The sequence below is a fragment of the Mytilus trossulus genome, chromosome 11, assembly GCF_036588685.1.
Source record: "Mytilus trossulus isolate FHL-02 chromosome 11, PNRI_Mtr1.1.1.hap1, whole genome shotgun sequence".
NCBI lineage: Eukaryota > Metazoa > Mollusca > Bivalvia > Mytilida > Mytilidae > Mytilus > Mytilus trossulus.
This window is the reverse complement of record NC_086383.1, coordinates 20,982,609-21,126,787: the sequence shown is the minus strand read 5'-3', so window position 1 is coordinate 21,126,787 and position 144,179 is coordinate 20,982,609. Positions and strand designations below refer to the sequence as shown.

The 144,179-nt window shown below is 31.7% G+C and overlaps 4 protein-coding genes across 11 annotated transcripts; 2 read left to right on the top strand and 2 right to left on the bottom strand.

Annotated features, from left to right (window-relative positions):
* Positions 1 to 38,009: 38,009 nt before the first annotated feature.
* Positions 38,010 to 48,579, bottom strand: LOC134690855 (uncharacterized). The gene is made up of 8 exons (XM_063550977.1): positions 48,522 to 48,579; positions 44,692 to 44,961; positions 43,887 to 44,026; positions 43,111 to 43,215; positions 42,478 to 42,585; positions 41,720 to 41,852; positions 40,457 to 40,532; positions 38,010 to 39,169 (listed from the first exon to the last, which is right to left on the bottom strand). Exons 2-8 carry the CDS (start codon positions 44,949 to 44,951, stop codon positions 38,345 to 38,347), a joined length of 1,647 nt encoding a protein of 548 aa, XP_063407047.1. The 5' UTR covers positions 44,952 to 44,961; positions 48,522 to 48,579; the 3' UTR covers positions 38,010 to 38,344.
* Positions 48,580 to 48,759: 180 nt separating this feature from the next.
* Positions 48,760 to 72,754, top strand: LOC134690854 (dentin sialophosphoprotein-like). Of its 3 annotated transcripts, none has more exons than XM_063550974.1 (11): positions 48,760 to 48,911; positions 53,379 to 53,474; positions 54,448 to 54,500; positions 58,804 to 58,870; positions 60,688 to 60,755; positions 62,024 to 62,063; positions 65,424 to 66,128; positions 66,628 to 66,752; positions 67,718 to 67,783; positions 69,171 to 69,294; positions 71,325 to 72,754. In XM_063550974.1, the coding sequence occupies exons 2-11, from the start codon at positions 53,405 to 53,407 to the stop codon at positions 72,113 to 72,115; spliced, it is 2,109 nt and encodes a 702-aa protein (XP_063407044.1). In that variant the 5' UTR covers positions 48,760 to 48,911; positions 53,379 to 53,404; the 3' UTR covers positions 72,116 to 72,754. The 3 variants fall into 3 exon arrangements, with proteins under 3 accessions (XP_063407044.1, XP_063407045.1, XP_063407046.1); XM_063550975.1 differs by having other exon boundaries at positions 48,760 to 48,931; XM_063550976.1 differs by lacking the exon at positions 48,760 to 48,911 and adding an exon at positions 48,998 to 49,025.
* Positions 72,755 to 86,717: 13,963 nt separating this feature from the next.
* On the bottom strand, positions 86,718 to 138,177 carry LOC134690853 (dyslexia-associated protein KIAA0319-like protein). 6 transcript variants are annotated; one of them, XM_063550970.1, is made up of 29 exons: positions 138,107 to 138,177; positions 132,129 to 132,255; positions 119,537 to 119,857; positions 117,562 to 117,744; positions 114,657 to 114,815; positions 113,241 to 113,420; positions 112,328 to 112,519; positions 109,519 to 109,547; positions 108,465 to 108,525; positions 106,296 to 106,394; positions 105,774 to 105,874; positions 104,570 to 104,657; positions 103,936 to 104,025; positions 102,503 to 102,635; positions 102,084 to 102,148; positions 101,600 to 101,760; positions 100,641 to 100,764; positions 99,721 to 99,853; positions 98,844 to 99,001; positions 98,188 to 98,339; positions 97,503 to 97,641; positions 96,990 to 97,060; positions 95,902 to 96,005; positions 95,033 to 95,181; positions 94,438 to 94,560; positions 92,298 to 92,394; positions 91,509 to 91,600; positions 88,957 to 88,990; positions 87,228 to 87,359 (listed from the first exon to the last, which is right to left on the bottom strand). In XM_063550970.1, the coding sequence occupies exons 2-28, from the start codon at positions 132,202 to 132,204 to the stop codon at positions 88,971 to 88,973; spliced, it is 3,300 nt and encodes a 1,099-aa protein (XP_063407040.1). In that variant the 5' UTR covers positions 132,205 to 132,255; positions 138,107 to 138,177; the 3' UTR covers positions 87,228 to 87,359; positions 88,957 to 88,970. The 6 variants fall into 6 exon arrangements, with proteins under 6 accessions (XP_063407038.1, XP_063407039.1, XP_063407042.1 ...); XM_063550971.1 differs by lacking the exon at positions 88,957 to 88,990 and adding an exon at positions 90,190 to 90,206 and having other exon boundaries at positions 87,234 to 87,359; XM_063550968.1 differs by lacking the exon at positions 88,957 to 88,990 and having other exon boundaries at positions 86,718 to 87,359.
* Positions 138,178 to 138,231: 54 nt separating this feature from the next.
* On the top strand, positions 138,232 to 140,158 carry LOC134689594 (putative peptidyl-tRNA hydrolase PTRHD1). Its single transcript, XM_063549564.1, has 2 exons — positions 138,232 to 138,487; positions 139,892 to 140,158. The coding sequence occupies exons 1-2, from the start codon at positions 138,299 to 138,301 to the stop codon at positions 140,060 to 140,062; spliced, it is 360 nt and encodes a 119-aa protein (XP_063405634.1). The 5' UTR covers positions 138,232 to 138,298; the 3' UTR covers positions 140,063 to 140,158.
* The last annotated feature ends 4,021 nt before the right edge of the window (positions 140,159 to 144,179 follow it).

Below are 144,179 nucleotides of genomic sequence, written 5' to 3'. Positions count from 1 at the left end.
TTTATACGGTTAAGATATAATTTTATATTATATATCCGTTACTTACTATCTACGCTGTTACGTTACTGAACATAAAAAAAACATAGGTTAAAATGATCAGCAAATGATACTCTTTCTAGTAAGAAATACAGAGATACAGGACGGCATGCATCTGGGATGTCATTGATTAGTAAATTTTAAAGTTTGAGGCTAATATCTTAAAAACTCAAGTATTCAGAGTAAATCCGACAAAAATATAATTGTTTAGCAGGTCAAGATTTATAGATATCACCTTAACATGCTAAACAGAACATTCAGAAAATCAGACAACCCATTTTGAAATTATTGTCCTTGAAATTTCATTATATGGCTAGTTTATAAGTTTTGGCTCTTATTTTAAACCCTATAACAGAATTGTACACCAATTAAATTAACCAACAGAACTAGGATATGAAATCTACGTCAAGTATCAGAAACCGTAAAGTGAATCCCTGGAGCACCTGGGGTCACCCCAATTTTTGGTGGGGTTCGTGTTGCTTAGTCTTTAGTTTTCTTTGTTGTGTATTGTGGACTTTTATTTGTCTGTCTGTCTTTTTTTTTATTATTGTTTACCCATTGCGTTGTCAGTTTATTTTCGATGTACGAGTTTGACTATCACTCTGGTATGATTCGCCCCTTTTTAACAGAACCTGTTGGTCTTAAAGAAGATTTTTACCCTGTTTGCATTATTTAGGAAACAATATTTTAAAATAGAGAATCTGTGCATAGAAATTATCTTTGACAAAATGTAATAGACAATGATACGCCAAAATGGTAAAATCGTGAATTTAGTCCTATAATGAGTTATTACCCTTTGAATACAAACGATTTTATATGTTTGCTTTTATGCAGACACAATTATAGATTAAAGAGAAATTCTTACAAGCAAAAGTGTTTAGCAAAATAAGATGTATTTATATTTCAACTTAGCCTCAATTTTCAACTGTTTTTTTTTTTATTGCTTTTACAATATTAAACAGATAAATAGCGACAATATATCAAAATAATGTTCAACAACTTAAGATTAACAACTGAGTCAACATAATCGAAAGCAGTCCTAAAAAGATGAATTTTGTTATGCAGAAACAATTTTTATCGGACCATACGCGTATGTTCGGACCGTATGAGTATATACAAAAAAATACGAGCAGTTGAACAACGACTACCAAGATATTTGTTTGACGATTTGAAAGATTTTAATGTGTGTTAATTATATTTATTTCATAACAAAACGTATAAATTCCCACTGCTAAAACAGTAAACAACTGTACAAGAACGTACTATTTAAAATGTCTTCTTGTCTTCATGTAAAAAAAATAACAAATATAACCAACTCCGAGGAAAATTGAAAACGGAAAGTCCACGAAATGGTAAAATCGAAAGCCAACAACATATCAAACGAACGGCCTACAAGTTAACTGTCACTGACTAACTACTCCTGCTGGTGGACGTTTCGTCATATCCCAGGAATAAATTACCTAGCCGTTTTTGGAATTTTGGGTCGTCAATGCTGAGTGTCACTGATTAGTCTTATGTAGACGAAACGCGTGACTGGCGTACTAAATTACAATCCCTGTACCTTTGATAATAATTCCACCACTGGGTCGATGCCACTGCTGGTGGACGTTTCGTCTCCGAGGATATCACAATCTTAGTAGTCAGCACTTCAGTGTTGACATAAATACCAATTATGTGGTCATTTTTATAAATTTCCTGTTGCAAAACTTTGAATATTTCGAAAAACTAAGGATTTTCTTATCCCAATTATAGATAACCTTAGTCGTATTTGGCACAACTTTTGTATCTCAAAATTCATCACACGTAAATCGACAAATAACGAAGCTAGATTTGTTATTTTTGTCCAATATTCATTTTAGCCCTGAGACTCAACATTGAAGTTTCACTTTTTATGAGAAACACTTCGGATGTCTTTTTTATTCCAGAGCACCCTTTATCCCCTAAGTTTGTGGTGAGATTAGTTTTTCCCAGTCGGTAACTGTCGTTGTAGTGCTTTGTTAACATTTTTGGGCGTTTCATCGTCTTTCCATTTTTGCCCTTGTGTTGTCAGTTTCTTTCAGCTTTCAATTACTGAATAACGCCTCCTTGGTACCAATCGTCTCTCGTTTTACCCCCCCCCCCCCGTAAGGAAAATGAACATATAATTAGTCAACAATTAAAATATGTCACCCTTTAATTTTACAACATTTTTATTTCTTAAATCCCTTAGTTTGCTCATACATTCCTTTCTAAGATTTTAAAATCAATGTCCCAATTGTTAAACAATAATTTAATTTTGAATGTAACACGTCTTCTGAGTGGCTGATGTTATTTTGTTACATGTAATCAGTTCGTAGACAGAAATTTGTCATGAGACCGAGACGTCATCAACGTCTTTTTTGTAGTTTACTCCGATTTAAAATGAGTTTTAGAATTAAATTATTAGAAATGACTTTAATATTTTTTCTGTCTGTGTATAGTTTACAAGTGAATGATCTTACTCAATGAATCTAAACAAATTCGATCCAATCACAAATTGATAAGGGTTGGTTTAATTTTTTGTTTTAAGTTTTTTACATTCGCAATTTATGTTTAACCGTTCTATACGTGAAAACAAAAAATAAACAAAAATGCACTCAGCCTGTTATTCAGTGGTTGTCGTTTCTTAATGTGTTACATATTTGTTTTTCGTTAATTCTTTTTATACAAATAAGGTCGTTAGGTTTTTTTTTACGTTTGGCTTGTTTTAAATTTTCATATCGGGGCCTTTTATAGCTGACAATGCGGTATGGGCTTTACTCATTGTGAAGGCCGTACTGTGAACTCTAATTGGTAATGTCTGCGTCATTTTGAACTCTTGTGGACAGTTATTTCATTGACAATCATACTACACTTTTTTTTTATTTCATAGTTTAGATGTTTAATCAATTTCATTTAATCAAAAGGCAACCAAACCAACAAAGCAGATCATATGTGAACATAAAAAGTCATAAAAAATAAAAACAAAATATTTCTTAAGTTTGTGTTTGTATGGGTAGAGGTTAGGTTAACAAACTGATTAAAATCAGCAGTTGTTTACCAATTTTTGAATATGATAACAAAAAAGTAAGGAATAAGCAAACTAAGTCAGAAAAACAAAACAGTAGATAATGGCATAAACAGCAAAAAGAGTGAGAGTCCTCACATCGGCATTCTCGCTAAGTACGCGTCTCCCACTATGTGAATCAACTCTCAGTATATATTACACAGTATGGAATACGTTATCATTAGCACATTTACAGATTCAATGAACTATCGGATTTAAGAAGAACGAAGACGTTCGAGTGGTTTTGACAAGCTAATAGAATTTTGAACAGCAAAACCAATTTGATAGCACGAGTTGATGGTCCTTTTTTCATCATTATATGTTAATAAGCAACACACGAAAACTTGATTTTGCAAAAGCGTTCACTTCTTATGATAATTGTAATATAATATAATAATGCTTTGTTAAAAATGTCCAAGATAAGCATTATCTTCCAGAACTAGGGAGACCACTGCAATCACTAAACTTCATGTACGACAATTAACAATAATACGCAATACCAAGAAAATAATCGAATCTAAGTAACAAACAACATTGCTCTTTCTTTATCGAATAAAGCTATTTTTCCGATTTGAATTATAACACACATTACAATAAACTATTTGTGTTCTTTTGTCGAAAAGAAGGATGTCTATTCAAATATCTTATGACGTCAAGTAAGTCACTCAATGCAATGCAAAACGTAACAGATAGAAGTATAATTATGCCAAGGATTCCGAGATGTTTGGAGGTTCTGCGTTCATCTGCTGCACAAGATGTCTTCCTTGTCGTCCTGGATAGTTTTGATTGGTCAATTCTCAGTTCTTCTTTCATTCTTTCAACTTTTTCGGTTAACAGGAATTGTCTTTCTTCCTTAGAACTGTTAAATGCTTGTTGGTACTTGTTTCTGTTTGTGCACTTGCATAGACAAGTGTTTATGTTCCCTATGAGTAGAAAAACATGAATGTATCATTCCAACTTATTAGATAAATAAAACATCCGTTTACGTTAAATGTTGAATTGCAGGATAAAATCACATTGGATATTCATTCATCTTAGAAAAATATTCAATCATTTAGACTCGTGAGGAAACGGGAGACAATTGTGATTATCCTCGCATTTCTTGAGGATAGGCAACTCAATCATAAATTTTCATAGACTGTCCGGATTTTAAGTATTCTACACTTTTAGTTTTTTATTCTTATTGTGGAAATTTCTTTACAAATGATAGACTTGAAACCGTTCATTGATTGTTGTAAAAATGTGAGCATATCTTCTTATTTGGTTATTTTATCAGTACGTTGTATTTTCATTAAATACATAACTACATATTAAATAAATACACAAATGATTGGCTACAGTTCATTTACTGACTGATTGATACTGATTAACATCACTTTAAACACGCCAAGTCAACTTCATCATAGCGACAACTTTGAAAAAATGGTGGAATCCTGCGAAACCCACCGAATTTCGTCAAACAAAAACTGACCATCATAGTCAACTAATATCGAAATCGAATACACCTTGCAATGATTGGGTTCAACTCACGTCTTCAACAAATACTAAGGTATCAATTCTGTAAGTGTAAGTCGCATTTAGCTTTGTTAGATAACAAAAGCGCCTGTTGTATATAGATATAGGCAACGGTAGCTATATAGTATACCGCTGTTCGAAATTCATAAATCAATTGAGGGAAAAACAAATCCGGATTACAAACTTAAACTGAGGGAAACACATCTGCAATAGGAGGAGAACAACGATACAACCGAAACACAACACGAAAATGCAACACGAACAGAAACAAATTATAATTACAATGATCATTTTCCTGACTTGATACAGGACATTTTAGGAAGAAATGCATGGTGGTTTGAATCTGGTTTTGTAGCTAGCCAAACATCCTGCTTGTATAGTAATGTTAAATATCACATTAAAATGACAACACTACATGACAGGATTACAATACAAATAAATAAAAGAACATACAGGACAGAGAAACACACCAATAGAAGCTTTATAATTTAATACGATGAGTACGATAGTATGAATGCCAATGAGACAGCTCCCCATCCTTATCACAATTTGTAAAAGTAAACATTTTTAGGTCCTTTTTTTTATTGGATCCTTAATTTTACAGCTATAAGATTTAAGTTTTGGCTAGAAAATCATTATTACAAGATTGTTTTAAGAAACCGCTTATTTTTTAAACAAACAAAAATTGATACATTGGTTAGAGTACCTGTTGTTTGTATATCATACTTCAGCTTGGTACTTGAACTGAAATTGCTGTCATGTGTGAAGTAATCTTCAATTATAGTTGTCGGCCTTGATTCGTGTGGTATGTGATCTCCACCTAGAATATCAAGAGTTGTCGACCTTGATTCATGTGTTATGTGATCTCCACTTGGAATATCAAGAGTTGTCGACCTTGATTCATGTGTTATGTGATCTCCACTTAGAATATCAATAGTTGTTGGCCTTGATATATACGTATTACCTGTATTTCCAATAACTTCAGTTCCGTGTACCTCTACTTCACAAAATGTCAAAGGATAATGGTTATAATCATCTTTCTTATAAACTGTCAAATATTTCCCTGATATGTGGTCAGTACAGTTTACATACAATTCAGAAGGTGCCTGTCCAATTTGTTTATAGCAAAGATTATACTGACTATTTCAATCAGATGTATTGTGTATCCGTATTTCAAAGTCGCTATGTCGTTCAACTGAAATAAATACTTAAACATGATTTGTTTTTTTCCCTTTTTGTATGTTGAAGTCTATTGTGTAATATGAATAAATATGCTTTACATTACATATCAGTTGTTATCATCATACTTTAACGTTAAAAATTATTCTTCATCCTTCAGTTAGTACTTGTTAAAATGGAGCAGTTTTTATTTATGTTCAATTCACGAATATCTACACGAGAACATGTCGGTACCTAGTCAGGACTATGGCAGTTGTTTTCCTTTTGTTTTATGTGTTTTAGCTTTTGATATTGCAATTTCAATAGCTTTCCGCTTTGGATTTTCTTTTGTTTGTTTAATTCATACAAAGTAATATAACAAAAATAACAATATATTCTCTCCCTCCCGCCTAGCATTGCACAGAGACCTTATCCCCTCATCTAACTATAGCTTATCAAAATAAGCCTCGTTTCGGGAAGTGTTACCTTCTTGGAGGAAAAAATATATATATATGTATATATTTATTCTATACTGAAATTGGAATGATACTCATTTATTAACTATCAAGTAGGAAAGGAAATCAAAAAGGAAAAAGTAAATGAAAGAAATAATAAAGAAAGTATTAATGTTGCTTTGAAATTATGGTTTGAATAAATATATTAGATTTGGATGTGGCTTGGTCTGCACTGGAAAGAGGTCCTTCTTGGGTGGTCGCTTTTTGCTGTCTGGGGATCTGAATTGAAGCTTGTGAATTTGCTACATCATGGTGCCCAAAAGTGGTAATATTCCCTCTTAAATATAATAGGGGGCCCGCTTCACTGCTCACTAAAGTTGGTAAGGGCAACAGTATTATAATCATTGTTTATAAGTCAAAAATCAATTGACAGAAAACAAATCTTGATTACAACTAAAGCCGAAGGAAGTACATCACTATAAGGAAAACAAAGGAACAACAGGAATACTAAAGTGCAACAAAAACGCCAACATACATAGAAACGACCTATTTGGTAACAACTCCCATGTCCTGACTTGGTACAGGACATTTTAAGAAATAAAATGCTGAGTTGAACTTGATTTAATGGGTAGCGTAGCAAAAACAGCGTTTGTATATGCAAACAAACGAGAAAATCAAGAAAATGTGTTTCCCAAAAATGAAACATATATGTACAAATGTATAATGTGATAACTTTGGAAAAGAATAAAGGTATATTATATATAGAAAAAAACTCACTGCAGCAAAATTTTCTTCCATAGATGCTAACACATTCTATAGAAAACATATTTCCAAAATCTATCGTCCACCATTTTTCAGGATCTGTATCATTAGTATGCATACAATCACCATTAGGTGCAAATTGATTTCTTTGTCCATCATTAACATTGCATGCTCCAAAATAATTATGTAAAATTATTCAGCATTGTTGACACCTGTGTTACATTCTTATTCAATGCAATGTTCCGATAACCATATCCTGAAATTTAACACCAAAGACCAATATACATGATATAACACTGAGAAAATGTGGTATGATTGTCAAAGAGACACCTCTACATTAACACCAAGGACCAATATACATGATATAACACTGAGAAAATGTGGTATGATTGTCAAAGAGACACCTCTACATTAACACCAAGGACCAATATACATGATATAACACTGATAAAATGTGGTATGATTGTCAAAGAGACACCACTACATTAACACCAACGACCAATATACATGATATAACACTGATAAAATATGGTATAATTGTCAAAGAGACACCTCTACATTAACACCAAGGACCAATATACATGATATAACACTGATAAAATGTGGTATGATTGTCAAAGAGACACCTCTACATTAACACCAAGGACCAATATACATGATATAACACTGATAAAATGTGGTATGATTGTCAAAGAGACACCTCTACATTAACACCAACGACCAATATACATGATATAACACTGAGACAATGTTGTATGATTGTCAAAGAGACACCTCTACATTAACACCAAGGACAAATATACATGATATAACACTGAGACAATGTGATATGATTGTCAAAGAGACACCTCTACATTAACACCAAGGACCAATATACATATTATAACACTGATTAAATGTGGTATGATTGTCAAAGAGACACCTCTACATTAACACCAAGGACCAATATACATGATATAACACTGATAAAATGTGGTATGATTGTCAAAGAGACACCTCTTCATTAACACCAAGGACCAATATACATAATATAACACTGATAAAATGTGGTATGATTGTCAGAGAGACACCTCTACAATAACACCAAGGACCAATATACATAATATAATACTGATAAAATGTGGTATGATTGTCAAAGAGACACCTCTACATTAACACCAAGGACCAATATACATAATATAACACTGATAAAATGTGGTATGATTGTCAAAGAGACACCTCTACATTAACACCAAGGACCAATATACATCATATAACACTGGTAAAATGTGGTATGATTGTCAAAGAGACACCTCTACATTAATACCAAGGACCAATATACATAATATAACACTGATAAAATGTGGTATGATTGTCAAAGAGACACCTCTACATTAACACCAAGGACCAATATACATAATAAAACACTGATAAAATGTGGTATGATTGTCAAAGAGACACCTCTACATTAACACCAAGGACCAATAGACATGATATAACATTGATAAAATGTGGTATGATTGTCAAAGAGACACCTTCACATTAACACCAAGGACCAATATACATAATATAACACTGATAAAATGTGGTATGATTGTCAAAGAGACACCTCTACATTAACACCAAGGACCAATATACATGATATAACACTGATAAAATGTGGTATGATTGTCAAAGAGACACCTCTACATTAACACCAAGGACCAATATACATAATATAACACTTATAAAATGTGGTATGATTGTCAAAGAGACACCTCTACATTAACACCAAGGACCAATATACATGATATAACACTGAGAAAATGTGGTATGATTGTCAAAGAGACACCTCTACATTAACACCAAGGACCAATATACATAATATAACACTGATAAAATGTGGTATGACTGTCAAAGAGACACCTCTACATTAACACCAAGGACCAATATACATAATATAACACTGAGACAATGTGGTATGATTGTCAAAGAGACCCCTTTACATTAACACCAAGGACCAATATACATAATATAACACTGAGACAATGTGGTATGATTGTCAAAGAGACCCTTCTACATTAACTCCAAGGACCAATATACATGATATAACACTGATAAAATGTGGTATGATTGTCTAAGAGACACCTCTACATCAGAGACCACCTGACGTAGTAGTTGCCATACTACGTAAAATAATAACAATGATTTTGTCCATGACTAAAGATCCAACCTGCAACTTACTTCATTTATAATTTCTTAAAAGAAGTCAGCTTATGATAATTCCTGAACCGTAATTTTTTTATTCATGTTATTGAGTATACGGTATCAGTGTGTCCGATGTTGTGCTACTATATCCAGGTTAATGCGATATTCAAGGACTTGCATTTCATCTCATGATGTCCTGGAAAAGGGATTTGCTGCTTACACGGAAGTTTTAAAGTGGAGAAATTGAAATTCCGAGTTGAAAAATTGAAATAATTCATCAGTAAATTCTACGGTCGCTATCACAAGCTGTTTGACCGTTATGGAATATCTGTTTAACAGATGACGATATGGGGGGGGGGATTGTAACTTCGATATTTTCTTGCCTCAAAAAACGTACCCATTTTAATATAACATCCACTGAAATTCAGTACCTATAGTTATATAAATATTTAAGAAAGAATGTCCTATTTTTATATATAATATTTAAAATATGACCCATGCTCATATAAGCACTAATTCATGATCACTCATAACTCATAAATATACCAGCTATATATGAATTGACTTCGTTTGGTGCACATTTTGAAACAATTGAATATAATAATTGACCGTTAATAATCTTAAATTCTTAATACATGTAGCATATGTATATACGATAAGTAGATCATACCCCAAATCAATTAAAAAGTTATTAAACGTAAATGCATTTTAATATAGGATGTCATAAAAAAGGAGAGTCATTTTTATATTAAATCTCGCAAAATTATGACCCATATTTTGGCACACACCTGTTTACCCAATAATAGTAAGTTAACCCCCCCCCCCTCCCGCCCCGTGGATGACGGCCGAAAAGTTCTTATTGTCGTGTCCACAATCCTGTTATATTTTCCCTAATGTGACCTACCAAATTATACTTATAACCGGATTCGTACTAACATGAGCAAAACGACAGCTGACACATGATGATTATGATCAGTTTATCCCTCAAAAGCATTAGAAATCACCCCCTGATTTATATTAGGGTTCGTGTTGCACGGTGTCAAGATTTCTACTTTGTGCTTTGTGTACATGTTTTGTTATATGTCTATTAGTCTTTTTTTTTTTACAATGGCGTTATAGGTTTATTTTCCACTCATGAATTTGAATATCCTTTTGGAATCTTTCGGTCTTTTTTTTTTACTTATAAGCAGGATTAAATGTATTTAGTGTTATTTTCATTTTTTTTAACATGGAACTTGCTTTCAGCAATTTCAATCATGTTGCAACAATGTTCAACATTATAATATTGATATACTGTTTATGACTATGTAATTAGTTTCCCTCTAAAAACTATTTTAAGACTAATGATCACGCAGCGATTGACCATATAGGTTTAATATTGGCATATGAAATTGATATATTTCAAGCAAATCCAGGTAGCAATACACAGTTAGGAAAAAAACTTAAAATTGACACTCCTCTCCTGTCTAACAAAGAAGGCTTTGTATGTGTGTTATGCATGTATATACTGATAGAAAGATAATCATCCATATTCGGTGTCTTATGGTCAAAAGGGTGAAATATAAACCTTTTTGGGTGTAACCATGGCAACAATCTGCATTTCTTAGATACAAAATATAGCTAAAAAGGGGGATGAACATGTCACAAAAGTGTCCAAAATTTGGTCTAAAGGAAAATTTCGATCAATTACTGTAACAGTGATAACTTTCCTGAATCCATAGGTGTATATCTATCAAGTGGTCCAAAAACAATCATTTGCACTTCTGCTCGTTTTTCCATAAAATTGAATTGAAAAGATCGAGCGCAAAATCTTTGATGATAAACACTACAATACTTAATTTATTTTAAATGTTCATATAAACCCACTAAGAATGCTATATTATTCTTTAATTATCTAAAAAATCAATACGGATATGAAAATACGGCCTGTCAATCATATAAATGGCCTATAAAACATGATAAAAACAATCTAAATGTTCATATAAACCCACTAAGAAGGCTATATTATTCTTTAATTATCTAAAAATCAATTTTATTGTACAAAAACTTTCATATTTAAAAAATTCACAGGGGCCATAATGAGAAACTAAACTTCTAACTGTGTATTGCTACCTAAGGATAAATAAAGTAAAATACACAGCAGTAAAGAGGTAAATCATGCGGAGGTAACTCGTTGTTTTGTCTATATTCCTCCATAATTAAACTTCAAGCAAAGTAACATTGATATTAAGACATGTACATTTACTTACCAAAATCTGCTAGAAAGTATAATGTTACAAACTTGCAAATATTTTAGTCCGATATTTCCCTCATAGCTTCTCAATCGACCAATAGTTTATCAACAAGTAAATTAATAGAAAGAAGTTTTATTCACGGTATGCGTTCATGAATAAAAAATGATTAGCATTTGAATAAACAAAAAACATGTTTCAAGTGATGTTCAGACTAACTGTATGGCAAAATCAATTCTAGCAGATGGTGTTATAGACCGAACAAAAAACACTTTTAATATCTCATTATTTAGATTGCATACAACTAATGTTTTTTCGAGTCCATACCCATTTTATCATTTACCGGAATGTTACAAAAAAGCATAAACCAGGAAATTAATATTTACAATCTGAAAATAAACACAATATATTTTCTGATTAACAAGTTTGCATCGTTATATTTTGTAGATGTTAAGACCTTTTAACCAATGAAGTCATGTTAAAGGGTATTGAAATGAATTTACATGACTGATTAATCGAAACATAATAGCCCTATGTCTCTATAATCCTTAGTAGATTATTGCTGCTCACAAGGAAGCTAAAACTAAGATTGACAAATTGTGAAGTTAAAATCATCCCTTCGTAAATTTGTTAATCACTAAGTCACAGTGTAGATACTAGTCTGTACGCTATCCGGAAGTCGCTATTTTCGAAGCGAGAACTTTTTGGATCACATTTCAAATTTGTTGGATATACTATATTAAACGGTTAGATGATCATCTGTACATTGCTTAATGAATAATTCAGCTGACATCGGTGTTCACAAATGCTTTATAATTAAATTTAGCACATTCATTATTCGTATCTTTGCCTTGATCAAGAGATTTTCAAATGCATCACTAAGGAAAATCAGTCGGTAAACCTAAAAACAATCTTTTTGCACCCTTACTGTACACATTAACGTAAAAACCAGACTTAATTAACTAAATAGAATATATTTTAAGTGGTGGTAAAAGTTTCAACCAGATCTTTGAAGCCAGAAATAAGAAAATTACACTTGTTTGAATTTCTCACTGTAAGATCAGTCTCGCTTGTATATTTTGAAACTGTATGATCAGTCTTTATTTCACTGTATTCTAGCGGCGATTTCAAACTAATTTACGACACTTTAGAAGATGGCATTTTTCTAAATAACACAAATATATTTTGATAAATTCACATCCTGAAAACTTACCAAACATGTTTTAGCTTGATAGGGTGAACTCGACTTACTACACTAAGTTTAAGGATGTTTGAATAATGCTGAAATAAGAGGAAGGTTTGTTTGTTTATATAAGTTTCAGAAATGTCCTCCGTTGTACTTAAAATTGTACAAACACACAGATCTAATTGGTATATAAAAATGCATATATTTACAAACATTAGAGGCCGTACTGTAGCCTATAATTGATCACAGTTTCTTCACTTTATTTTGGATGTACATGTAGGTCTGTCTCTTTCACACTCAATTGTACACCACTTTGTAAAGCGGTGGTTAATAGTGGAAATGAAATCCGTCTTTCCGTTCGTCCGTTGGACCGGTACAACATGTTTCGCCGGTTTTATACGCGCATCTCCTCATAAACCACTTTTAATATACATTGGGGTTTCCAGACATTTTTAAATGCAAAGGGGGTCCAATCCAGGAGAAAAGAGGACTCCAAATATATGTTCCCATACAAATGCATTGAAAGTTAAAAAAAAAAAAAGGTTTTCAATTTTCTTGAATCCGTCACTGGTATAACTATTAATTATTTTTTTCTCGGATTCCGTATCATAAATGATAATATAAAAAAGAAGATGCGGTATGATTGTCAATGAGACAACCGTCAACAAGAAACCAAAATGACACATACATTAACAAATATAGGTCACCGTACGGCCTTCAACAATGAGTAAAGCCAATACCACAAAGTCAGCTATAAAAGGCCCCGAAATGACAATGTAAACAATTCAAACGAAAAAAAAACGCCCTTAAATATATAACAAAAAGGAATGTATTTCGAATGTTATTAAAAATCTTTAATGGGGTTTCTTTATATAAGATACGGACTTGAACATTGCATTATATATGGGGACACCCATCAGGTATTTCCAACCGTGACCTCCAAAACCAATTGTTAAACTTTTCTAAAATTGTTCCATTTTATTCAATTTTAAATGTATTATGGACCTTCTATTTCGAATTTCAGTAAAAATATTTTTGATGTTTCTATATCTAAAATACGGACTTTTCATAACCTTATAATGGGCGTACTTATATCATATCCATAACTTTCTTCAGACACTTGGCATAACTTAATGAATCTTTTTCAGATTCCTTATCATTTAATTCAATTGTGCACCTCTTATTTTGATTTTTGAAAATTCATCAGTTTTCTATTTCCACGATAAGGACTTTTCCACTACCTTATTGGGTGGTACCCGTTTACTATACACAACTTTCAAAAATCTTACCATATATTAATAAAACTTCCTCATATTCGTTATTAAATGATGCCCCTTTGCACCTATAATTTAGTTGTTTTTTTGTGGTTTATTTTTTTCCAAAACATGGACTATAGAAGTTGCAGGGTATAATAAAGCGAATCATGTATTGCTTTTTAGGCATTTGATTTTAAATAAGACTGACGGAATAAAAAAAATATTATTTTGCCGTCTACAAAAATCATCAGAAATATATTTGTATTGTCTGATGAGTTATAGTTCCATGGACACAATCATAATATCACATAGACACGTATATACCTGCAAACTGCCGTTGGTTTTTTTCCTTCAAAATCACGACTGGTCATACAGACAAAAAATCTGAAATCGCTTCTAGAATACAGTCAGTTTTAGACTGATCGTACAGTAATTTATTTTGGGATCCTAAAGGAAAGCATATTTCTTATTTGAAATACGAACATTCTACTTAAATACGGTAAGAACATTGAAACAGTATATATTTAACTGTAAACTGATGCAAATATTTGCAATAAAAGATTATTTGCTTTGTACTACAAGAGCAAAATTGTCAATCGATTTCACTTTTTTCTATGAAGTTGGTGTGATGCACACCTATATTTTATATTCTACTGCATGTTTTTGTTACAGTTACTCATATTTATGATGCAATATATACATTAAAGATGTGCAAGCACTTTATAGATATTGGAGTAACAAATGATGAAAAAAAGCACGAAAACAAAACCGTTCTGTTAGCCAGTTTGAAATCCTCGCTTCGGGAATCGCGACTTCCTGATAGCGTACAGAATAGTATCTACACTGTGGAAGTGGTTGATCTAAATGATTTAATATCAACTAAAGCTACCTCTGTTGTACCCAATTGCATCATTTTCAAAGTAGGTCTACTGAATTATTTATACAACCTTGACACACATAAGCATCGTTAATTCAGCAGGATAATAAGAACAGCTGTTATTTCGATCAACACATACGCTTCGAACAGTGTACGTACAACAACATGTTAAGGGTGACAATAAAACAAAATGAATTATCAAGCCGAACTAGTCTTTTGAAATCAGAGTTAAAAAGTAAAGCCAAACTAAGTGAAAATTTTGGATTAATAAATAACAGCCTCCTATGTTGTAGAATTGAATTTACTAAAACTGTCTATAACATTACCTTATAAAAAAGATTAAAGAATTTGCAGAATCGCAGTAACATTTTAAAAAGTACGCCATTAATAGTAATGAAACTGTAGCTGTACAATAAAGCAAACATTTCTTTAATCTCATAGCTATAAATAAATGCAGATACTGTTAATAATGTTATGCCAAACTGATGGCAAAATGTTATAAGTAATGCTAGCCACACCATGCAATCATTTCTATTGAAGAAAACATCCATATAACAGGTGTTGGAATAAAGGTTATAAAGTGTATAGTCCGATCATATGAAATGCAATCAGAAGCCTCTGGAATAAAGATGACCAGAATAATACTTAACGTTTACAATAAATGGTATCACGAAAAATGTAGTAAACATAAGTAACTTATGTGCATATATTTACCTGCAGTCGGAGGTGAGTGACGAATACCAATGTACGGTGACCTATAGTTGTTAATGTTTGTGTAATTTTGGTCTTTTGTGGATAGTTGTCTCATTGGCAATCATACCACATCTTCTTTTCTATATACACCTTATATCAATATTTCCTGCATAGCTGTGTGGATTCGAACATTTTTGCTCAATAATAGAGTGGACTAGTGTAAAGTTAAATTTTAAATAATCATGACTTTGAACCAGAGTTCGTTCGCCGGTTTAGATAAATGCGAGTAAATTGAATTGAGTTTTGAATATCCATATATAACGATTATAGGACTTGCATATCTACAAATACCGGATTCGGATTTGTCTGTTAGAATATTTCCCTTAGTTTACACTACGAAAGATCATGCTGCCAAAATACTTGTGTAACCTTCGAAAATACTCAATTCATGTGAGATACATATGTATAGAATACAGAAGCTCTATGTGAATTGAGATTTAAAACAAATAGTGACATAACTAATATTTCCTTCTTAATGCGTAACAAAAAAAAGAATGAATGAGGGATTAGAAAATGTTAAAATTCAATTGAAATCAACTTCCACGAAAACTCATGACCGATTCTGGCGTATTAACATCATGGCAAAACATAACATCATACTAAGAAAAATGTTCAAGCTTAATATCATACCAACTGCCAGAATCTTTACTTAGCACATGCCATTTTAAGAAAAAAATGGTGGTTTGAACCTTAATGGCTAGCCAAACCCCCTGCTTGGTAATGCTAAAGAGACTATACAACGTGTCAAAATACAGTACAAACAAACAAAAAACACTTAACACACAGAAATAATTTCAAATTAGTTATATAATAATGATTTCATTGATTTTGTCAAATTTAAGTATTATGAAAACAGAAAATGTAGAAGATTTGTTAAAGCCTATAACAATTATAGTGCTAATAGATATACGAAGAAGTTGTACTAGTTCCAATGGAACAACTCTCCATTAAAGTCGCAGTTTGTTAAAGTAAACCATTATAGGTCAAAATACGGTCTTCAACTCGAAGCCTTGGCTCACACTGTCTTTCCGATATATCTGTACTCGGTTTGATTCAGACTGAACATTGAAATGCTGACACACCTTAAGGAGAAAGTAAGTATGAACATAACATAAAATAACAATATACGCTGAGGCTAAGGCGCTCTTACGTGTTGTAGTGTTCTTTTATTTGTCTTTTAAATAAACTCATCATAGATACCAGATTCAAAATTTTATATTTACGTCAGGCGCGTTTCGTCTAAAAAAGACTCATCAGTGACACTCGAATCAAAAAATGTTTAAAATGCCAAATAGAGTACAAAGTTCAAGAGCAATGAGGACCAACAATTCCTAAAAAAGAATTGGCAAATTCAGCTCAGGTTTCTATTTCCGAGGTAGAAAATCCTTAGATTTTCAAAAATTCAAAGATTTGTTAACAGTTAATTTATAATTATGAACATATCAATGATAACTCAAGTCAACACAGAAGTGCTGACTGCTGGCTGGTGATACCCTCGGCGAAATAAACCTCCACCAGAAGTTGTATCAACCCAGTGGTTGCAAAGAAACTCATCATAGATACCAGGATCCAAATTTTGTAAATTATTTACTTACTATTAAGTCCTTTTTTCTATTTTTTTTGTTGGTAATATGCTTATACATCCCATCATTCTGTTAGTCTGCAATGGAAGTTTTTCTTGTATTCTTCTTTTTTTTTTTTTTTTGCTCATATGCTTTGTCTATATGCTTTTGTTTTCTTTGTTGACATATTCACCGATTTTTATAGTGATTTTAAGATTATTACACGATGTTGACTGTTCTACCGATATTTTTGACATTTTTACCTATTAAATCTGTTTGATGTGTTCACACAGTGTTTCAATATAAAGCAATTGTATGCGACTTTCATACAAATGAGCGGTTGATCTAACTATAACAAAAGGTTTAATCCACCATTTTCTACATAACAAAATGCCTGTACAAAGTCAGGAATATGACAGTTGTTATCTATTTGTTTTATGTAAGTATTTTGGTGGGCCATTGAGGTGCCAGATCACCAATTAATAGGCCCATTCTGTTTAACCGAATTTTGCAATTGTCACTGCTTTCTAAATATTTACCTTAAGTTCATAGAAACAGGTTTATCCTGAATTGTACATATATCACCTTTCTACGAAGGGAGTAGTTGGTATATAATTGGTGGTCTGACACCTTGATTATGAACTTCCGTTTTGAATTTCCTCGGATTTCGGTAATTGTGTTATTTTAGTGTTCAAAAGGACCACACCAAACTCTTAACTATAAATATTGCAAAGAACAGAGACAATGTAATAAATTTTATTGAATATAAAACATGACTTGTACAAACGCATAACACATCTATAATTTTATACTTCTTTTAATACAAGTGACCAAAACTGAGGACATATGTCAATATCATATATAAATTATAAAGAAATAAGAAAACAAACTGTTCAACTAAATGTACGAAATAAACGTCTCTTGGATGCAAGTGCAAGTTCTTTGTGGACAATCAGCCGTTATCCACTATGAATAAGAAGCAACATTAGTTAATTGTCAAATCTCATCATCTCATCTAAAGATTGAGAAGATTCAAATGTAGGTTAAAATGTAAAAAAAAAAAAACTAAAGAAATCATATTGGCACCAAGGCAGCGAGGACGTTCGAGTCGACATTGGCATGATTAAAGCTGTAACAAAATCTACAATATTGTGTGTAATGGAATGAAGTTTTATTCTAATTTTTGATAAATCAAACATTACTAAATATATATCGATATATATGGACAAAAATGAATACTCATAATCTTACATTCTCACGATTTTGATTTTAACATTTTGGCATTGCAACAGTTTGTGCGTATCCCGTTTTTCTTTGCACAAGATCTGTTGGGTGTGCACTGGTTGATACTTAAGTCTAGGAGCACAATTCATTTATTAGTAAAAATTGGTTTTGATAATCTTTCAAAAACTAATATTTTTTTTTACTTTTCTTATCATAATTTTGATTAATCAAAATCATTATCATAATACATAAACCATTAAAATTTATACGGCAACTCTTTAAATTGTCCCAAGCGAAATACTATTGGGTTCACATAAATGTTTATGAGTTGAAAGCTAACGACATAAAATTTCACGATAGTGTATGATTTCAGTTGACTATAGGTAAAAACTCTACAGAAACACGTATTAATCACCGTCAAAAACAAATTGCTTTCTGAATGTGTAAAAATATTGTCGTTGGCGTATAAAAACGTCTGTTTATAAAGTTTTAATATAACTCAAAGGCATACGATACAGTTACAAGGAAGGTAATGACGTTGCTAACGTAATTTGTTATTTTCGCGACGTCAAACTGTGACATATGGGGAAAAGATGCATTTTTCGACTGATTTTTATCATTCAAACTGATTTAATTTGAAAACGAGTTCATCATGTTCATGGACCCCTATTTTTCAAAACGGCATTTTGTTTCATTTTGCAGGGAGATTATGTGACCCAAATTTTATAAGACTGTAAATAGAGGATTTTTTTTTAATTTTCATAATGATGCAGTAAAAAATGACGTTTTTTCCTCAATTCATGAACATTTGATAAATATGAGTTATTTCTGAATAAAAAATTGGAAATGTTTTAGGATATTTATAAAATACAGACATTACCGATTATTTAACAAACAATTTGTGTTTATCTTTTATAACAAAAAAAGTAATGTCTTTCTTTCGAAAAAGAAATTACGGCCACAAATCTGAATTTTGAGCAAATTTACAAAATTTCGACCTCATTTTACTCAAAAAGTAGCATGTGAAGGTATATTTTTTATTACATATTTGATTTAATCAGGTAAAAAATAGCCTATATGCAAATTTTCATGAACTTGTAAATACAGGATCAAAACTGTATCGTATGCCCTTAAGTAATTTAGCTTCTTGAAAGTTAAGGAGCATAAATCTCCATGACTTCTTGAGAACTACATTTGAGTCCTGATCTTATAAAGAAATGATTGAAGTTCATTGATTGATTTTCTGCAGATTTCCATCCACTTTAACTCTGTTTAAACCTAAGCCACATCAAAATAACGAGAAACAATTTTTAAAATGCGTTGTTAGACATCAATTTACATATTCCTATCAAATAATAATGTGGAGCAGGATCTGCTTACCCTTCCGGAGCACCTGAGATCACCCCTAGTTTTTGGTGGGGTTCGTGTTGTTTATTCTTTAGTTTTCTATGTTGTGTCATGTGTACTATTGTTTTTCTGTTTGTCTTTTTCATTTTTAGCCATGGCGTTGTCAGTTTGTTTTAGATTTACGAGTTTGACTGTCCCTTTGGTATCTTTCGTCCCTCTTTTAACATACAGATACGCTTTACTTTTTCTTGATTCAGATTTTTTTTAAAAGATACCTGAATCTTAATTATTTTCATTTGTCGTAGGTACCTCATTTTATAATGTTCTAAACTAATGTTCAGTTTTTAATTTTGAACTCCTCTTACATAAATAATGTACGGCATATTTACGATTTAACATGTTATCTTTTAAATAACCACCATTTCTTTGTAAAATATGGGTATAATAACAAGTACTCGTTTGCCAGTTTTATTAATATAAAAAAGAAGATGTGGTATTGATGTCAATGAGACAACTGTCCACAATAGACCGAAATGACACAGAAATTAACAACTATAGGTCACCGTACGGCCTTCAACAATGAGAAAATCCCATACCGCATAGTCAGCTATAAAAGGCCCCGATATGACAATGTAAAACAATTCAAACGGGAAAATAATACAGTTTTCAGATAAATGTATATATGATATACATTGCAACACCGGCACATATGACAAACTTCGTAAAAAGCTAAAATATAATATACATAATTACAAATGAACATTAGAACCTATAGTTTTAACGATACACGTGACTAAATATATCTGCACTAACGATAATATATTGTCAATATTTAACACACACAAAAAAACCACAACAGTTGTATTTCACAAGGGCTTCAAAATGTAACTTTAGTATATGCCTGTGGATAAATATTGAAACAATTTTCACACACTAGATAAAACTGACAACGCTTAGGCAAAAACGAGAAAAGAGAAAAAACAGCCTACAAAACACAAAATAGAAAACCCCAACGAAAATCTGATTTGATCGTAAATGCAGCGGAAGAGTAAGCAGACCCTGCTTCACATGTGTCACCTGTCATATTGCTCATATCAGTACCTCGGTGCATTTGAATATAATAGTACTTTGGGGATGACAAATGGAACAAATCCATCCTCATTTAAGAAACGGTCAACAGACTCCATAAAATTTCGATATATTCAGACATCGAGAAACATATTACGTAGAAGTATAGACAACACAATGACATAAGGAAACACATGAAATTGATCAAATCAACAATACATCATGCTGGGGAACAATTAAACTAGGAATCTCAAAATTACCGAGATGAAGTCACATGTAAATGACAACAGCTTCCATTTCACTGATGAATAAAGGCAATTGTAGTTTACCACTGTTCAAAAGTCAAAATCGATAGAGAAAAAACAGATCCGGGTAACGAACTTAAACTGAATGAAACACATCAACTATAAGATGGAAACAAAAGAACAACAGGAACACTGAAGTGCAACAAAAACAAACGTCAATGCAACATACATAGCAACAAACTATTTGATAACAACTGCCATATTCCTTACTTGGTATATGATATTCAAGAAAACAAATGGTGGGTTGAACCTGGTTTTATGGATAGCTGAACCTCCTGTTTACGTGACAATGTTCCAAAATATCGCTAAAAACCTCTCAAAATCAATAGACAATCGTAAAATGAATCACAGTCACATGTGCACTTCATGTAAACGCCGCGTTCACTCTGCGAACTTAACTCTTAACTCAGAAACTTCAGTAGATATAAAGAGTAAACAGGCGTTTACATTCGCGTTTATCCCCGTGTTAACGCGTGAACGGCACGTCTTCTGGTTTTATAAAGACTAAACGGGCGTTCACTTTCGCGTTTACTTCTGCGTTAATGTGAAAAAAAGACGCGTCTTCTGTTTTCGTAAGATTAAACAAGTTGACATTTGTATATGTAACTTTAGAAAATAAAATAAACAAAATCCATTATTCAAAGTTATTGGAACTGTTGGTTTTTTTGGCAATTAATAAAAGTTGATATTTCGTGTTTTTGAATTGTTACGGTTGTAAACATATAGATGTAAAATATTAAGATAAAGGTCATTTTAACAACAACAAAAATCTCCAAATGCACACGAAGTTTGTTTTATAATATACACAATAAGGTAACGCGAAAAAAACCCGCGCGTTTACTTTCAAGTGCACGTAAAATCTGTTGTAAACGCCTGTTTAATTGTAGGTGCACGTAAAAAAAACCTTATGAATCTTAAGTTAACGCCCGTTTCCTAACCTGACTAAACGAACACAGAGTAAACTTTACTCGTGTAGAAATTAGAAATTTCATTTTAGCCGCGTTAACGTAATTATAGTAAACTCGAAAATTGCAGTTAACTTATGAAATATGTGCACGCGGCGTTAACGTGCATTTACTTTATGTAATGCTTAGGCTGCAGCGAACTGTATGTCATAATTGTGATGAGGAGACTTCATTCATAGACGCATGCTAAACGGTATGATAAATTAAATTAAAAGTCATAAATACATTTAATCTGTATTCCTTTATGTGTTCAACGGAAAAAGCTTGGAGTTATTAGGGATGACATCAAAAGTTCAATGTATGATAAGAAACTAAATTCATAGAGTTTTTTCACTGACCCTGTACCGCCCCCCCCCCCCCCCCTCTTGTCTCAACTTAATTTTGGAAAAAATGATTGACCTATAAGGATATATAAAAAATCGATGTCAATTAAACAAAACTTACCGCTTTGACCCCTCCTCCCCAAATCTGTTTGAAGTAACTTTATTAACGTTCATTGAGTTTTTTTATGTCGTCCCATAATCTGGCGTTTAAGAAAGAAGAAAGAAAACACAAGACATTTACCGATTAATCAATCAGAAAAATTAACAGATGCTTGGCATATGATTATCATTTGAAAACAAAAGGTTGACTTTAATTACATTTCACAAATAAATTTTCTCTTCACGTAACAGTATACATCGTATAAGTCTAATTCACCCTGAGAAATAACAGCCCCACAATTTGCTTCTTTATTAGGCTGAGTGGCATCACCGTTGTTAGGTTGGCCTGGCAGAAAATTAAAATAACCAGATGTATTGCTGACCCATTTCCATTCTCCTTCCATTGTCTCGTCGGATGCTCCAACGTAAAGTGAGCTAACATCGTGATCTAAAAAAGGATATTTTTACCCCATTCAATTTTATTTCTAATTATATACTTTTCAGAAATGAATTATCTCTCTTAAAATAGAGTCAATAAAAACAGCAGCATTTGCTCAATTTTAGCAAGTAATAAACTGTATGTTTGATTGTTATTCGAATTGGATTATAACTAATTAATTGATAATGTGAATTAAAAGTTAACATCGTTTGAACAGTAATGCGAGATTTTCACTCATTGCAATTCGTATCAAAATTTACGTTTGGGAGTAAAACGTTTCATATGCAAATTAATTTGAATTTGTTAATGCGAATCGAAATTCGAATACAAGTTAACACAGAATAAAGTATCAATCGGAAAACAACTTAATTAAACAAGTTCGCCGAAATAGACAATTTACTGCCGTTTGTTCTATTATCGCTTTATCACATTGCTAAATTATAAATAGGATGAATATAACAATGGCACAATCCAAAATTGTATATAAAGGACAAACAGCAATAAAACTGTGCTGTGTGACAAAAACATCATAGTCTCAATTAATGAATATAAAATATAAAATAAAATAAACTGACAATAGTGTTTTAAAAACATATTCATGCAAGTTTGTTGTTTAGAATTTATAATGTATGAATGTAGATAAGATATTAATGTTTCAAAGACACTATTTGACACTCGAGAGAAAATCCACTAGTAGTCCTGACGAAAATACATACTGATATACAATTAAATTATCATTTACGTTCCTTCCTAAATGATATTTTGGAAAATAATAATGGTGAATGATAACAACAAAATGCTCTCAAAAGCCTGTGTCGCTCACCTGCATTTACTGTGGTTTTGTAAATCATGTTTAAAAATGTAAAAATCAATTTTGGTTTAATTTGGCCCAGAAGTTAAGTTTTTTTATATAAATTAGGCCATTAGTTTTCTCGTTTGAATTGTTTTACATTGTCTTATCGGGGCCTTTTATAGCTGACTATGCGGTATGGGCTTTGCTCATTGTTGAAGGCCGTACGGTGACCTATAGTTGTTAATGTCTGTGTCATTTTGGTCTCTTGTGGACAGTTGTCTCATTGGCAATCATAATACATGTTCTTTTTTATATAGAAAGCATAAGATTTTTGAAAAAATTTCACAAAGATTTAAAAAAAAAATGCAGTAAAATTACTCCAATAAGATGTCAATAGACGATTTTCATCATGCTGATGTATTTGTAAATCGTACTTTGGTGAACATTATTGCTAATAACAGTTTATCTAAAATGATTTTTAAAATAACCTAAAACTGCAAAATTTTCTAAAAATAACCAAATTAGGGCAGTAACCCAACATCGGGTGTTCTGATTTGCCAGAATATTAAATAGGTAGATAGATCTGAACCTGATGAACATTTTTTTTTAATAAAATCAGATTTGCTCTTAATTTTTTAGGTATATAAGGCAAAAACTGTATTCTATCCATATATTATATTTTTCTAGCAATGTCGGACATGGTGGTAGGAAAACGGGGTCATCGGACAATTTTTTTTAAACTTGATACCTTAATCATGATTGTGTCCAAGTTTGGTAAAATTTGTCTCAGTAGTTTCAGAGAATCAAATTTTTGTAAAGAGAATGACAACGGCCAAAAACAAAACATTTCAAAAAAAAGTTGAAAATTGACTTTTCAGGGGTCAATTAAAAATTTTGGTCGTGTTGACGTATTCGTAGATACTCCTTTACTGAACATTATAGCTGTTTACAGTTTATCTCTATCTATAATAATATTCAAGATTATAACAAAAAAAAGATTTAATTTTTATCCCATGTCAGGTTTGCTTTTTAAAAAAATGCTTTAGTTTCAGAGATAAAACCCCAAAACAGCATTTTACCCCCTATGTTCTATTTTAACATATGTAGGCCATTATGGTCGACAGGCTGGGTATAGGACACATTTCAAAACCTAGATACCCTTATGATAATTGAAGCTAGTTGGTTTCAGAGGAGAACATGTGATGAGAAAAGCTTACTTGGCCCGTCGGGCCAGGCGAGCTAAAAATGAAAAAAACTGTGGGTGGACCTCAAACTATTTGCATCTGAAAGGTTAGTTTAAAGTGCATCATTGTAATAAATACCTGTACATAAATCAATTGATATAAGCATTTATCAAAACTTACAGTAAGTTTGTAAAAACTCTTTAGTTTCGTTGACCTTTTGTTCAGAATCTAGGACCAGTAAGTGGCTATTCTTGTTTTCACAATATGTTCTTGCTTCAAACCAGTCCAAATCAATAGCACTAAACAGCATGCATAGTCCGTTATAATAAACAAAGTCCCAACCATTACATTCTGTAAAACAAAATATCACATTTTCATCAGTACTAACCTCATTCCATAGCGCGATTTAAATATATACATTCACTGTCATTAATGTATATGGAAGGCTTTCCATTAAATCTATGTCAAGTTTGGTGGGAAAATGTAATCTGGCATGACATTTTTCTGTTATGTGTTTATGTGTATAAAAGAGATAGATAAAGCCTTTGTTCATCGTGTAAACTCATCAAAGATACCAGGCTTAAAATTCTGTTTGCAACACGCGCGTTTATTCTCAATAAGAATTCTCATTGGCACACAAATTAATTAGAAGGTCAATTTAATAACGAAATTGATTAATATTGAAAACAAAATTGCCATAAAAATGTGCCAATCCTGGATATGTTCATATTTGGCTGGAAGTAGAAAACCATAACATTTCGAATAAGCTCAGTTTTATAAACAGTAAATAAGAGCAATAGTAGTATACCGCTGTTTTATAGTCATAAATCCGCATCACAAAGCAAAATTGAAGGAAACACATCAACATTAAGAGGATGCAAAACGGAACAATAGAAACACTGAACTCCTACAAAAACAAACGCCAACATACAAATAAATGGATTGAGTGATAACAACTGTCATATTCTGACTTGGTACGAGAAATTTTAAGAATAATGGTGAGTTTAACCTGGTTTTATGGCTAGCCAAACACCCCGCTTATATGGTTATATGCAATGGTTAAAAAACCCACTGGAATGACAACATTACGTGACGTAAATGTAAACCACAGAATATTATCGAACACCAAAAAGGAATAAACGACAGTACGCAAATACAGCACAATAGAATAATGAAATGTGCGTCACACGAATACCAACGTCACAAAATGTGACGTCACATATGTAAATTCTTAAGACATAGATTATAAAATTGGAATTAAGATTGTATTTTCTAACCATTACAAGAATTTTAATTAAATAGAATTGTGTAAGTAATGCTGTTATCATTTATTGTTTTATAACCATGTTGGTTTTTCTTTTTAATCAAACTGTGTTTAAATAAATAAATTATGTGCATATAATTGCTTATAAACTGAAATTCATATAGATTTTAATGAACTAGTTGATTTATTTCTTTAACAACACCTAACTAGATTTTTCCCGACCGTGCAAGGGCTGTACAGCCAGTCAAGGTCGTTAAAAACTTCCATCGTCGTCGTTACATATGAAACATAAAAACTAAATACATGAATTTTGGATGTTCGATATACCGAGACACGTCTCATAGCAATGCGAATTTACACTCAGAAAGAAAAGTTATATTCGGAAATATGCATTCGTCCGACCCGCTTTTCTGGGATTACCTCCATCAAGAGCTCTCATAGGTGAAAATTTGAAATCGACGGATGTGTAATACTCAAAACAGTTAAATGGCTATATTATCAAAAGGAGCCTTTAGATAAAACCAAATCCATCTGACATGTCTGAGGTCATCAAGGTTGTTAGAATAAATCATGTTAGAACAATTTACAAATGACAAATTGATTATGGTACATGCTATAGAAGAGGGACGAAAGATACCAGAGGGACAGTCAAAAAATCGAAAATAAACTGACAACGCATTGGCTAAAAATGAGAAAGACAAAAAGGCAACCCTATTTTATGCAAAAAATATATAATAAATAAACCATCGGTTGTAACATGGCTGTATTTAAACATAACTTATAAACTAAGCCAGTGTCATTATGATAAGACGAATAAAGAAATTAATTGATGCAAATGGATCAATTTGTATGGAAGTCTATTCATTTAGTCTATGTCAAGTTCGGTGGATAAATGTAAACTGGCATTCAACATGTTGAATTTTTATGCTTAATTTAATGTAAATAAAAGAGATAGATAAAGCCTTTGTTCATCTTGTTATTCAAAACTCATCAAAGTTAAGGATTATAATTGTGTACGCAACACGCGCGTTTCTTCAATAATAGTTCTCATTGGCACACGAATCAATTAGAAGGTCAAGCACTCCGTACGCATGAAATTATTAAACGTGGTGTTTTCAATTTGTAAATAAGGAAAGCCAGAGTCATTATGATCAGTTGATAAAAAAAAGATTGACACAAATGGCGGAAAAGAAGCAGAGAAAAGTTGTTGTTTTTTCACTACATTATACATGTTATAAACATAGAAATAAAAAAAGAAAAATAGTAACCAGCACACGTGATTGTTTCACTGATTTTAAATGTAAGCTGCGTTATAAGCATTTTTTAGTTTATCTAATTTAATCAATTTAATTGGCCAAAAAATGACAATGTGGATGTACATTAAAGGGATTTTGTTTTAAAAATTTTGCAAAAACGTTAAAGCAGGCAAGTTCTTCACTTGACGTCATAGCATATAATGCTCACCAAATAGGGGATTGTTAATATGAACCTTATATTTTATTTAAAATATCGAATGATGGTTTGAGACAGGACATAAAAAAGTTTTGAGAATACAAATTAAAATTGTTAACATATAATGTAAAAGAAAGCGGATTCAAAAGCTAACGAAACAAGCTTTCTTTTTTCAAATCAGCAGGATTTTTCTAATACTGATTAAAATGAAAGAATAGAAATCATTATCAATTTGAAGCGTTCGAGTGGAAATTTCATTGTAAACATGTTTGGGATTTTTTCTTACCTATTTTAAAATATCTATGACATAAAGATAGTTGTTATCATTGGTCGAGTCAAAGTCCATTTTATTTTTGTTATTGAAAAAACTATAACGATTTGCCGGATTTAAATTCAAAAGAAACATACCGTCTAGTGGTTGTTTGATGAATACCCGCACTGTTGAAATCAGTTTTGAGTTTGGTGTTAACGAGGATAATCCAAAACATGTTTTTTCGTAAATGAAAACTGCTCTACATCTAGGGTCTCCTGTACATATTATCAAACATTCCACCAATGCGGTTAATGACTGTATGAGAAGATAGAATGGTGTGCTCGATGGATTCCATTGTTTTGAGGGAAACAGTTCCTTAAATATCCACTGAGTATAACCTAAAAATAATATTAGCATTATCATGTTCGAGATAAGCAATTGAAACTGATTAAAATAAGAAAAAAGGAAGAGATGGTACACACCTAAAGCAAAGTATGTGCTTCAGGTAACATCTCCATCTAAATCAGGGCATGAAAGTAGGGTTGTTTTTTTGTTATCGACGCCATACAAATATAGGGTAAACAGGCATAAACTATGGTCGATAGGTTTACAGCAAATACGGAGGTTTTGCTTACCTCAATGAAAACAAAACTAATGCTAGGTCAAAAGATCAGGACATTGTCTTCAGTAAATAAACAGTATCGAAATACCGATCTCTTTGCCGTAAATTCTTTTTAAACGAACATGAATATAAAAAACCTAATGGCCTCAATTTTTTTTTTCTTTTTGCTTGATTTATAGAACAAGCATGATTTGTTTTATAAGTTCTTCAATAGAAAGTGAATTGTAACGACTATAATTTGTCGTTTCATATACCAAAAGACTATGGGTTATTTCATTGTTCGTACTCTAAATTGAAAACTAAATCGTTTATAGAAAGTTTTTATCAAATCACAACGTTTTGGTGCACGCTTTTGAAAATCAACCCAGAATGCACTATATCCTGCAACGGCGAATAATGAAACGAGACCGTCCCACAGCTGCTTAAGAAGAATCATCTATAAAGGTATCGTTCAATTTTTATTCATGTTGGTTCATAGGTGATTTGAAAGTAGTTAACGACAAAAACAGGTCTCGTAAAATATAGAGTATTAGAAAGTGTATCAATTAAAGTATGCTTCTTGGCGAGAGAACTGTTGAATAATAATTGATGGTAAGAAAGGATCGTAAAATAAAAATTTGAAATTTGTTAAAGAAGAGGAGATACTGTTTTCTACATGAATATATATAAAACAAAAAACCTTTTATATTCATTATATTCATTATATTCAGCACTACTTTACCGCACAAATTATACGAATAAGGCAACTAAGATGCATATTATTTTCGTCACCATAATCAATTAATATTCAGAGCATGTTATTTCGACAGTTTATACTTAATAAGAGCTGAGCAACGTTTTAAAACATATTTTTAAACAACACGCCCTATCTGATCATCCAATTAAAGTAAAGTGATCGAATGAAATCCTTATAGGCATTGCTTCATGTTAAAGTAAGCGGGTTTAAATACAACAAAATAATTGAAACATAACGTGTAATCATACACCAGTGAAACAGATCCACGAGTTATGATTACTGTTTTATATAAACAGGGTATTTTGGCGTTTCATTGACATAATCAAATAATCAAATATAAGAGTTGATTCACCTAATTTATCAGTGTCCTCAACGGTCTTCATTTCACAAAAGTAAGCAAAACGGTTTTTGGCGTTAACACTTGATACAAAAAGTAAACTCCTTAAAAATATATATTACTATAATTGCCAAGTAAAATGAAAAACTCTCCTGTAGACAAACTTCACATTAGCTGTGATGGATATAAGATGTTTCAGAAGAAGCGTTACAATATTAAACGTTGCTATGCTTGATTTTGAAAATTGTTAGTAAGCTATAATACCTGTTGTTTTGCCATGAATATTAAAGCTGGTAATCAAATTATTTTCATGTGTTTTATGATCGCTTAGTGAAGTTCCAAGAGTTTTTGGCCTTGATTTATGTGTTATGTGATTTCCATTTGATATTGTAAGAGTTGTTGGCATTGATATATGTGTATTAATTGTATTACCAGTTACTTCATTTCCATAAACCTTTACTTCACACAATGTCAAAGGATAATGGTGATAATCATCTTTCTTATAAACTGTCAAATATTTCCCTGATATATGGTCAGAACACTTAACATACAATTCAGTAGGTGCCTGTCCAATTTGTGTATAACAAAGATTATACCGACTATTCCAATCAGATGTATTGTGTATCCGTATTTCAAAGTCGCTATGTCGTTCAGCTGAAATAAATACTTTTGTTATTTCCTCTGTTTTATGTTGAAGAAAATTGTGTTAAAGGAATAAATATTCTTAACATTACATATTAGTTGTTATCATTGTTGTTTAACATTAAGATTGATTCTTATACTTTAGAACCTTTGATGGTTTTTTTTTTGTCTATAACAAAATCCATGCTTTAAATTATTATACAAGTTATTAGTTAATTTAAGTCAAATTCTGTATAGTACAAAATCAAAATACAAGTTATAATTTGCACATTTTTTTGTAAACAACATATATATATAGTTACTTGGGGTAAAAATAACGAAATATTATGAAACAAAACTCACGACAACAATCTGTTCTTCCTAAGAGGTCAACACTTTCTATAGTATACATTTTCCCAAAATCTATCGTCCACCATTTTTCAGGATCTGTATAATTAGTATGCATACAACCACCATTAGCTGCAAATTGATTTCTTTTTCCATCATTAGCATTACTTGCTCCAAAAAATGTAAAATTATTCTCCAATGTTGACACTTGTGTTACATTTTTATTCAATGCAATATTTGTATAACCATTTCCTAAAATTAAAACCAAGCATCAATATAAAAATAACAATATGTGATATTATTGCCAATGAGACATTTTTCCACCAGAGACCAACTGATGTGGAAGTTGCCTTGCTTGGTGAACTAATAATGATAATCATTGTTCTAAAACTAAGGAACTAACTTGCAACTTACTACATTTAGAATTCAAGAAGAGCAGCTAGTGATAATATTTTTTCAGTAAATCTGTTATCGAGAAAAAAGTAAAACCACGAAAATACTTAACTCCGAGAACAATAAAAAACAGAAAGTCCCTAATCAAATGGCTTTTGGACCCATGAAAGATTGTTTCAGTTGTGTTGCTTTGTGAAACAGTTTTTGCAATCCTTTGCCTCACTTAAACCAGTTTAAAAATGTTGCATCTCCATTTTGCCAAGACTGAGAAACATAAAACTGATTTACCCCTTATGAATACTGCAAACATTAAAAAATAAACATGCTGCAACCACACTGTATGACTTCAGAAACTCGTCTTACTGTCTTTCCGACAACAATACAAGTAGACAAGATGTGTTGCTGACCATCAATGAACAGATAAACGTTTAGAGATAATGAAACGTCAACAGAATTTTATTACGCAACGTCATTTGCCAGACATGTTTACGGCTGCAACATCAACTGCTAATCAAATTGCCGAGTGCCATTGAGTACAGATTCATGCCATAAATGTTTCCCATCAACTGAATTTCCAAAGAATCGACTGGAGGAAAACTTTAAAAGCCACTAAGTTCCAATCGCTTAATTGCCAAAACCAATTAATGGGTTGAACAAATGCAAAACCAGAAGGTGTAAAACAGAACCCAAAACATGTCAGACAGAATTTGTTGACCTTTCTGGCAATTATTTTGGCGTTTGTAACATGCAGTCATCGCTTTTGACGGGGACACATTCATTAAAAAAACACAAAAATAATCTAGTGTTGCGTTTCTAAAGTCGGTCAGTATATGGCAGATTACAACAATCGACAACCACCGAAATAACAACTCCTGACTTGGGACAGGTACATACGGAATGTGTCGGATTTCAATGTATATTTAACGTTTAGCTCTCTAGTTAAATTTGGACAGTGATATAGGAGCACAATATTAGAATAAATCGTATCAAGTAATTGGATAGGTTGACACGAGGCACAACAAACAACCGATAAAATGACCAAAAAAACAAAAAATACAAATGACCGATTTAAGAGTACTGGAAGTTACTGAGAGCTAGCTAAAAGTCAATGTCAACAAACAAATGAATTACTAGTATGTCTTCCCATACTTGAAAAGAATAAGCACACATTCCAAAAGATTAAGTGTCGACGTTGTTAATTGTGTTAGAAAAATATGACTTGATTCAACACTAAAACAGAAGTATCGACAGAATGCTGGACAATAAGACTGCTGGACAATAAGAATACAAAACTGTATAGAATATAAATTTAATCTAATTTTCATTTCAAATCATTATAAACAAGTTAACCGTTAAAATATGACTCGAATTTCCGCTTTGTTTTCAGCTTTCTACATTTACATCTAAACGACAAAACCAAATCTTACTATCACAAAAATTAAGTAAAGGTATTTTGTGATTTATGGTGACGAAATCCATGACATTTGTAATCGTAAATTGTAAATAATTACAAAATCTCAATAAGTTCTGAATTAACTGTACATAAATTACGTTAAGTGAAGTCTAAAGAGTCACTTCAGACCAAAGGACAAATGGAAAATTAACAATAGGCCAGGGACTAACAGTTATTTTGTAAGGAGTTATTCATGTTAACATTTAGTAAAAGACCAGTACTGCTGTTTATATCAGTTTTTCACAGTAAGTTTCCATGGATACATTTCGCAGTTAACAAAGGGAATTCGTCATTATCTAAAGCAAGACTAGGTTCATTTTGGTCTTAGAACCTTTCGTGTGTTTTCGTCTTATAACCATCATAGCTTTTATGTATGCGAGTTAAAACTTTCCTGACGATAGTTTATCCAGTAGGCTCTTTGAACACATGAAATTCATAAAGTGTTATTTTGTTTGATTAATCAGAGCAAAAATACCATCAAGGATTCAGATGGTGCTGTTAAATTTATAATCTGTATTTGTAATATAGACGTATTGGCCATAGTATGATAAATTTGTATAATGAAACAAAGGATGTTGATATATTTACTTACCTAAATGCGATTGTAATAATAGAGTGAGAAATATGTAACTGATACCATAGAGTATATCCCTCATAACTGTTGGAATAAAACAATACTTTTTAGTGATGTGATTGAGGTATAGAATATATATAACAGTCAGTTTGACTACGTCATCCACGTTGAAGCCAATACACGATTTGTGTAATGCTATATTGGAAAAGGAAATAGGAAAGGAGTCAGGAAATGATCCAAATATTGGCAGATGGTTCTAAATCCTCAAATAAGGAACATTCTAAGGGCATGTTTAAATTCCATGGAATTCAAAACGATTATCAGATTTCCAATCGAGTTGAATAAAAACTTGATTATTTAAAAATATATTAATTAGAAAAAGTTATACTTTCAATCTAAAGATAAACATATAATACTTTTTGTATAACAAGTTAGATTATATTTCACGCTAGAAATCAACCAATCGAAAATATCATATTGTTGAAAGATTATTATAATAAAAAAGTTGACAGCATATATAAATATATATAATCTAAAATAAAGTTTTATTTCTGCAATATGTACTTGCGACATTAAACATTAACATGTATATATGTTTGTCATAAACTAAAAGCTTATTCTGAATTCGTTTATATAGTATATAATTTTGACTTAATATTTTCAGAGGTTTTCTCTAAACTGAGCATCAGAAAAACGACAAACTATAATCTATCATTATTCTATTAGTGCAAAGCTCTTCATTTTTCAGTTTTGCAGTTTCATAAATCTAGCGTCATTATTTTTGCCGGGCACATACGAGACATTAAATTTGATAATACGTAGCTGGCAAAATATTAAAACAAAAACGCTTTTCTAGATTTACCTTCATCCGGAACTCTCTCATAGCCAATGATGTATAAGAACCGGAACAGTGTGAGAGCTATATAACCTTCAGCGACCTAAATAAATAGCCCAATCCTTTTTTTGCATGGGGTTGTACTGTTTAATTAATCATCTTACGTATGAGCTTGTCTATAATAGTTTTAATTTGTGCAATGTAATCAAAATATGTTGGTGATTTTTATTCTCAGTTCGTAGATGTGTGTGTTGCATTTTAGAGTTGTGTTTCTGTTGTGTCGTGATTCTCCTCTTATATTTGATGTGTTTTTCCATCAGTTTTAGTTGGTAACCTTGTTTTCTGCTAATCAATTTATGAAATTCGAATAGCAGTATACTACTGTTGCCTTTATTTAGTCCGTCGAAAATGCAAATAAACCTTTTTGAGAACTATTATAGACACTAAAAACTTTATATTATATATTTTGACCAATGTGTTGCCTTCATTCCTCCTAACCAACATATCTGATCACATTATTTAGATTTATATTGTATAAAATGTTCCGATTGCGTTTTATTCTTTTGGTATGGAAGCGATAAGCAGGACTGTTAATGCGTAGTAAAGCAAATAGTTATCAATCAATCAGTCAGTCTAAGTCAGGGATTTTACTAAATCATTTAACAGATACGCAAAGATTTCGTTTGAAAGTTTGGTTATACATAATAAAAACTTATGACAAGTATGACATCAAATCCTGATTGTACGGGGATTCCTGCAATTTTTTTTTTATGAATTAACTGTTTGCAAAAGTATGAATTATTCTAAAAACTAAGGATTTTCTTATCCCAGGCATAAATAACCATATCAGTATTTGGCACAACATTTGGAGTTTTGGGTCATCAATGCTGTTTAATTTTCTCCTGGTTTGTCGTTCTGACTATTTCTATCTGAGCCTCACTGATTATTCTTCGTGGATGAAACGCATGTCTGGCGTATTAAATTATAACCCTGATAACTATTAGCATGTATTTTTGTATTGCTTATTTTATATATTTCTCTATCCCGAATATTCTTGCACTTATTTGTACTGAATTTCCTGTCATGTAACGTTGTCCTTTCAGTGTTATATTTAACATTGCCATAAAAGTCCGAGGTTTGGCTAGCCATAAAACCAGGTTCAACCCACCATGTTTTCTAAAATGTGCTATACCAAGTCAGGAAAATGACAGTTGTTATCTTATAGTTCGTTTAAGCCCAGTAGTCAACACTTTTTGTGCTGACATGAATTATCATTTATATGGTTATATCTATAAATTATATGTTTACAAAATTTCGAATTTTTGAAATACTAAGGCTTTTCGACCTCAGACATAGATAACCTTAGCTGGATTTGTCAAAACTTTTAGGAATTTTGGTCCTCAATGCTCTTCAACTTCGTACTTTTTTTTGGCCTTTTTAACTTTTTTGGATTCAAGTCTCATTTATACGTCTTTTGTAGACGAAACGCGAGTCTGGCGTATATACAAAATTTAGTACTGGTATCTATGGTGAGTGTTACAATGTCGTTTGGTTTGGTGTTTTTTGGCACTTTTAGTGTTTCTGTTGTTTCGTTGTATTCCTCTTATTTGGGATACTTCCGTCGGTTTTAGTTTTTAACCCGGATTTGTTTTCACTCAATCGTTTGATGACTTTCGAACAGCGGTATTCTACTGTTTCCTTTATATTTCTATGCCCCACTTACGATTGTAGAGGGCATTATGTATTCTGGTCTGTCCATCCGTTCGTTCAGTTGTTCGTCCGTCTGTCCTGCTTCAGGTTAAAGTTTTTGGTCAAGGTAGTTTGTGATGAAGTTGAAGTTCTATCAACTTGAAACTTAGTATTCATATTCCCTATGATACTATCTTTCTAATTAAAGTGCCAGATTAGAGATTTTATCCCAATTTGACGGTCCACTAAACTTAAAAAATTATAGTGCAAATTTCAGGTTAAAGTTTTAGGTCAAGGTAGTTTTTGGTGAAGTTGAAGACCAATCAACTTGAAACTTAGTATAAATGCTCCCTATGATACTATCTTTCTAGTTTAATTGCCAAATTAGAGATTTTATCCCAATTTCATGGTCCACTAAACATGGAAAATGATGGTGCGAGTGGGGCATCCGTGTACTATGGACACATTATTGTTTGTGGTGTTTATTCCGAATTAATCGAACTACAGCTGTTGGCCGCGTATCACTGTAAATTAATCATTGAATGATCAGAGGTAATACTGAGTAAAGGCGGGGTCGTCGGACAAACTTTAATAATGGATGTGGATAAGTAATCTCTCATTGTCTCGTTGTTTGAATGGATAAGATTTGTGTAAAAGTTATCGGATAATGGAGGTCATGTGATGACAGAAGTAAGCTTATAAGGAGTACAAGACACATTAGTTATCTTATGTTGGCGGACAAACAGGGGAACATGTAAAACATATACCAATGACCTTTGTTGGAGTATAGTGAAGTGAAATCTAGAGCTTTTTGTGCAATTCTAGCTTCTTTGGGCTACGGTAAAAGCTTTACCAATAATAAAAATACCAATAGTCCTTTAGAATTTGAAACGGCATATTGTACATGACCTTATTTCACAAGTGTGACAGATTGGTTTTAAATAAAGCATAGCGTATGTTTATCCAAAATCCAGTATACAAATTTATAAAATGTATTTGCTATTTATAATTACTACACAAGAAGTACCCCTGACTGTGTTAAATCAAAGTATATTGTATGACTTTAGCTCATTGTTAAAGGTCTATAGTAAACTTCAGTTGCTAAAATCCACATTTTTCGGACTATCATAACTATGGTCATGACAGTTGAAAGTTGTTCCATTGGCAAAAAAATAATATATCACCCCGTTCATTTTATTATATTACTTGATTTATTTCACTTGACTGGGCGGTTTTAACTGGTTCCCTTATTTAAGAGCAGTCCATCTATAGCAGGTGTTTCAGGACATGCAGGATAAACTCAACATTAGAGTGTCATGTTTTTTCGCCCCATATCATACACTCTATTCATTACTATATCAGTTTGATGATACTGATAGGTGATGAGTTGAAATCAGTTATAATGATAACAACCTTCATCCTTAACAAACACATCTTCAAATAGACTGTCTTTATGCAAGTTAAAACTTAAGCTCTGCCTGATCAGTTGAAATGACATTGGTTATAATATTATATAAAAATCACAACTGTGACCTGATGTCAAAACACTTAACCACAACCATGACCTGATGACAATACAGTTTACCAAAGCCATGACCAGATGACAATACACTTAACCACAACCATGACCTGATGAAAATACACTTCATCCACAGCCATTATCTGATGACAATACACTAAACCAAAGCCATGACCAGATGACAATACACTTAACCACAACCATGTCCTGATGACAATACACTTAACCACAGCCATGACCTGATGCCAATACACTTCACCACAGTCATGACCTGATGCCAATACACTTAACCACAGCCATGACCTGATGAAAATACACTTAACCACAGCCATGACCTGATGACAATACACTTAACCACAACCATGACCTGATGACAATACACTTCATCCACAACCATGACCTGATGACAATACACTTAACCACAACCATGACCTGATGACAATACACTTATCTCAATGATGCTGGATCCTCTGTTTCAAATAACAAGCTTGATAAAAAAAAAGAAACAGAACTGGAAAAGCAGGGAAAAAAATTAAAGGTTGTTGTATATTTTACTGAAATTTTACTGGAAATGATTTCCTTCGGAATTTCATGCTATTAACATTGACACCATTCATGCCATTTCTTTAAAACAATAAAAAAAATAACAAGGATTATGAAGATTTTAAAAAAATGCCTTTAAAAAATCTATGTAGAAAATTATGGGGAAAAAGTAGGGGATAGCCGTCAAAATTTTATTGACGCTATATGGAAGAGACTTGAGGATTCTGAATAGCTGACCAAAAGTTAAAAAAAAAATAAAACAAAAACAGAGAAGCATACATTCTCAAAAAAAAAGTCAAAATAATTTCTTAAGATAGGAGGACAAGATTTGTTTTCTTTAGTGCAATAGATAACAGCCATCACCTACAACCAACAAAACAATGTTCAACTGTCTCTCCTGATAAATAGAAAATAGATATTCAAACAAAGCTTAGAAATGGTACAGACACTACCTGTTGAGGGTCCAAACAAGTTTCAAACTGTCAGACTGTCCATTTTTTCTAAGCTGAAACTCAGATTAATCACTTTTGTTGGGTTTTTTTAAACTCTAAATAGAAAACAATTTGTAATGCTCCAAAAAATTGAACATGGTTTATGTTTATAAATTCATATGACAACTGACATTTTTTGCACTGTTATATTTGTATTAGAAATGATGGTTCTGCATGACAAATATCCTATTCCAAATAAATGTCAGCTGTGAATACTCCAAAAGTTCTCACTTTACAATAAATGGAATAATTGCACATGCGTCCTATTGAAAAATCAAACCAGATTTGCATCCTCTCTACTGTCACACAAATTCATTTACTCCCTTTAAAAAATACTTTCCGATCTGTCTTTGACATATTTAATCTGCTCTGGTTCCATTATATGAACCAACTGTATAAATATTGCATATGAACAGACTGACTTTTTCACTCCGGGTCCATTAAAGTCACTCCGGGTCCATGATATCCACTAAGTCCACAAATATTGCATAAGAAAGCCGAACAATGTCCACGATTATATCATCCCGACCAAGACAGGATAGAACACCACAAAATTTCTTCTTCAGATCTTCTTGATTATTTCCACCGTCAAGAGGCCCCATTGCATCTTCTAATAAATTGTTTGTACAAGTCAGACGGAATTTCTGCATTGATTTAATGTGAGCTAGAGCTTTTGTAATGTCTGTTAAATTCTCTTCTGTCAGTATATTTCCTGCAATGTCCAGAACTTTAAGGTATTTCAAATCATGGCGTAAAATATGACAAAATTCCGACACTGAAGCATCTGGTAAATGATTCTGTGCTAGGCTAAGAATTTTCACATTTGAAAAATGTTTTGTGATCTTTAACAAAAACATAGGCGATATCCTATCATTGTCATAGATAGAAAATTGGCACACTTTACTTAAATTAAGTTCCTTTAAGTGAATTGCATGTTGAGACTTAGTCAAACATGACAGGTCATTTTCATTCAAGTCACAGCCCCGTAAACTGAGAAATTCCAGGGGTTGTTTTAATGCTGTTAATATCTCACCAAGACAACCTAGAAGGTAATTAAAGCTTAGATCCAATCGAATTAAGTTCGAGAAACAGTTCAAAGTTTCCACTATTTTATTCCGTAATGCTGTTCTACTTCTCGTTCGACCTTCCTGTAAATATATATTACAGTCTTGAAGATCTAATGCCCTAACGTTTTTAAATTTCTGAAGGTCTGATGCTACGAGAAAGAAAATTCCCTCTTCAAGTTGCTTCAGCTCAATTCCTTCAATGTTCTGAAAAATAAAATAATTTATTGCTTTGTTTGTTTATATGATTGTGTAATACTCTAACCTGGATGATTTAAGTCTAAAATTATTGTACAGACATTCGTTTTTTGTTCAAAACTGTTTCTTAGCCTTCGTTTGATCTTTGTTTACCTGATATTCAGTAGTTGTTGTTTGCTAATGTGGTTCATAATCATGAGTGTTTTTCGTTTCTCATATTTTATATAGATTAGACTGTTGGTTTTCGCATTTCAATGGTTTTTAACTAGTAATTTGTGGAGCCCTTTATAGCTTACTGTTTGGTGAGAACCATGGCTTCAGGTTAAAGACCTTACTTACATCTATTATGAGTTTTCTTTTACAATTGTGTCATTGGCTCTCATACCACATCTTCTTATATCTATTTGAAAATATTCTGTTTTTTGTGCTATTTAGTTACTGTTTTATTGCTGCTGACTTCATACTTTTTTCATTATCATATTATTTACATAACACTTTACTCAATTAAAAAGTCAAATTCAATGGCTAATGTTGACTGATATTTGTTTGCTTTAATGTCCAGTGGCAATTGTTTCATGCATAATGTGGATTAATTTATTTTTGAAGCCTTCCGTTTTCTTGATTGAGAAAAAATCAATTTTTGTTGATATTTGATTTCATGGATTTGCAAAGAATACATTACTGCAAATAGACATTTATCACTTAGTTTATCATATTTATCTATAGTGGATTGGGAAACAACTTATTACAACTTATATTAATGCCTTTCCACTTTGCAGTAGCAAGTGCTTCCTTGAACTATTGAAAATCGCTATCTCACTAGTTATGATGAATCCAGAGAAATCAGAATGATGCTTGTAACAGTTAAATAATTATTCATGATGACAACCAAAGAACCTGTGTACTAAAAACTAATCATTTAAATCCATCTTTCTAATAGTTATTGTGATACGGTTACACATCTCATTTTAGTAAAATCACAATTGTATTAAATAAGACAAAGGTGATAGGTACATTCTATATGTATATATCCCAAACACTGATGCTAACCATAAAGGGTATATCAAGGTTGACAAAAAAAAATATTCTTATGAGGTCAAATGTTTCAATGTACCCCAAATAAGACAACAAATTGAATTAAAAATGTCCACTGTATAATTTCCAATGATTTTTTTATACATTTTAGGTATATCTACCTGAATCAAGCCTTTCGATAAAATATAAATTATGCTTTTTAGGACAAATCTCTGGGTTGAAGCCTCTTAGGTCAAGTTAAGATATTAATTTTAGACAAACCTCTGGGTCCAAGCCTCTCAAGACAATAAAAGGGGCTAAGCAGTCCATTACATCATCTCCAATCATTAAATCAGACCTACAACAGAAATTTGTTAATAAACATAGCAATATCTGATTGAAACATGTATATGGACTACATTAATCCATTCATTTCAATAAATTAAGAAAAAAACTTATAATACATTTGTATATACAGAAGCTATTTCAGAAGTCATTATTAACAAAAAACTTTTGCTATTTCTGAATTTGATTTTGTTTTCTATTTTTTTCCCACAATTCCATTTATCCATACTAAATATAAATTCATATAGGATGTGGCTGTCAGATTTAAAATCAGTGAAAATGTTCGAAAGAAAAAACATTTGTTTCTCATACATATATATTTTATATATAATTTTATTAAAAGATATAAAGAACATCTTAAGGTGGTACCCAACACTTTCACTAATATTAATTTGGCTCGTTTAACTTTTTACTCTGACCAATTAACAAAAATATAACAATTCAAAAAATTTTGAACCAACAGTTTTGTCAGAAAAATTACACTGGTTATATAGCAATTTGACAAACACCAATTTTGATCATTGAGAAGCTAATATTCCCTTTACAACACCACGTAATTAAAACGTTTAGCTGACATTACAGAGTTATCTCCCTGTAGTGTTAGGTACCACCTTAAAGACTCTTCAGATCCTGAAATTGAATTATCACAATCTACAATCTATCAGAAAATAAATTTGGATAGCATGATATTAAAGCAATATAGAATTACATGAGGGTCTTGCAGGGTTACATTATAGAGAAAAATGGATCATAAAAAAATAATTAAGGTGGTACCTAACACTACAGGGAGATAACTCTGTAAAGTCCGCTAAACGTTTTAATTACGTTGTGTTTTAAAGGGAACAATAAGCTTCTCAAAGATCAAAATTGGTGTTTGTCAAACTGCTATATAACCAGTGTAATTTTTCTGACAAAACAGTTGGTTCAAAATTTTTTAAATTTATATATTTTTGTCACAGGGTCAAAGTAAATACGTTGTCAAAATTTTATCAAAATTAAACGAGCCAAATTAATTTTAGTGAAAGTGTTGGGTACCACCTTAATAAAGAAAATTAAGGCAAAAGAATAAATAAAAGAAAATAATTGGTAAAGAAATTAAGAATACAGAAATGAAAGACCCTCCCCTTTCCATCAAGACCATTATCACATGACCCTAAAAAGCTATAAGGCCAGCACTGCTTTTACCAAAATATCACTTACTTGATACAAATATTAGACACAGAAATAGACAAAGGTGTTATTGACCGTAGTCCATTACATATGAGGTAATCCATGAAGAATGTCCTGTTTGTAGAAAACTGTAAGTTGTCCATCTTAACAGTCATTTTCTCTCCTGAAATATAAAAGATTCAATTTTAAATTTTAGTGGATTCATTTTTTTTTGTGAAATACCAATTATTGAGGATTTTGTGGGTGTATATCATAGTATATGAACCCCAAATTCAAAAATTGAATTATTTACAATGTTTCTTTAGGCATTGAAGACTAAGGCAAATCTACAAAGCTTCAAAAACTGAATAATTTATAGAGCATTTTTTTATGAATGGTGGTATATAATAAAGAGTTTTCTAACTCCCCTGTACCATTTTATCTGGAACGGTCCTTAAACATGCCTAAGGCAAATATTCCTTTGGAAGGCACTTTTTATAAAACTGCCATGCATAAAAGTTTGATTATTTCATATAATATGAAGTTATCTACCTTTATGAATGGATACAGAGAATGTGGAGTTATCTACCTTTAGGAATGTATTTAGGGAATGTGGTTATCTACCTTTAGGAATGTAGAAAGAGAATGTAGAGTTATCTACCTTTAGGAATGTAGAAAGAGAATGTAGAGTTATCTACCTTTAGGAATGTAGAAAGAGAATGTAGAGTTATCTACCTTTAGGAATGTAGAAAGAGAATGTAGAGTTATCTACCTTTAGGAATGTATAGAGAGAATGTAGAGTTATCTACCTTTAGGAATGTATATAGAGAATGTAGAATTTTTAACCATCTCGTGACACAGCAGATCTTCCAACATTTTTGGCAAAATTTCATCTGTTAAACGACTTCTTTTCACACCTAAAATATATTTCAAATTATAACATTTTTTCACACCTAAAATCTATTAATTTATTACTTCTTTTCATATCTAAATATTTCACATTGTTTTTCATTAATTATACAAATCATTTAAAATCTTGATATTCTATTTTCAAAAGGTATTGATTTTTTTCTAGTACAATGAAACTTAATTTTTTACAACTATGGTATTCAAAAGAAAAGGGCTTTCAAGTTACATACAAAATACTTCCATTTTAAAACATTATAAGTAAATCTTTGATGGAATACAAACCAGTAGTTTATTTTGTAGGTCAAATTTGGTATTTTTGTTAACTTACATGTGTAATTTTTCTTTAATGATTCTGTCATTATCTGAGGACTTAAAGTTGAGTGTAATTTCAAACTGAACTTTTTATCTTTTATTATACAAAAGGATAGATGTTTTCAAGTTTTTTGGTGTACATGTAATTGAGTTACTGTTTCATTTTTATATATAGATTTACATCAGCAGTTGTCTGCCAAATTGACTTATAAAATTATTACCAGCATTTTTGACTATTGTTTTCACTAAATTCTTTGTTTTCTGTTGTGATTTCTTTAAAGACAAAATAGGCCACATCTGTACTATCAGCTTGCAGAAAGTTCCATCTATAAAACAAATACATACTATATATTACACATCTACACCATGTGTACACATCTATAAAAACAAATACATACTATATATTACACATCTACAACATGTGTACACATCTATAAAACAAATACATACTATATATTACACATCTTCAACATGTGAACACATCTATAAAACAAATAAATACTATCTATTACACATCTACACTATGTATACACAGTAGGGGAAAAGACTAGCATTTTTCCATCTAGGGTCCAATTTGCCACAATATGAAATATAAATTTAAGCATTATGAACTTATTAGATAAAAAATCTTAAGTCCTAGGGCCACTACTAATCTTTTTCTTAGTATTATGTGGTCTTTTAGAAAAATCTTATATCACAAACTTGTATTCAAATTTTCCTACCAAAAATACAGGGCAGTTACAGAGTTGTCATCCCTTAAACAATTTAAATCTGTTCAATATCATTCTGAAAATTCACATCTGTTTTGACTCAAAGCTAACTTATTAATTATAAATACTATCAAATACAACATTAATAATGAATACTAAAGCATTTTCTCAAACTTGTTAAAAAACAATCTCTTGCATGAGAAATGGGAGAGATGCAAAATATGTTTTCGTAATACTCTTTAAGATACTGAAATTAAGGTATTTTAAGACTTTTTCTTGGAACTTACTTAGTTTAAGTCCTCTGAAGTCAATAGATTTGAGTTTACAATATTTAGTTCTGTTGATCACACCTCTGAACACTACCAAATCATGGCCCATTTCTTCCTCAAAAATATCATGGTGCTTGGGTGGTAATATATCCTTAAAACTAAAATAGAAGTAACTTCCATTAATGTACTTTGCATTTCACAGTAAAAGATAAACCATACAGCTGCAATAAATTATAAACATCTGAATTAATCATATTAATATTACCATAGAATAACAATGAAAATGTGTAATAGAAAATGAACAATAAATTCAAAGATAAGTTCATACAACTACATGTATAGTAAAATGTGAATACCTGAAGTACTATGTGTGCATATGAACAACTATAGAAAATTGTGTGTAGCTGTAGTAATATGTGTACAACTGTAATTATATGTGTACACTTTTAGTAATTAATCTATTAATCATGTGTTTCTTTGTCTAATATGTTCTCCTATTTATTTGTATTGTAGTCCTGTAATATTATGTTGTCATTTCAATGTTATATTTAACTTTGCCATTAAAGTGCGAGGTTTGGCATGCCACAAAATCAGGTTCAACCCACCATTTTTATTCCCCTTTAAAAATGTCCTGTACCAAGTCAGGAAGATGGCCATTGTTATATTATTGTTTGTTTCTGTGTGTGTTGCATTTTAATGTTGTGTCGTTTGTTTTCTCTTATTTTTGAGATATTGAGATAAGACGTGGCACGGTACTTGTTTATCCCAAATTAAGTTTATTTCTGTGCACATTCTTTAAAAAAGGCAAGTTTGACAAACTTACCATAATTCTGTATGTGGCCAGTTTGATATGATAGCACTGATAGCATTAGGTTGTGCCTTCTCTATTGCTGCCCTGAGTAAATCTGCTGCTAAGTGTATTGGTACACAACGTATCGCATGATTGGTCAATCCATCACATCTGTTGATCACACGGCAACTAATCTGAACCAATGAAATTGGTTTAATTATCTCTTTGACTGGTTCCTTAGGTTTGTTTAGGTTCAGTGTGTTATAGTTCACTTTATCTAATGCCTTAAACATTGTCAATATTCTGAAATAAAAAAGAAAAAACAATTAAAAATAAAAGTGAATGAATACAGCAACATCATTTTATGCAGAAGATTCAACATGTTAGAACATTATTATACAATTAGTGTCATTTGGTGTGGTATATTTTTGATTTCATTTACTTCGAACAAAAACTGAAATTTAATGGCTGGAGTTTATATTCAGGATATTGATTACCTTTAAATAGTTAATAAATCCAACTGTTTACCTATTAAAACATTTTACCATTAATGCTGCATGTAAAAGTATGCACAGTATAACACTTTTTGTCACAGTGTGTGATTTTCTCACTGCGTTGAAGACCCATTGGTGGCCTAGTCAATAAATCCAACTGTCTACCAAAACAAACACAGTATTTTTTTTCCTATATTAAAACATTTTACCATAATGCTACATGTAAAAGTATGCACAGTTTAACACTTTTTGTCAGAGTGTGTGATTTACTTGCAGCGTTGAAGACCCATTAGTGGCCTAGCAGCCTAATTTTGGTGGGTTTTTTTTGTCTCAGACTCAAGAGGATTTGCATTGTGGCATGGAGTATAATTATTTTTGTACAAATATGGATTAAATCAATTTATTCTTGTGCTGCTGTACATGTAGTCAATGGTAATACATGAATAGCACCTGATAATGAATTCGAGACAGTCCCGCACACAAACAAATTGGCATTTGACACATCAGCAACGAGAAAAAGTTTGGCACCAAAACAAATCAGCAATTATTAAGATAAAATCAATTATCAAATCCTTGATTAAAATATATTGAACTGTTCAAACAGTTAAATTGCTATGCACTGATATAGGTACACAATTGTACATTGTGTATAGGCATGAACTCAATTTGGAATTTTAGTGTTAATATACATTTGTAGCTACTATTTTTGTATTCTTTTTTAAATTACCAAATTGATTCTTGTACTATTTATGACATTATTGTAAAGGGTACTTTCTTAAAAGTATCTTATGAAGAAAGTGGTTTATTCTTTTTGTTGTTAATTTGTCAAGACTGCATTTTAGCAAACAAAATATCCAACCAGGAACTATTTAAACTGACAGCACAAAGAGACTTAAGAGATGAAATAGAAACAAGAAGATGGAAATGGATAGGCCATGTCTTAAGGAAGGAACCAGCAAACATCACTAAAGTGTCACTGAGGTGGACTCCAACTGGCAAAAGGAAAAGGGGGAGACCTAAAGAACCATGAAGAAGAACAGTGGAAAGCGAGATGAAAGAGGTTGGGATGTCTTGGCGAGAAGTAGAGAAGAAAGCACAAGACAGAATGTTATGGAGAGAACTACATGTAGTGTCGGCCTTATGTGCATCAAAGCACGAAGAGGATTAAGTAAGTAAATAAGCTTTGTAGCTTAGACTCATTTGGATAGCTGTCTTATTTCTGTGTAGTGTAAACCAAAATGGATAACTTTTATCTTTTCTTATTAAACTATATATCTAGTAAATTAGATAATCGCGAAATTTAATCGCCTTATATTGATTATAAAGATTTCACCATTCATCATGTTTATGTTCTAGTTTTAGTGTAAAGCATAGTTCTATTTCGACAATGTTCGATAGTATTCTAAATAAATATTGACACATGTATTATATTTATAATAACTATTTTATGTATATTATATTCATGATATTAAAATTCTCTTATTTTTCTAAATATATACAATGTATTATACTGTACATTTAATCATAATCATGATAATAGAGAGAAGAGAAATTAGGAACCAAATTGTCTTGGTCCCAAAATGTCCAAAAGGATGCTGAAGTGTCTTGTTACCCTTGGTATTTATGGAGAAATTAGAATTAAGAATCAAGAGATGGCAATATTTAAAGAAAACAACTTTGACCACTGAACAATGAATATGAGGTCAAGGTCAGATGACATCTGCCAGTTGGACATGTTTACCGTCCAATAACTCCATACACCAAATATAGTAGACCAGTCACTTATTGCATACAGAATGATAAAAATAGACCAAAAATTTTACTGTAAACACTGAACCCTCAAAATGAAGTCAAGGTCAGACAGATGACACCTGCCAATTGGACATGAACACCTAACAATCCTTCCATACACCAAATATACAAGACCTATTGTTTATTGTATCTGAGATATGGGCTTGACCACCAAAACTTAACTTGTTCACTGATCCATAAAATGAGGTCAAAGTCAAGTGAAAACTGCCCGACCAGCATGAGGACCTTGAAAGGTATGCATATCATGTACCAAATATAGATTTCCTATAGCTATTACTCATGATACAATGTAATAAGAGAGAAATGAATATTACAAAAAATCTCATTTTTTTTCAAGTACATGTAGTCACTCTACCATGAAAATGAGGTCAAGGACAATAAACATGTGACAGATGGAAACTTTGTAATGTAACATAAGGCATTTATCTATATATACAAAGTATGAAGCATCCAGGTCTACAGACTTCTAAAATATAAAGCTTTTAGGAAGCCCGATCACTATCCCTTTGTTAAGCTTTATGCAACAAGCGAATGGCTCGACAAAAACGAGGAACACTTAAAATATGAACCCCATCAATGAATGACAAGTACTAAACATCAGATTCCTGACTCAGGACATGTGCAACTAATGCAGCAGGTTTAAACGTTTTAATAGGTTCCAACCTTCGCCCTTATCTGAAACAATAGTGTAAAATCATTAACATAAAAAAAGAGTATAATAGAATTAATCCTTTTTCTGTTTGAATGTATCAAAAATGTTGTGATACAGGTAATCATATATATGTTTCTTAACTGTTACAAAATAGAAGTTCCTTCATAATATAAGTTCCAAATCGAACAATATTCTGAAATATTATATAGGAAGATGTGGAATGAGTGTCATTGAGACAACTCTCCATCCAAGTAACAGTGTATCAAATTAAACCATTATAGGTCAAGGTATGGCTTCCAACACTAAGCCTTGGCTCACACAGAACAACACCTATAAGAAATGACTATGTGTCTAATTAGTGATTTAACTTTATATACAATCAATCTCTGAAGGTAAGATCAACAACACCATACCTTATAATAATATCATTATGATCGATATGAGGATGATGGACGAACGTTGAATAGTCGCTTTAAATAAAAAATGTTGTACTAATCCATACACAGATGATGTTTGAACAATGTAGAAGTGTTCACTTTACTTTTAAAGCGACTGTACAAGTTGTAGTCAATAGTAAATATCAGGTTTAGCAGAGAAGCAGTGAATACGAATTATTGAGATTTTGATTTTGACCTGGCCAGTCTGAGAGCAAACCAGAGCCATTCAGTACCATAGACAATCATGCACATACAAGTTGTGTTGAATCTATTACAACAACAGCATACTAGAAAGAAAGTAAACAATGTGAAAATTCATAAATTTCTAGATAAATTTGCAACTATAGTTTAAATCAAAAGTGAGAGTGCAAATACACTAAAAATGACGTTCATAGTTATCAGAAGTTTGATATTGAAACAGGAAACAGGAAGACATATTTCTTTTCGTAGAACAAAAGCAGAAATTACAGGAAAATTAGTCTTTATCTGCTACACTGTCTTTCCCATCACTTGTTAATTTCGTAAGATTAAATTGAAAAACGAATTTTATTTTTTATCAGATGATAAGACTAAAATATAAAGCTCCTTTGCAATAAGTTCAAAATATAATTAAACTCTATATATTAAAATTTCAAAGTGAGAATTAAAATTATAAAAGTAAAAGACTGATTAGATTCGTTTCTTAAAGTAGTCTGAAAAATGAGACATCGCCGAAGAGAGAGAAGAGGCTCGATGTGAGGAAAAAAACAATGTTTAAACGCTATCTCTCAGTTAATATCTTTAAAGAGTCGACTGGCGATAAATCCACTCTCATGTTCTCTTAAAATCCATCAGTTTTGAAAGACAGCTACCTGAAATGTATGCTAAACAGAAATCTCGTAATTATATAGATAGTGCGCATGCTCATTCTTACTTTCGGTTTCACTATTTCCCAGTAGCTGAGGATTTTCTCTAAAAAAAATAATTCGTTCTGTAGGAATGCACTACATCCCTTTTTTTACTGTTTTACTAACATGTAATTGAAAGTTTCATAGAATTTATAAAGGAAGTTAACTAAAATATATAACAATGTTCATGAAATCTCCTTAAGGATTCCTAAAACTTCCCTTGTTTCAAACCTGTTTTTCTGCTGTGGTTACTAGTTCAGTTCCCTCAAAAGTATTGGCACACATTATTGTTACTTAAATAGTAGTTTGTCGACTTCCACTTAACAGAAGTTCCACTGGAAACTTAGTTATTAACAGGTTGGGAACAAACCCCCTGGATGGTGATTATACCTATACAATGTTATAAAATAGAGGACATTATTTCATGGTGGACATTATCAAATTCTACTATAATTATAAACAAATTATGTCATCAAAGGGAAGTAACACAATGGTCATCATAATGTTTTATTATGCTTGAATTTAAATAAAATAAGAAATTTAATTAGAAATTGATTAATATAAACAAAGTAAAAAATGGATGGAAATTTACAACTACTGTGGATTCATTTATTTTCGTGGGTACCGTCCAATTTTCGTGGATTGAGGAAAACTTGGATTTTCGTGAATATTTGATTTCGTTGTTTTCCAAAAGTCTGCATTTAATCATACAGAAAATTTGCAATTTGTTGAACATTAAAATTTGTGGTTTCCCTGTACCCACGAAGTCCACGAAATATTGGTATTCAACGAAATATAATGAATCCACAGTATATAAGTTGTAAGAAATATCCTGATAATACAAATCTAAATAAAAGAAGAACTACAAGAAGGAAATGCGAAAAGTTTAAAATTAAATTTGAAGAACTGAATTACGTGTACTATGACAAGAAGGCAAAAGAAAATGTTGAAAAACTAGTGGTACACTGTGACAAGCTAGATGTTGTTTTATTCTTATGTCATGATGAAAGTGGATGCCATCTTGGTGTTATCAAGACAGTTAGTAAAATTACTTCTAAATATTACTTTCCAAACATTATAGAAAATGTCAGTAAATAGTCCAGGAGGACAAAAATGTCCTGGGAAAAAATGTCCAGGTGGACATCTTATCACTGAAGTATAGTATTTAATTATGTCCACTTTCAGGGACACCTTTTCATACCTGAGGACAGTTTTTCATAGAAAAATGTGTCCAGGACACATATAAATAAGTTAATATTGTCCCAAGACTGTATTTACTAGGAAATAATGTCCGGTGGACACTTTTTCATTGGGGACATTATTAAATCCTACACATCAACATATGCACTTTACTAAAAATTGGGATAACCTGTTTTCTGCTAAAGTGACAAAACATGAAATCTATTGTATACCTACATGTACAGTACAGTTCAAGAGTACCAACTCTCCCACACCCTACACCGAGGAAAATGTCGGAGCCACTCTGACAAACTCCGATATTCCTCCCAAAATGTTGGGAGGAATTTGGGAGTAATCTCTCCCAAAATCAGGTAAATGTTTATTGTGATAACGAGCTCACTCTCTACACCGAGGAATTAATTGCCCTTATCCTACTTTGATCTATACCGGCACAAGACTGAATGGGTAATTGGATTACCTGACAGGTAAAGGTTGAAGTAATAAAGAGTTATATTTCCGGTCTACTATACCAGTTTAAGTGTCAAACAGGTGTATAATTTTAAATGTCTTTTATACCAATTAAATTTCATTTTTGGTAATAAAAACTGATTGTATTCAAATGACAATAATCATGATAATACGATAAAGAAATGCCAATTGTAGGCGGTTGGGAAATTTTGAAAATAAAATGATGACTGATTTAACTGGAATAGAATATTATGATGGGCAATTATGAGGTTTGATAAATTTTATCAATAATTAAAGGATTAGTGACCTATCGGATAGCGATAAGCGGATTACTTATCATCACAACTTTTAACATCTTTTGTAAACGTAAAATGATTGAGCGTCATAAACTTGTCAAACACCGGTAGAATTATAGTACAATTATAATATAATTAATGTGAAAATATTTTTCACTTTCCAAATTCAAATGACGAAATTGATATAAATACTTTCGTCAATTTGAAAACCGTTCCGTAAAATGCGAAAATGACGAGCACTATCAATATCACTTGAAATTATTTCCTTTGTCAACAGAGTTGTCATTTAACAGTTTCTGTTCGTAATTTGAATTATTCAAGTCTGTATAAATGTACCGAGGTGGTGAAACATCATATTTTACATTGCTCAATAAATTAAGTTTACTTGATGATCCGACGAATCGGGTTACCGAAAAAAAAACATGATTTTATTAGCCAGTTGATTTTTTAATAATGAACAATTAATGCGCTGATATTGCTTATTGAATAAGTTATAAAAGAAACTAATTGTGGCAAAATCGTCCTTGCTGAAAGATCACAATGTATGACCTGACCGGACTGTAATAGAAACACAAAATAACAATTTTCTTCATACTTTTTCGTATGTACGTTCTATTTTAAAGATAACGGCATAAGACACAAATATAAAAGATAATGATTATCTTATTCTGAACGATATTGTCACATCTTTATCTGTCAAAGAAAGGAAAACATTTGTTCAATTTATAATACCGTGATTTTAAAGCACACCTGTGCAACCAAGATCGATTAAATGTTCAAAGGTAAATTATCTGGGTAATCCAATTATGTTGTCACGCGTCGTTAATTTGAAGTACATCCGATGGGCAATAAACCAATTAACAGCCACGCGGTGTTGGGAGAGAATCTTTGGAGGATTTTAGGAGTGAAATCCGCGGTACTCGGTGTGATTCCGAGAAACACGGAAATCGGAGAAAAAAGTTATCGAATCGATATTTTTTAAGAGTACTGTATCTGAACACCTGATCAACATCAAAAGGAATAGTTGACCTTTAAATTTCATGTTAAATCTAACAATAGAAATTCTGTTCAGTGAGGCATAAGTGAGTAGAATTTACCTGATCATCACAGTTTTCAATCATGGTGAACAATAGATTTTATATTTAGTCAGATAAGCAGCAAACTGGGCATGTGCATATTAAACTAAGTTCATCAATTGGTGCATCAACTGTTGCAGGTTACTGCCATAATAAGTAGAGAAATGCCATTCTGCCCTGTTTTGATTTAAATCCAGTCTAAACAAAAATACCCCTCTAAAGAGGGATAATTTTATCCCTCTATAGAAGGTTTATCCCTCTATACAGGTATAATCACCATAGAGAGAGTTTGTTCCCAACCTGATTAATAATGTCATATAATATTATCATGATTATGTTCCTGTAAGAACAAATGTATTCTATACTATTTATTTTGTTGAAACATTTATTGTAATATTTATTCCAGTGGAAATATTATTTCAGAATATTGTTTGATTTGGAACATATATTATGAAGGAACTTCTATTTCGTGACAGTTAAGAAGTCTGAGCTAATTCATATGTAGATTTTTCCTTGGTTTTCATCATTGTAACTGTGATGAAAAACATTATTATAAGGATAAGCTTTTGACTGTTCTCAAGTCAAGGGGTACAATGTAGTGATATATTGATCACTTATTTCTACACTAACAACAGGTCCAGCGGTCAATTTCAATCTACATCAATTAATAATTTAGACTACACTAGTGCAGCATGTGATGTGTTTATTATGTATTACGGGAACTCAAATGAGTAATTTGCAATTTTTTTACCCCTTCTAAGTTCTTAACATTTTTTAAGGAAAGGAATTATACTGGCTAATTTTGTTAACATGGTAAAGAATATTGATAACACACTCATGGGGCATTTATCTGCGCTGCAACCATGGGGTTTATTGACAGCTACTTATTAATTTTGGCATCTCAGTATTAATATTTGAGATCAAGTAACTGTGAATATAATTGGTCAATTTTGCTGAATTTGTAAGACTTGTCCAATTGTGACAATGGCTCAAACATGTCCCGAGATTTAGATGAAATGGCTGTAGTTCCAACATGTCAACGATTTAGGAGGGTGGGGGTATATAATTTCTTCCTACTGTGATATCTTTGTTATATCATATAACAACTTGCACATCTTTCAAAGCTAAGGGTTAGTATCTCCGCCCACTGGAACCCTTGAGCTTGTCTAGCAAAGATGGAACTCCCATGTTTTATTAAGAGGCAGATTTAGAGCCCCCCCTTTTCTGGGAAAAAAATGGTTGATTATATAGGGAATCACTGAAGCATGACCAGAGTGAGCATCCTCTTAGGCAGTCCATGGCCCCCAACTCAAGTAAATTTCTAGATTTAGATTTGCTCAAAGATATTGATTCATATACTATTAAAACTCTTATTATAAATATTTTCAATGTATGAAAAGTCTTACTTGTTTATTTCAGTTTAGTCAGATCTATAATTAACCGAAATGAGTAGTAGAGCGAGGGAGAGAAGAAGATGTTTGGAAGTTTTGGGAGTTCAAGAGGATGCAACAGACGGTAAATAGATTCATACATTGTCATAGATACCAGACTAAAAAATAGGATGCCTAACAGTCGGTTCGTCAAAAATGACTCATCACGCCTAAAAAAACTGGAATTAAAGAATGAATTTGAAACTATAATGTTTTCCATTATTTGTACATTGTATGAAATTATCTTGAAAATAAAGCATCTTGAGTTTGTCAAACTTGGATCTTTGATTATAATAATCATCATAAAACTTGTAAATCTGCTTTCATAATTCAAGTAAATTTGCCATTTACCATGTTTACAATGATTTAAGGGCTAAACAGGGAAAAAGTATCAAAAATATAATTACTTTGACAAATATTCTTGAAAATCCCTACATCTTTATACAAGCACAAAATTCAAGGTAAAGGGGAAGCATTTTATAGCCATGCTTCATATCAATATTAAATGAATATTTGTTTGATTTCAAATGATTTTCATATTTGCTGTTTATGAGTTATGGTTCTTTATTGATTCATAGATTTCTTTTATGTTGTTTCTGTTTAATAATTTCTGATCATTTCAAACAATTATTTGCATTTTATAAATGTTGTTTCTGACATGTCTGATTATAAATTTGCTTATTGAAAGATTCAATACCTGCAGATAAAATTTTAACTTGTATAATTACCTTCAAGTATATATGTGTGTTTTTATATTTACTACCTCAACCTACAAAGATTAAAATGTTATAATATCATCTGCAATAAAATTAACGGTACCAATTTTCTTGCACCAGATGCGCATTTCGACAATACAACCTTCTCTAAGTCAAAACACATGAATGCCTTAATTTCAAATATGTTATCAATTTTTCAAGACATGAATATATATGCTTTAGATATTTTGCCTCTAAACATTTAAGAAATACACATTTATTCAGCTGAATGTGTGTTGTCACCTGACCCATGTGTATAGTCACATCTTTCACATTTGAATGCTTTCTTGTATTTATTTTCAGATGACATCAAGAAAGCTTACAGGCGTATGGCATTGATATTTCACCCTGATAAGGTATGTTTATTTAAAGAGTAGGTACTGATGTGGATTTCAACATTCCAACCTGTCCAGTTTTCTCAATATATGAAAAAGGAAAACTATGGTTGTCCAGAAATATAATGCCTCTCAAATATGGCAATTTGCATAGAAAAAAGGGAAAATTTATCTCAAAGTACTCAAACAAAACTTTGCCTGAAATGTCAGGAGGTCAGTCAGATTTTGAAACCTAACTTGGAAAGAGCAGAAATTTTTCCAATGTTACCACCATTTGAAATGGAAAGGTTAGCCAAATGTTACGACCATTTGAAATGGAAAGGTTATCCGAATGTTACCACCATTTGAATTATGGAAAGGTTAGCCGAATGATACCACCATTTGAAATGGAAAGGTTAGCCAAATGTTACGACCATTTGAAATGGAAAGGTTATCCGAATGTTACCACCATTTGAATTATGGAAAGGTTAGCCGAATGATACCACCATTTGAAATGGAAAGGTTAGCCAAATGTTACCACTATTTGCAATGAATGTGCTTTGTCTTTCATTTGTTTTAAGAATTTGTTGTACAAAATATTTCTCAAGTGCGGTAGGTTGTGTGTTTGAACAGCTACAGTACAGTTTTCGCGTAAGTCATCCCATACTCCATACACCGAGTTTTTTCCTGGTGTAACACCAGGAAACTCCGACATCACTTCCTAAATTCTCGGAGAAATTTGGGAGTATTCACTCCGACTTTCGCGTAAATCCGTTACCTTTTGTTTATTGTATTAGCGACATCTCTCCCAGTCTGGAGTGATGCGGTGTCACACCAGGTAATTAATTGTCCTAATCCTTCTGATCTATGCCGACAAGCGACAGTCAAGGTATGCAAGATTTCTTATGTAATTAAACAATTGCATTTCCTGTCTATTGATTATCAGTTTATATCTGATTGCTTGAAACAATTGAAAGATTAAATAAAAATCAAAACGTTGTTGTTAATTCTTTTAATTGCACTGACTCTGTACATTTAAATCAAGTTTTAAAAACAAACTATATTTGATTTTGACTTCCGTTTTTTATCAGTTAATAAATATTTAATTTACGAAAAGAGATATAATTGTGTAACAATAAACAGAGACTAACGCTGAATAAAATAGGGCAGTGTTAAGAAAAATTACAAGTCTCAAAATTGTTTATACAAGTAAAAAAGAAAGTATTATTCACTATCTGTTATGCTAATAAGTCTACGCAATTTCCATTTTACGATTACAAAATAAACGTTTTAAAAAGCAAAAGGTTGTTGTTAATGCTTACAATTGCATTATAGTTTTATAAAAAAAAATCTATACTTGATTATGATCTCGATTTATTTTATCGGTAATTTATATAACTTAAGTTACGAAAAGAGACATACTTGCGCGGAAATTAACGCTGAAGGTATAAAATGTGAGAAAGAAAGAAAATAACGTTTTAAAACTTGTATATGCAATATGCAAGAAAAAAAGAAATAACTATTCACCATTCCTTATGCTTAATAAGTCTACAGCATTTTCTCTTCACGGTTTATTAGCATTACTTTAGGATAAATAATACATTTCGGCTACAACAGGATTACTTCTATAGCTGCATCAACTCGTCGTTGCATAATATTCATTTACGCACAATGAATGTAAACTTTTGTGTTGTATTTAGAAGAGTGATCTTTAAATATTTTTAAAGCAATTAATTGCCGTGGGAAGAAGATACGAATCTCAGTGATCAACAGTGCGTAGTTGAACTTGAACTTGACTTCGCTCACAATATTGAATGCTAAAAATAGTGACATCAATTTTGTCCACGAGATTTTTATTTGGCGGGAAATAGTATCATGTAACAGTAAACTCAGGTGACCTTTCTGGATAACCGTGGGAAAGTTCATTCAAGGTTTAAACTTGCTTTGTAAAAAATTGACATAAATGTGTGTGCGTTAAGATTGAGGCTCTAGAAGGTCCTTTTACAATTGATTAACCGGATTCTAAATTAAATTCCTTTTCTGAATAAACCAACATCAGTCTTTTATTTTTACGTTTCTCAGTCAACAGAGGACATAAAACCGGACATTATTTATACGTCCATAGTCAACACTATATACTAATGGTAGATGAAGACAGGATGCATGTCGTTCAGTTCTTTTTACATATTTCTTTCTTGAAATACGATATAGTTTCATTTTAATATTCTATTTTATAAATTGTTAAAATTAAGGAATAACAGTACTGTAGTTGAAGAGTTGCCACCGTCAATTGTAGATTTGACGGTCGCAAATGCAGTTTTACTGGCGACGCGTAGCGGAGACAGTAAAACGGAGATTTGCGACCGTCAAATCAAAATTGACGGTGGCAACTCTTCAACTACAGTACTGTTATTCCGATTCTAATGCATTTCTAAATGAAATAATCAGATAAAACTTGGGAAAATGTCTAAATTTGACAAATAAAAAAAAATCCGCGAAACTTCATAAATGATTTTGGCGCAAAGACGTCATGGGTAAACGTGACGTCATACAAATGAAAACTTACAAACTGGAGGTTATTACGTTACCCGTACGCTTCAAATTCGGATAAAATAACATTAAAACGGCAAATTCGAGGTAGGTGTTGTTTTATTTTCTATTATATACTATTAATCGATCATTTGTTGATTCAATTATTTCAAAATGGTTGTCCCTCCTTAGTTACGCCTGGTCAACTGTGGATTTGACGGCAACTTTTAGCCAATGAAAAAAATTGTTACATACAAATTGCATTAGAATACTTCTTTTTATATTTCGCCGAGGATTTTAACAAGCAGTAAAATACGGACCGATTGCGCTAAACCAATTTTATTTTAAATAATTAAAGATCAATAACAGATCATTACGGATAAAAAGCACATGATTTTTTTCTCCATATAAATAAATAAGGTTGTGATATTTGTGTTGTGTCTAGGCGGCAAATGTATCTCAGTATTTATGAATAAAGGGCTGCCACATTGCATACATACAAAATATTTGTCACTTTACAGTTTCTTTTTTAAATTCAAATATTTCAAGTCGGAAATCTACCGAGGTAGTGAAACATAATATTTTACATTTCAAAATAAATTGAAAGTATTTAACAGAGAACTTTCACTTGTTGATCTGATAAATTAACTTTTGGGTTTTATTTAGATTGAACATATAACCGTAAAAACATCATTCTGTTTTAAGCCAGTTGATATTAATTATATAAAATTGAACTATTAATGAACCGAATATTGCTCATACATATAACCATAAAAACATCATTTTGTTTTAAGCCAGTTGATATTAATTATATAATATTGAACTATTAATGAACCGAATATTGCTCACTGAGTAGGTCATAAAAGGTTCTGATTGTGGTAAAATCATCTTTGTTGAAAAAAACAAAAATTATGACCGGATCGGACTATAATGAAAATACAAAATAAGTGTTTTATTCGTATTTTTATACGTTGTACGTTGCCTGTCATAAGACAATGACATGGGCATATACATATAAAAATAATTATCTTATTCTAAATAAAAATGTCACACTTTTATCTGACAATGAAAGGACATTTAAATACCGTATTTTAAAGAACACAGGTGCAATCAAGATCGATTAAATGTACAAAGGTAATAAATCTGGCTAATCCGATGATGTTGTCACGCGTCATTAATTTTCAGTTCATAGATGGGCAATAAACCAATTAACAGCCACGCGGTGTTGGGAGAGAATCTTTGGAGGAAATTGGGAGTATAATCCGTGATTCGCGATGTCAATCTGCTACACACGGAAATCGGTGATTAAAGTTCGCGATTACATACTCTCTGGGCGTACTGTATATTTTTTTGGGGGGACCACATAAATATTTTAACTCCCAGAGAATTTTGAGTCAACCTAGATAGAAGACTGTATCTGTCATAAGATTTTGAGCAACTGATAAAATGACATTCAGAAATTTTTATAAAACAATATAAATAGATGTGGTCTGATTGATAATGAGATTTTTTTCATAAATAACCTAGGAAGCATTTGCAGGTTGCAAATTAACATTAAGCGAAACAAATACCTTATAAATAGCTATAAAAGGTTCCAGAATGACAAATTGAAAGAAAAAAAATCAATGGCCAGATTTAATCTACAACAATAAACAAAAAACAATCATGACAGCTGACAGTAACCTATGACAACGTAGAATTACTGGATCTGGCCTAGGATAAGCAGATTCAATATTTTATTAAAGTCTCAACACTTTTATAACATTATAGGCATAAATATTGTCTTGTACACATTTTATTTGCCTTTTATTTACAGAATGAAAGTGAGGATGCCAAAGAAAAGTTTCAAGAGATAGGTTATGCACACAAATATCTTATTGAGGGTAAGTTATAATAAAACCTGGCAGAAGTTATACTTGATGTTTTTAGGTTAATTTTGATAAGTAAGGTCAGTATAAGTTCAATCAATTAATTACAAAACAACTGCTTTTGTGCCAGAGGTATATATAATTTATAAGAAAGGAACAAACTTTAGGAATTCTATTTTTTATTTGAAATTGTAAGTTTTATAATGGCCTATTACTCAGCAGTGAATGGCAAATTCAATAGACTTTTTATTGATTGAATATTCCTGCTAGTACAATGTAGTAAGAGACAGATTCTTTATTGATAAAATTGGCCAAAACAAATGAAAGATAATCAACCATTTGCCTTGAATGTGAATATTGATTTTTTTATGCCAAAACTTGTAATTTTTCCATGGTTGCAAAATAGAATTTGCTTGTTGAAGTGAATTGAATTGATAAAAAAGCTTAAACCAAGCTTGATCAAAGAGACCCTGAAATCTTGTTAACTGACATGAAATATTGTACACACATCAGCAAACTTTTGTTAACTCCTCTGAAATGAATACTAATAATAAACTATTTATAAAAAAAATTATTAACTGTTTTTAGCTCACCTGGCCCGAAGGGCCAAGTGAGCTTTTCTCATCACTTGGCGTCCGGCGTCTGTCGTCGTCCGTCGTCGTCCTGCGTTAACTTTTACAAAAATCTTCTCCTCTGAAACTACTAGGCCAAATTTAACCAAACTTGGCCACAATCATCATTGGGGTATCTAGTTTAAAAATTGTGTCCGGTGACCCCGCCAACTAACCAAGATGGCCGCCATGGCTATAAATAGAACATAGGGGTAAAATGCAGTTTTTGGCTTATAACTCAAAAAACAAAGCATTTAGGGCAAATCTGACATGGGGGTAATATTGTTAATCAGGTTAAGATCTATCTGCCCTGAAATTTTCAGATGAATCTGACATTCCGTTGTTAGGTTGCTGCCCCTGAATTGGTAATTTTAAGGAAATTTTGTTGTTTTTGGTTATTATCTTGAATATTATTTCAGATAGAGATAAACTGTAAAAAGCAATAATGTTCAGCAAAGTAAGATCTACAAATAAGTCAACATGACCAAAATGATCAGTTGACCACTGTAGGAGTTATTGCCCTTTATAGTCAATTTTTAACCATTTTTCGTAAATCTTAGTTATCTTTTAGAAAAATCTTCTCCTCTGAAACTGCTGGGCCAAATTATTTGAAACTTGGCCACAATCATCATTGGGGTATCTAGTTTAAAAATTGTGTCCGGTGACCCCGCCAACTAACCAAGATGACCGCCATGGCTATAAATAGAACATAAGGGTAAAATGCAGTTTTTGGCTTATAACTCAAAAACCAAATAATTTAGAGCAAATCTGACATGAAGTAAAATTGTTAATCAGGTCAAGATCTATCTGCCCTGAAATTTTCAGATGAATTGGACAACCTGTTTTTGGGTTGCGGCCCCTGAATTGGTAATTTTAAGGAAATTTTGCTGTTTTTGGTTATTATATTGAATATTATTATAGATATAGGTAAACTGTAAACAGCAATAATGTTCAGCAAAGTAAGATCTACAAATAAGTCAACATGAACGAAATGGTCAATTGACCCCTGTAGGAGTTATTGACCTTTGTAGTCAATTTTCAATCTGCTTCCTTTGTTTAATATTCACATAGACCAAGGTGAGCGACACAGGCTCTTTAGAGCCTCTAGTTAAGTGAACAAAACAATTTAAGTCATGCACAGTCAGGTGAAATAAATAGAGAAATATCATATATTTTTTGATAAAGTTTTAGTACTAATTTTATACTTTGTGTGATTTTCAGGACCAAGTGCAGTAGGATTTCAAGAAGATGGACAATTTACTGGCCAGGCTGGTGGACATGATGTCCCAGTAAGTTATATAAATTTATTATACTTCACGTTAAAATGTCATATTTTGATTGGCTAAGAAGAGGGTGTCAATTTACTCTATCACATGGCTGAGCGGGTGACATTTTTTTTTAATGCAACTCTCTCGTCTAGACCAATCAGAAATCGATAATTCAAAGAACAATTGAATTTACATCAAGGAATTAAATACAATGCTTAATTAAGTTCTACGTTTTGGTTCAGATTTTAAAATAAAACATCTTGCTTGACTTTTGTTGTTTTTTTCTAATGCCCGTAACGTTGTTATGAACGTGACGTCATAGAAAATACTGTTAAATTAAAAGTAATCTGTAAAAGCCAATAATGATAGGATATTCAGTATAATAAATTAAATAACACATAGCTGAGAGGGTGATAGAGCAGATTAGAACCCCTTGAAAAGGCATTGTCAACCATGGCTTTGCCACAGTTGACAATGTTTTCTCAGGGTACCAATCTGCTCTATCACCCTCTCAGCTATGTCTTATTTATATAGTATATCATGATAACCATAGCCATGTATGCATGATTGTCAAATCAACCAAATCAGCATCCATTAAACTTCAATTTTAACTCAATCCACAAGATAAATGAATCCACAGTAGCTTTATATTGTTGGTATCAATAGCCACACACACACACACACACAATTAGATTATTGGAAGGCTAATAATTATATCAATAGCAGTATGATCAGTCAAGGTTGACATTTTAGTGGCCATTGTGATGGGAATGCAACACACTCAGATAGATTGAGTTTCAATGACTAAAAATATAAGATTCCATAAAAAGCCAAGGCTCCGTGTTGAAGTCCGTACATTGACCTACATGTATAATGGTTTACTTTTTTAAATTGTTATTTGGATGGAGAGTTGTCTCATTGGCACTCACACCACATCTTCCTATGTACACGGTTAAAAGTGTATTTGATTCTTGAAGGTGACTGAGGATTCATTGTTACATTTTGTAATTCATGTATTAGTAGGCTACCAATTTTCATTGATTTCCTAGGTTTAGATGAACAAATTGAATTGTTCAATAAAGTTTGAATATTTCATAGCATTTAATGCAAACTTCAGCAAAACCACAAAATCTGGTATCTACTAAAATAAAAAAATTCTTCAATCCACGAAAATATATAAATCTCAGTTATGTACTAAAATTGACCTGATGTAGTTATTTATGTATCTGATACATTTGATATCTAAGCAATGTAAAGGTATGACTGTATAACATCATTTTTATTTATAGATTAATATTTTGACTAGGCTGTTTCCATGGATGATGGGCGGTGAGTATAAAGTTAATGTTAGAAGTGTTATACAAGAGACATTTTTTTTTCATTATGTCTAGATGTTCCAAGTTGTTGTAACATGTTCCTGGTTAGTATTTGTATTTTCCTTATCCCACTTATTTACACGATCTGTTTGGCTGTATCAAAGATACTTGTTTGTATCAAAGATGTTATCTTTTAAGATCTTTTTGGCTGCATCAAAGATGTTTTCTTTTAAGATCTTTTTGGCTGCATCAAAGATGTTATCTTTTAAGATCTTTTTGGCTGCATCAAAGATGTTATCTTTTAAGATCTTTTTGGCTGTATCAAAGATGTAATCTTTTAAGATCTTTTTGACTGCATCAAAGATGTTATCTTTTAAGATCTTTTTGGCTGCATCAAAGATGTTATCTTTTAAGATCTTTTTGGCTGCATCAAAGATGTTATCTTTTAAGATCTTTTTGGCTGTATCAAAGATGTTATCTTTTAAGATCTGTTTGGCTGTATCAAAGATGTTATATTTTAAGATCTGTTTGGCTGTATCAAAGATGTTATATTTTAAGATCTGTTTGGCTGTATCAAAGATGTTATATTTTAAGATCTGTTTGGCTGTATCAAAGATGTTATATTTTAAGATCTGTTTGGCTGTATCAAAGATGTTATATTTTAAGATCTTTTTGGCTGTATCAAAGATGTTATCTTTTAAGATCTTTTTGGCTGTATCAAAGATGTTATATTTTAAGATCTTTTTGGCTGTATCAAAGATGTTATATTTTAAGATCTTTTTGGCTTTATCAAAGATGTTATCTTTTAAGATCTTTTTGGCTGTATCAAAGATGTTATATTTTAAGATCTTTTTGGCTGTATCAAAGATGTTATATTTTAAGATCTTTTTGGCTGTATCAAAGATGTTATATTTTAAGATCTTTTTGGCTGTATCAAAGATGTTATCTTTTATTATAAAAAATCATAGATACTAGGATTAAAACCTTGTGCTCTAGACAAGAGACTCATCAGTAAAACTTGAAATGAAACAGTTTTAAAAAAAGCCAATGTCATACTGGAATTGAAGTATAGTATATGAATGAAAAGTTAGAAGTCAGATTTCTGATGCAAGTTAATATTTGAAAGTGTGCATGGCTTTAACAATATTTTTCATGTTTATTGACCATTTGAAAATAAATGTACACTACAATTAAATAAGATTATTTCAAACTTTAACATTTTAAAGACAAAACTTGCATATAAAAGTGGGATAATTGTAGAACGAATCAAAAACGACTGTCATAATTTTGATTGATATGATATTCAATGAAAATTTAAGGGTAAAAATGTTCCTGTAAAAGACTTGCCTTCATCTATCTAAACATTATTGTTACAATTTACAAAAGCAGGTCTCTTAACTGCACAATCTGTCTGTCAGTTTGTCTATCACCAGCCCAGTAGCCAGTACCTCAGTACTGACATGAAAATACGGATTTTTTGTGTTATTAAAATTTGCTGTTACAAAATATCAGAAATTATTAAAAAATAAGGAATGTATCTCCCTCATGCAAAGCTCTGATTCCTTTCACGGTTTTGGCTATACTTTTTTGACCTTTTGGATTATAGCTCTTCATCTTTTATATAAGCTTTGGATTTCAAATATTTTGGCCACGAGCATCACTGAAGAGACATGTATTGTCAAAATGCGCATCTGGTGCAAGAAAATTGGTACCGTTAATTTTATTACTACCACTGGGTCGATGCCTCTGCTGGTGGACTATTAGTCCCCGAGGGTTTCCCAGCCAAGTAGCCAGTACCTCGGTACTGACATGAAAATACGGATTTTTTGTGTTATTAGAATTTGCTGTTACAAAATATCAGAAATTATTAAAAAATAAGGAATGTATCTCCCTCATGCAAAGCTCTGATTCCTTTCACGGATTTGGCTATACTTTTCTGACCTTTTGGATTATAGCTTTTCATCTTTTATATAAGCTTTGGATTTCAAATATTTATACCCCCGCTTTAAAAAAGGGGGGGTATACTGTTTTACCTCTGTCTGTCAGTCAGTCCTTCCCATGAAACTTTCATCACATTTTTCTCAGGAACTACACATCCACCCTTTCTGTAATTTGGTATCAACATTTATATATGTCAGCCATACCGTTTGATGCGTTTTCAGATTCATCACTTGACAACTTCCTGTTTACCGAACACTTGAATGATTTTACACATGATAGCCAAGTTGAAAATTTTCATCACATTTTTCTCAGGAATTACAATACAAGGACTGAAATTTGGTTTCAGGATTTATATAAGTCAGCTATACCGTGTGATGCATTTTCAGATTCATCACTTGACAACTTCCTTTTTACCGAACACTTGTATGATTTTACACATGATAGCCAAGTTGAAAATTTTTCTTCACATTTTTCTCAGGAACTACAATACAAGGATTTCTGAAATTTGGTTTCAGGATTTATATAAGTCAGCTATACCGTGTGATGCCTGTTCAGATTCATCACTTGACAACTTCCTGTTTACCGAACACTTGCATATTTTTACACTATTAATATTATCCACTTGCGGCAGGGGTATCATCAGTGAGCAGTAGCTCGCAGTTTCACCTGTTTGGCCACGAGCATCATTGAAGAGACATGTATTGACGAAATGCGCATCTGGTGCAAGAAAATTGGTACCGTTAATTTTCTTACTTCCACTGGGTCGATGCCTCTGCTGGTGGACTATTAGTCCCGAGGGTATCACCAGCCCAGTAGCCAGTACCTCGGTACTGACATGAAAATACGGATTTCTTGTGTTATTAAAATTTGCTGTTACAAAATATCAGAAATTATTAAAAAATAAGGAATGTATCTCCCTCATGCAAAGCTCTGATACCTTTCACGGATTTGGCTATACTTTTTTGACCTTTTGGATTATAGCTCTTCGTCTTTTATATAAGCTTTGGATTTCAAATATTTTGGCCACAAGCATCACTGAAGAGACATGTATTGTCGAAATGCGCATCTGGTGCAAGAAAATTGGTACCGTTAATTTTATTTTGTCTATCTGTTATAAAATACAATGGTAGAAAACTATTGTTTACATTTTCTTGGCTTTATAAGAATAATTCAATATTTTGCTTGATAATGTGGAGTGGTAGCAAGTAAGCTATTTTTACATCTTCCATACAACCAGTTAGCTGATAATGAGAAATTTTACAACATTTATTGTACAAAATGTACAAGGAAAATTTTGATCAAACAGTTTCTATAACTTTAGTTATACTTCAGAAAACATGTATCCTAAATCATTGCATGCAAGGACATATGTCCAGACTTGGTAGTGGTCTTGTTAATGATACTTTCTGAATTATTAGTGTTTATATTACAGACTTTGGAGTAGCCCGACCTTCACCTTCACCATTTGGGGGATTTTTTGGTCATCCCTTTTCCAGTCCTTTCCACCAGAGTCCTTTCCAGCAATTTTTTATGGACCCATTCAGTGGTATGCATGGTGGTTTTGACGATTACGATGATAGTGACGATGGGGAAGAAATTGTCATTATGCAAAATGGAAGAATAACTGTGATAAAAACGGGAAATAAGGGACATTCCAGAAGAAGGAGGACTACTCGGAGACCACAACAACATCAGGATCCTTTTCTGTCTAGATCAGCACATTTCAACAATAGACAAAGTCAATTCCACTCAGATAATAGTCATACTCATCATCCTACATCAGATAATGTACATAGAACATCTTCAAGGTTCAACCCAAGAAGATCTTCAGACACAAGTGATTTTCATCACAGGAGATCACCAACTACCCAGAATTCCTCAGACACAAGTGGTTTTCATGACAGGAGATCATCAAATTCCCAGACTTCCTCCACAAATACTCCAAATAAAGCATTTTATGGCTCAGGAAATTTCAATGACCAATTTTCTACTGGTACCCAAAGTTCTGGTAGCTCTAAGGTTCATTCTACTTCTACACAAAATAATGACATTAAAGAAGGAAAATCTAAAACTAAACCTCAGACTGTAATCACATCCAGGAAAGAAAGAAAGAAGCAAAAGAAAGCAAATAAACCAGGTAAGCAGAAGTATAACATGTGACTATATTTATGGGCAATATCATTGCTGAAACTTAACTATCACCTACAAGTAAGCTACATGTATTACTTTTACCATGGTAATAACAAGCACAATTTATAGGGATTTCCTTGTACTTCTATTAGTTCGTCTGTCACACCTCCATTTTCATGTCCAGAGGAAAATCATAAGTGTGAAAAAAATCATAAAATTTAAAACACTGTCATTGTTTATCAAATATTAAATGAGATTGGTTTTGCTGAAATTTAATGAGCCTGTTCAAGTTTTATCATATTTTCCCTTTATTCAAAATTGAATGGGAGTTCAGCGGGTGTTAAAAGTAGTTCAAACATTATCATAATTATGTCTGTTTGTTCTTATCTGCAACTGCTTTTATATCATGAATAAAAAGATGTAGGATTGAAGAATTCAAAAACTTATTTCCTTCTAAGTTTTGAGATTTAAATTTTAAAAAATCAACATTTGATGGTTTTTTTCAGTCATTCTAACGAAACCTGCAACTTCGAATATGAAGACAGGAGATGCCACACCAGAGATGGTAGAATCTGAGTCAGAAGATAATGATAGTATCTATGACAACATTGATGATATCGAAACTAGTCAGGTATTGTAATAATAAACTGTATGTTATTTAGTATCCATGCCCACCATAAAGTAATATTGTTCACAACTGACCCCCTACAGATCCATAGAGGGTTAGTAATATCCATAGGATCAGCAGTTAACCGTATAACAAATTATTGGACGCCAGACCTTTTCTGCTGCGTTTTGTTGAAAAATAACAATGAAACACAACAACATTATTAGATGTCGTCACCATTAACGTGTCATGAATCCCTATGAAATTTACTTACCCCTACGGATCCATAGGAGGTCACCACGTGACCATGCTAAACCAATCACAAAGTGATATTTCACCATCGGTGCGATAAATAGATCTAGATAGCCCAAAAAGTTCTTGCTATCAAGGGATTCCAAAATGGCATCAGGAAGATTTTTACCCTGACGTTATTTGGATAGCCTAGCTAAGTAGCATATTGTTCAACATAGATAGATATCTAAGACACAACGCCTATACTGGCTGCTACACTGGCTGATGCAGTATCTATGACAACCTTGTATAATATTATAATCAGTTAAGAGTTCACTACTAATTGTTTTAGCAAGTTAGTCTATCACATGTATGATGTTACTAATCAATTGTGTGTAAATCTACTCGTTATTGGGTAGCATATATATATTTGACATTAAAACAATATTATATTGTGCACATTGTATAAATTTTTATAACATTAAATGATAATATCCTGACTTAATTGTTACTCGGCTAACAGGAACTAAGGAAATAAAACAGTATCTAAGTCAAGAAGGAAAAACCCTGAAAGAATATTTATATAAGCAGTATATGCATGTCTCAGTAACAAGTCATTGCAATACAACCCAATAATATTTAAAGGAAGAAAGAACAATACAAATATTAAGTTTTTTATTAGTTAGTTCAAATTTAAAAGAAGACAAAAATTTCACTTGTATAATATTGGCATGATACAAGTAAATTCTCTGTTGCAGGTACCATTGAAATTGAACAAGAAACAAAGAAGAAAACTGAAGAGAGAAAGAGAAAGACTGGAGAAGGTAAAATACAAAATAAGGTAGCTTTTACGAAAGAGTCAAATTGAGCAATATTTATTAGCTCACCTGGCCCTGGTAATTTTTTACATTTTGAACTTCTTCTAGAGAACCACTGAATGGACTAACCAAACATGGCATGAATGTTCCTTATGAGGTGCTGCCCAAGTGTTGTTACTTTGTAGCCAATCCATCATTCGAGATGGCCGTCAGCAGGGGACTTAGTTTAACATAGGACCCTATTGGAAATACATACAAATGACTTCTTTTAGAGAATCACTGAATGGAATGAAACAAAACACAGTATGAATGTTCCTTATTAGGTGTCGACTAAGTGTTGTTACTTTGTAGCGGATCCATCATCCAAGATGGCTGCCAGCAGGGGACTTGGTTTAACATAGGATCCTTTGGGAAGTACATACAAATGACTTCTTTTAGAGAACCACTGAATTGAATGAAACCAAACATAGCATAAATGTTCCTTTCTTAATGAGGTGCTGGCCAGGTGTTGTTACTCTGTATCCAAATGTTATCTTTTTTCATATGATTTCAAAAACCCAAGTAGAATGAGAGCCTCTAGTTTTAATTCTAAGAAGAAATCCAATTTTTATTTTATTAGATATTAAATATTTCTTTTGTTGTTGTTGTGTTTATATCATATTATAAATATTATAAAAAAAACCTTCTTCCCTTCTGTCATGTCTGTAAGTCATTGAATATTTCTTTTTAGAGTTTGTATCTTGGTTAATAACTTAGAATTTTATAAAATATGTACACTGAAATAAGAACCATAAAAATAACACATATCCTCAATTTATATTGTATAACTCTTGTTTAACTTTGAAAAAATACAAATGTCACTTTAATATCTTTTTTTTAAAATTCCAATAGGGAACATACTTGATATTATTGTAGCAGTAAACCAATTTTTATACTTTCTGTCAAATCTATGTCAATTTGTGTAAGTAGTTAACTGCCTTATGCTCTGTACAGCAACAATAAAAAAAAAAAAAAAGCTGTACAGCAACAACAAAAAAAAAGAAGAAAAAAAACCACCTCAAGTTTGCCAAGATGTCAACTATTGCTCTCCCATAAAAGTAAACATGAATCAAGCTTTGTAAATTGAAGTTTCACAATTTTCTCAAAGAATTGGTTATGTAAACCTATGGAATCAAAGGTAATAAACTTATGTGCTTAGAAAACATGAGAAAAGGGGGTTTAAATACCATTTAGCTTATAATTTGTAGTTCAAACAGTAAATCAGGTCTATTTTAAATTGACTCTTTTGATTCTAGTGGCAAATGGCAATATGAAGCTTTCTTTTCTTTATCTTATACTCTTAGATCATCAAATCTTGATATAAAAAAAGTATTCATTATCTCATGAATTACAGGAAATGGCGGAGACAAGCAGTGGAAATGTTAAAATGTCTGGTAAACCAGTTCCACAGAAAGTTGAGGAAGTTGAAGATGATGATGAGACATCTTCCAATTCATCTGCTACAAATGACACAGAAGGTAGTCTTTATAATTATTATACCCCCGCTTTAAAAAAAAGGGGGGGGGGGGGTATACTGTTTTACCTCTGTCTGTCCTTCCGCCAGTCCGCCAGTCAGTCCGTCCGTCCCATGAATATTTTTCGTCGCATTTTTCTCAGGAACTACAATACAAGCATTTCTGAAATTTGGTTTCAGGGTTTTATCTAAGTCAGCTATACCGTGTGATGCGTTTTCAGATTGATCACTTGACAACTTCCTGTTTACCGAACACTTGTGTGATTTTACACATGATAGCCAAGTTGAAAATTTTCGTCACATTTTTCTCAGGAACTACAATACAAGGATTTCTGAAATTTGGTTTCAGGATTTATATAAGTCAGCTTTACTGTGTGATGCGTTTTCAGATTCATCACTCGACAACTTCCTGTTTACTGAACACTTGCATATTTTTACAGTATTAATATTATCCACTTGCGGCGGGGGTATCATCAGTGAGCAGTAGCTTGCAGTTTCACTTGTTATTTTATTTATGGCGTTTTAAAGCCACTTTTAAGCAATACTTTTGGGCTTTTTCATGGCTGTCAGTTTTTTAAGGGTGGAGGAAGCCAGTGTGACCAGACAAAAACATCGACCTTTTATAGGAAAACTGACAATCCTAGTAAATTAAGATTGAAGTTGAGTGGGTAGTCTTTCTGATAGTTTCACATGTTGAAATTATTTACACTTTCATATACCTATTTCACCAAGAAAGTGTTATCGTCATATTTGTTAAGTTTAGCAAAAACTTCTAAGAAAGATAGATAGAAGCTTAAAGCAGGAAACGTTATAGGTAAAACAATATCTGCAATAAGTAAACCTATTGTGGATTCATTTATTTTTGTTGATATCAATGTTCGTGGATTGCTGAAAACATTGCATTTTGTGGATATTTGATTTCGAAGCTTTTCCAATCTCTGTATCCAAAGCCTGTTTAAAAAATGTTATTCCTTGAACGTTTGAATTTGTGGTTCACCTGTACACAAGACACCCACAAAAATTTGTACCCAAATTAAAGAATAATAAAGAATCCACAGTAGTTGAAATTGTTGATCCAATAGATATAGGAATATGTTGTGTGACTGCCCCAATAAGACAACTCTCCATTAAAATAAAAAAAAAAGAAAGTTAACCATTATAAAACAATGTACGGCCTTCAACAAGGAGCCTTGGCTCACACCGAACAACAAGCTATAAAGGGCCCAAAATTACTAGTGTAAAACCATTCATACGGGAAAAAATACATAGACGTAACCCTTACATGATGGGTTTAGGCCACAGTTTCCATTCTACACAGATTTTCTATTACATTGTATAAAATACATTGAGTTCAGCAATTAACAATCCTTTTAGCCTATAAAGATAGGGTTAAAATGAAATGAAAAAAAAACCAATGCATGACAACTAACAATTGAGCAATACTAACCACACCAAAAAGAGGTTGAAACTGAGGTGCTCTGGAACAATCAGCAGATCCTGCTATAGTTAAGACAATTCTCATGTTACTACTTATTCATTTTTTTCTGGCTAATTTACAGGTGTGATAATTAAAACAAATAATTGCAATGCTAGTTACTTGTATACAGATATAGTCCTCAACTAGGACAACCTCAAAGGAAGTACCAGTAATTCCTGGAGTGTGTGATTATAGTTAAACATACTTTGTAGTCTCACAGGAAACACCTGTCTGCCTCATATTAGCATGAGCAACATTATTGAGTGAAGGGATAAAATTAGTACTGTAAACTCAGAAATTATTGTGTGCATTTATTATTGTGATTTTGTCCTTTTAGATCAAAATGCAGTTTTAATTTTGTGGTACTGGAAAAAGTTCCGCTTCATTCTTATAAAAAAAAATCTGAAATGCGAGTTTTAATTATTGTGATATCAACCCTGTCACATTTTACGCTATTACATTTTTTGATATTACATGTATTATTTCTGAATTTAAAGTATGCTCACCTTAACTTGACTTTGATTCACTGTACATTGAATTGTTAATTTTTTTAATAGAAAAAAGGAAGCATGCAGACGACAATATTCACCTTTTTGACCACCTTGCTCCACAGTCACACCAGGATGAAGAAGAAATGATTCGAGTTGCCATGGAGATGAGCAAAATGGAAGTGAATAACATAGATGATGACACATTTTCACAAGATGATACAAACTCTAACTATGATAATCTTACCGATGAAGGTCAAAGTTCAAAAGGTCATGATAACACGTCGTGGTACGATGATATAGGCAAAAGTCCATTTGCCAAAACTCCAATGGAAGACATGAAAAAGACTTATTACAAAGATATGTCATCCACAAACTTTGACCCTGCATCTTATTATAAGTCAAGTCAACCTCAAGAGCCAAGGTCACAAAATAATTATTCCAAATCTAACAAAGAAAACTTTGCAAGTGGTCATTCCACTGGTGTGGATTCTTCTACAAGTAGAAGTTACGGAGTTTCATCTCAAGGTCATGAACCTAGTTCTAAAGGTCAAAGCACTAGATACTTCTACTCAAAGGACTATAAAAGACCAGAAAATGTTGGTTCATATCAACAAAAACCAGTGGAACAACATCATCAGAAACACTTTAAAACTTCCACCAAACCATACAATTCTCATAAAGAAAAGCATTCATTTGATTTAGATGAACCAGATGATGTTCCTTTGAATCTGAATGATGTTAGAACTAGAGGTGCTCCTATTGGGAGTTTTCATACTCAGGAGGTGCTGAACGGTTCATTAAATGTGCCGAAAGGAATTCATGTGACTCAAATTAATCATGTATATAGAAAAAAGTGATGGCACATTCATAGTTTAGCTATGGGACTTGGTTTTAGGGTCTGATGCAATTATAACAAGATTAATATCAAATTGTCAATTCTTGAAGGGGAAGATATCCCCATGAATTTTAAGGAGGTGATTGGATGAAAAATAATTTTTGTATATTTTTTTTACAATTAAATAAATTATATTTCAACAGCATTAATTCAAACGAGTCCAACTTTTCATAAATTTATTAGTCAGGGCAAAACAATTGAATAGATTGGACTCTTTATAATTTGTAACAAAACATTTTGCTGTGATTTTTTAAGTTGTTCCCATATTAACATTACAATGAAATGGTTATGAGAATTGGTGGATAGTATTATATAATTAACCATACTTTCAAACACATAAGTTCTAGGAGGGAAACACTCTTGTTTTTGCTTTTCAAATTTAAAACTTGTTACTCCCCTTTTTGATCTGCCAAAATCTCCAGTCTAACAAAAAAAATCACCTTATGTTCTCCCATTGAATCATTGAAATTATTTTGATGGTATTTCTGTGCTTCATATTATTTACTGAAAAGTAATGCTTCTTAAATTTATGTTTCCTTTTTGTTTTTACTGTTCAATTGCTTATTACATTTTGACTTAAAAAGTTATGGATGAATGTTGTTTTGTTTACAGCTAATTTCCTAATGCATGTATGGCAAAACTTTGGTTGGCTTGCTTGCTTTGTTTGTATAATTGTTTATACAAGCTTTTTAAATAAGATTGACATATTTAAACAATATATATAGGCATAGTTTAACCTGTATATATAATATTTAAATTTAATTGGGTGTTATCCTAATGATTGTACAATATAAAAACAAAGCAAGCAAGCTAACTAAAGTCGTGCTCTACATGCTTTAGAGAATTAGCTGTAACAAATAAATATTCATTGATCATGTTGATATGAATTTACGGTATTTTGCAACTTTTACTCTGTTTCAGCTATTATTTATTGTATTGCAACATTGTTTGTTTCGTTTAGTTTGATTGGATAATGACTCCAATTCTCATGGCAAGCACAGACAACCCATGACAGATTTTAAATATATGATGTGACATTTTCTGTTAGTTTCATTAGAATAAAGATACATTGTAACAATATTGTTTTTTAAGCCCTGACGACATCAGTTGGTGATTTTATGGTCGGAAATACAATTTTACTGGCTCTGCTAACGTGTCACCAGTAAACTTAATTTGCGACCATCAAATAACAGATTGATGACGTCAGAGCTTCAAATTCAATACAGCTATCTCCTTATTTGAGCTAATATATATCTGTGATGTTGTACCTATTGATTCTTAATTTAATAGAAGTTCTAGTTTTGGTCAGTGTGACGTAAATTCAATGTACAAGGTGCTCTTCACAATTTCAATGCTTGCAGGTCTTAGGCTTTCAGATTATAAATGAGGGTCATTGAAAACAAATAAATTTGCTTCTTCTTGATTCTAACATCAGTGTTTTGAAATGATATGGTACTCAGCAATTTTTTTTTACTTGAAGGAAATTAATTATTAACGGTTTTGTTTATAATAAATTAATTATTTTGACATAAGTTGTTATATATCTTACAATATTTTAGGTCAGTTTTCAGTTGAAACTGGGGCCTGGATGGCCAAGTCTTCTACTTTGATCACTAGCCAGTCAACACTGAGGTTGTGAGTTTTAACAGTGGACATGTGGTGCACTCAACTTCAATCTTAATTGACTAGTTTTGTCAGTTTCCAATGAGGGGTATAGGACCTTTATCGGGACTCCGGGATCAGGTGTTTTTAAGCTCGGGATTTTGGGATTGACCCTTTCTGGATCCTGGGATTTTGGGATTTCAGGGTTTTAAGTCCGGGAATTAGGGATCCTACCTTCCCTCTCCAATTGACAGTCAATGGTTTTTTGGCACTCTGGTTTCATAAATTTCCTGTTAACAAAAGTTTAAATTTTTCAAAAAACTAAGGATTTTCTTATTCCAGGCATAGATTTCCTTAGCCGTATTTGGCACAACTTTTTGGAATTTTGGATCTTCAATGCTCTTCAACTTTGTAATTGTTTGGCTTTATAAATATTTTGATATGAGCGTCACTGGTGAGTCTTATGAAGACGAAAAGCGCGTCTGGCGTACTAAATTATAATCCTGGTACCTTTGATAACTAATTCTACCACCCATAAAAACTAGCCCAAAAGTGACTTTAAAACACCAATGATCAATCAATCAGTTGGACCACTGTAAGTCAATGATATTTGTTATGTAATTGTTTTATTTTTGGTTCTCCATTGAAATTAATGGGTACCAACTTCACAGTCCTAGTCTGTTTTAAGATTGAAACATTATTAATTTACAAAGGTGAAACATATCTCTACATAAACAGTTATTTTGATTCTTAAATGACATGAAAAGCTTTTCAATTCATTAGTTTCAATTTATATTTTATGATAAAATTGAGAATGGAACTGAGGGATTGTGTCAAATAAACTCATCATAGATACCAGGACTAAATTTTGTACATACGCCAGACGCGCGTTTCGTCTGCTAAAGACTCATCAGTGACACTTGAATCCCAAATAATGATGACTACTGGGCTAAGAGACAACAAGTCCACCAAAAATTCAGAAAACAGCGAAAAGTCATCAATGGGTCTTCAACACGGATAGAAAATCCTGCACCCAAAGGCTGGCTTCAGCTGGCACCTCGACAAAAAAATGTACTAAATCAGTAATAACGGATGTCTTCCTACTGTGGATTCATTTATATTCGTTGGATACCATTTTTCGTGGATTTCGTGGGTACAGGGGAACCACGAATTTAAATATTCAAGGAATTGCAAATTTTCCTGTTAAAATAATTTTCTAAAGGATTGTATGCAGACTTACCAAAACCACGAAATCAAATATCCACGAATATGCAAGTTTTCCTCAAACCACGAAAATTACACTACCATCAAAGGCCAGAAGGTCCTGACTTGGGACAGATGCAATAATGCGTCTAGGTGAAACATGTTTAGTGATATCAATCCTCACATTATACCTCTAGCCAATGAAGAAAAAATAAATACACAGCAATATGCACAGTAAAACTCCCTTTAAAAGGAGAGTAAACTTACATGTCAGGTCAACTGCAAGAAATGCACCTAATTGTAACTAACATTATCCTAATGACGCCTATCTATATATGCGAAACATATCAAAATCTGCTGCAATGCGGTAAAAACATTTGAGTGTTGTCTTTTGTGGTAACATATTACTCAAGTAAATGATCAATAATAAATAATGATACTGAAGTTACATATGCTGAAATATTGGATTATTTCAAGGGCACCTCCTTTTTTTTTGTAATTCATATGCATACATCTCACTGTCAAATAAACCTACCATGGCTCTTGCAGATGTAAAAAAAATCAGACATACAATTTTTAAATCTGGTCAAGGTCACTTCACATGTACCACATTGATACCAGGATTATTAAACTTGACCAAGGTCACTTAACATGTACCACATTGATACCAGGGTAAATGAACTTGGTCAAGGTCACTTCACATGTACCACATTGATACCATGATTATTGAACTTGGCCAAGGTCACTTCACATGTACCACATTGATACCAGGGTTGTTGGAACTTTGTAAGGTCATTTCAAATGTACCACAAAAGTGACATTGATACCAGGGTTATTGAACTTGGCCAAGGTCACTTCACATGTACCACATTGATAACAGGGTTGTTGGAACTTTGTAAGGTCATTTCACATGTACCACATTGATACCAGGGTTAATGAACTTGGCCAAGTTTACTTCACATGTACCACACTGATACAAGAGTTATTGAACTTTGCCGAGGTCACTTCACATGTACCACATTGATACCACGGATGTTGACCTTGGCCAAGGTCATTGCACATGTACCACATTGATACAAGGGTTATAGAACTTTGCCAAGTCACTTCACATGTACCACATTGCTACTTGAGATGTTGAAATAAGTCAAGGTCATGTTACATGTATCACATTGCAACCATGATTATTGAAATTGACCAAGGTCACTTCACTTGTACCACATTGATACAAGGGTCATTGAACTTTGCCAAGTCACTTCACATGTACCACATTGCTACTTGAGATGTTGAAATAAGTCAAGGTCATGTTACATGTATCACATTGATACCAGGATTATTGAACTTGGCCAAGGTCACTTCACATGTACCACATTGATACCAGTATTATTGAACATGGCCAAGGTCACTTCACATGTACCACATTGATACCAGTGTTATTGATCTTGGCCAAGTTTACTTCACATCTACCACACTGATACCAGGGTTATTGAACTTTGCCAAGGTCACTTCACATGTACCACATTGATACCGGGGTTATTGAACTTGATCAAGGTCACTGCACATGTACCACATTGATATCAGGGTTATTAAACTTTGCCAAGGTCACTTCACATGTACCACATTGATACCGGGGTTATTGAACTTGATCAAGGTCACTGCACATGTACCACATTGATATCAGGGTTATTAAACTTTGCCAAGGTCACTTCACATGTACCACATTGATACCAGGGTTATTGAACTTGTTCAATGTCACTTCACATGTACCACATTGATACCAGGGTTATTGAACTTGTTCAAGGTCACTTCACATGTACCACATTGATACCAGAGTTATTGAACTTGTTCAATGTCACTTCACATGTACCACATTGAAACAACGGTTATGAACTTGATCAATGTCACTTCACATGAACCACAATAATACCAGGGTTGTTGAACTTTGTTAGGTCATTTCACTTGTACCTTATTGATACCAGGATTATTGAACTTGGCCGAGGTCTATGGGGCTTTATTCATAAAAAAAAGGGTGATTTTTAACACTTCGGACAATAACTCAAAAAGGCTTTCACCAATGTCCATGAAACTTTGGTGAATTGTTTATATCTATTGATGTAAGCTCCCTTTCAATTTTTTATTAATTTCAGATTGTACATTTCGGTGTTATGAATTTTTATGCTTAAAAAAGGGGTATTTTTTCCAATTTTGGGACAATAACTAACACTTTCACAAAGTTTTATGTATGGATAAAAAATTAAAGACAACAAACTTAAGTTAAATTTGAGGTAGCCTTAATAGTGCCAATTTTTTTGTGCATTTTTATTTATTATTTGGGGGGGGGGGGGGTATTTGACAGGGCTCACACTATTTCTAGTTGATCATAAAAATTCATTTAAAGCATAAAAGACAAGTTAAACGAACAACGGGCGTATCATGCTCTAAAGCGCAGCCCTTTATTTGAACTTTGCAAGGTAATTTCACATGTACCACATCGATACCAGTATTATTGAACATGGCCAAGGTCACTTCACATGTACCACATTGATACCAGTGTTATTGATCTTGGCCAAGTTTACTTCACATCTACCACACTGATACCAGGGTTATTGAACTTTGCCAAGGTCACTTCACATGTACCACATTGATACCGGGGTTATTGAACTTGATCAAGGTCACTGCACATGTACCACATTGATATCAGGGTTATTAAACTTTGCCAAGGTCACTTCACATGTACCACATTGATACCGGGGTTATTGAACTTGATCAAGGTCACTGCACATGTACCACATTGATACCAGGGTTATTGAACTTGTTCAATGTCACTTCACATGTACCACATTGACACCAGGGATGTTGACCTTGATCAAGGACACTGCACATGTACCACATTGATATAAGGGTTATTGAACTTTGCCAAGGTCACTTCACATGTACCACATTGATACCAGGGTTATTGAACTTTTCAATGTCACTTCACATGTACCACATTGAAACAACGGTTATGAACTTAATCAATGTCACTGCACATGAACCACAATAATACCAGGGTTGTTGAACTTTGTTATGACATTTCACATGTACTACATTGATACCAGGATTATTGAACTTTGCCAATGTCACTTCACATGAACCACAATAATACCAGGGTTGTTGAACTTTGTTAGGTCATTTCACATGTACCACATTGATACCAGGATTATTGAACTTGGCCAAGGTCATTTCACATGTACAACTTAAATACCAGGGTTATAGAACTTTGCCAAGTTTACTTCACATGTACCACACTGATGCCAGGGTTATTGACCTTTCCTAAGGTCATTTCACATGTATCACATTCATACCAGGATTATTGAACTTGGCCAAGTTGACTTCACATGTACCACATTGATACCAGGGTAATTGAACTTGATCAAGGTCACTTCACATGTACCACATTGATACCAGGGTTATTGAACTTGATCAAGGTCACTTCACATGTACCACTTTGATACCAGGGTTATTGAACTTGAACAAGGTCATTTTACATGTACCACATTGATACCAGGGTTATTGATCTTGGCCAAGGTCAGATCACATGAACTACATTGGTACCAGTGTTGTTGAACTTTGTAAGGTCATTTCACATGTACCACACTGATACCAGGGTTATTGAATTCGGCCAAGTTCACTTCACATGTACCACATTGATACCAGGGTTATTGAACTTGATCAAGGTCACTTCACATGTACCACATTGATACCAGGGTTATTGAACTTGATCAAGGTCACTTCACATGTACCACATTGATACCAGGGTTATTGAACTTGATCAAGGTCACTTCACATGTACCACTTTGATACCAGGGTTATTGAACTTGAACAAGGTCATTTCACATGTACCACATTGATACCAGGGTTATTGATCTTGGCCAAGGTCAGATCACATGAACTACATTGGTACCAGTGTTGTTGAACTTTGTAAGGTCATTTCACATGTACCACACTGATACCATGGTTATTGAATTCGGCCAAGTTCACTTCACATGTACCACATTGATACCATGGTTATTGAACTTTACCAAGGTCACTTCACATGTACCACATTGATACCAGGGATGTTGACCTTGGCCAATGTCATTTCACATCTATCACATTGAAACCTGGTATTTGGCTCAATGTTTTTGGAATTTTGGATCCTCAATGCTCTTCAACTTTGTAATTGTTTGGCTTTATAAATATTTTGATATAAGCGTCACTGATGAGTCTTATGTAGACTAAACGCGCGTCTGGCGTACTTAATTATAATCCTGGTACCTTTGATAACTATTATTGAACTTGACAAAGGTCATTTCACATCTTTCACATTGATACCAGGATTATTGGACTTAGCCAAGGTCACTTCACATGTACCACATTGATGCCAGGGTTATGTTAAAGGCCGTACGGTGACCTATAATTGTTAATGTTTGTGTCATTTTGGTCTTTTGTGGATAGTTGTCTCATTGGCAATCATACCACATCTTTCTTTTTTATATTATTGAACTTGACCAAGTTCACTTCACATGTACCACACTGATACCAGGATTATTGAACTTGGCAAAGGTCACTTCAAATATACCACTTGATACCAGGAATATTGAACTTGACCAAGGTCACTTCACATGTACCACATTGATACCAGGGTTATTGAACTTGACAAAGGTCACTTCACATGTACCACAATGATACCAGGATTATTGAATTTGGCCATGGTCACTTCACATTTACCTCATTGATACCAGGGTTGTTAAACTTTGTAAGGTCATTTCACATGTACCACATTATTACCAGGGTTATTGAACTTGACCAAGTTCACTCCACATGTACCACATTGATACCAAGCTTATTAAGCTTAATCAAGGTCATTTCACATGTACCACATTGATACCAGGGTTGTTGTCCTTGGCAAAGGTCATTTCGCATTTACCACATTGATACCAGGGTTGTTGAACTTGGCCAAGGTCATTTCACATGTACCACATTGATACCAGGGTTATTGATCTTGGCCAAGGTCACTTCACATGTACCACATTGATACCAGGATAATTGAACATGGCAAAAGTCACTTCACATGAACCACATTGATACCAGGGTTGCTGAACTTTGTAAGGTCACTTCAAATGTACCACATTGATACCAGGGTGATTGAACTTGGCCAAGGTCACTTCACATGTACCACATTGATCCCAGGGTTTTTGAACTTGATCACGGTCACTTGACATTTACTACATTGATACCAGGGTAATTGGACTTGGCCTAGTTCACTTCACATGCACCACAATGAAACCAGGGTTATTGAACTAGATCAAGGGCACTTTACATATACCACACTGATACTAGAGTTGTTAAACTAAGTCAATGTCATTTCACATGTACCACACTGATACTAAGGTTTTTGAACTAAATCAAGGTTATTTCACATGTACCACACTTTTACTAGAGTTGTCAAACTTAATCAAGGTCACTTTACATGTACCAGACTGACACCAGGGTTGTTGAGCTTGCTCAAGGTCATTTCACATGTACCGGTACCACACTGATACTAGAGTTGTTTAACTTAGTCAAGGTCACTTTACATGTACCACACTGCTACTAGAGTTGTTGAAATAAGTCAAGGTCATTTCACATGTACCACACTGATATTAGATGTTGTTTAACTTAGTCAAGGTCACTTTACATGTACCACACTGCTACTAGAGTTGTTGAAATAAGTCAAGGTCATTTCACATGTACCACACTGATATTAGATGTTGTTTAACTTAGTCTAACAACTACTTTAATGGAGTTGTAACATGTGTCCACCCTCAAGATCTGTCTAACAACTACTTTCATGGAGTTGTAACATGAGTCCACTCTTAAGATCTGTCTAACAACTACTTTAATGGAGTTGTAACATGTGCCCACTCTTAAGATCTGTCTAACAACTACTTTAATGGAGTTGTTACATGTGTCCACTCTTAAGATCTGTCTAACAACTACTTTAATGGAGTTGTAACATGTGTCCACTCTTAAGATCTGTCTAACAACTACTTTAATACTTTTTTTCTGATACTCTGAATTATATTGGGGCAATGCTTAGCAACATGTGCATTCTTGTTTACTGTGGATTCAGTTATTTTACTGGGTATTAATTTTCGTGGATTGCTAAAAACTTGCATATTCGTGGGTATTTGATTTCCTGGTTTTGCAAATCTATGTATACATGATCTATTAAAAATATGATATTTGTTTGACATTTTAATTTGTGGTTCACCTGTACCAACGAAACCCACGAAAATTGATATCCAACGAATAATAATGAATCCACAGTAATACCACTGATATCAATTTTGTAAATATCTTTTTGTAAATTTTTACAATAATCTGATCCTTTGAAACTACTGGGCCAAGTTCATTATAAAAACAGATACATGTAACTGTAAACAACAAGAATTTTCAGTAAAGTAAGATAACTGATCTCAATTTTGTGACTATTGACTTGCTGAACAATCCGATGTCAAGAGTTTCCACTTATGCTGCAAAAAAAGTTTATTAACAAATTATTGTTCCTTCAATGTCAGGAAAACTTTAAAGTCTGAACAATTACAATTCTAAAGTGGCAGAATTAAAACAAGTCATTTCAAGATTTCATTACAAATTTATTTTTAACATGATTTCAAGTGCACTCAACCATTTATATACAAATAAACTGCACCTAAACAATAACAAATTGTACATAACTTTCTCTGGGAATATATAATATTTGTAAAAATCATTAAAAAAAAATCAATCTTTTCTAGTCCTGGTGCATACCATTTCTTATATTTTTAAAGGGAAAACAAGAAAATAATTGGTTAAACCTTACTTTGGTGAGACCAGTCTGTATGTTAGTTAAATAATTTTATGAAGGCCAAGTTTATACAATAACATAGTTATTTTTAACAAACAATTTAACTTTAATAGGAATAGTTTATGTGTTTAAATTTAAATTAACCAAATATCAGTTGTTTAAATAAGGGCTATGTGTAGTTTAAAATGGAGAAAAAATCAACAAAAATAAATGAGCTGTAAATAATTATTGTAATTTCTGCAAGATAAACAAAAATATTTTTAATGAAAAATGTGACTTTTTAAATTTATTTTTGAAGAAATAACATATCAATATTTGAATTCGATACAATTTTTTTTATATTAGAATTTTACATAATCATTATTATGTTGGTCAATTTCTACGAAATAATTGCATTACAATTGAGGTTAATTAGCCAGTTCATAGAGGTTAAAATAAAAGCAAAACACTGCACATGTTATTGTCAACTCACAAATACATTTTTAAATCAAAAACATATCATTTTTCAGAGAAAAAAATAAATAGAAAACATCAACTATAGATTGGCATCATTTGCTAATTTTAAAACATTTATTTCAAGTTAAGGTACAATGTAAGTTGAAATTTAAAAAAAAACGGTGAACATTTTTTTATTTTTTGAAGATGGGAACACGCACATATTTAGGCTTTTAACGATCTAATGGTGAATTAAATCAAATAATCTATGAAAAGAAATTGACACTACCAAATAACAATTTTATATATATTCACCAATCGCTGACAAATTATTAAAAATTATAACCAATTGTCACCATCAATAATAATCATTTACTGTAAATTCAGAAATTAATGTGTGCATTGATTATTAAGAATCTTTGACCACTGGGTAATATGCAAGGTCTTATTAACGCAATTGCATAATTTTATGAAGTCCATTCACTACGAACTTGATGCAGTAGCATTTTAAGCATCATGAAAAATATTGCAATAATTTGTGAATTTACAATATAAGAGGGTGTCCATGGAAAAACCAGGCAGTGGGTGGCACATGACATATTTTGTTTTCACAATTTTTTCATCTATTTCATATCACAAATTCAATCTTTCTCAAAGTTAAATTTTGTTTTTTTATTAACTGCAACAAATAAAGAGAAAAAAAAAACAAAGAAGCACTGAAAATTCATTGAAAAGGGGAGATAACTATTCATTTTGTACAAAATTTTGTTGCGTTGATAGTGAACTTTAAAAACCATTTTCTGAGCCATCCACTGTTGATTCAAAAATATCTTTGACAAATATATCCTTTGTATGATATAAACATTGCATTGGAACAAAAAATTCAGTGGGAAAAAAATTATGTTGTGCCACCCATATCATAGGATTTGCCTGATATTTACTTGGACAGCCTCATAAACAGTATTTATATATCCTCTACAATACATAAGTAAGATTTAATGTGGAATGATGAATAGTAATAATTGCATCTTCAAAATTGCAATAATAAAATTGCCAATTTATCTAATATCAATGTTTAAAAATCTCACTTGTATTATGACATTGAAACAAGATATTGCACATTACACAAACAGACAAAATAAAGGGTTCCCTGTCTAATAGGATCTCCTAAAGATTGTGTCCAGATTAGACAGTTTTACACAGGTTACATGTACATAACCAATCTGAGGAGGACTCGTAAAACATTACAATTTGTAGAATCAAAGTGCATTTAAGCACTGAATGGCATAGCAATGGTAGAAAATATTTTTGAATTTGAGTTATCTTTCTTTTCTTATATTTGTAGTTGAATCTATTTTTAGAACACATACATTCATACACTATGCACAACTTCTGTGTAATTTTCTATAAAATAGCTTTCTTGAAAATTAGGGTTATGCATATATACATTATTTTGTAACTTGAATGTCTGAATATATATCAATAATAAATTACATGTAAATAGGATTTTTAAAATGTTTCCTTCATTGCACTATGTTGTATGTGCTCTCAAAAGAAGACATGAGGCTCTTGAAATAAATACTTTAAGCCAGTGGCATGAGATTATGAAAGCATTTCATGCAATTTTAACCCTCAATAAATATACCACACAAAAAACAAAATACACAAATAAATAAAAACAAATAAAGGTACTATAAAGAAAATCAAATAAAGATATAAATAATAGTTTTATAACATAAGTGTATTGCTGAAAATACATAATTATAAATTGTGAGAATGCTGACAGGCTGAACATTATACAACTTTAAAGTGCTTTGCAGCACAAAATTTACACTTTGGATGTATGTTTCAACTAATAAATTAAGTTTGTCTCAAAAAGTGAAGGTTGTAAAAAGAAATTTAAAAAGGTCAAAAGGTCAAATGAAGTTGAATGATTTTTATACATAGAAATGAAACAATATACATATCTTTCTTAGATTTTACTGCTAGCACAACTTATTAACTTTGGATTTAGTTTTTCTTCATTGAAAGACATGTAGCCATTATATTTCACACTATAACCTTCGAACATTTAGCCATTTGATCTCAGACATCACATTTATACACACAATACCATACATACATACAATCATTAATACATATTGCTTTTGATGACGATTTTATCAATTGTGTAATTTACATTTCAACATACACTTATTTGAACTCAGTTAAATCCCATTTCAGTTTTGTATGATGAGGTTTGACCAAAATAGGAAAACTGTTTTTGAAGATGCAAAGTGACCATACTGATATGAATACTGATAATTAAGAATCATTTAGTCAAAATCAAACACATTTCTAACATAATTTAACAAGAAGAAGTGGAAAAAAATTGAAATCAAATAAGAAGTTGATAAACTTGAAACAATAGAAACAATAAAATTTACGTCAATTCACTGACTTATCATGGGTACCAATATTCATGGATCGAGTAAAATCGCAACTACATGAATACATGGTGTCATGATTATTACAAATTAATATTCATCCTTTCAGAAAATATCCATTTTATTGAACACTTAACTTTGTAGATAACCACAGTCTTTATTTGACAAAGTTAATAAGTGTCAATTGTTCAGTCAATGGTACTGTTCTTTATAATTGTTTCTCTAATTCTATGGAAATTTATCCCTTTCCGAATCCATTGTATAAAAAAATTTAGTCAACATGTGGTTGCTGGTGATCTCAAAAGATCATTGGATGATTTTAAGGATCATGACCTTTTTAGCTAACTAGATGAATCAAAGTTTGATAACAGGTGTTAATGAAATTGACAACTTCGTGCAATGTGAAAGGCACTCGAAGGGGATTTTCGGTTAACAAAAAAAAGAAAATGTCTTTTTAATCATTAGAGAAACAGATTCTCACATAGTTACGGCTCGGACTTTAAAATTGATAATTTAACTATCTCGATTGGATAAATCCAATAATCCACTGGTGCCAATGTAAGAATCTATATGTATACAATTCAAAACACAAAAATACATTAAATATTTGTATAGAAATTTGGTCTTTTGGCTAATTTGATATGTGTTTAGTAAACAGAGGCTTGACAGAAAAAAATTAACATATTTTTGTCATTTAGACTTCTTCCCTTAAATAGAAGGGGTATTTTTCAGAATTTTTGCAGAAACAGACCCATAGCCATTTTAATACTTTCTTTGAATTTCAAATTGGCCATTCCAGAGTATTAAGGAATATGGGTTATTTCAATGTGTATACCCCCAAAACGAAAATAGTCATTGGTTGAATTTCCATTGTTAAAGACTTTTTTAACCAATCACAACTTTTGGTTGTACACCTTTGAAAAAATTACCAAGAAATTGCCAGAATGCATTAGATTCAGAAATGGCAAATAGTTCACTCAACTACTTAACTGCTAAAAGCAGGAAGTCGACCACTCAGTTAATGCCATCTACATGGATTTCATATGAAATGATTTTGCATGTATTTGTTTAAACAAATATATACAGGTATACACAGAATTTGTCTAAGGTTTATAGCCATTGATAATAAAGACCAACATGCCATTAAATTACTTTTATTTTTGTAGTAAAATTTTTACACAATCTGCTTGAGCCAAACTTCTGATAGATTAATTGTTTAAAGCCACTTTCAGCACTAATGGGTATATAATGGCTGTCTGTTTTTATTAGTGGAGAAAGCCAGTGCGCCCCAAGTTAACCACATATTTTGCAGCAAAACTGGTAATCCTAGTCAATTAAGATCGTCCTCACTGTCCTTAAACTTTCGAACATGATTTTTGTACTCAAGACTCTAAAAACAAGCAACCAAATTGCTGGATTTCATGTTTAGAGCATGATTTTTGTGCTCTGAGCATTGAGCAAAGTTTTATGCCTGAAAGTCTGGCCTTGCGGTCATAAAACTTTCGAGACTCAAGAATCAACCAATCAAATTACTGGATTTTGTGTTTCAAGTACTAATTTTGTACTCGCAGTACTGAGTAAAGTTTTATGACCAAGAGCCCTGCTTTTACTGGATTTGAACAAATCGTTGTACCGGTGTACTCTGTAAATTCAGTTATGTATTTTGTAAGGGAGAATAATATTTAAATGACAAAACTCCCAATGATTAAAACAATATGACCACTCATTTATACAATGTGTAATGACTATTTCAAGGCTGTTGATTAAAGCGACTGATTTTTTATTATTAGAAAAAGTCGCAGAATTCAACAGATTTGAAATCATTCAGGGTATGAAAATGTTTAGGAATATTAAAATGAGAATGTTTTCAGATGCTAAATGAAAATATCAAAATAAGACCTCTGATAGAAAAATATTGCATATATTATTGATGACATTTTGTGAACAATATTAAACAACATAGTTATATATGTACTTTTGACAAAAACAACATTTTGTATTATCATGGTTAATTTATCATAAAGATATAATTGCACACAATCAGATTATTTTCAATATTCATTATGTTTTGTCTGTTAAAATGAACATCTTTAATAGATAGGATCTGAATCAAACAGATATGGATTAATATGTCATAATATTATATTAAAAACTTATATAGTTTCATTTTCAATTTACAAAATTGTATTGGTAGTGGAAATTTGAAAGAGAAATTGTGAAGGCCTTGTATGAATCAGAAATGATTACAATCTTGGTTAAACAAAGTCTAGGATTTCATGAAAATTTTGTTTGCATCATGTATAAATTTCCTGACAAAGTTCATTATGATGTGTCAATGATACATAAGTGAAATCAATTAAAATACAGAAGTGTGAGATGTGAACTTTTTCAACTTATACCCAATACTAGATCAGCAACATTTTGAAAACATTTGAATGATATACCATCACCCTTGTTGAAAATTTACAAACAGTAAAGATTTCTTAAAGGGAGATAATTATAACATTAACAAATTATCTCCCCTTACTCAACTCTCTAATTTTAAGCTTTAAGCTTATTTTTCAAATGCTGTTTAGATATGCCATTTGGAGGTTTCTTGACAAAGCCATTTTTCTTGTGATTGACAAATAATGTTTCTTCTTCACTTGAGAAATCTGATTCTGATATCATTACACTGCTGTTCTGTGGTTTACCTGAAAATATAAATAGATTTTAATGAGATGCCTTTTTGCAGAGTTATCTCCCTTTTCAATGCAAATCTTCATGGGAATTATAAATCATGATTTTTTGTCTTCCTCAAGTTAAAATTTATGGGACTTTTTCTAAGTATATTTGGGGTATAATCCTTAAGATTAAAACTTAAAAATCTTCTGTTGCAATTACTTTTAGGTACGGGTCAAATTTAGGCTAGATTGACTGGACTACAACCATTTTTCTCTCAACATGGATGTCATGTATTGTGTTCCATAGTCATATATGCAGCATGTATCAGAGTTACTCCCCTTTAGTTATTAAAGCATTGTAATGAGGTCCAACCATTTTTCTCTCAACATGGATATCATGTATTGTGTTCCATAGTTATGTATGCAGCATGTATCAGAGTTACTCCCCTTTGGTAATTGTTATTTCAATTATCAATTTTATTTTTAAAAAGGTTCTGAAATTCATGTCAGCTATTTGAAATAAGGTCCAACCAATTTTCTCTAAGCATGGATGAATAAATAAGTTTCAATTTTCAAAAGGCTCTGAAAATTTGTGACAGCTATTTAAAATTAGGTCAAACCATTTTTATTTAATCAAGGATGAATCCACCAGTTTCAATTTTCAGAAGATTCTGACATTGTTTGTCAGCCTTTTCTGTTTGTACAGTATTTATTGTACAATCAGAACTTTTAACATCATGGTCGAAATCAATGAAGTGTAAGATTTTGAGAAATCTGTATATTTTTGGGGTAAAGAGCCATGTATGGGTTATTTAGACAAATATTACAGCAGATATTATCTGAACATGTTTTGTATGTGTTCTGTGTCCTCAAAATTATTCATATCCAAAATTAAAAATAGATGTACAATGTCATTAGGTATGATAAATTCCGTAAAAGTTAAAATGAAATTAAGTCATAATGAATGAGGATTTCTGAATACAAATGCCTACTCTTTTTCATAGAAATGGCAAAATTTATGTCTATAAAAAAACATGAGGGCTAAAAAATTAATTTGGAGATGCACAAAAACATTAGATAATTAAGATGCTAAGAAAGTTGTGAATGATATACATAGCAGTTTCATGCGCTTGGATGAAATAAGAAATATATATGACAAACTTTTAAAAGTAACTCAAGTTTTAGTTTACATAGACATTTTTCATTTTAGATGGGTGGCCGTATTTTTTAAATTTCAAACAGGAGTACATAGATTTCAGCATGAAATCATAGAGTAGTGTTCCACTATCAATGGATGAAAATACTATAAATTTAGAAATTAAGGCTTTTATTTATCATTTATAATTGAAAATCCTTGTTTTCTAGCAAAATTGTGAAATCTAGTTAAACAATTGTGCTAACATTTATGAAAGAATTATGAATGCAAGTTTATACAATAATGATTCTGATAGTCTCATTTATTGCTAAAATAAAAAGCATCACAATTTCTGAACTTACAGTATTACAAATGCTTATATGTGTTAATAATGTTCATGCAAACTGGCAAATTCAACATTTTTAAATATCAATTTCAACATAATTCAACATAACAAATAACATTTTTGATGCTCATAGCAAGATGACTTACCAATTATAAATTGCTTAATTTTCAATCTGATCTTCTAAACAAAATATTAGTTTTTAGTAAGTAAAGCATAAGGTATAGATATTATATAGTGTCTTTAACAGTATTAAAAAAGTAAAATTACTATATCCGACTGGTTACGATATATATCAATTAAATTAATTTGCAATAAGACTATGGAAAATCTAGAGGAATCTTATCCGCATCACCTCTCAACATTGTTTACATAACAAAAATGCTAATCATTGATTGGTCAGTTACATGTTGTGATGTCACTGCAGATCTGAGAATACAAGTTAGATCCAAGATTTTGTTTAATAGTAGCATGAAGGAAAAGGGTGTTTCAAACTTCAATCTGATTATATTATAGATCATATTTACAAGCTTTGCTTAAAAAAATCTGATAATGCCCAATTTTACTTTCTTTTTTAAAGATCTTTAGGGATCCTTTGATTTTGTTGAATTGCTACACAATTTCAAAAATTTGAAGGCTGAAATTTCATTGGCTGATATATCATTACAAGAACAAAATAAAACTTATAAGCAAAGCTTGTAGGAAGGACCTGTATTTAATCAGATTGTTCAAAATGCTGTATTTCAAGGAAATGAATGAAGTAATGCTGTTAATCCAATAAATGAAGTAAAACACACAAAAAAACAGCCAACAACTTTGTCATAAATAATATTTCCAACAAGAATTTTATACATGTATGATGAAAGATTGCCAATCATAAAGGTGAAGGTCAGCAACTACTTCAAAATAACAATATTAATATTTCTACGTTGGGCATTAAACAAATTTAAATCTAAAATGAAAAAAGGGTTTGTCAGAACAACCAGAAACGACTTTTATATTTTTATTTAGCTTTAACACATCATGCTAAAAAGAAAACATTATCTTATAACTTCAATCCATATTTTCAGAATATATAATATTTTCAAAATTGTACATCAAAACTTTCTGATTGGCAATCAACATCCTACACAATGGATATTTAACTAATGATATGGTGTTATACTTATTTTGGGTTCAAACAATGAAATTACTTATAGTCCTTCTGGTATAGTGGGGAAGTGAACTGAGAGACGATGAAGTATGTGAACATGCTTTTTTTTTTATACATATTGGTGATGTTTTAGTAAATTGCAACAGCCATTTAATTCAGACTAATAGATACAGCCAATCAAAGGCTTTGGATTCCTAAAAAAAACATTTCTATGGATGCTACTACTTACACTTTAACTTCTCACTTCTAAAAAAATATTTCAACTCAAAAATATTTTGCAGTGATTTTATTGTATTGTTAATTCATTACATGGGTACAGGTGTTCCAAGAATTTACATATTCAGCAAAGTTCAAAGTTTTTATAAGCCTGTAAAACCATGAAATCATATATCCACAAAAATTCAATGTCTTTTTATTCTTTAAAAATTGTTACCCATGAAAATAAATGAATACAGTGATCAGTAATAAGTGAATACAGTGATCAGTAATAAATGAATACAGTGATCAGTAATAAATGAATACAGTGATCAGTAATAAATGAATACAGTGATCAGTAATAAATGAATACAGTGATCAGTAATAAATGAATACAGTGATCAGTAATAAATGAATACAGTGATCAGTAATAAGTGCACGTAAAAGCTGAAGTTGAGATGAATCATGCATGCATTAAACTAATCTCCATCTTCTGATCTGTGCATGTAAATGGTAGTTATTCAAGTGTATGATATTAGAAGAATCCTGACTATAAAAACTAGAGGCTCCAAGGAGTCTAAATGGGTCATTTGAAATACTTTGAATGTAAAAAAATATATATAACAAGAGTAACAAATAGCTTGTGAAAATTTGACAAATCATCAATGCTTTTAAGTCTGCTTAAAGTGCCTCTGTTATGTGTAGATATTCTTTCCTTCATGTTGTACTTATGTTACTGTCAAGGAATTTTGTTTTTTAATTCCATTTGATGAATTTGCAATATCATCACCATGATACAAATTTTTTATTAAATACTGTTTCCTTTTCATAATCAATAGAGACAATATTCATGATATTTAAACGACAAGTGTTTACCGGGAAAAAAATATTCAGTATGGGACAGAAATTAATAATATGGATCATAATTGTATGCGTTAATATACTATAAATTCAGAAATTTTCGAATGTTTATTTCATTGCAGAAATTTGATGTAATAGGTGTCGCATAAATAGTAACTGAACAATTTATTTTTGCAACTTTCTCCAGTAGAAAAGTAAATCGAAAATAAATTTTCCTGAATATATTACACTTGAGTTTTCTCTTATATAAATATTTTAGAAAATAACAAAACCGTGAAAATTAATAGATGCAAGGCAGAGAAATAGGTTATTAGAGAAAATAAGTTTATAATTAATTTTGAAAGCATTACTTGTATACATCGTTTTCTAAGTTTGAAATTATAAATCTAGCATTTGTGTCCATAATTAACATTGTTTAAAATAAATGCAAGCAAAATTCTCAATTTACAGTATCAATCTGATTTGAGAATATATAAGCATGTTTATATTTACCTTTTGGAAGAAGTTTTATTTCATCTTTATATTCACTGTCCTTTAACAGAGAATATCTGTGTCTTTTTTTCGTCCGCCATCTAAATCTGCATCTAATAAAATATATAATATCATGAATAATGTAATATTGACTTGAACAAACTCCATTTACAAAAATAAATAAAAAAATACCGGTATTTGAATATTTAAAATTTTGCTCTTGAATTAGAAGCTTCTGTCCATCTTTGTAAAATTCAATAATCCAGGCAAGACAAAAAGGGAATCAATGGAAAATATGTTTTACTCATTTCAGACAAGAAAGGACAATGTGTCCATAGTATATGGTTGTCTTATCCCACTATCATTTTCTATGCTCAGTGAACCATGAAATTGGGGTCAAAACTCTAATTCGACATTAAAATTAGAAAGATCATATCACAAGGAACATGTGTACTAAGTTTCAAGTTGATTGGACTTCAACTTCATCAAAAACTTTCTTGACAAAAAACTTTGATCTGAAGCGGGACAAACAGACAGATGCAGACCTAAAAACATAATGCCCCTAAGTTGGGCATACAAAATAACAATTTACAAAGTAAATCTACTTAAATATAGGGGGCAGGCAATTTAAAACTGTTAAGACTGTCAGGCATTAGAAGACTTCAGTTAACACAAGTTACCCATTTATGCAGGGGTTGGTTTCACTGGCTATATTTATATGAAGGTATTTATAGATTTGCCTTCTATGTTAAACAAACAGATTTTAAATTGTAATTGTCAAAATTATACCATTTCTATTTATAGAGTTACCTTCTATTTTTACACCAACAAATAAAACCCCACACTATTGCTGTGATGGCTACTACTATTAGGAATGTAACGATAATAAAATATAATATACTCCAATCTGAAATGATAAGAATTTATATTAACTTGACAAATGAATATCAAAGCACTGAGTGCACTACAAGGTAAATTAATAAATTCAAAATGAAACAATAATCAGAAAACTTATTGTTATGTACTGGCTGTCATATTTTTTCCTTGTTTTATTGGTTTGTCACACAGCAAATATTTTGTTATGGTTTAACTTTTTGAAGCAGACTGTAAAATATCGGAATTGTTTATTGTGCAAGGCCATATGTATCATTAGGACTCTGTTGTTTAGTTGTCTCATTGACAAATTTCGTAATGCATCTTATCATTTTTTTCTTCATCAAAATAAAAAGTTCAGCTAAAAAAAAAAAATCAGTAATATAACATCTGTCCCCAACTTAATTGCTCTTGTAAATAAAGAACCTTAGTGAGTACGCTCACATACCCCACGTCCCCACATTGTCATGGAGAAATTAAATAAGTGTAAGAAAAAAAAATTCTATAAGAAAAATTAATTTCCTGCCAATATGCACATCTAAATAGTATGTCCTTATTATCTACAAAATTTCATGAAATTCTGTTGTGTGGTTTCAGAGGAGTTGATATGACAAACTGTTGCAGAAGTACATTGAAGCAAATAAGTTCAAAGGGGTGTAACTCCTAGAAAAAAAATTGAATTGCAATTTCCCGTCGATATGCACAACTACATAGTATGTCCTTATTATCTGAAAAGGTTTCGTAAAATTCTGTTGTGTGGTTTGAGAGTAGTTGCGATGACAAGAAACAGGACTGACAGACGGACTGACGGACGGAGGGGTCAAAAACATTATACCCTTCGCAACTCGTTGCGTGGGGTATAATAATGTCTTGGCAATCAGAATATCCAAAGCTTTGACAATTCAATAACAAAATACCTTTCTGAAATAGAGAACGGTTCATATTCAGGAGAAATTATGGCAAAGCTCAGAATTATGTTTTGCCTAGATTGACAGGTGTTCTAAAGAAAAAAGATACAAATGTGTTACAGACCTGCCAACTTTTGAAAATCTCCATGGGGGATTTAGCGAGCGACAAGATTTTTAAGGGTTACAATTTTAGTGACTATTCTATGAGCATTGTTTTTTACTCCTAAAATAGTCTAAGTTCTCATCTTTTTTCTTTTGGTATACTAATGATGAGCTTGTAGGCCTTGATTTCTTTTATTTGCATGATTCTTGGACTATTAAATTAAAAAAAATACAAAATAACTGAAGAATAGAGAAAATGGCATTAAAAATAAAGGATTCAAAGTAGAGACCCCACTTTCCCCCCTCCAAAGACCTTCTCATCTATGAACCTTGACTCAAAACACCTAAAACTACATGTCCTAAAGTAAGAAGGATGAAGACAGATTTTGATTTAGTCTTACTCATGGTCTTATCAGTATCAATGAGAAAATGGATAAAATTTGAGTTATCTTTCTTTGTATTCAGAGGTGATCTTACCGGCGGAGGCTTATACAGTAACACATTAGAAGTGTATACAAAATGGCGTCGATTTTAAATCAACAGACACACGATGTCTGGTTTCAAAAATTAAACAGATTTCAAGATAAACGATGTTTTCTTTACAGTTCATTACAGTCCTCATCTTTCAATTAATTATGATTTTGCTGTGGAACTACGGCAAATGTTGCAAATTGTGCTTTTATGATAAATTGATTAAAATTGAAAGGCTGTTTGACCAAATTTGTGTATACAAATTAATTTTGAGGACTGTTACAACCCATTAGGTAATCTGATTACATACAACCACTAATTATGACACCTGTTGTGACTGTTGATTAGCGTAGGGTCATTAACTTGTCATAAATTGTCCCCAGGTAAAATGATTGATTTTTTAAAATTGATCAGAAAAACTTCAAAATCGGTAAACAAGAATTTTTTCGGGTATATTTGTTGAAAATCGGGATTTTGACTAATTTTACTATCCCGATATCGGGATTCGGGTTGAGGGGTAAAAATCGGGATAGTTGGCAGGTCTGGTGTTATTGTGAGATAAGAAGGTGCTCCACAGTAAGGAGGAGGATACATACCACAATTGCTTTCATCATGTAAAATTAATGTTTTAAAGAAATTTTCCATCCAGAAAGCATCACAGATACAGTTTCTATTCTTTTTACCACAGTGGCCATGACCTGAGCAATTGTTTTGACAAACTGAAATAAAAAATAAAAAGATATCAATGAGAATGATTTGAATAGATATCTACATACTGTGGATTCATTAATAACTGTTGGAGACTTATTCTAGGGGAACTACAAATCTAAATATTCAATGAATTACAAATTTTCTAAAGGAAAGTATGCAGACTTTACAAAATCCGTGAAAAGAAGGCATGTTTTCTTCAATTCACGAAAAAAAAATGAATTTACAGTTTGCCTTTATAAACTTTTCTTAACTTACTTAACGACTGACTGTTGAGGCTCTGTCCATCAGCATCGTGAAATTAAGTATAGAAACGAAAACCAAAAATTTACAAAATATTAAATAAAGTGAATAATTTGATTGAATTTGACAATTTTTGCACAGCCTTTTAGTATTCCTAATGTTGATAATTTGTTCATCCCCCTGTATTTGTTACATTTAACCTTGGTAACTCACATAAATTTAGACAATTACTATACTTACTTATTGTATCTATATTTATAACTTGATAGCTGAGTATTTGATTGCCAGCAGATCTCAGTTTCTCACTCAATAACTTTTTAGTCTCCATACCATTTCTAATTTCTACAGCTTCTCTGTATTGATCCTCTACATGGAAATATACCTTCATCCTGAAACATAAATAATTGATTGATTTTTGGAGTTTAATGCCAATTAAAGTACACTTAGCTATATCATGGTAGTATTTTTTTTGAAAGTGGAAGAAGCTGGATTTCCCTGGGAGATCACCTTCATTCTACAAGAAAAACAATCCTAGTCAGTTTATATTTTTAGTCCACAGCACTTGCCACTCGCAGGTTAGGAACTCAAAACCTCAATGTTGAATATCTCTTATGTTTTAAATATTTTTATCTATGATGATTTCATATCAATAACATTATAACAAATTGTTATCACAGGAATAAAATTATCAACAATAAAATACTGAGCAAATAAGATCACAAAGGAAAAAATGTGTTGTTTTGAAATGAAACACGACAAAATGTATATAGATATCACCCCCTCTGATTTGGAACCCCCTTTGACACTTTGACACTGTCATAGATTTTATTACAAGAAGGATATGAGATTTTATTACAAGAAGGATATGAGATTTTATTACAAGAAGGATATGAGATTTTATTACAAGAAGGATATGAGATTTTATTACAAGAAGGATATGAGATTTTATTACAAGAAGGATATGAGATTTTGATACAGTGAAACTTGAAGAACATGCAATGCACTACATGTCTCCTTATCTAAATGATCTAAAACTACCCTTTTTAATTTTAAACACTCAAGATCTTATCACAAGAAAGTTAGAATACAGTAGAGTTGGGAGAACTTACAATGAACTAGATGTTTCCTCCTCTAAGTGATCCAGAACAACCTCTGTTTTAACACTGTCAGATTTTTTTGGTAACATCAACAATAACTGACTTTGTAGATTTTCCTGCAATGAAAATATTCTAATGACTAATTTATATTAATAGAATGTACGAAGAGTATCTTATTTATCTTTGAAGAACATAAAATACCTAAAGTAATAGTTGGAAGATTTAATCATAGTCAGATTCAAAATTAAAAATAACCAAGTGCGATTACCCTTATAAAAAGTATTTGATTGATTAATTACTTAAAATTGTGAACTCTTATCTTTTAAAGTTTTAAAGTTTTGTTTCGTCACAAAGATAAACAAAGGATATACACTATAAGAAATTGGTAAAGGAGTAAGTTCGGTAAGGGCGATATTTGGCCCCAATTATAAAGTTCATAGTTATAAGACAATAAATGTTTTAAGTTGCCTTAAAGACATGTTAGAAAGTTAAACAGAACTGTTTTTGTCAAAGTTTAATTCTAACACGTTGATTTTTACATCCAAAAAAGGTCAAAATAAGGGATTTTGGTGAAATTTGACAAAATCAGCTAGATTTCAACCAAATGATGGACCAGGAAAAATAGAGCGCAGGCGTCGACAAGCTTAACCCTTTCCTCCATAATGACGCCTTTTGACGCCACCCCCTTTACTCCATAATGACGCCTTTTGACGCCTGTGTAGTACCTCAGTTGAAACACTTCGACTACAAAGTGTCTGCAGTTGACTTAATAAAGTTTGTATCCAATATGAAAAGGAATATCATAGGAATATCTGACTTAAATTTATTTGATGAAATAGTTGTTTTTCACAATGCTTTAATACTTCAAATCATAAGTTCAGCATTTTATCAAAAAAATCCTATGCAAATCAAGTATGCAAAAAAAAAATTTCAATGGAGGAAAGGGTTAAGATTCAAATAAGACATGTAAAATGTCTTCACAAACATTATTTTAAAAGATCTTTCTTGTCGACATATGCGCTCTATGTTTCCAGTCCAATAATCTATGGAAATTTACCCATTTTCATTGAAAATTAATGAATGGAATCCACAGTACTTACTTTATCCTTTTCTGTAAACTGTCTGATGTCTGTATCTATATCTAGTTCTATCATATCTTCTTGATGAGGATCTGTTCAAACAAAAACATAAATGTGATGAATAGAACCACTTTAAGCATTTGCTGTTTTTATCATAGAAAACAAAAAGAACTCAATGGTAGAGGTCTATAATTGCAACAATAATAAATGTATTCAAGCCATGAAAATCACTATAAAAATAACGAGATGTGGTATGATTGCACATAAGACAAGGTTTAAATGAAGTGGATGTTAACAATTATAGGCATATTGATTTTATCAATAAATGAATATATTAATACAATCTCTACACTTACATGCAGAAAGGTCACCTATGACTACTATAACATATACAAAATGATTTGTCAGATCTAAAACAGCCATTTCTCTGTTTGGCTTTTGTTCATTTTATAGAAAAGTTTGGCAAGGCATTGTCAGTTTGTAATCAATGCACAACAATTAATGAATCCACAGTTTATAACAGTCTGTACTTACTATCTCTGATGAGAACAGATGCAGAGTCACTTGAGGACAGACCCTCAGCATCTAAAACTGTCAACTTGAACGTGTAACGTCCTGATACCATATTAACTAACTGTAATACAGCCTTGTGGTCTGAACCATTCAAAGGATCCTGAAATAGATAAAATACAAAATACAAAATGAAAGTAGGAAATAGTTCATGTATCACTCAAGTTTCAACTGACAAAAGGATCTCTCAGCGGGCATAAAAAATATGGCAGTGTAATATATTTTAACTTGTTATGATATTATGACAAGTAAAAAAAAATTTTTTAAATGGATACAGAAATTATTTCTATTTAGTAGAACTACAACAGAACTTCAGGACTTGTGATAGGTTTCTCTGAATGAAAGTTTTTTCATTTAAAAAATTTATAAAATTCAACTGTAGTTCCACAGAAATGGTTTCTCTGAATGAAAATCTTTTCATTTAAAACAATTATAAAATTCAACTTTAGTTCCACAGAAAAGGTTTCTCTAAATGAACATCTTTTCATTTAAAATATTTATACAATTCAACTGTAGTTCCACAGAAATGTCTATCTAAGAAAATCTTATGCAATAAAGTTATTGTTATTTAATTTTTGAGATTTATATCAAACTGTTTTGAATGTTTGGCATGATTTCCTGTGAAGAATTTGCCACATGTTCTACTTACCCCAGCTGCCAGACTTGTTGGGTCCCTGGTCCAACTGTACTTGACAATTCCTTTATCATCAGATGATTTAGACCCGTCAAGTTTGACAATATCAATGGGTAACATTAAGATCTGGTCCTGTCCTGCATTGGCCACTGGTTTAGAGTTAGGATCTACAATAAGAAAAATAATTTGAAGTGTAAACCAGTACAAGAAGTAAACAGGGGCAGCCATTTTTACCGAAGTTACCTTTTATGAACCAGGTTTCAAAGTTAATTGCAGAAAATATCATTTGTGATGCTTCTATGTATTTTATTCCTGTGAACTCAAATTATCAGATTGTCTTGGTGCTTTGCTGTTATTTCAAAAATATTCATAATAGATTTATTATTTTGAAACTGAAATTGAGTGGTCCTTGATAAAGGTATGACTTTACTATTAAAGTAGTTTAAAATATTAGAGTTGTTTTATTATTTTGAAATTCCAACAAGCACTTGTTTTAAACAACTTACCTCGATGGTTCCTATTAAAGGTTTGACTGTAATATTATTGTAAAATCATATGGATAAGAGCAAGCAAAGATTATCAAGTGACATTTTTCATCCAAAATTTGGATAACAAAAAATTGGACATGAAAGTAAGTTTTTGAATTAACTAAAATTATTTTTTTTACTTACGTTCCATCACATTAACTATATGATTGATGACAGAACTAGTTCCTTCAACGTCTTTGACAGACAATACAAATATATATTTTCCAACTTTTACTTCCCCTGTTGCCTTGGTAACAGCTGCTTTTGGATCTGTTATATCTAATTTACTTCCTCCCACTCCACTGCAAATTATACATAATAAGAACAATACTGACATATAATAATCAAAGCATTTCAATTTTTGTTTGATTTTTTTTTTCTTGAAGTAAAATTTGTTACAAGCTCTTCCATCAACGCTGGATCAAAGACCTTCATAATTAACAACCAAACCATTATGACCCATTTGACAGTCCTTGGTCCCATAATCCTTTAGCCAAAGAATCCGGTACATGGACTCACACTTCAGACAGCTGAAAATGAGACCCAACATCAGTGAAAGGGGTAAGACAGAACTTGTATGATTGACTGATTGTTAAGGTGGTACCTAACACTACAGGGAGATAACTCTGTAAAGTCAGCTAAACATTTTAATTAGGTTGTGTTGTAAAAGAAATATTAAGCTTCTCAATAATAAAAATTGGTGTTTGTCAAACTGCTATAAAACCAGTGTAATTTTCTGACAAAACGATTGGTTAAAAATTTTTGAAATTTTTATATTTTTGTCAAAGGGACAAAGTTAATATTTTAACAAAATTTTATGAAAATTAAACGAGCCAAATTAATTTTAGTGAAAGTGTTGGGTACCACCTTAAATGCAACGTTCAGCATTACTGGCAGTCAGCTTTTGGTTGTTGGAGGAAAGTCAGAGTGCCTTAAGAGAACTTTTGTAAGGACACAATCCCAGTTAATAAAGATTGGAGTTTATGCTGCAACTTAGTAAGATCAAAAACAAAATACTTACGGGATTTGTTCCCAATTATACTGAGTGATTCCTTTGTCATCTGTGCTGTTGGAAGCATCTAGGACAATACCATCCAAGGGGAGATAAATAGTCTTAGTACCACCAGCATCGGCTTTAGGTGGATGATTCACATCTGAAATAATATCAAAACCAAGGGAGATAAACAGTGTTTATGGTTTTGTACATATATAAGACAATCAGTTTTCTCTTTATAATTATTTATATTATAGCTAACTATCTAAATTGAGTTTTGCTCATTGTTGAAAGCCCTATAATGACCTATGGTTGTTACCTTCTAAATCCTTTGGTCTCTGGTATAGATTTGTCACATTGGCATTCATACCACAACTTCTTATTTCTATAAATGCTAGTATACTAATTTTCAAGCAAAGGACAAGGTTCACTTGGGTCTATTTCAAAAATGCTAAATATATCAGTTCTTTTCACAAAAGTACATAATTTCTCAAAAGTAAGCCCATTTTATCAAAATATGATGATTTTGTGCAATTTTCAGACCTAAAAGCTTAAGAAAACACCTCGGCTGCCACCTACAATCCAAAATGTGTTGTAACCAAAATATTTCAATTTTAATATAGAATTTATCAATGATCAAGGTCAATAATGCCAAAAACAATTAAAATTATTGAAAAAAGTACCAAAATTGACAGTGCATGTATATTACAAATAATGTTTATTTTAGGGGTCATAGATTCATCAATTGTAAAGGAAAGTGCCAGAAAAAATATTTTTGTCTAAATAGTATTAGCACAAGTATTTCTTTGAGAGATTTGTAATTTTTTTACCCAATTTAAAAAAAATCTTTAAAATTTAGGGACAATTTTAAGCTTTCGTGAACCATCTCCTTTCTAGCTTCTTTTACTTTTTAATGTTTTTTTTTTAAATTCATATAATCAACTTACCTGGTTTGACAAACACATGTACTTCTGCTGATGACGTCTGCTTGGCTGCATCTGTTACTTTCAATGTAAAGGTATAGTCACCTTCTTGTAAGTTAGATAAATGAAGAAACTCTGTTCGCACACCCTGAAATTTAAAATCAGCAAATAAATTTTTCACCCGCAAAATTCAATTTCTCAAGTAATTTAGACTTTAAACCTAGAGGTCTTGTAGGTCAATTCAACAAAAATCCGTCTAAATGCTTTTCATTTTCTTACCATTAATTAACATGTCTTAAAGCATTACATTGATTAATAAGATAAAAAAAGGCCACTATCAAACCTGATTGTCTCCTTTGGGAAAAGTTCACAATATGTAATATAAAAAGAAGATGTGGTATGATTGCCAATGAGACAACTATCCACAAAAGACCAAAATGACACAAACATTAACAATTATAGGTCACCGTACGGCCTTCAACAATGAGCAAAGCCCATACCGCATATAGTCAGCTATAAAAGGCCCCGATAAGACAATGTAAAACAATTCAAGAATAAGACTAACAAATATTTTGAGTTTTTTGTTGTTGTAAAAGCTAGATTTTGGCTTGCTTTATGAACCCAATATCATATTATACCATATATTAGGACTGAGTTTTGACAATAATTGGAATTTTCACTCAAGCACTTGAAGTCTCCCAAAAAGTGTACTTAAGTATTTGATTGTGAGTACTCTTTGCAATCTCTAATATACTGTGGTTCATTTCTATTTGTTGGATACCAGTTTTTGCGGATTTCTTGGGTATAAATGAATGTTCAAAGAAACATAAATTTTCTAATGGAATGTATATGAACTTTGCCAAAACCAGGAATTGAAATATCCACAAATATGCAAGTTTTCCTCAATCCCTGAAAATTGGTACCCACTAAAATAAATGAATCCAGAGTATATACAATTAAAAAGTTATACGAGTACAACTTACTGTCATATCAGCGGTCAGTTTGTCATCAGCAGCCTTGATCCATTCATACTCAGCTATGCCTTTATCATCGGTACTCAGGTTACCATTGAGTATGACTGAGTTCTGTGGTAGATGGATAATTACATCAGATCCTGCATTAGCTTTAGGTGGGTAATCCGTCTCTGTAAGAACAAGTCAAACGTAATTAATCTAAACATCAAAATATTGTTTGCATTACTGTTAAAACATTTATTTTAGTGGATATTATTTTTCATGGATTGAGAAAAAGTTATATTTTTTGTGGACATCTTATTTCAATGTTTGCTAAAGCCTGTATACACGCCTAAAGAAACTCTGTACTTCGTTAATATTTGAATTCATTGTTAACCTGAGACATGAGACCACGGAGGCTGATACAAAATAAGTGGCAGAAAGATTGTTAGTTTGTTTGGATGCTGTTATATTGATTTATAACCACCATCTCCTATATTGATTTTTTAGTTACCTTTGATCACTGTAATATTTGCTACTGTAGAGTTGGAGGCCCCGTCTGAATCTGTAACTGTTAATCTGAAATCAAATCAAACATTAAACAAGCCTATAAATGTGGTGGTATTTACGAACACGTTTTGTGAGATCTCAAACTCCCCCTTTATATCAAGCCAATGTTGAATAAACAAATTATAGTAATATGCACAGTAAAAGTTTACCAATATCTAACCTTTACATAAGTTTCAGTTAAATTCATTCATAGCTTGTTGTAATGTGTAAGTACTTTCAACTTTTTGTTTTGTTAATTTTTAAGATGCAACAATATTGTGACTATGAATAAATAGCTGTGCCAATGCTGTGATCTTTGAATTTTCAATACAAATACTTTTCATGATTATAACACATGTTTTTCATGTTGACATGCTAACTTACTCAAACATGTAAACTCCTGGAGCCAGATCTTTCAAGGTCAACATGGCTGTATCATCTTGTAACTGTTGACCTTGTAATGGACCACTTTTCTCCTCCCAGTGATACTTCACAATTTTATCATCATCTTTACTATCTGAAATAGAAGATATACAAATTCTTTTCCTATTATCAATTACTGCATATTCAGAAATTTATGTGTGCATCTTTTATTGCATATCAGTAAATGCTGCATACAAATAACGCCATAATAAGAATGTGTCCATATTACATGGATGCCCCACTCACATTATCATTTTCTATGTTCAGTGGACCATGAAATTGGGGTCAAAAATCTAATTTGGCAATTATATTAGAAAGACCATATCATAGGGAACATGTGTACTAAGTTTGAAGTTGATTGGACTTCAACTTCTTCAAAAACTACCTTGACTAAAAATTAAACCTGAATGAACGAATGAACGGACGGATGGAAGGATGGATGGACGCACAGACCAGAAAACATAATGCCTCTCTACTTACTTGGTGGGGCATATATCGTAGGTGGGCATATAAATTTAAACAGTGTTGTTTCATTTTTCGTGTGTCTATTCATTTAAAACATCACAAACGTTCTACAAGTGTATACAGTAATTAGAGGTAAGATTTCATTTTCTGAAATTCCAATATAAATATTGCAGAATCCAGGACAATCCTTGGTAAATTCAGAAGTTATAGGTTTGATGATTGCTTCATTTGTAGTTTTTAATTTGGCACCAGAACTAATAAGAAGTGATCTACATAATATACAAGGTAACAGTGACCTACATGGTCCCTCAAGTGTGAATGTATTGGAAAATTGAACAATTTAGATTTAATCAAGTAATTCTGTATTAAGTCAAAGATCAAATTAGTTTGTTCAGAGTATGTTCACTTGTTTTTTGTTAATATGTCTTCTGATTAAGTTGAGCCCATTTCAATCAATATTTCATAGTTTCTTTCTGTGTTGTGATGTAACACTATTGTTTCAGGTTAACTATTAAAACGTTTATACCCGGTACATTTGTTCGCACCAGTTTTGAACCTGATGTTCTGTGGTTGTCAGTTGTTGATTTGGTTCATTAGAATTTCTTGTTTCTCATTTTTATACAGATTAGACAGTTGGTTGGAATGATTTGAATGGTTTTATATTTGTCATTTTTTAGGCCTTTAATAGCTAGCTGTTTGATGAGAGCCAAGGCTAAGTTTTCAAGGTCGTACTGTGACCTATAATGGGTTACTTTTGCAAATTGTGACTTGGATGGAAAGTTGTCTCATTGGCACTCATAACACATCTACTTATATCTATCTAGCATCTTTGTATATTGGTTTGATCACAGCTACATATGTTAAAAGCTATCTAAATACACAATAAGATTGCAGTGACCAAAATAATAAACTAGGTTACAGTGACATACCTGAACCATCCAGTATGGCGGAGTTAGGGAGCTTAACCTCTTGGTTCATTGGTTTGATGACGGCTACAGGGGGTGTATTTTGTCTGGCAGCTAAAACAAATAAAAAAAAATTTAAAACCAAAATGAGATCACTTATTAATCAAATTTGATAGTATTACTCATATTACATGCATAAAAAGTCAAAGAAACTTCTATAAATGCCAAGATTAGTCATCTAACTTTACTTAAGGCTATTCCAGAAAAAATGTATGGGGGGGTTGGAAGGCACATTGTATTAATAATACATGGATGATGGGTATCAGAGCAACTTTTCACACAAATGCACTATAATTCTCAATTACAATTGTCTAGGTGGCGGGTGCTGACAAAAACTGCCTTCCAACCCCTCCATACATTTTTTTCTGGATTAGCTCTTAGTTCAAAATTCTAAAGCAGATTTTTTTTTTTTACATAGGCACATCTAGGCCTATGAGGCTATGTTGAAATAGATTTTTGACCATGACTTCAATTAAAAGGTTTTCTTCCTTTTCCCAACACACCAACAAGAAGCTGTAAATAACTATGCTAAGTTTCATCACCAAACTCAAAAGTACAATGCAGAAATGTTTTTTCAACTAATGGCTTCTAATATTACCTTTTAATACTGTGACATTAACAAAAGCTTCTCCAGATTGGTGGGGTCCTCTGACATGGATTGTAAATGTATACAGCCCTTCTATTAACTGAAAAAAGTAATAAAACAATAAGTATTGTATCTTAAAGAACTTGACAATTAATAGCATTCATCTGCTTAAAAGTTAGACATTTGTTTCATTACAAACTCATTATGTATTACTGTGGATTCATTATTATTCGTTGGACACAAATTTTTCTGGATTTCGTGTGTACAGGTGAACCACAAATTCAAATGTTCAACGAATAACACATTTTATATATGGCTTTGTATGCAATTATTGCTTAACCATGAAATCAAATATCCATGAGAAGTCTATTTTTCCTGAATCCACGAAAATTAATACCCATGAATTCGAAAATAAATGAATCCACAGTTGACAATACCATTTTGGTACTTATTTTATTCTCATGGCATCAAATTTCATATGAATAAAATACTTTTATATAAAATGTATAACTGCACTTTTCCATCAATGTATTATATTGGATATTTTTGAAAAAAATGAATTTAGTTTCATCCAGTACGTTTCTTCTTTCATAAATTAATATCTACACTCAAAATTAGACGGTTCAATTGAAAGGACCTGCAAAAATACCTTAAGTTCTTTGCAGTCTTGGAAAACAAATTCATTTTTTGTTTGTTTGATAATTCTAGAACTGAATTATGCCTAGCAATTTCTTAATTGCCAACTTCTACTAGTTTTTATTTAAAATGTTTTGCTAGTACTAGACATCATAAATATTAGTTTGAGAAATCCTGTGTTATATTCCATAAGTTTCCATACATATTTATTTTTCACACGAAATATTTGAGGAAAATAATTTCTGTTTGTCTTTGATATCATTAATTCTAATAAATTCTGCGCAAGAGCTTTATGAGATTTGTATTTTTTTATTGAACATTTAAATTTTTGATTTCCCCGTTTGAATGGTTTTACACATGTAATTTTTGGGGCCTTTTATAGCTTGCTGTTCGTCCTGAGCCTAGACTCTGTGTTGAAGGCCATATATTGACCTATAATGGTTTACTTTTACAAATTGTGACTTGGATGGAAAGTTTCTCATTTGCACTTATACCACATCTTCTTATATCTATTCACCAGATATCCATAAAAGTAAATGCTCACACAAAATATTGAATCCATAGTATTATTAAAGCCTACCTTTGACAATTTGAGTGTGTCTGTGTTTTTGCCAACCATTGTACCAATTTCTGCTCCATCAGGCATGGATGTGATGGACCACTCATAATCAAATTTCTTCTCTACAAAGATGTAAGGACTTGGTGAGTTCTATCATAGATTTTTGAGTAAAGGTTGTTGTTTGGTGCTTATATATGCAGCCAAATGATGTTAATAATCAGGATATACAAATACCAAATTCTATAAAATGTCACACACAAAATTATTTGTCCATGTCACTTTTCAGGATAGTATAAATGGTTGTATAAACAATGTTATGCTTTAAACTACATCAAATTAATGTCTTGCTCATCGGAATAACTGTGTCTAATTTTTCAATTTTTGAAGTGTTTTCTTGCATATCTCATTTATATTTGATTTTTGGTTTTTATGCCTTGTACTGTCAGTTTTATTCTATCTTATGGTTTTCAATTGACCAATGGTATTGTTTCCCTTACTGTTTTCTTAATAATTAATAGTACTGCACATATTATCTCCCCTTACCTTCCTCATCTTTACTAATAACATAAGCATTTAATGTGACTTCGTTGATAGGTAGCTGGATAACTTTATCTTTCCCTGCAGATACTGTTAGTGGTGTAACTGAAAGAAAAAAACTTAATTAACATTTGACTTCATACACAATAATCTTTGCATCTTAAATTTGAAGGATGTTCTGTGTGTAATATTGTGAATGTTCTTTTACCATACATTTGAAGACTTATTTGGCTGCAAAATGTGAACCTTCTTATAAAAAAACTTAATATGTTTTTACTCAATTAAAATACTTATTATGAAATGTATAGGTCACCATAGCTGTTGGTTTAAAGGCCATATAGACTCTAAATATAATAATTAGTTTAAAAAGTATATCTTCCTCTGATTTGTGAAGTATAAGAACTAAAGCTAAGTCTTAAACAAGAATGTGTGTATACAAAACACTATGACAGTTTACCTGGCTCATACTTTTACTATTCCATGTTCAATTATCCCTTGAAATGTAGCTCAAATCAATAAATTGCAGGTATGCATGTAATCTAAAAGGAGTTAGGTTCATGTAAAAAAAAACTTGTAATTAGGTAATATAAGTTTTAACAACAAATCCATGGTAAATAAATGACCTTCAACCAAAGTTATAACCTAAAACAAGATGGCCAGACAAACAATAAGCAGTAAATAAATGACCTTAAACCAAAGTTATAACCTTAAACAAGATGGCCAGACAAACAATAAGCCATAAATAAATGACCTTAAACCAAAGTTATAACCTAAAACAAGATGGCCGGACAAACAATAAGCCATAAATAAATGACCTTAAACCAAAGTTATAACCTAAAACAAGATGGCCAGACAAACAATAAGCCATAAATAAATGACCTTAAACCAAAGTTATAACCTAAAACAAGATGGCCAGACAAACAATAAGCCATAAATAAATGACCTTAAACCAAAGTTATAACCTAAAACAAGATGGCTGGACAAACAATTAGCCATAAATAAATGACCTTAAACCAAAGTTATAACCTAAAACAAGATGGCTGGACAAACAATTAGCCATAAATAAATGACCTTAAACCAAAGTTATAACCTAAAACAAGATGGCCAGACAAACAATAAGCCATAAATAAATGACCTTAAACCAAAGTTATAACCTAAAACAAGATGGCCAGACAAACAATAAGCCATAAATAAATGACCTTAAACCAAAGTTATAACCTAAAACAAGATGGCTGGACAAACAATTAGCCATAAATTAATGACCTTAAACCAAAGTTATAACCTAAAACAAGATGGCCGGACAAACAATAAGCCATAAATAAATGACCTTAAGCTATTGTTTCAGAAAAAAGAAGTTTTGGATCCATTAAAACGTTTAATCCCGCTGCAAATGTTTGCACCTGTCCTAAGTCAGGAATCTGATGTACAGTAGTTGTCGTTTGTTTATGTAATATATACGTGTTTCTCGTTTCTATTTTTGTTTATATAGATTAGACCGTTGGTTTTCCCGTTTCAATGGTTTTACACTAGTAATTTTGGGGGCCCTTTATAGCTTGTTGTTCGGTGTAAGCCAAGGCTCCGTGTTGAAGGCCGTACTTTAACCTATAATGGTTTACTTTTTACATTGTTATTTGGATGGAGAGTTGTCTCATTGGCACTCACACCACATCTTCCTATATCTATTAAACAAATGACCTTAAACCAAAGTTATAACCTAAAACAAGATGGCCGGAAAAACAATTAGCCATAAATTAATGACCTTAAACCAAAGTTATAACCTAAAACAAGCTGGTCGGACAAATAATTAGCCATAAATAAATGACCTTAAACCAAAGTTATAACCTAAAACAAGCTGGTCGGACAAATAATTAGCCATAAATAAATGACCTTAAACCAAAGTTATAACCTAAAACAAGCTGGTCGGACAAATAATTAGCCATAAATAAATGACCTTAAACCAAAGTTATAACCTAAAACAAGCTGGTCGGACAAATAATTAGCCATAAATAAATGACCTTAAACCAAAGTTATAACCTAAAACCCAGACACACATTTAGCCAGAAAGACTGTTGAACATTTATCTCCCATAAGCATGAGAGGAACTAACCAATGAAGACCATGAAAACAGACATACTAGAATTGAAATGTCTCTCATACATGCATAACAAGTATTACCTTTTATAGTAGTGGTCGCTGCAGTAGTGGTAGTAGTTGTTGGAGAGTTTGCTGATTTATTCTGAAATTGAAATAAATAATCCATCTCAATATTAATTTATTTAACATGTTTAAGGACAAACGTAACTGTAAATTCAGAAATTATTGCAATGTTTTTATCATTGCAAAAAATGGAACAGGGTTAATATAATCGCAATCAGAATCACAATAATAGTTGTCATAAAATAGAAATAATCAGAATAATAAATTGCTGTACCGTCTAATCCACAAATAGCTATAGTCTTAAACACCATTAACTTTCGTAGGAATAAAAACTAGCTTTTACATAGAAAGTCTGAATAAAGAAAGTTTATTTCAGAATCAGAAATTTCAATACTGAGTACTAATACATGTACCAGTATACAAAAAATTTAGATTGAAATTTAAAATTGCTCTCCCATCATAACATACACTGATTGATCAATTGATTGTTGATATTTAAAGCCACAATTAGCAATTTTAGCTATATTGTGGCAATTAGTTTAGGTTGAGGAAGCTGGAGAGGACAGAAAACCAAAACCTTCAACAAGCTTTCATAGGTACTCTAGTATAAGTCGACCTGCTTATAAGATGGATGCCCTTTTCAGCTTTAAAATCTAAGGATTCAGTCTTGACCCTCCTATAAGTCAGTTTTAATTGGGACTTTTTTTGCAGCAGACAGTAACTGTCCATAAGGTAAAATCAAGAAATTAAATTGAGTTTCATGCATTGAATGAATGTTTGTTTCTTTAAGTGTATATAGAATTGATGTTCATCCTAATAATTTATTCTGTTGATAATAATAAAAATGTATTAATTTCTTGTTTCTTGTTTTTATTCAGTTTGATTTTGCCTCTTGTTGTTTACGTAATGCATCAATGAAAATGAAAATGAAATGAAAACGACTCTATTTGCTCATTGCCGTACAGTGACCTATAGTTGTTTATTTGTGTGTCATTTTGGTTTCTTGTGGAGAGTTGTCTCATTTCCAATCATACTACATCTACCCTTAAGTAATTAGGTTAATTCCACCTACCCTCTTGGAGGCTGTGATATCTAAATCACCTGAAACACAAACAAATGTAAATCTTTAATGGTTAAAACAAATGTTTTTGAAAGCTATTGCATGATGATAAAGCAGAATTCATTGCAAAAGTATTTTAAATTATCAATTTTATTGTCAAAATTACCTTTAAACATGATACATACAAATGACATAATTCATGTATTTACTTCCTTTCTTAAAATAATAAAGTAACAATAAGTCAACAAAACAACAACGTATAACATAAACAAATAAAATTCATCAATAAGTATAATACTGAAATATTATGTTAGAGAATAAAAAGACATGTCAAATCAGAATAATCCACCACCAAGCACATGCTAAGGCATAAATATAATCTATTAGGAGCATAACTTGTTACAATGCTCTTTATCATGGTCTGGAAATAATACGGATGTCAAAATCATTTTTTTTATGAATAACAATGAAAAGATATTGATATTGAAGGCATATCTTTCTTTGTAAAGTTGAAACATTTGTAAATATAAGATCCTGAAAATGTTGTAAAATATTTAAACCTTTGAATTAAACTTAATCTTTATTAATTGCTTTTCTTGCAAGAAACAGCTAAAAAAATATTAAAACTTGGAAACATGATCAGCACCAAGGCAATTGCATAAATATAAAACAACTACAGGTAACTACCAAAGAAATCCTCAATACCAAATAGTAGAGAATGTCCTATAAATTTAAATAATCTGAAATGAGTATATACAGATTCTCTATTGCCATCCTGTGTGACCTACATTTCTGTAACGAGACAGCTGAATTGAGGCTTGCTGAGAGTAACAATATTAAATATTTAATATTAAATTGTTGAAAGATCTGTAATATTATATATCGCAAGAAATTTGATGGAAGAACCTGTTTTTGAAAAGACTTTTACTGAAAAGGACAGGCGGTTGCCTATTATTGCTTGAAACACTTCCCCTTCGGTTCTTTTAAACTTCAATGGATATATCATATGGTCGTTTGATGTGTTTGAGCTTTTCATTTTTACAATTAATAAGGGACTTTCCGATTTTTTAAAATTTTCATCAGTGTCTGATATTTTGTTATTACTCTTTTCTCTGGAGCAGAGTCGCTTGGTTGAAAATAATAGCGTGTCTTCTAATATCTTGATAGGGATATTGTAAATAGATAATCAACTAGTCAGGAAAAATTTAATCAGCTAAAAATTAGAGAAACCATCAGACTAGTCACCAGATTTGGAGGGTATCTATGTATAGCCTAAAGTTTACATATATACCGGCAACTACAAGAATTATGCTACATCTACGAGGGTAAATATTGAATTGTTAAGTATTTGTAATCAAAAGGAAAGGCTAATCAAATATATGGAATCAATTTTTTGTACCTATCGAGACAGATTTGGAGGGTATCTATGCATAGCCTAAAGTTTATATATATACGGACAACTACAAGAAATATGCTACATCTATGAGGGTAAATATTGAATTGTTATGTATTTGTAATCAAAAGGATGCTACATCTATGAGGGTAAATTCTAAATTAGTATTTGTAATCAAAAGGAAAGGCTAAATGAATATATGCAACCAATTTTTTATACCTAACGAGACATTAACACATGTGTAATTGTCCCCACGTTCAAAGCCATCGATACATATGCAGATTCCAGTTCTACTATGCGAGTTATCAGGGATAAAACATTCTTCATTTGAGTCACATTGATCGTGTAGACCATATTCACATTGAGTTCGATTATTATCGGGTATGAAACTTGCATCTGTTGTATTGTCTGAAATTTGAATTGCCAATCTCAAATTCTTTATTTTACAGGTGTTTTAATTTTGTCTAATAATATTTCTTTGCTCTTAACCTCATAATTCATTCTTTCTTTCTACTAATAGGAATTTTATTCTCTTGTGAAAAAAAAATATATCAAATTTTCTCCAAAAACTACAACAGAAATCATTCATCTGTTGACCTATTTTCTTACAAGAGGTCAATTCTATTATAAGATAATTTTGATATGACCTATTCAGTCTCATCTCGATTGATAAAGACCTGAAAACGTGGTGTAAATTAAGAAAGTTATGTCAAATTAAAGTTCCTAGTAATTATTGTTTCAAATAGCTTCCAAAACAATTAAACTGAAATAGACCACTTGTAAGAACAATTGATAAATATATACTGTAAATTCAGAAATCATTGTGATGTTTTTATCATTGCTAAAAATGGATCAGGGTTGTAATCGCAATAATTTAAACGCAGCCATTATGAAATTTTGTAAAGGATTAAACAGGATTTTTTTTTCAATATTTCAAAAATTTTAATCACATTTTTGTATAAATTGACAAAATCACAATGATAAATTCACGCAATAATTTCTGAATTTACAGCAAATAACCTCTGTTGTAAGTTATTTAAACGAATAAACTGTTAAATAAGCGGGCAATAAATAACATGTTAATTTAAATATCAACTGTTGATGATATTTACAAGCAATGTAAAAATAACATTGATATAGTTTATTTCTGTGGATTCATTTATTTTCCAAAATTTCGTGGGTATGAATTTTAGTGGATTGAGGAAAATTTGCATTTTCATGGATTCAATTTTGTGGTTTTGTTGATTTCGGTGTACAAAGCCTACAGGAAATTTGTAATTTGTTAAATATTTGAATTCATGGTTCAACAGTACCCATGAAAATTGGTATGTAACGAATAATAATGAATCGACAGTATCTGATAAACCACTTTGTTGATCTTTATTTCAGTAATAAACTTTCAACGGTATTTTTAAACACAATGTATACCTAAGCCAAAGGAAACAACAACACATGTGTAATTCTCATTGCGTTTGTAGCCCTGGTTACAGACACAGATGCCTGTACGGCTATGAGAAGTTTCAGGAATAAAGCATTCCTCATTCAAGTCACACTGATTACGTAAGCCATATTCACAATGGGTGGATTTATGATTCTCTATGTTGGCTTCTGTTGTTGTTACTGAAATTTTCAAAGTTTGATTTCTTTATCTTCTTTTTTACATTCAGATTTTACTTTATTTACTTCTTTTTAACACTTATTTCATTGCTTATAATATGTTCATTTAATATGTATCTACTAAAAACAACATGCTTAAATCATTGCCACATACATGTATACTGAAAGTATTGCGTGCATTTGTTATTGTGATTTTGTCATTTTAGACTAAAATGCGATTTTAATCATGTTAATGTTTGTGTTATTAAACATAATCATGTTTAAGTATCTTTAAAATGAGCATGTTGTCTTAACATAAGTAGGTGTAGCATATCAAAGTGAAATCAAAAGAACAGACATCTAAAACTGATAATTGTTTATGTTACATGTTATGTGAACATATGTGCAAAATAAAGAAAAAAATAATTGTCTATATGTCTACAAGAAATTTTCATTTAAATCAACAGAAAAATTGAATAAAAGATGTGAGGGTACAAAGGGCAGCATTCAACAATACATGACAACATTATATAGAAACATGTATATATTTGTAATCATCAAAAAAGAAAACATATGCGCACAAAAGCTCAAATGTACAACAGAACATATAAATTTGAGAACAGAATATTTACTAAAAGAAACACATTTGTAATGAAACTAAGTATTGACTAAAAAGTATATAAACATAAGTAATGACAGCTAGGTCAATATATATCTATTATCACACTGTTTTTTTTATATTTACCTATAGAAACACATTTATTATCACTATCAAACTGGTACCCTTTTTCACACCTACAGATACCAGTTCTACTGTGCGAGTGCTTAGGAATATAGCACTCTTGGTGATGGTCACATTGGCGACGAAGTCCATATTCACAATGATGTACTTTTGACTTGTGATGGTTATGTACAGGCGATGATGCTGAAATGGTTTGGTTAGGGAAGGTAGATTCAAAAGCCATGCAAAGTACAGTGAAACCTGACTAAACCGAATCCTGCATAAACCGAAAAACTGTCTAAACATGTTCTTAAGCACAGTCATATCAAATTGCATGCGTTGTGAACCTGATAAAACCGAACATTGGCCAAAACCAAACAAAACTTAAGTCCTGATGAGGTTCGGTTTAAACAGGTTTCACTGTATACTGAACATTGTGATGTATAGTCTGATCTATTTATCAGTAAATAAATTTGTAGAACTGACACCAACTGATTTTTGAGACATTATGATTTTCTTGCTTACTCCATTGAGATTTATTTTCATAATTTTTTTATTTTTTTTTAAAGATCTATGTATAACATGTTTGTGACAATTTAATCATGCTTGAAATTATTTTTATGTGAAGTCAAGCACATCACTGAAAAAATTAGTTGACTTAAAGCATACTTATTCGTTATTTAACTTTTACCGAAATTTTAAAGATTCATCTCACTGGACATATGACATCCCCAAATGAAAGTAACATTATGAATTCATTGGAAATTTAATATCAACAATACCAACTTAATATTTTATTATATATACTTAGTCAAAAACATTTAAAAATCACAATAAACAGTATTATGCCATCACAGGTGAAACAATAGAACTAATCATTAACTAATCAGACCTATATACTAACTCATATACCAAAAGACAATCTACTCATTCATTTTATCTAAGTATCATTTCAACATTATTTGTTTATGAGTAAAGTTAACACATGCAAAATTAAATAACACCACAGTAAACTGCTATACAGATGCAGTCCACGAAAAAAATATTCATGCAAATTAGCATTCTTTATATTTTTTAATGGATTGAAACAAAATCCTATTGTTAACCCAAAGTAAGAATAAGGCTTTTCCAGAAATAAGAGAATCTTTTTTTTTTTTTTTACATGAAATCCTTTTATAAAGGCATTTTCAGACAATTTATAGTGAATAATTCCAACATTAAAGTCAAACATAGGTAAAAAAAAAATTCTGGAAAAGCAGAAAACAGATTTTCCCACCACACATAGTTACTACAAATCACATTAAATATAACCACAAAGACGAGGAAGGAATTAAATTTGGTTAATTCTCAATAAACCTGAACACAACATGTATCAAGCATGTCTGGTTATATCAAACGATAACAATATTTTAATTTTTATTTTTTTTATATAAAACTTACTTGGAATGACTGAAGTACAGACGCCCTTGTCATTTTTCTCGTACCCTTTATTACACACACAGATTCCTAGGTGTGGACTGAGATTACTGGGTACGTAACATTCCTCATGGTCCCCACACTCAGACTTGGAGGGATCACATATCTTATTGGTCTTCTTCTCTGAAAAATACAAATATTCAACTTTTACTTAAATTACTTTATTAACAAGCATTATGTGAATATTGCATGACAATACATAGTCCCCAACCGATTCAAAATTCCTTTTATTGGAACAGAATTCAAACTTGATCTCTCACTTGTCATGGTGTAAACCATATATAACAAATATCAAGTCAATATCTTTAAGCATGATGAAATAAAGTGTTTAAAACTGATTATTTACTAAAGTTTAATTTGGCAATAACAGACATATAGACGAACGAACAAAAGGACACACAGACCGAAAAACATAATGCTCATAGAAGGGGCATAATAAATGGGGCATAAAAAATTACATACTCATATTCTTCTAAAGTGAACTTCTATACTGTTTGGGTTTTTCTCATTGTTAAAGGCCTCAGAGTTTTCTTTTTTTTTGTTTTTGGGTTGCTATCTCATCAGTGTTTAACTTACATCTCATTTTATACCAAATCTACAGGCCCTTAAAGTTGTCAATTATTGTTTGATTAATGTCCAGTGGCAATAATTTCATAGTGGTAAGTGCATCAGATTACTAACAGAAAGGTTCCTGGTTTCGATTCTCGTTCCGGGATGAAAATTCCAGGGACTGAATTTTAGGCTCTCCCTTGACACAATTTGCAAGTATGGTCTGAGGAAACAATGATAGTCCGTCGGAAGGGGACGATAAATGGCTGACTCGTGTTAAGAGAGAGCCATATCTCTTGCACGTTAAAGACACCCTTGTAGATTTAAAAAAAGAACAGGCTAATACAGCTACAAGGCAGCACTCACACCCACAACATGTCAAGGTTGCAAAACTTGTTTCCCAGTCCACTATAAATAAATATGTTTCAACTAAAAATTTCATGTTTATCATAATGCAATTTCAAGCATTAATGGCCACTTTGTTTCAAGTTTAATTAAAGCGGGAGTCATTTCATGTCAACACTATACCTTATATATCCTGACAGTATATAAACATGTACTTCTGACCTGAACAACAGGGCAAATGTGCTGTTGTTATGCGTTTACTTTTCTACATTGGCTAGAGGTATAGGGGGAGGGTTGAGATCTCACAAACATGTTTAACTCCGATGCATTTTTGCGCCTGTCCCAAGTCAGGAGCATCTAGCCTTTGTTAGTCTTGTATTATTTTAATTTTAGTTTCTTGTGTACAATTTGGAAATTAGTATGGCGTTCATTATCACTGAACTAGTATATATTTGTTAAGGGGCCAGCTGAAGGACATCTCCGGATGCGGGAATTTATCGCTACATTGAAGACCTATTGGTGACCTTTTGCTGTTGTTTTTTTTATGGTCAGGTTGTTGTCTCTTTGACACATTCCCCATTTCCATTCTCATTTTTACCTCCTATATTAATTGTAAATTTTTTTTTATCATTCATAAAAATCTTTCAACATGGGTTCTAGGGTATTCCAAGTCCCCAAGCTTTCATTTGATACCTAGGCCACCCAAATATTTTGATTAAAATATGCAATACTTTCTCGTATGTTCCGTCCAACCAGGCCCAAATTAGTGGCTCTATACCTAGAACAGACATTTTCATATGCAAATATAGGAAACCAATTTTTAAATCTTTTATTAAAAGTATTTATCTATAACAATTAAGATATATCTTTTTCCCCCATTGATTTAAATTAACATTGTAACATATGTGACAATAAAGATTGAATTGAAATGATTTAACCGAGTTATATTACATTGAACCTTGTGACAATATATTGACAAGACAGACTGTTGCCTTTGATTTAAATCAATGAAACTGTTACTTAAATTAAATGTTGAGGAATAAATTATAGATCACTTCTATTCAATTTAAAAATGATAAAAAGAGCAAAAAAAATGATACATTTAACAACACCATACTCAGTGAATCTAAGGTAATTTATTACCGAAACTGAACCTTTCCACTTTATAAAAAAATATAGTATTTCAACAGCTTGTGATTGTTTTGAAAACTAGTACTGTAAATTCATAAATTAGTGCGATGTTTTTATGATTACCAAAAAGGCGACAGAATCATCATCACAATAATTTAAACCTCATTTTGAAATTTTTATATGAATTAAATTGGATTTTTCTCAATATCGCAAAAATTTAAATCACATTTTAGTCTTTTAATGACAAAATTGCAATAATAAATGCATGCAATAATTTCTGAATTTATAGTAATTAGAAACAAAGCTGGTGAATTAATTTATTTTCATGGATTGAGGAAAACTTTTCTTTCAGTTTATGATCATTTGTCAATTGAGTGTGAGAAATATATAGGATGCATGAGTCTTAACCTATGTATGATTCTTAAAGTTGGCAGTACTAAGACTGTCTAGTAATCAAACAACATAGACTCGATATGAAAAAAAGAAGATGTGGTATGATTGTCAATGAAACAACTCTCCACAATAGACCAAAATGACATAGAAATTAACAACTATAGGTCATCATACCCCCTTCAACAATGAGCAAATATAAAAAAGAAGATGTGGTATGGTTGCCAATGAGACAACTATCCACAATTAACAAATATAGGTCACCGTATGGCCTTCAACAATGAGCAAAGCCCATACCGCATAGTCAGTAATAAAAGGCCCCAATAAGACAATGTAAAACAATTCAAACGAAAAAACTAATGGCCTTATTTATGTAAAAAAATGAATGAAAAACAAATCATTATAAAGCCCATACTGTAAAGTCAGTTATAAAAGGCCCTACAAGCATTTTTACCTTGAACACATATTTTCTGGTCTTCATCAAACTTGTATCCCTTGACACAGACACATTCTGTGTGGTAGGACGAGAGGGTAGCTTTTAACCTACACTCTTCATGTTCCTCACAACCTGAATTCTCACTCAGTATGTTACAAGATCCTTCACGCTGAGCAGGGGTACTACCTCCCTGGGAGTAAGCTGAAAAAAACAACAAATAAATTAATATCATTTCCAAGTTATAAAATAAAATCACAAAAAATTGAAATCTGAGGATTCAAAAAGGAAAGTCTGTAATCAAATGGTTAGAGCTCAAAAACATCAAACGAATGGATTAAACACTATAAATTCAATTTTGGAAACTACTATGAAAATTAGATGAAAAGTCAAATTTAATAGGAAATTGATGCCTGATGAACAAATATCTATACATGTAATACTAAAATAACTAGGTCCAATTTGTCAGCCGTCATCAGGTAAAAACGACAAATCAAAGATTTCAACTCTATATGTATAGCTAATATAGGACAATGATGTAGATTAAAAATTACACCACTCCAGACCCTTTTGTTTTCCACATAATTAATATTGCCAATAATCAACAAGTTCCAAGTTGAATCCGATACCGATACCAATCATGCCAATAGTATATTCACCTGTTACCTCTTACCGTATCTGTATGTTCCAAATTTGACAGGTGCACCACCAAACGGTGTATTTAGGATTTTGTTATATACACGGGTCATAATCAAAGGGCTGACACTACTAAATTCAATCTTGTCAAATTGTTCCCTATTGTAGTTTTATTTAGCAATCAGCAAATCTTTTTAAGATAACTAATATAGGACAATGATGTTGATTAAAAAATACTCCATTCCTAGATAGCTGGGACCTTTTGTTTTCCCAAAAAATAATATTACCAATAGTTGATAAGTTCCAGATCGACGAGTTTAAACAGAAAGATTTGAAAGCAGAGAAAACTGTGTATTTTATAATCGACATGACTTTATCAGATGACAATACCAATCACTAAAATAAGGCTTATGCATAGTTATATACTTAAATTCAGTCACTGACCAGTGATATCACGGGTGTGTACTTGTATATAATAAAATTGAGAAAGGAAATGGGGAATGTGTCAAAGCGACAACAACCGAAGGCCACCAATGGGTCTTCAATGTAGCAAGAAACTCCCGCACCTGGAGGTGTCCTTCAGCTGGCCCCTTAAAAAATATGTATACTAGTACAGTTATAATGGACATCATACTAAACTCTGAATTATACACAAGAAACTAAAATTCAAAATCATACAAGACTAACAAAGGCCAGAGGCTCCGGACATATATAAGTATATTTTAATATTTCGTTTGAATTGTTTTACATTTGCTAGGTTCAAGGCCTTTTATAGCTGTCTATGTGGTATAGTCTTTGCTCATTGTTGAAGGCCATACAGTAACCTATACGTAGTTGTTAATTTCTGTGTCATGTGAAGAGTTGTCACATTGATAATCGTACCACAAATTCTTTTTTATATTAATAGTATAAAAATTATGGGTATTTGGTGTTATGTCTTACAGAAATAGTTCAAAGAGATTCATTTAAGTATTAAATGTCAGTTGTCCTGCATACAAGACATATCAATACTGCAATATACTTTTAAACATGAAGATTGAAAATACCAAAGTAATTTTTGAAATTCAATTCTATATATCTGAAGTTCAGTACTAGTTGTCGTTTGTTAATGTGGTTCATAAGTGTTTCTCATTTCATGCTTTTAGTATAGACCATTGGTTTTCCTGTTTGAATAGTTCCATGAGTTTTACACTAGTCATTTTTTGGGGCCTTTATAGCTTGCTGTTGGGTGTTAGCCAAAGCTCTGTGTTTGAGACTGCACTTTGACCTATAATGGTTTACTTTTACAAATTGTGACTTGGACAGAGAGTTGTCTCCTTGAAACTCATACCACATCTTCTTATATCTATTGTCTACTTACCAACATCACGAACATTTACAAAGTATGTTTTATTTGTTGATGCGTCTTTTGGCCCTGGGTCACATGATCCTGAGTATGTCTTATTACATTGTATCAAATAACATGTGACTGAATCTATTTTTGGATTATGAAAGAAGAAGACAGCGTCACAGTCGTCTTGGTTACAGCAGCTTAGTATACAGGTAGAAAGTTTGGTCGCTTTCGTGTCTTTTGAAAAGTTCCCTGCTTGAAATCTCCCTACTGGTAAGGCACCTTGGTGTAACGCTGAGGTCAGTTCTTCTGTACTGGTATCCTTACGACAAATATCAACACTGAGAACACCTGAAATAGAAAGCGAATCAGCTATAGAAGAAAATTTCAAGGTAAAATGCACACAAAACATGCAAAATAGCTTTATAAAATACTAAAGAATAATCTTTTGTGATACTGTAGACATGGACCGTGTGAGGGCTGTACATATAGCCAGTCAAGGTCAATAAAATCTTTCATCATCATTTGTGTAGTTAAAAAGACCCCATACTTCATTTCATTCTCTAAATCTTCATTGCTTCTTAATTTTGTGTCATATATATTTTATTAGGTGGGGGCTAGGTATTTATAAGAGAGATGCCTTGCAATTGCATGAGTAAATGTCAAATTGATTTTAAGAATAATTATTTTAATATATGTCTTCAATCTAGACATGTTATAGTACTGGTACTTCTATTTAAGCTTTTAGAGCACAAATTATAATAGATAGAATACACTTGTATAGGCTTACTATTGTTATAGGCTGTACACTGATAACTTCTACAACATTCGGGCTCTATTCATGTTGGCAAACATAACTTTTTTTCTTATTTTTGTATGATTTTTTTTAAACTTCAGTCAAATTTTCCCGGAAAGTTTTTTCAAAATATTCATTAACAGACTTATTACATTGTATTGAAATTTATAATGATACAAGTACTTTTTATTGATTAATCATCAATTCTGGATTCATACCATACCCTGTAAAAATTTCTAACTTCAGTTTTATTACAAATATTCAGAAATTGACAGTTTAAAGGAATCAAAAAACAAATAGGACTACATTTGCTTCAATTTTCGTACGGCCTTCAACAATGAGCAAAGCCCATACTGCATAGTCAGCTATAAAAGGCCCCAATAAGAACATTTGTTTCAGTTTTTATTTCCATTGCCTATGAATAACATTTTTTTGTAAGTCACAAACCACTTATCTACATGTTCTATAGCCATGATAGCCAATAATACCATCTGATTGTGAAAAGTAATAAATTTTGTCTGATTGACTATCTATTAAGTAATATTAATTCTTCCGATTTCCAATGACACAATTCAGTCCACTATCACGACTATTGATCCGTTACGGTTTTTATCAATGAAGCTCATTGTTTCCAGACTGTCAGCTACAATCATAAAATAAATTGGTATTCTGATGTTATCCTTTTATGCCCCAAAGGCCAAAGCAAAGAAATATATGAGTTTAGTTTTTGTCGAATATTTTCTTTTTTTTAAGTTTACAGAAGAAATAGATAAAACTAATAGATTAAAACAGTCCAAATACAATGTATCACAACACCCCTCTCAAAACATACCACTCATCTTTATAAATAATTGCTGCAGGCTTTATTCCACATCATCACAAATAGGTTGTAATGGTGGGAGAGTAAAAAATGCAGTTTAAAAAAATCAATTTTAAGTGTCAAAGCTAGCTCTGTACATTGTGTAAATATAAAATTTTATCTTTTATCTATACTTTATTGCAAGGCCATTAGCTTTTAAGCAGAAATCACTATTCTTTTCTTATTACCTGTACACATAGAATTCATCACCAAGAAAACGTGACCTATAATATACTTTAACTAAAGTTAAAAAAACAGTTGTCATTATATAATATTAATAATACATGTAGTGATGTTTATATATATGGACCATAATTTGGTATTTGGCCTTTGGTTTCTTTTTGCATCCTTTTTTTATAAGTTCTAAAATTTTTACTTTTATTTTGTGGGTTGTGTTGCTGTTAAAATAGTATGAATGGAACAATTGAGTTTTTCTAGAAAAAAATAATACATTTTGATTCACCGTTTACGTGACATGAAACCAAACAGGAAACCAATCTTTATTTTCTTTATTTTGCACAATATAATTCAAAAGGCATAAATAAACACCATTACCAGTGTTACTTGCTTCATGTTAATATTTAAAATCTATTTTCAATGTTATATTAAAAAAAAAATTTAAACCTGACAGGACACCATAAGAAACTGAAAGCATTTTTTTAGTTTTATTTTATAGCAAAATCTGCTTAAAATAATCTGAACAGTATACTTTTTCTTAAAATCCATCTTAAATGTAACAGTATTATAAAACTTCTAAATATGTGCTTGTTTTGAAAACAATTAGTACAATTTATTCAGAATTTTCCATATTTTCTCCATTGATACAGGATACCATAATCGTTGTATCTTGATGTTAAGCCAAAAAAATGTATTTATATTTGGTTTTGATATTCCAGTTATATACAATTTATTCCAAATCATTGGCAATGTAACATTCTTTAAATCCAGTAAAGATTTTTTTTTTAACTTGGAATTAAAATCTTTAAAATAGGCACAATGTGATACTTATGACCTGTACACCATCTACATGGTTTCCACATTTTAACCTACTTTAGTGGGCTAAAATCAATAAAGTACTTCCTTTCATGTCATGCATGGCAAAAGTTTACTTCTCCTTTGACAAGTTTATTGCGTTTCTGATAAGTGTTTGCAGAACATGAATAAAAAATATTAATTAAAAACTGTGACAGGATTCCAACTTTGTACATTCTAAGTGTAACGGTATATTAACATGTATTTGTTATTAAATTATATTTATTCACCTAAAATATCCAGTAATATTTACTGCTGAAGTTAAATCAATCCAACGAGCATTGGTACAATGATAAGAGACGTAATTTCGATTGATTTTTCCAAGGACTCTTCACGTCATTATCGGGAAACGAAGTGTGTTCTAACGTCTGTCAAATATGAAATCCATTTTGTCAAGTCATTGGGCATTTATTTTCACACAGGATCGTATGTAACATTATACACATAGGAAAAATAACAGACCACCGGCGCAATCTCTTTGACAATTGTATTTTCCTCTTTTAAACAAGACGAAACAAGTCTACAGATTATGTTTGCTAACATCCCGTTGGAAACAAAAACAATGTTTAGACCTAGTATTTCGTACATCCGGCCGTAATGGCGTTATCACATGTTAGTCACGTGTTTCACGTATGACCGGAAATGGTTAGAACTTAAGGACAAAAACAATTTTAATAAATAACTGGACTTCTGTTTCGTGTGAAATGTAACACATAACGACAACGTAATTTTCTTACTTAATTATTACGAAGATCAAAACAAGAATGTAAATCATCTCGGATTTACCTGTTTGAACATCTCGCGAGAGTTCATATTTGCATATTGTTTTTAAGAATTCTATTACAACAAAGCAGATTACATCATCCAAAAATTGCGTTATGAAATCGGACACAAAAATCACGCCACTGTTCTTACATCTGCTACATAAATACTTATAGTTCTCGGCATTTTCTTCTCACTATTCTTATTGGTCGATGTTCTTTGTTATTTGAAAGCAAAAGTTACGAATTTGCCGGTGACGATTATCTATAAATCAGTCAGCGTTATGCTCTTCGGAAGCAATAAGTAACGCGAGAAACGACACAAAAATACGGTTGTAGAATCTTTGAAATTCGTATATTTTATTTTTTTTTCTAGGGTAGAGTAGCATACACTTGTATGTTGATAAAAATAATGGCATCTTTAGATGTAGTTGCAACTTTTCTTACAGTAATTCACATTTTATCACTTTTCTATAGTTATAGGAAACGGAGCCCAATAGCAAATTATGGTCCATATATAATACACATAAGATAACTGATTCTTACTGTGGGGTAAAAAATAAAAACAATAATGTGTCATTGATGCCCAATCTGCACTATCATTTTCTATGTTCAGTGGACTGTGAAAATGTGGGGGGGGGGATTTAATTTGGCATTAAAATTAGAAAGATCATATCATAGGGAAAAATTGTACTATTAGTTTCAAGTTGATTGGACTTCAACTTCATCAAAAACTACCTCGACCAAAAACTTTAACCTGAAGCGGGACAAACACAGATGAATAAACGGAAGAATGAACAAAAGAACAGATGCACAGACCGAAAACATAATGCCCATAAATGTGGCATAAAATAAGGGAAGATAATAATCTCAATAAAGGGCTTTTTGGCTGGATGCTATTTCTAAAAATCAACATTTTACTAATATCCAAATGGAGCTCAAAATCATTAAATTCATTTATATTAACAATATGTCACATATTGAAATATGAAACAAAAATCAAAATGGTTTTATTCGTTTAGTCTGTGCATCAACAACAAATGAAGGCTAGTGTTTCATCTATAACCAGAACGATTGCATAATCACAGTGACAGTACTATCTTGTTTAATTACAACACTTCTAAGAGTGTCATTGATTCTAATGTATACATTGAAAGAACTAATTGTTTTATGGCTGTTTAAATGTCATTAAAGAAACTCAAATTTCACCAGTTAATATTTACTGTCTGAGTCTAGACCAGAAATAACTTGCCTCCTAATGACTGATCAGTTTCTATGATTTAAAAAGAAAAAAAATCTTAGGTGTATGCGTTTGCCACAAACTTGGAAAACAATGAAGCAAACTACTTTATAAATGTTGAGAAAAAAACCTGAAAATTTTAAATTGAAATGCATTATTATTTTCAATGAAATAAAATATGAAAACAGACTTTAGCTTTCAGCTTATCTCAATATTCTAAACCTATTAAAAAGTCTACCTTATTTTTATCTATTTTTTTCTGCTAAAAGAAACTGTTTTAACCTGTTAAAAAGGCTACCACATTTCTAGCTTTTCTGGATAAAAAGTATTTTTATTGAATCTATTAATTTTTTGTCACTACCGGTAATGGAGTTTGGAGTTAAGAGAAACATATTACAGTCTTTTGTTAATTTATTCACACAATTCTGAGTCAGCAACTTCAATTCACTTTAAATAGTATGCAGTTGTGCGTGAATTATAAAGATGCTTTCCCAAATTTTGTGATGAGATGTTCTTAAAGATTGTAATGCATAATTAAGATATGACTTTAAAAGCATGCATCATGGTGAAAAAATTGTCATTACAGGCATAAAAAATTAAATTCATACTTTGGTGTTATATTTCTTATTTGACTGTGACATTAAAATCTTCTTGTGAGTTTGTTTTTCAGTCACTGTCTCGTTGAAATTTATTCCAAAATAGTTAATGAAGTGAATATTCCTTACAGCACAATTCATTAAGTGTGTAGGTAAAAGTAATATATTTGGTTACCATGCTTGCTAGCTGAACCATCATCATAAGTCATTATTACGTTAGGTAAACTACGACCCTCCTTTCAGAGTAGTCAGAGTAGTCCTACAGACAGATATATTGGTTATCTGTCAGATTAGTCTACTCTTAGAAGAGTGTCTTTATCCAACCTAATATTGACTTCATGGTTCAGCTAGCAAACTGGTAATACCTTTACCTACACACCCAATGTATTCTGCTGTAAATTAAATGATTATGAAATTTCAAGCAAATTGAATCATGTTATTTCATATACATAACTATGGTAAATAAATGACAAATCAAACAACTCTATATTTAGATTTAACAGTTTATCACTTTAAATTAACCATTATGTGAATAAGTAAACAAATCAGAGAGTTAAAGATCAATACATAATATTGTATATTGATTAGATTTATCTTATAAATAAATATTATTAACATTCTACATGTTCTACTTAGTATTAATACTGGTTATTATAATCTATAGTACCTTATTCAACATACATTTAAATGTTACATTCCTCAACTTTCCTTTTATAATAAATTATGTATTCTTATAACAAAATGATAGTGACGATAAGAAAATAAGATTGAATCAGTGACAGTATGAAATGTGTTCAAAACGTGTTTCATTTTTTTACTTAAATAAGGCCGTTAGTTTTCTCGTTTGAATTGTTTTACATTGACTTATCGGGGCCTTTTATAGCAGTCTATGCGGTATGGGCTTTGCTCATTGTTGAAGGCCGTACGGTGACCTATAGTTGTTAATGTTTATGTCATTTTGGTCTTTTGTGGATAGTTGTCTCATTGGCAATCATACCACATCTTCTTTTTTATATTAAGTAATTTCTATATAATTAAAAGGTTTCCTATTCCTGATAAAGGTACTAAAATCCAGAAAAGCAATTATAATACATGAAATTTATAGTGTTGTTTTCACAATTTTTTACAACTTTTTACAAATGTATAATTGGAACTTTGCAATTAAAAAGACAACTTCTGGATGTCATAATACATTGTAATAGCAGATTGTATTCACCCATTTGTCCAATAAATTGTCTAGGAAAACCTATGTTATAAAAATGTTAATATCTCAACAACACCTGAGTTCATGCAATGTGGAGAGTATTTTTAAAGGCTCTATTTTTAGGTAACATCAAATGGTCTCAACAAGGCTCTGCAACTTGAACTTAAATTGTATATAAATTATTTATATCATTTTATTATAATGTCCTATTTTAAGTAACAAAATAAGATGTTGTTCATGTATGAATGTTAGTGAGACAGTTTTCCACTAAAGTCCAATTAAATGACATAGAAGTTTACCAGAACTATAGGTCCCATATAATCTTTAACAATGGGCAAAACCCATGTACCACAGACATGTAGCAAGCTATAAAAGACCCAAAAATGACAAAAGTTAAAGAATTACAAATAAGAAAACTTAATCATGTTAATCTTTGAAAGATTTATGTAAAAAAATATGGGAAAAAAACAAATATGATAAAATGCAACTTTTTAAATTCAAAATAAATTGTTCAAATACAGTTCCTGCAAGACATAAGACAGTCATGTAAAATAACAACCAATGTTACCATAACTTAAGGACTAAGGTATGCAATTCCCTTGGCTTCCTATCTAAAGTGAATGTAACACCTGCATATAATGTCATATGATTTAATCCAAATCCAATAAACTGTCAGATACATTAAATTGTAGATCTAATACCTTTGTACAACATAATCCTCTTGTTAAAGTTAAGACATTGTGTTATAAGGAAATCTTATGTATATAAATCTTTCATCAATTTGATACATGTTTTATACTTTTATTTCCCTTGAAACCTCATAGTAAATTTCTCTAAAACATTCAAAATATAAAGTAGTTTGAATGATTGGTTTGTGATGTTAAAAGTCACTAGTAGGACTTTTGGTTATGTCCTATTAGCCAGAAAACCAATGAATTTTGACAGGAAAATTGATTGCTTTTATAAACGTCCAGTGGCAAATATTTCATACATATTCAGAACAATTAAGTCAATTGAGATAGCAGCCAAACACACCATCCACTAACAGGGTTTGATCACAAAACCAGTGTTGACATGTTTAAGTGATCTATTAACTGTACATGTATATGAACCAGTATTGACCCCAAAGATATAAATGAAGGGGAGTTGCATGATAACAAAAAAATGACCATAAAATTTCTTTGTTCCCTGAAAATAAAGGGCATAACTGCAGGCATTGTAAAAGTTATCTACCATGGTGGCCATGCTGTTAAAATGATTCTGTGTTAGTACCAGCAGATTTAAGAATGTTTTCAGCTATTTCCTTGTTTTAAATATAAAAAAAGTTAAAAATAAACAATTTATCCTATTTGACCATTGTTGACTATAGCTAAATATATGTCAGGATTGATCTAATAAATGTCATGGTTTGGCCAATAACAATTGATTGTTTACACATATTGAAAGTTCACATTGAACTTTCAGTGACCTTAATATACAAGTTTAAATGTCATCATACATGTTTTCTCTAAATGTTTCATCTCTCTCCCTCTTTCTCTCTCAGCATAAGTGCATCTAAGGGAGGAGGGGGTCATTCAATGGCTTATAAATAAATATCGTTTCTGCCACTGCTCAGAACTAAACTCATGCAGTTCTCTAGACTAGAGTCTTGTTCACAAGAGAAACAAAAACTAGTTGATGAAAAAAATTGTTGTGCAGACTGCAAAATGATTATCAAAAAAGCTCAATTTTCAAACAATAAAAGTTATGATGTAAGAGGCTTTTAAAGAATTTGTATACATTACAAAATCAATGTGTGCATGTCCTGAGCAATAAAATCAAAATCATATGTTTATATTGCATGTTTGACAATAAAACATTTCTTTTATGTTCTCTCCATTTAGCATGCATTTAGGGGCCACAGAGAGGACAAATTCATTTACTTCAACTGAAATACACATTTTTTGCTGATTTCACACTTTATAATGCAATATTTACAGATTTCAAAGACATCAATTTGACGTGATTTATTTTAATGACAATATAAATCTTGACTAAACATCTTCTCTAAACAGGATGTCATTTCAATCTATCGCATGACACAACATCCAAATTACGTAACAATACAAACTACCATGCCAGCGTATTGATTCATGTCATAAAAGAAATTTGCATGATCTTTTATTGCAAATGGCCTTACAGAAAGTTCTTAAATTTCTCCCTTAACAAGACAGCTAATTGATCTCCATGTCTGTAAAATTGACAACTTACAAGTCAAATTTATCAAATGATATTGACAATTTGACATTGTTCACTAATATATAGCACACAATTCTAAAATGAGTAAAAATTGAAAACAAAATGTTATAAAATGTTTGTTCTAAAGGGCTTGTTAATCAAATATGAAATTCTCTATTATACCAGCTCAACATTTTATTTTGTGCATACCTATTTATGAATTGATCAAAACCCGCATTTTAGGGGATATTTGAATTGGAGGTTTGCTCAAATCCAAAAGACAACCCATTAGAAAATAAATTTTGCAGTCGTTTGAACATTTAAATTAAGAGATAACTGTATTGTATTTGAAGCCTTAAGGACGTTCATCGGTAGTTTTACTATCCCAAATTTAGTTTACCTGGCAATGAGTATTTGCGACAGTAAAACTACCGATGGATGTCCGAAAAGCTTCAAATACAATATAGTTATCTCTATTCTAATGCAAAACAAGTCCATAATTAAATTTCAATCATTATTTCAGTGTAAAATCTTCATTAAAGATAATTCTGTTAAAAGATGTTATCTTCTTTGGTCCCAACACTAGATGACGTCATAGGTATGCTTCCGGCGTCAAACATAAACAACGGGCGTTTTCTGGCTTCGGTGCCGCTTCAGAATGTAATAAAATTTGATAAAAAAGAGGATTTTTAGTTGCAACATGTGAGTTTTATGGCTTATTATTGTAGAAATTACATGTCAATACATTCAGCAATTCAAAATGTCGGCTACCTTAGTTACAGACAAGGAGATAGAGAATTTTACGCTAATTGTCATCCAATCAGAACCATTGATACAAACTAATTGCATTAGAATTTGTGTTCCAGTTCTGTAAACAAGAAATCAAAGGAAATTGGTAAACAACAAATAACAAATTAGTGGCGGATCCAGAACTTATGGTAAAGGTGGGCTGCTCTAGTCACGCTTCAGTGATTCTCTATATAATCAACCAAATTGTCCCCTAGGCCCCCTCCCCCCTTAGATCCTCTTATGAAAATGAATTAGGAATCTACCTTTTTGGGAACTTTACTATATAGGGCAATAACTATCTAACAATGACAAGAAGTAAGAGCTAAATTATATCATGTAAGGACAAAATAAAAATTATCTTCTACTGAAACACTGCCAGTAAAACCAAAATATTTTTAAGTGTGGCCTCAAATGCCACTGAAACAACTATCCATCCAAGTTTAATTAAAGTCAGGCCCGGATCCAGAGGGGGGGGGTTCCAGGGCTTTTTGGACGATCAATGCATTTGAACGGGGGCACGTAGTTGGAACCTCCCCCCCCTTTTTTGTCCTGGGTAAGGACCCCCCTTTTTTTAAAATGGCTGGATCTGCCCCTGAAAGTGGTAGTAAGCAATTATTAGGCCACTATAAAATATTAAATTTCTACTCGGAGGAGATTTGAGATTATATATTTAAGTCAAGGTTTATACCAATCAAATTCTGTGATTAGCCCTGACATGCCTGATGGACTAGAGTTTACCACTTAGTTATAATTAATGAATCAATTCCTGTTTATGGCTTCACTTCTGACTACCAAACTGCAGTAAATCAATTGTTAATGTGAATGTTAATATTTACACTTGTGTAATTTGCATGAAATTATATTGAATTTATGATCAAGCATCTAATCTTGTACTTGTAGCAAGGGAAGAGTGGTACTTGAATACATGCATAATACATAGAAATTTTTATTAAGCATGTTCAACATGAAATAAGGTTGAATTTCAAAATCATTACCGTATTTGGGCATGTATAGTCCGCACTTTTTTTCCTTAAATATGTAGTTTGTACAATGGGTGCGGACTATACACAACTATAGACGGTTTTCGAAATTTATTAAAAAAAAAATTTTTTTTTTTTTTTTTTTTTTAAATTTCGTTTTTCTGCATCAACAATGTATATTGGAGACGTTTATTGTATTTACTTCATTTAATTCTTATACTTTTATTCTTTTTTAACTTTTCTTTTCAAAATTGATTATTAAAAGTAAAGGTGTGACATCCTGCATAGGTAATCAAGAGAGGTAATTAAGGATTAAGTATGGGTGTGTAGCAATTAAATAATGATGTCAAGTTTTGACAGGTGTTAAATATTATAATCCCAGGCAATAAAACAACATGATCAATGAAAAGATTATATAAGATGAAATAGTTTTAAAATTTTGATTACTGCTAAATAATTTAGATAAATGTTTGATCTCTTTTTTCTTTTGTTCCATAATATTCAAATTATTTCTGTTATATTATATATCAGCTTGGACATACTTAGACAAATGTTGATTTTAAAATGAATCTCTTGATTAATAACTACTTATATAAAGTTATTAAATATTAACTACCTGATGAAAAGTTCTACCATTTCATTTTTTTATGAAATAAATAAAACATGATTAATTTTTTTTATAAAATACATGGAGAATAGCTCTCTTTCAATGGATTTTAACAGTGAACTAGACTTTTACAATAATTTTTTTTTTTTTTTTTTTTTTTTACAAAACTTTTTTTCTCGATTTTAAGGGGATGTAAAGGGGGTGCGGACTATACATAAATGCGTACTATACACGGCCGAATACGGTACTATTGATAATTATCATTGCTGAAAAGTACACAACAGCCCGTGTGGATTTTGCTTTTTCCACCTGCCCACCGTGGGCAGTCCACCCGTGCCCACTGTAGCTATAATCTCTTTTTTGTAAAAATATTGATTACAAATGCTTATCTGCTTTTTTCAAGTGGTTGTACTTGCAAGTCTTTAGATGATACAAAAGAAATTGAATGCCCACTACTATGGGTGGGCAGAGTGGACAAGCTAGAAATTTATTTTGCCACCCAGGTGCCCACTCCCATGGTGGGCCAGTGGACAAAGCAAAATCCACCCAAGCTGTAGTGTATTTCATTATAAAGTTTATTGTCTATATACATGATATATATATATATATATATCGTTTATATTTTTTTGTTTGGGCTTGTATCATATTCTCCCTCCGGTTTATATGATCCGTCCATCCTATATTGACTCAATTCAAGAGTCTACCTTTAAATGAGAGTAAATTATATATATGGCCTTCCAAGTACCGTTTCGATCCCTAACATCACTCAAGAGACATTTATTGTCAAAATCCGGATCTGACACCTTATGATATAACATAACACTTAGTCACTAGTTAATTGTTTTCTGTTTAGTATTAAAGTCAAATTAAGATCCATTTTGTTACATCTTGTGATCAATTTTATTTGGCAATCGCCAATGGCAGTCAGCAGGGTTAAAGAACATCAGTTGTTCGACCTGTTAGTCAAATGCGTTTTGTTTAAATATACTTTTTTGTTCTTTTGGAAAATGTTGCTTGTGCTGTATTTAGACCCTTCTACAACGAAATTTGTTTTACATGCACACTTATAAAAATTGCGGTTTTTATCCAAGGCAATCATAGGTTTGAATGTAGTTTTCAATTAAGACTTGTTTACATGAGATACATATATATACTTGGTCAGTATTTTTAGCTTTAGGTGTTAACGAAGTTTATCAATATCTCTGGAGCATGTTTAGACATCATTACGGTGCAATGCAAGAGTTAACGTACCTGATAAGAGTAAATAAATGGTCAGAGATACCACAGTGTAACAGTGTGTTCTGTTTATCAACGTACCTGATAAGAGTAAATAAATGGTCAGAGATACCACAGTGTAACAGTGTGTTCTGTTTATCAACGTACCTGATAAGAGTAAATAAATGGTCAGAGATACCACAGTGTAACGTACCTGATAAGAGTAAATAAATGGTCAGAGATACCACAGTGTAACGTACCTGATAAGAGTAAATAAATGGTCAGAGATACCACAGTGTAACAGGGTGTTCTGTTTATCAACGTACCTGATAAGAGTAAATAAATGGTCAGAGATACCACAGTGTAACAGTGTGTTCTGTTTGTCCGTTCTCCATAACACATCTTAATACTTGTCGGTAGAAAACAGTATGGCCATTTTTCAATAGTTCAAATCTGAAAGAAAAAAATATTAATTTGAAGACATTAGCTAGCTATCAAGGAGGTTATATTAGATATATATACATGTATAGCTATAAGTAAATTTACTACAAAGATATATATGTGCAATTCAAGGCCTCATGGACTTGCCTCAGTAACAACTAATAATTGCATCATCAAAATCATACTGTATTTCTTCCTTTATCATGTTTATTTCGTCATCCCCTGTTTGAATATGAAACTCCACCTCTGCAGTCTACTAGTAGATTATTTCTCTGTCTATGACCTTACAATGCTTACTGATTCATTAAACTATGACACTTTTATTACATATTTCTTACCAAAAAACAATTGTCTTGAATAAACATGAAATATTTGCCACTGAACAATAAAAAAAATCTATCTTAGTACATGTTTTTCAACACGTTGCTCTAAAACAAATTGTAAAACTGATATCTGCATCTATTTTCTTCATTAGCAGTATTAGATCAATACCTCTGAAATTATTGCATTATAAATAATAAAACAATTAAATACATATCAGATTTAATGTGTTTTATATAATTGTTCAATAAAACATGATTGATGAGTCAAGCAAATGGTTTCTTTTTTTTAATATTTCATCAAATAATTTATTTTTTTGTCTGTACATGTATAAAATACTGTCTGAATAAAATAGATATTTCTGCTCTTTCTAACCAATATGATTATCGATAGTGATTTTAGTTCTGTCAACGCTTTTACAATAAGATAAAATTACGAAAAGAAGCATTTAATTCTTCATTCTGAGTCTTGGTACAACATGAACAACAGACAATAACATATGTAGTTAAGGACATACGTACTAATCACTTGCATTTCTTTAATAAATTTTACAAATTTATTCGCAATTTATATTTTAAAGTTTAAACTTAAATTTTAAATGAAAAAGCTATTTTATTTTATTTTGAGTCGAATATATGTGCAAAGGAAGAGTTAGTCAGATCTTTTTCATTACTCTTGTACATATAGATCAGATAAGAGTGCAGATTTGGATGTATATTGTTTGCTATTAGTATGATATGCTGACTGGAATCTTTACATATAATTTAAAACATTTAAGGAATGACTGTAATAATTTTTTCTGTCTATGAAGAAATAACATAAAAAATTTGGTGCACACTGAATAATGCACGTAGCACTACAACATGTACAAGTTTTATGTTATTTCGAATAGACAGAAAAAAATATTACAGTCATTTCTTATAATTTAATTCTTAATTCCATTTAAAACCGTAGAAAACCATGAAAAAACTTTGATGACGTCACGGTCACATGACTAAATCATGTCTATGGGCTGATAACAAAATAACGTCAGCCAATCAGAAGACATGTTACATCCAAAATTAAACTAATGTTAAATACACTGATTCTCCGAGCACAGCTCGATAAGACTTCAGAGGTCCAACCTTAAACAGTTGGGACAAAAATGGACACAATATTCAAGCTTGACAGATACAGGTCTAAATTCTAATGGTAAATAATATTTGACACATTATAAACTACAATTACAAATGTATTATCTGGAAATTTCGTACAAAGACAGTCTTCACGCTGAGTGGCAGCCCTGGCAGCCCAGGCTAGTAGAATTGCTCTCGGGCCTGTAAAAATCATATCTACAGGCCAACAGAATCTAACTAAAAAAAAAAAATATTGAGCTCCGGGCCTGTAGATGTAATACTTCATGGTGAAGACTGCAAAGACGACAACACAGATGACAGAAAGACATGCAAGATAGTGTTATCTGATCCCTAATTTTTTTAACGTCGTATATAAATTCAATCCCTTATTTCCTTATTTTAGAAATACACAATTTTCATATACATCATGTACATGTACATGTATCTTTCATTGCATAATTCAATATCTGTTAAATCATATCTCAATGCAATCAATTGGTCAAACATTAAATCAATAGTCAATTTTAAGGTCAATGAACTGGCTTAGGATTACCTCATAACCTGTTAAATCTATTACAGAACTATTATTTGATTATTATGAAATTAATTGTTTATCATAACATTACAACTTTTACTAAATGCTATCAAGCATTATTTAACAGGTCAAGAATAAACAAGGGGATTATTGGAAATGTGTGAAAGCAAGTGACCAATGATTGACATGAACGAGGGGGTGTTTAATCCTGGGCTTAAAAACATGAAATCCTGAGGTCTCGAATTCAAAGATATCTAAATCCAGACATCCTGAAATTCAAAAAAAGAATTCTGGTATCCTGAATCCCTAGCTTAAAAACACCTGATTCTGACATCCCAAAAAAGGTCCTGCCCCCCCTCTTCTCATGACTTACAGAAGATAAACATCATGGTGGATAATTACTGGCAATTTGCAAAGTGAATATAATCACAATGAATCATTAGTCAGCAGTCAGAGCTCAGACATACATGTAAACAAGTCAAATTTTGTTTTGAACTTAAAGAAGTCAAAACATGTATTTATCATAAAATATGTTTTCAATTTTAGACTTATCTAAGTCAGAAAATAAAAGACTTGATTAGGTCTATTCATGTTGATAAAAAATCTTTATTTTACTTGGTGGCCAAACTATACCACCTACGACAGCACAAACCCTGTCTGAGAGTTCACAAGGACTTGAGCTATCTGTATTTAATTATCTTATTGAACATACTTACTAAAGACAGATGTTTTACCTCATTAAGTGTGGTTCCAGGTGGTTGCATTGTAAGGTTAATTAAGAGATAACTGTATTGTATTTGAAGCTTTAAGGACGTCCATCGGTAGTTTTACTGTCGCAAATTTAGTTTACCTGGCGACGCGGAGCGGAGACAGGTAAACAGGTATTTGCGACAGTAAAACTACCGATGGACGTCCGCAAAGCTTCAAATACAATACAGTTACATGTATCTCTATTCTAATGCAAAACAAGTTCATAATTAAGTTTCAATCATTATTATAGTGTAAAATCTTCATTAAAGAAAATTCCGCCAAAAGATGTTATCTTCTTTGGTCCCTACACTAGGTGACGTCATAGGTATGCTTCCGACGTCAAACATAAACACCAGGCGTTTTCTGGCTTTTGTGCCGCTTCAGAATGTTATAAAATTTGATAAAAAGAAGATTTTTAGGCGCAAAAAGTGAGTGTTTTGTTTATTATTGTAGAAATAACATGTCAATACATAACGTTATTCAAAGTGTCGACTTCCTTAGTTACAGACAAGGAGATAGAGAATTTTACGCTTGCTGTCATCCAATCAGAACAATTGTTACAAAATAATTGCATTAGAACTAAAATTATCTCCGATTTTTTAGACTCTCATTCATATTTTTCTTTAGAAGACAAAGCATTGTATTTCAATGTTGTCTTTGTTTGATTTAGATGCATGACCTTCTTGTAAATATGCGTGGGTCTTGAAGTTAACCAATTTTGGTAACTTATTGACTTGTAGGAGTCGACATTAGCAACTTTTTGATTTTGGTCAATTATTTCTTGCTTAACAATATTTGACTTATTTAAGTCATATTTTGTCTTGCATTAAAGGGAGACAATTCCCAAAAGTTACAAATTTAGACCTCTATGAGTCAAAATCAGATTCAGACTTATTTATGTCGGAGCTCTGAGTTAGTAGGTGTCCTTGCAACTATAAATAGTAAAATCAATCATTGAACATTCACTAAAATAAGATAAAGGGGACTTAACTTGTCATCATCATGATCATGGTAATTTGAAAATGAATAAGTTTCATTGAAGAAAGCATGACTGTTTTATTTAAATTTACAAATCATTTTTTGTCAGAAGTCTTAAATAATTATTGCTACCCTTATTTTTGGAAAAAAATTAAAGTAGTTCATCTAACATGTCTAAATCATTTGATTGTTTCATTGTCTGCTAGAGGGTGGTAATCAGGGTACCTTTAAGTCGTAAAATGGTAAAAATTCTTGCCAAATGTCATTAATGGTAGTTTTCAGTGCATGATGATAAAATGTACACTTTCTTTTAGACGATAAAAAAAATCAGCTGGATCTGAATTTGACGAATGAACCTATTTTTTCTCCAAAAATAACGGTAACCATAATTATTTAAGACATCTGACGAATCACGATACAGATTTTTTGACAAATCACAGTAAAATTTAAACCTTTTTGACGCAAATGAAAGCTGAAAAAGTAAATGATCATTTGACGCCGTCTGTAAAGGGCATTACCACCATGACCACCCTTTAATGTGGGTATCATTGGGGTCTAAGCGTGACGCGGGATTGCTGATTTTTTGTAAGCATGACACGTGAAAGTCAAATTATTGTGTCATGAAAACGGGAAATGAGAACTGCATAAGTACATAGTGTAAGCAGGATACGGGAATCTGACAGAACAGTAAGCAGGATCCGGGATCCGAACCCCCCAATGAGACACCCTTTACTAGAAAGTGCATATTTATCCTAATGTCACAAAATTACCATTTATGTCACTTGGCAAGAATTTTTACCATTAATTGTTATGAAAGTACCCCCAATACACCTCATCGCTATTTAGTCCATTGTGGGAAAAACAGTCATTAATACAACTTCCTGTTTAGGTCACCGGCCGAATAATGGAGGTCATCAGTAGTGAGCTGAGGGAGAAAAAACTTTAGAAATGATCATCAAGAAATTTTGATATAGTATGATCCTTTTTTTTCGAAATTAAAATTGAAGTAAAAAATATTTTGTCTGAAGTATTTACGGTAGTTAACCCTTACCATGCCGTACCCGTCTTTTGACGGGCGGACCCTAATAACTGTTATTTGGCTCCAATGGCGTTTCATACTTTTAGAGGTCCACTTTATGATACTTATTTTAAAAGTTATGCATGTTCCGTCAACCTGAGGCTATCCATATTCACTTTCTCATGCATAAGTAGCATTTTGAGCACAAATACGGACTTGGAAAATTGAAATTGGCTTAAACTCGGTTTTCTGGAGGGGTAGGCTTCACATCTGTATCTTACACAAGAATTCAGAGGCATAAAACTGGCAAAGATAGTGCAAACCCACAGCCATATAACTACTGATCATTATAATTATTGAAATACGCATAGGAAACAACTACTTCCGGTTTTAGGTCCATTCGAAGTCAAAAATCAGCAAAAATCGTGAAATTCGGTATTTTGGGTCCAAATGACCTTCTGTAGACCGATGAATCAAGATCAGATTCACTCCGACCTAACAACTGTTGGGGTCAATTTGTTCACTAGGGTCCACTCTACACGCAGGCTACAGCTGGATACCCTAACCAGCAACCCTGGGTCTTCTGGATCAAGAGAAGGGGTGAAAAATCAGCAAAATTGATGTTTTTTGCACCTGTTGACCCACTTTGGAGCAAATTCCCGTCAAAAAAATTAGATAGCTTCAACAGGATGAAAAAATTGTGTTATTTTAGAACTTATCCTGAATGGAATAAATAGCGATTAGGTGTATACAACCCTCATGGAGATGGATAGATCTAAACAAATAATATTGATGTAATATATTTCATGTATTTTGGCTTTCTTGACATTTGCAGGTTTAATACCTCAAATTAAAAATATGTTTCTGTTTGGACAAATCTGCATATTTAACAGTACTATGCACATGGTTAACAAATCATTAGCTATCTTTAATATTCAAATCTGTGCGACATGCACATTTCAACTACAGTGTCAAATAACCAATGGATCACAAATGACTTGACATCCTCCGATCTGACCCAAATTTTAGGCTTGGTGTACACTTATTAAAAACATATTAATTGTGCTTTAATTCATTTACTGTCAATCTTGACTAATGAGAAAGGCCCTAGGGTGCTGATAACATTAAATCAGTGTTGTTATTTACCTTTTAGTACGTGTGACAGTTTACAACTTGACGATGATAGAATTTCTAACGTCACCCAAGATAAAACCTTTCCTGATTGGTCAGTAAAAATAATTTTATCCAATGAAACAAATTTTTACTTTGTAAACAAGTGCGGGCCTACAATATGGATGCGCCCATGAAATTTATGATTATTTTTGTGAAAAAGTCATTATGAGTACAAATATCGTTCAATATGTAGTTGTAAGACGTGATGTGGTTAAAACATTAAAATGGCCTCTGGGTGCATTGATTGCACAAGCCTGTCACGCATGTACTGCAGTAATGCACAATTTTTATGAGCACCCAGACACGCAGAACTATCTAAAAGATCTTGATAATATGCATAAAGTTATTTTAGAGGTATATTGTTGAATATTCTTATAATTACAATGTGATTCAGATTGTATTCAAATTCTATTCGTAATGCTTTAAACACAATAAACAAAAGAGAATCCATGCACCTTATCGCAGAGGTTCTCATAAAATTTTGACATCACAATAGATATTTCTTTCGCTAATATGAGGCAGGAATTACCTGTGAATGGGGACGAAGTCTATGTTTTTATTAAATCAACAATGTTAAAAAGAGAAACGGAAATACCGTAACGTTTCCGATTTTGGTTCTGTTGTTAGGAATTCTAGTTGTGACGTTATTTACGGTATGACGTCATATTCAATGTAAACAAATAAACGCTGTCATCAGGTAACGTTTTTTTAAAAACAAACATTTTTTTTTTAAATGAATTAGTATTAGTTCCTTTCTTAGACTAGTAAATATACATGTTATTCAAAGTCTCATGTAAACAAGACCGGAAACGGAAGTAGATTTTCTCCGCCGATCCGGAAATTCAAAAACACAACAACAAAAAATTGAACGACTTTGAGTTCATTAGTACAATGAAAAACTCAGGAAATTTTCCTGATTTTTTTTTGATTATTCTATTGAATTTTCTACTGTAATAGGGGACTTCTTCCCCATATGAATGGAAAAGGATGGTTGAATATATAAGGTAAAGTTCAACTGACGCAGATTCTCTGGTTTAGGGAAACAGATCTTCAATACTGAAAGCGACAAGGTGCATGTTTACACTCTGGCCTATTGTTGTATCAACATTGTAATGTATGGTCATTTGGTTATTGGAGTCATAGAATTTCTGTCATATAAATCTTCTTGTTCATTTTTCTATTTTATATACAATATTTTTAAAGTTGGTAAGATGGTAAGATAACACTAGAAAAGTGAAAGATATTAAATAATTACAGCAAAGTAGCATGTACATGTACCAAGTCTGCTGCATGAAATCAGAAATTTTCATCATCAGGAAAACTTGAAGTCAAACATCTTTAAAGTCAAAGATATTACTAAATGTTAATGTACATGTAGAAACAGTAGATAAGCATAACAGAAAGAACGAGACAAAAGTTAATCCAACTCAAAAGGTTTCTCTTAAAATAAACAAGATATTACAATATTTTCATAGTACTGCAATAAAATACATTTTTACATTTTTATAACAAAATCAGTGGCGGATCCAGGAATTTTCATAAGTGGGGGCCCACTGACTGACCTAAGAGGGGGCCCAAACCAGTCACGCTTCAGTGATTCCCTATATAAGCAACCAAATTTTTTCCCAAAAAGGGGGGGCCCAGGCCCCCTGCCCCCCCCTAAATCCGCCTCTGAAAATTATCAGTCAGGGTGAAACTTGTGAAGACTCTAGTATTCAATTGCATTCTAATTGAGTTTCTTTGATACATTTTTTTCAGGCAAAAGATGAAGAGAGCTTAAAGTCCTTGTCAAGTGTCCTAACAGAAAACAATATAGACCATAAACTTTGGATTGAACAACCAGAAAATATATCAACATGTGTAGCAGTTAGACCTTACAACAAAGAAACAGTACAACAATTCTTTAAAGAATTTAAATTATTTAGATAAAAAATGTTATGCTTACAAGAAATCTTGTTGTTTTAGCCAAAGAAAGAAGTGAGAATATTCATTTGAAATGTTATATAATTAGTAGTGTACAGTGTATACGATCATAGTTTTCGTCTTCCTTCCTGTTTAAAGAGTACTTATACTTCTGCAACATATTAGAATAAAAATCTGGAAAAAAAACAAGAGTGCACGTTAGGAAATGGGTTGCCAGTTTTGTTGGCAATTTGTTATACGTTTAAATTTTAAAGATAAAGGTTTTACAAAAAGTTTTACACTTTGAAATATGTATGTCGATGAGGTCAAGGTCAGATGAATTGTGTCAGACAGATATATAAACATATCAAGTTGTTATACACCAAATATAGTAAAATTGAGTATACTAATTGAAAAATAGGCCAAAACACAAACAGCTCAAATTGACCAATGAACCATGAAAATGAGGTCAATATAAAAAGAAGATGTGGTATGATTGGCAATGACACAACTGACCACAAGAGACCAAAATGACACAAACATTAAAAACTATATGTCAGCATACAGCCTTTTTCAAGGTTAGATTATTCCTGTCAGTCTGACATGTACACATTACAATTAGTCCATACACCGTCCAAATAATGCCATTTTTATTTGAAAAATAGACCTAACACAAAATCTTAAACATTGACAGTTGAACCATATAACTGAAGTCAATGTTAGAAATGAACATGTACACCTTACATGAAATACAGTGGACCCATTTATGATACTTGAAAAATAAACCTAAACACAACTAGTATCTCAATTGTTTGTAAAACAATTGAAAGGTCTTTCCTGTAAAAGTGATGTTTTTGTATTGTAATTTGTACGACCTTTCGTTTGATATAAGACAGCATACCTTCTGAAACTTTTCGCTTTTTACACTTAATGACCTCATCCGCCTACATTTTTGAGATCGGAATTATGATACATGGAACAGAGTAGATGAGCTTTCTTTTGATATGCGACAACACCATGTTCTAAAAAGTTTGATTTTTGCACTTAATAACCCTATCCAACTAATTTTTGGAGGTCGGGAATTTGATATATCAAATGTACACATCATGACCTTTCATTTGATATACAACAACCCTACCTTAAAAGAAAATTTATTTTTTGCACTCAATGACCCCATCCAACCAATTTTTTGGAGACGTCAATTTGAAATTTGAAATGTACGCTTTATGTTCTTTCATTTGATATGCAACAACCTTACCATCTGAGAAATTTGAATGTTTGCACTAAATGACCCCACCCGTCCCCCTGGGATGAAAAGGAGGTTTAAAATTTTCATTTTTAAGTAGAGTTTATTGAGACCTTCAATTTGATATATCAGATGACCCCATTTGACAAAGTGCAAATAATGATGCAATATCAACTATATAAATAGAAGTTATGAAACTTACAAAGTCAATGCAAAACTTGAAAATTTCAAATTGATTTTTTGGTGTTTTTTTCCATGGAATGTTTTTGGTATTTGGTCAAACATATAACTATGTCAACCTCTTCAATTTCTAAGACATTTTAAGTGGTAAACTCTTGATGATTCAGAAATACATGCCTCCGCTCGCAAAACTTCAAACTGCATTATCTCTAAAAGGACTATAGATATTTCAAATATGTTAAATGATAAACGATATACAGTTGAACAACAACATTATAGAAAAAGAATTGGGACAATTTCAAAGTTCATAAAGGTCACAATTTATCATCAAATATATGATGCAATACTAAACTTAAGAACCGGAAGTCGTAGAAACATGGGACAAGCACCATTCAACTCAGGACCACTTAACCTTTCAACTATCACAAGGTCAAGGTCATAGTATACTGTGAAGGTCAAGGTGAAATTTCATCATGACCTGACATTGACCTCAAATTGAAGGTCTCGAACTACTGATCATCTTTGCAGTTTATAGTAGGTTGATATCTGTTACCTTTAAAAAGATATTCACACAATACTATACTTTTAAGAATCATCCCGTTGTAACTTTTGAACAGACGGTCGGACATTTTTGGGCTTATTGTATAAAATGTAGAGCTTGTCGAGAAGAACATTTCATACGCTGTATGTATGCAGCAAAGTCTTATCGTTTTCCTAATATGTAAGCTTGAAATTGCAGCGTAATTTTTGTTTGCACTCGGTGACCTTTGACCTTGGGTGCATATTAAAGGTCATATGAATTTAAGATTATTGGTGAAGGTTACAAGTCTCTATGACTTCCGGTTCTCGAATATAAATTTTTGAAAATATATTTTTAATTTCTAAAGGGAAATAACTCCTTATAAGGGTTAATAACAAATAAATTGTTTATGTTTATAAACATTGCCATCTGTTCTAATACATGCTGTCATTTTCAATTAAATTCTATCTCTAATACTTTTTGAAAAAAATGCAAATAAAAGAAATTGATTCAAGGGGATATAACTCTCAAAGTAGATGATGAAATCCTATGCAGCCTCATATGGTAATACATTATGATGAGATCTACCTTTTGTCCAAATAAAGTCGTGATATCTTTTAACACATTTTGGGGGGACCATGTTGAAAAAAATCAACAAAAGGGAGATAACTTCTTAAGGGGAAGGTGAAATCCTACAAAAGTTCATCTGGTAAAAGTTCATGTTGAGGTCTATTGATGGTTTAATTTTGGTATTGATAACTCTAATAGAAGCGGTAGGAGGGCGAGCCAAACAAATGCTGGAAGAAAAAAAAGAAAAAAAAACATTAGAAAAACTAGTATCTCAATTGTTTGTAAAACAATTGAAAGGTCTTTCCTGTAAAAGTGATGTTTTCGTTATGTACTTTGTACGACCTTTCGTTTGATATACGACAAGCATACCTTTTCAAACTTTTAGCTTTTAACACTTAATGACCTCATCCGCCTACAGTTTTGAGATCGGAAGTATGATATATGTAATACAGGGTAGATGAGCTTTCATTTGATATGCGACAATGCCATTTTCTAGAAAGTTTGATTTTTGCACTTAATAACCCTATCCAACTAATTTTTTGAGGTCGGGAATTTGATATTTTAAATGTACACATCATGACCTTTCATTTGATATACAACAACCCTATCTTTAAAGAAAATTTATATTTTGCACTCAATGACCCCATCCAACCCATTTTTGGGAGACGTCAATTTGAAATTTGAAATGTACGCTTTCTGTTCTTTCATTTGATATGCGACAACCTTACCATCTGAGAAATTTGAATGTTTGCACTAAATGAACCCACCCTGCCCACTGGGATGAAAAGGGGGTTCAAAATTTTCATTTTTAGGTAGAGTTTATTTAGACCTTCAATTTGATATATCAGATGACCCCATTTGACAAAGTACAAATAATGATGCAATATCAACTATATAAATAGAAGTTATGAAACTTACAAAGTCAATGCAAAATTTGAAAATTTCAAAATGATTTTTTGGTGTTTTTTTCCATGGATTTTTTTTTGGTATTAAGTCAAACGTATAACTTTGTTAACTTCTTCAATTTCTAAAACATTTTAAGTGGTAAGCTCTTGTTGATTCAGAAATACATGCCTCCGCTCGCAAAACTTTAAACTGCATTATCTCTATAACGACAATAGATATCTCAAATCTGTTAAATGATAAATGATCTACAGTTGAAGGACAACATTATAGAAAAAGAATGTGGACAATTTCAAAGTTCACCAAGGTCACAATTAATCATCAAATATATGATGCAATACCAAACTTGAGAACCAGAAGTCATAGAGACATGGGACTATCACCATTCAACTCAGGACCACTTGACCTTTCAGAGATCACAATGTCAAGGTCATAGTATAATGTGAAGGTCAAGGTGAAATTGCATCATGATGTAACATTGACCTCAAATTGAAGGTCTTGAATTACTGATCATCTTTGCAGTATATAGTAGGTTGATATCTGTTACCTTAAAAAAGATATACACAAAATACTAGATTTTTAAGAATCATCCCGTTGTAACTTTTGAACAGACAGTCGGACATTTTTCGGTTTATAATATAAAATGTAGAGCTCGTCGAGAGGAACATTTTATAAGCTGTATGTATGCAGCAAAGTCTTATCGTTTTCCTAATATGTAAGCTTGA

Coding starts and splice junctions, on each gene's coding strand:
- LOC134689594 (XM_063549564.1), top strand. CDS start 138,299: ATGAGTACAAATATCGTTCAATATGTAGTTGTAAGACGTGATGTGGTT. Junction 138,488..139,891: donor TGCATAAAGTTATTTTAGAG/GTATATTGTTGA, acceptor CATTTTTTTCAG/GCAAAAGATGAAGAGAGCTT.
- LOC134690853 (XM_063550968.1), bottom strand. CDS start 132,204: ATGTGTTATGGAGAACGGACAAACAGAACACACTGTTACACTGTGGTA. Junction 104,658..105,773: donor ACACACTCAAATTGTCAAAG/GTAGGCTTTAAT, acceptor TACTTTTTTCAG/TTAATAGAAGGGCTGTATAC. Junction 98,340..98,843: donor TATAGTTAATGTGATGGAAC/GTAAGTAAAAAA, acceptor TTCTTATTGTAG/ATCCTAACTCTAAACCAGTG.
- LOC134690854 (XM_063550974.1), top strand. CDS start 53,405: ATGAGTAGTAGAGCGAGGGAGAGAAGAAGATGTTTGGAAGTTTTGGGA. Junction 58,871..60,687: donor ACACAAATATCTTATTGAGG/GTAAGTTATAAT, acceptor TGTGATTTTCAG/GACCAAGTGCAGTAGGATTT. Junction 62,064..65,423: donor GTTTCCATGGATGATGGGCG/GTGAGTATAAAG, acceptor TTTATATTACAG/ACTTTGGAGTAGCCCGACCT.
- LOC134690855 (XM_063550977.1), bottom strand. CDS start 44,951: ATGTTTAAGGCATTAGATAAAGTGAACTATAACACACTGAACCTAAAC. Junction 44,027..44,691: donor TGGCCACATACAGAATTATG/GTAAGTTTGTCA, acceptor CTTCTATTTTAG/TTTTAAGGATATATTACCAC. Junction 40,533..41,719: donor GTGTCTAATATTTGTATCAA/GTAAGTGATATT, acceptor TTTCTGTTGTAG/GTCTGATTTAATGATTGGAG.